Genomic DNA, 144179 nt, shown 5'->3' on the forward strand with positions numbered 1-144179 from the left:
CTTTCAACCCATCATTGAGATTATGACGAAAAAAAATGAGTACTTTTGCACGATCCTGCAGGGATGTGTTGTTTTCTTATGTTATAGTATCTCCTAAATTCATAGAAACAAGGTGGATTTTGGCATCTAATATCCATGACAAGTAGTTTTTCCGGAAAGATCAAGTGCTTCAAATTCAAGTTTGGTGATGTTTGACATGATGAAATCTATATTCCACAAGAATCATAAATCAATAACATTAATTAAACCGAATTTAAACATGTACATAAAACATAGTTCGAAAAAGAACGAAAGTTAGTATCGATATGATGATATCCAATCAATATTAAACACCATCAAACCAAATTAATAATAATAATAATAATAATAATAATAATAATAATAATAATAATAATAATAATAATAATAATAATAATAATAATAATAATAATAATAATAATAATAATAATAATAATAGAATCATGCTTTAAATTTGAAAACTATATGACACGTAAAATGAAAACAATAGTAAATAAATCACTATCAATTTAAATAGAATCACAAAGATCAATTAAATCATCTTAAATTCCATATATCTTTTAAATTGATATTTTTCAAGAACATCAAAAAGATATATATAAGATCTTTAAATCATAGATATTGAAGATTAAATATTCGTCAGTTCAGGTACATCAATATTGATTATTGAATGAGAGTAATGTTACTTCAGGAGCATTAATAAAAGTTGTGAATTTGTGTTCTTCAAGAACATCCACATAACCTTGAACTTATGCTACTTCGAGAGCATCAATATTAAATTTGAATATTTTGCTACTTCAGGAGCATTAATTTAAAACAAGGGGTATTAACATAAAACCAAAATTTCTGCGATTTCGAGGGAATTAATATCAATTTAAATATTGTGTTTCATCGATAGCATTTATACCAAAAAAAATATTTATGAGTTTACCTCAAAAAACACTCGTGTTGATAACGTGTTAAAATTATAAAGAATATGGAAATGAGAGAATGAATATGAATGCTTTACTTATCATTGGATGCCTCTATTTATAGAGTGTATTTACGGATTTGAATAGTAGATAACATGATAAACCTAATCTCAATGATCATCTACAATAAATTATCCACAACAAATGGATAATATTTCAACGAATTAATATAGAAAAATGTCAGTGTATTTTTTTTTTTTTTGAAACAGAAACCAATTGCATTTAAGAAATCAAATCCGGTACAATAGCATTAGAAATAACAGTAGGAGAAGGAACGAATCTTCCTACTAAATCAGACATAGAAACAGTCCCCCTAGCTAAAGCATGGGCAGTCTGGTTCGCTGATCTTCTAACAAAAGCAAAATTACAAGATGAAACATCTCGAGCGAGTTGTTTGCAATCTTCGATGATGAGGTTCACATTTGAGAAATCCGGTTCAGTGCTGTTAAGAGCTTCGATAATTAATAATGCGTAAGATTCCACAATTATAGAAGATAAATGAAGGTTTTTTATCCAACTAAGAGCTTCACGAATGGCTAGTGCCTCTGCCATCGCTGGATCATCGTTACCATGCATTCTTCCTTGAGTTGCTGTGAGAACAATCCCATGAGAGTCACGGATGATACATCCGAACCCAACATGAGGAGGAGATGTATGAACAGCAGCATCTACGTTGCAAAATGTCGTGTATTTTAAAATAAATAGTTTAATGAAATTCTCGAGTCATGAGGTTCGATCACGTGCGCTCGCTCCTTGTCGCCAGAGAATGACTTGAACTTGGACGAAATTTTAATTTTAAAATGAGTAACGGATTCGAAAACTACTACAGACTACAAATCTGCTGAAATACTATAAAGAATATTTCTAGAAACTTTCCGGAAAACTTCATTTTAGGTATCGATATTAATTCCACTTCTTATTTATCCTTCTTATCAAACGAATTTCACTTTATATATATATATATATATATATATATATATATACTAGTAAGTAGCAGTGTAGCACGTGCCACGCACATGAACAACGTATTAATTTATTAAATATAATATAAAATAAATTTAAATTTATTTATATTTATAATAAAAATTAAATTATCAATAATTAAATTTTCAAATAATATATAATTGTTTGATTTTTTTAGATGTATTAAGTTTCTAATAGTTGTTAAATGTTTTATACTTGAGTTTAAATATTATTTCTCTAATGATATTTTTTATTTCTGTTCACAATTTTATACATAGAATAGATTAAATACGTAAATGAGATGAAAATAATTTTTTTCTTGTCAAACATATATTCACTTTTATATATCATTTTTTAAAGATTTTTCTAAGAATTATGAAGATGTCCATTTTTTTTACCAACTAAAAATTAAACATATCACGTGTAAATAGATGATAGAAATGTTAAAAGATCAATTTAGGGTGATTAATGACATAATTAATAGCACAATTACATCCAAATAATTTGACTTACAATATTGCTCTAATTTTTATCATCTAACTTCAAAAAATAATCAATTTTATTTTTCAATTGTTAATCAAATCAATGTAGTATATTAGCAAGTCATAAATGCATAAATTAAACCACATTTTTTTTCTTCTTTTTATGCCCCAATTACCCAACTGATATCTCAAATTTACATTTATATCCCAAACTATTTTTAATCCAATAAAAAAATAACAAAAATATAATCATGAAATTACTAAATTATTTAACTTCTAATTTTTATTATTTCAATTATATTTTAACTCTCTTTCAATAAATTTTTCTATAATGAATTGTTAAAGTATAAAAATACATTTCTCAAAAAATAAATCCTAAAGAATTAACCAAATAAAATTCTAATTCTAGTTATTTAATTCAAAATAAAATCCTATAGCTCTATTAAAATAAGTTTTTATCATTTATTTAATATTCCTTATAAGTAAATGAAATAATTTTTTTTAATTTTTGAAAAAGTCTAAATTTTAAAATTGTTTCTCTTGGCTTCCCGTCACTATTTTAAATCCTAAAGAAATAACCAAATAAAATTCAAATTCCAATTATTTAATACAAAATAAAATCATATAGCACTATTAAAATAAGTTCTTATAATTTATTTAATAGTCTTCATAGGTAAATGAAATAATTTTTTTATTTTTGAAAAAATTTAAAATTTAAAAGTTGTGTTTTTTTGGCTTCGGGTCGCTATTTTTCTTGAAATATTATGGTAGTACTATAAATGAAATTGAAGTTCAAATACATAGGTAACAATTTTTTTAAATTTTATAAACTATTTAAAAGATGAAATTGTTGATATTTGATTTTTAGGCTCTTAAAATTTTTTTAAGGGATAAACCAAATTAAATTAATGTAAACAATGTGCAAATACTTAGTTAATATGCAATTAACGGATCCATTAACTGCAATTCAATTAAAGCCATTAATTCATATATTATTATTATTATTATTATTATTATTATTATTATTGTTATTATTATTATTATTATTATATATTGTTGAATCCGACATTTTGGTGATAACAAACAACAACTCATTGTATAGGAATGTGCTGCCAATCTTTTGTATTTCAGGAATCTACTACAACTCCTACCGCAACCGTCTAAACCCTTCAAGTTATCTACCGGAAGCTTGTCAACCGCCTTTGTCTCTCGACCGGTTGCAGTCACAAGCCTATCGACTGGTTATTCAAACCAGCAGAGGATAAATCTATCTACCGGTAGAGTGTCAACTGCTTATCAAGATATCTCAAGACAAGTACTTGTGACAAGACGTTCATTGCAAAATCTTATCAAAAGCAGAACCGGCGTATCAGAAGATCTGTTGACTCTTGCATCGAGACAACAGGTTGCACTAAAATGGCAAAAACGCAGAATGGCTACAGATAAAGCATTCGACCGTTTATACCAGTTTTGGACCCTGGAAGTTGTCTGCATTTAAAGAAGTGTACGATCTTCATGCAGAATCATCAATGCATTTATGAAGCATTAAATGTGCATTCAATGCAGCTTCAGAACGTTCAAAATAAAGACGTTGATGATTGACCTATATAAAGGGAAGATTGCTAAAGAAGTGAAAAAAAAAGATAAGAAATACGAAAAATCTCAATCAACTCAATCACTTGAATATTATCAGAAGTCCTCATCTGATATACTGAAGCAATACTTGAGCACACTTTCAAGATCATTCACTTGCTGCTCAAATAAACCCTCGCCTACAGCTTACATATCTGATCTTCAAGGATCATCCTAGGGTTTCCAAGCCTCTCGACCGCTCTGCAGTTTGAGAAGCTCAACCGGACTGTACTCATTATTGAAGAGACTTGAAGCTACTCTGAAAGCTTCTACCAGTCTGATAAGAACTGAGAATCTTATCTGTGTAAATCTAGGAGTTTCGGATTAGGCATTGGATAAGTCCTAAGTCTGAAGTGGGTGTATTGCAAGACGTTATAATAACCAAAGTCTTCTAGTGAATTCCTTCCTAAGTGGAAGAAGGGAAGACGTAGAAGGATTAAGCCTTCGAACTTCCATAAATCGTGTCTTAGTCTTTACTGTTATTTATCTTACATATTGCTCATACATTGTGTTATAAACTTTGCATCACTAAAACCTCTGAACTATTTCCGCACTATTTAAGTTGTTCAAACCGTTTTAGAAGTTGAGAAAACAGATTAAGTGAACTAAACTTCACTTGATCATTTTGAAAAGAAAGAAGAAAAGTTTCAGAGTGTATTCACCCCCCCTCTACCCTCTGAACCGATCCCAACATATATATATATATATATATATATATATATATATATATATATAATCAAAATATATATTTACTTTTATACCCTATTTAAAATTTGACTTTTAATTTTATATCTCTACATATATTTTTTTTTACATATTTTTATATGATCTTGCATAAAGTGTAGAATAAAAGTACAAAATTAATGTTATTTCACAATTGTAAAACTATACTCTTTTATTCACACTTTTAGATAAGTAATATAATATATAATAGATAATAGATATGGGTAATAGATATTTATTTTTTAGGCTCTGAAATTCAGATTTGTTTTTAAGGAAAAAACCAAATTAAATGAATGTAAACAATATAGATATTTGTTTTATTGATAATTGGTTTTAATATTAAAATATCATTTCTTCTAAATATGTTTTATATTTATTGTTATTATTATTTAAAAATAACATTGTATATATAATTAATGATTTATACGTCAGCTGTTGCCATGCAGGTGTTCATGGTGGTTGCTCATTATATCAAAACTCTTTAATTCATATTTTAATCAATTCATTCACACAATCAAAAAATGTTGTTATATATAATTGATCTAATATTTCATGTACACGGTCAAAAATATTGTATATGTACTTTTTGTAACCTAGAAATATTATATTAGTACTATAAATGAAATTGAAGTGCAAATACATATGTAACAATTTTTTTTAATTTTATAAACTATTTAAAAGATGAAATTAGTGATATTTGTTTTTTAGGCTCTTAAAATTTAGATTTGTTTTAAGAGATAAATCAAATTAAATAAATGTAAACAATGTGTAAATATTTAGTTGATATGCAACTAACGAATCCATTAATTGCAATTCAATTAAAGCCATTAATTCATATTGATATATTATTATTATTATTATTATTATTATTATTATTATTATTATTATTATTATTATTATTATTATTATATATATATATATATATATATATAGAGTTATTTGCATCAACCACCCCTGTGAAATATTGAAAATTCACACTTCTCCCCTGTGAAATTTTAATAGGCATCTTCAACCCTAACCTTTTAAAAAATTAGCACACTCGCCCCTTCAGATGAGTGATTGTTGCGCACGCACCCTTCATGCGACTGGACAAAGATTTTGATATTTTTTTACACCAAATACCCCTGTGAAATATTAAAAATGCATATTTGACCCCTGCGAAAATAATTTTTAAATATATTCAACCCATAATACACAACTTTTAATAAAATAAAATTATAAATATTTAAAAAACATTTTTTGATTTATTATTTTTTATTTTTTATTTTAAATGTATTATCATTAATTAATTATTTTCTAAAAAATATTATTACTTTATTCTGTTATCATTATTTTATTAAATTCACTTCGTATTTCCAACTTTTCCATTAAACATGCATTCATAAACAAGTATTTAAATAATTTCAAGTATCAAAATATTGAACTATACTGATAAGTTCAAACATATTATTTTTTCGATTTAGGACTAATATTATTGAACAAAAATTTAAATTTTTCGAGAATATGCATTGCACAATTTGTAATAAATAATAAAAAAATAACATGCTAATATAATTCTAAATCGAAAAAGTAACATTCATAAACTTATCATTTGATTCAATATTTTGATATTTTTAGATATTTAAATCTTTATTTATGAATCATGTTTAATGAAGAAGTTGAAAACAAGAAGTGATTTGATAAAATAATGATAACGAGATAAAGTAATAATTTTATTTAAAAATAAATTAATTTAAAATTAAAAATTAAAAATTAAAAATAAAAATAAATTAAATGAAAAATGTTTGGTACTTTTCATTCACTTATCATTTTGATTTAATATTTTGGTACTTTTAGGTATTAAAATCTCGTTTATGAATGCATTTTTAATGGAGAAGTTTGAAACAAGAAAAAAGTTTAATAAAATAATGATAACAAGATAAAATAATAATATTTTTTAGCAAACAATTATATAATCATAATAAATTAAAAATTAAAAATAATTTAATAAAACAAAAAAATTTTGCTAAATATTTTATAATTAGATTTTAATAAATATTATGTATTATGGGTTGAATATAAGAAGTTGCTGAATTATTAGCTGATGATTCTTTGCTTGTTATGCTGTGATTTCAGTGTGTAAACAGGGCATTTCAACTCATTGATCTTGACTCCGAAACCGATACAAGAACACACAAGGTTGGTAGCGTTTTGCTTTGACGTTTGGGTTGAAACTTGAGCAGATTTTGAGATAGGTTTGGTGGTTAACTTGTACAGATTTGGACAAGCTAAAAGACATCCTAAACATCACATTTGAAAGGTAAAAGTGGACTACTATTTGATTGGGATTACAACTCGAGATGGTTTGTATCGAGTTCCCCTAAATCACATACTTGTTTGCTTAATTGCTCTTATGTGCTTTCCTTTGAGTTGTTGAATAAGTCTTGATGTTAATGAATGTGATTGGAATGATATATATTGCATTCATCTTGTAAGACTTGTTCTTTGATTTCGAAATGAACGGAAACGTTCGAATAGACGATTTGAGGGATATGGCCTGGGTGGTTGTTTAGCCTAGCATCTGATTTACATATATAATGGCTTCAAAGTCTACAGAAGTGATATAAGTAGCCCCACCTCGATCGGGAGAGCCGGTGGATTAGTTATGATATCTACTTCTCGGGATCCCAACCGACGAATGAAGAGATGAACCTTGTTTTAAAACATGCATTGAAGTTATGTTCTTTATATCATGATCTTGATGTATGTTTGTATGCATGTTTAGTTGCTTTTACTGGAAAATCTATTTCTCACCGGAGTTATCCGGCTATTGTTTTGTTGTATGTGTCATTGCAATAGGAGGAAGTGGAACCGGGAAAAAGCGAACGTGAAGAACAAAGGATAAGAAGATAGCGTGATGATCCGAGTGTAGATGGTTGTGTGAGCTGTCATGATGTTGTTGAGTGTCTTAAACATGAGCATGTTAGAGCTACTTGTTCTAAGACTTGTTGATGAATAAGTTAGTATCTTGTTGTTGTATTTAGGATTTGATAGATGTGTAAATCCTTGAGACAACATGGTGTATCTTGATCTTTATTATATAACAATGCTTCTTGCATGTTTTTTTGGAGAGCCTTGATTATTATGATTGTAAGGCCTTGTTATGATTTAATTCCATCCATTGTATAGCATGTTAGAATGCATGTTAGATGTTGATATGGATTAGATCATGTATGAATCCTTGTATGAGTTGATCGTGGATGGAAATGCATGAATGAACTCGTTTTTGACAGCAACCTTATCTGATCTTTTGCTTCTGGAATTGTGCTCGCTCGATCGGGCAATTCCTACCGATCGAGCGAGGCTGTTATTTCTTGAACAGAGAGTTTGAGCAGGTGTGCTCGCTCGATCGGTAGAAAATGACCGATCGAGCGAGGCCACCATTTTGTTCACCCGAGAGTTTGAGCAAAGTGCTCGCTCGATCGGTAACTTTTTACCGATCGAGCGAGGTGCTCACTCCTTAAAAAAAAAATTTTTATTCATTTTGTTTAGACATTGATTATTGTCTATTCTATTTGATGATTTGATTATCGAGAGATTAGAACTCGGGTCGTCACAACAGGTGGTATCAGAGAAAGAAAATTCTGGACTTAGATAGACTGTGAGTGGGGTAGATCGAGTCTTCTGCCTTACTTATTTATGGATTCATGCTATGATTTAATTACATGATTGAATTACATGTTGTAAATGCTAGCATGATTTACTTTCAAGTATTTATTACAAGATGTTGTATTTATTTTATTTGAAAGTATGATTACGATGATTAAAGATGCATGCTTACTGGAATATCGAAAATGATTAGAGGCATGTATTCTGATGATTTATGACATGCTACCTGATTATCTGAATTGATTGGAAGCATGTTTTATCTGAAGATTGTGATTATTTATTTAAGATTGAATCAGAACCGAGTCTTGATCAGAGGTAAGATGATCAGAGGAGGACTGAGACTGATTTGAGGATTATGATGTCCTAACCATTTTGATAATCAGATATGTCTCGAAGACCAGGACGACCTCCTCTTAGACCACGGGCTCCTACTCCGATGCCAGAACAGACAGTTCCTATACATCTGCCAGAACAGACAGTGGTAACATCGATTGTGCCTCAAGCTACAGTCCCGAGTAATGAACAGGGAAGCACTTCAAGAGACATGACCGATATGACTGCGACTCCAATGGAAACACTACTGAAAAGATTTCAATCCTACAAGCCGCCAACCCTGAAAGGTACCGAGAATGCAGTTGAATGTGAAGGATGGCTTGATGATATGGAGATGTTATTTGATTCACTTGATTACGGTGATGAGCGGAGAGTCAGACTTATTGGTCATCAGTTGCATGAAGTTGCAAAAACCTGGTGGTTCACAACAAAGAAATCTCTGGAGCGTAGAGGAACTGTTCTGACCTGAAATGTCTTCAAAACTGAGTTTTACCAACGTTTCTTTCCAGTGTCTTATCGTAAAGACAAGGGTGCCGAATTTGCTAATCTGAGGCGGGGAAACTTAAATATTGAAGACTATGTTGCAAAATTCACGACATTGCTACGTTTTGCTCCACATGTTGCAGATAGTGACGAGGCTATGGCTGATCAGTTCATTAATGGACTGAATCCTGATGTTTTTACATTGGTGAACACAAGGCGACCGAATAATTTTGCTGATGCCTTGAACAGTGCCAAAGGAGCGGAAGCTGGCTTGATACAGCAGCGAGGAGCTTCGTATGTTGCTCAGCCTCCGAGACAGTCACAACCTTCAGCTCCAACTCCGCAACAGTCTTCTCGATTTGAAAGTGGTGGCAGCAGCAGTGGTAAGAAAGGATATTTGCAAGCTCGAGGAAAACAGTTTAAGAAGTCTGGGAGCAGTTCTTCGAGTTCCAGTGGCACGAAACCAAAGTCGGGAGTGTTTTGTAACAATTGTGGTGGAGGACATCCAACCGATCAGTGTCGACGGATATCTGGGAGGTGCCATATATGCCATCAGACTGGCCATTTTGCGAGGGTATGTCCTCAGAGAGGTTCTGGACAGGCATGAGGTGCAGATTCATTACGATCAGTGGCTCAACCCGCAAGACAAGCCTCTTCTGTCCATTCCTTTCAACCGTCACCTCCACAGCAACAATCAAGGCCAGGAGGAAGTCAGATAGGCAGTCAGCCTCAAAGACAGCAGGCTCATGTCTTTGCATTGACGGAGGAACAAGCACAGGGAGCACCAGACGATGTGATTGCAGGTAACTGTTCTCTTTATGGTTATCCTGCATATGTATTGATAGATACAGGTGCATCCCATACGTTTATCTCTGCCCAATTTGTTTCATTGCATTCTTTGCCTGTTGAAACATTACCTGTTGTAGTATCTGTTTCTTCTCCTTTGGGGAGGGGTCTTATATCAATTCAAACAGTTAAGAATTGTGTACTACAGTATGATGGTAATGAGATCGAGATAGATTGTTTTGTACTTGGTATGTCTGATTTTGACTGTATTATTGGGATTGATATGCTGAATAAGTACAGAGCTACCGTAGACTGTTTCCAAAAGATAGTGAGATTCAGACCTGAGATGGCTGAAGAATGGAAATTCTATGGTAAGGGTTCACGTGCTAAGATTCCTCTTATTTCTGTATTAGCTATGACCCGACTTTTGCAGAAAGGAGCGGAGGGATTTCTTGTATATGCAGTTGACATTTTGAAAGCTAGCCCGAACCTGGTTGATTTTCCAGTGGTTAGTGAATTTGCGGACGTTTTTTCTGATGAGATTCCAGGATTACCTCCGTATCGTGAGATTGATTTCAACTTCGAACTGATGCCAGGAACTGCACCGATTTCGAAAGCACCTTATCGAATGACACCAATTGAACTGAAAGAGTTGAAAGAACAGTTAGAAGATTTACTGGCCAAGGGATACATTCGACCAAGTGTTTCTCCTTGGGGAGCTCCAGTACTGTTTGTTAGAAAGAAAGACGGTTCAATGAGATTGTGCATCGACTACCGGCAACTGAACAAGGCAACGGTAAAGAACAAATACCCTTTGCCTCGTATTGATGATTTATTTGACCAGTTGCAGGGTTCTTCTGTGTATTCCAAGATCGATCTGAGATCTGGATATCATCAGCTGAGAGTCAGGGATTCTGATATTCCGAAAACTGCGTTCAGAACCAGGTATGGCCACTATGAGTTTATAGTTATGCCGTTTGGTCTGACAAATGCTCCAGCTGTGTTTATGGCTTTGATGAACCGTGTGTTTCAGAAATATCTCGATGACTTCGTGATTATTTTTATTGATGATATTCTGATATATTCGAAGAATTGATTGATCATTCTGAGCATTTGAGAACTGTGTTGAAAACTCTGAGATCTGAGAAACTGTATGCTAAACTGTCGAAATGTGAGTTTTGGCTGAAACAAGTTGTTTTTCTTGGACATATTATATCCGAAAATGGTATAGCTGTTGATCCAAGTAAAGTCGAGGCAGTGATCAGTTGGTCGAGACCAACATCTGTTCCTGGCTGGGTATTATCGTCGATTCATTAAAGATTTTTCCAGTATTGCGAAGCCGATTACTCAGTTGACTCAGAAAAATGCTCCATTCATCTGGTCTGAAGCTTGTGAATCCAGTTTTCTTGAGTTGAAGAAACGACTAACCAGTGCACCAGTCTTGACGATTCCTTCAGGTACTGGTGGTTTTACTATTTATTGTGATGCATCTCATCGAGGTTTAGGTTGTGTTTTAATGCAGCGAGGGCATGTAATTGTTTATGCCTCAAGACAGTTGAAGCCTCACGAGACCAGATATCTGATTCATGATCTTGAATTGGCCGCTATTGTATTTGCTTTGAAGATTTGGCGACATTATCTGTACGGGGAACAGTTTGAGATTTATTCTAATCACAAGAGTCTGAAATATCTTTTTTCACAGTCAGAATTGAATATGAGATAGCGACGATGGCTTGATTTGCTGAAAGATTTTGATTGTGAAATTAAGTACTATCCGGGGAAATCGAATGCAGCAGCTGATGCATTGAGTCGAAAGGTATGTTCCTTATCCTTATCTACGATTGGTGTATCGAATTTGATTGAAAACTGTTGTCTATCTGGATTAGTATTTGATACGAATTATCAGCCTCTGCGACTTTATCAAATTCAAGTTGAACCAGCATTGTTGTTGCGAATTAGAGATGCTCAGAAAAATGATCAGAATGTGCAGAACTCGATTGAGAAAGTCCGATTAGGGCATGTATCTGAATACCGGTTTCGAGATGATCTTCTTTACGTTCACAATCGCCTAGTAGTGCCTGATATTTCTGATGTACGTCAACAACTACTGAAAGAGGCGCATTGTAGTCGTTACAGTATTCATCCTGGTGGTAGGAAGATGTACAATGATCTGAAGACTCATTATTGGTGGAAACAGATGAAGTCAGATATCACCGATTTTGTGTCTCGATGTCTTAATTGCCAACAGGTGAAAGCTGAGAGGAAGAAACCGCCTGGTTTATTACAGAGTTTATCCGTGCCTGAATGGAAATGGGATCATATTTCTATGGATTTCGTGACAAGATTACCTCGATCTTCTAGAGGCTGTGATGCTATCTGGGTGATTATTGACAGATTGACGAAATCAGCGTGTTTCATTCCTTATCGCATGACATATAGACACGACCAGATGACAGAGATTTATGTTCGAGAAGTTGTTAGATTGCACGGAGTGCCGAAATCCATCGTATCAGATCGTGATCCTCGATTTACATCACATTTTTGGCACAGCTTACAGAGTGCTTTGGGTACTCAGTTACACTTGAGTACATCTTATCATCCACAGACTGACGGACAGTCTGAGCGTACTATTCAGACATTGGAGGACATGTTGAGAGCTGTAGTGCTTGATTTTGGCACTAGTTGGCAAGAATCACTATCTCTTTGTGAATTCTCGTACAACAACAGCTATCAATCGAGTATTGGAATGGCTCCTTTTGAAGCTTTATATGGAAGAAAATGTCGATCTCCTCTGTACTGGGATGATATCTCTGAATTACCTGACACTGGACCTGATATGATATGTGATATGAATGAACAGATGAAGCTTATTCAGAGAAGAATGAAGACAGCTCAAGATAGACAAGCGAAATATGCCAATGTTCGACGTCGACCTTTGTCATTTGAACAGGGGGATATGGTGTTTCTGAAGATTTCTCCATTCAGAGGCACTGTCAGATTTGGCAAGCGAGGAAAATTGTCTCCACGATATATCGGTCCTTATGAAATTCTGGAGAAAATAGGCAATCTCGCCTATCGATTAGCTCTTCCTCCATCTTTATCTGGAATACATGATGTTTTTCATGTATCGATGCTTCAAAAATATCTGGCTGATGAATCTCATGTGCTTCAATCTGATGAGGCTGAACTCGACGAGACTTTGAGTTATTTTGAAAAGCCAATTCAGATTCTTGATCGAAAAGAGAAGCAACTACGAACGAAGACTATTCCACTTGTGAAAGTTCAGTGGAGTCGTCATGGTATTGAAGAAGCAACTTGGGAGACTGAATCAGATATGATGCAACGATTTCCAGAGATGTTTCATTGATGTGAGTCTCCTTTAGTTTTCTGTTATCTGATATCTGTTATATGATCTGTGGATACTACTTGAGATTTCGAGGACGAAATCGTGTCTTAGTGGGGGAGAATTGTAACGCCCGGAATTATTTAATTTTGATCCAAGAATATTTAATTTGGGAATATTTGGAGTTTTGATTTAAATTCTAATATTCTTAAATTATTTAGGATTGAAATTGAATAAAATGAGAAGTTGAGGACTGAATTGCAATTATTGAAGTCTTGAGGGGCTAAAGTGCAAAATTCTTATTTTGGGCTGGACACTTGTTATTTTTCCTAACATTCACGTGTATATGATTTTTCCATCAGATTGTTAGAGGTAAGAACCGTGGAGACAGAGCAAAGAATTCCAAACTTCTTCTTTATTTTCAAATTGAGATATCTTTTGATACGGGTATCCGATTTCGATTCCGAAAGATGTTCTGGAATCCTCGCAACGAAACCTTCGAATTGATGTAAGTTTTCTCTTAGTTCATCAGGGTTTGGAAATTCGAAATTGACAGAGATCAGAAGTTTGGATTGAATGGTGTTGATGAGCTTCTATACCTTGTTTTATTGAAGTTGGGTTGAGGAATGATTGTTGTATCATGTTCTTATGATGTCCCAGCTATGATTCGATTTATATACCTGCTGATATGTTGGGTTTGAGTTGATATACAGCTGATATGAATTTTAGATTGGTTATAGATGTGTTCGGAATCGCCGAGCTATACCGATATGCCGTCGAACTCATGATTTGAAGTGATTTGCTATTGTTCTTGGACTAAGAAGTTGCTGAATTATTAGCTGATGATTCATTGCTTGTTATGTTGTGATTTCAGTGTGTAAACAGGGCATTTCAACTCATTGATCTTGACTCCGAAACCGATACAAGAACGCACAAGGTTGGTAGCGTTTTGCTTTGATGTTTGGGTTGAAACTTGAGCAGATTTTGAGATAGGTTTGGTGGTTAACTTGTACAGATTTGGACAAGCTAAAAGACATCCTAAACATCACATTTGAAAGGTAAAAGTGGACTACTATTTGATTGGGATTACAACTCGAGATGGTTTGTATCGAGTTCCCCTAAATCACATACTTGTTTGCTTAATTACTCTTATGTGCTTTCCTTTGAGTTGTTGAATAAGTCTTGATGTTAATGAATGTGATTGGAATGATATATATTGCATTCATCTTGTAAGACTTGTTCTTTGATTTCGAAATGAACGGAAACGTTCGAATAGACGATTTGAGGGATTGTATATGTATGGCCTGGGTGGTTGTTTAGCCTAGCGTCTGATTTACATATATAATTGCTTCAAAGTCTAGAAAAGTGAGATAAGTAGCCCCACCTCGATCGGGAGAGTCGGTGGATTAGTTATGATATCTACTTCTCGGGATCCCAACCGACGAATGAAGAGATGAACCTTGTTTTAAAACATGCATTGAAGTTATGTTCTTTATATCATGATCTTGATGTATGTTTGTATGCATGTTTAGTTGCTTTTACTGGGAAATCTATTTCTCACCGGAGTTATCCGGCTATTGTTTTGTTGTATGTGTCATTGCAATAGGAAGGAGTGGAACCGGGCAAAAGCGAACGTGAAGAACAAAGGATAAGAAGATAGCGTGATGATCCGAGTGTAGATGGTTGTGTGAGCTGTCATGATGTTGTTGAGTGTCTTAAACATGAGCATGTTAGAGCTACTTGTTCTAAGACTTGTTGATGAATAAGTTAGTATCTTGTTGTTGTATTTAGGATTTGATAGATGTGTAAATCCTTGAGACAATATGGTGTATCTTGTTCTTTATTATATAACAATGCTTCTTGCATGTTTTTTTGGAGAGCCTTGATTATTATGATTGTAAGGCCTTGTTATGATTTAATTCTATCCATTGTATAGCATGTTAGAATGCATGTTAGATGTTGATATGGATTAGATTATGTATGAATCCTTGTATGAGTTGATCGTGGATGGAAATGCATGAATGAACTCATTTTTGACAGCAACCTTATCTGATCTTTTTCTTCTGGAATTGTGCTCGCTCGATCGGGCAATTCCTACCGATCGAGCGAGGCTGTTATTTCTTGAACAGAGAGTTTGAGCAGGTGTGCTCGCTCGATCGGTAGAAAATGATCGATCGAGCGAGGCCACCATTTTGTTCACCCGAGAGTTTGAGCAAAGTGCTTGCTCGATCGGTAACTTTTTACCGATCGAGCGAGGTGCTCACTCCTTTAAAAAAAAAAAATTTATTCATTTTGTTTAGACATTGATTATTGTTTATTCTATTTGATGATTTTATTATCGAGAGATTAGAACTCGGGTCGTCACAAATATTGCATGCACACGATCAAAAATATTTTTACTAATTTCAATTTTATCCCAATTGCAACTTGTCAGTTACATATGTTGGCTTTCATTTAATTTTCAATTAATAAATAATCAATTTTATTTTTTAATTGTTAATCAAATCAATGTAGTATATAAGTAAGTCATAAAAAAAATAACCACATTTCTTTTCTTCCTTTTATGCCCCAACTAATATCTCACATTTACATTTATATCTCAAACTATCTTCAATCCAGTAAAAAATAACAAAAATATAATCATGAAATTACTAAATATTTAACTTCTAATTTTTATCATTTCATCCGTGTTTTAACTCTCTTTCAATAAATTCTTTTATACTGAATTGTTAAAGTATAAAAAAATTTTTCTCAAAAAATAAATCTTAAAGAAATAACCAAATAAAATTCTTATTCTAATTATTTAATTCAAAATAAAATCCTGTAGAAGTATTAAAATAATTTTTTATCCTTGTCAAAAAAATAAGTTTTTACCATTTATTTAATAGTCCTCATAAGTAAATGAAATATTTTTTTTTATTTTTGAAAAAGTCTAAACTTTAAAATTGTGTCTCTTGGTATTAAAATAAGAATGATTCACTTAGAAAATTCAAAAATATATTTTTTCAAAAAATAAATCCTAAAAAAATAAACAAATAAAATTCTTATTATAATTATTTAATTCAAAATAAAATCCTATAGCAGTATTAAAATAAGTTTTTATCCTTGTCAAAAAAATAAGTTTTTATCATTTATTTAATAGTTCTCATAAGTAAATGAAATATATATATTTTTTATTTTTGAAGAAGTCTAAACTTTAAAATTGTGTCTCTTGGTATTAAAATAAGAATGATTCATTTAGAAAATTTAAAAATAATTTTTTTTTCTCATGTTTTGTTTATAATAACTTTAAGAATATGATGAACATCAATTAAAATATAATGTTGTATTCAATGATTCAAAAAAATAAATGCACCACTTTAATGAATAAGCAACACATTGATTCTTCACAATTTTAATATCCCAATTTGACCCTAATTTTTACACCATTTTTTCACACAATGTTCATGCAATTAATACACATAATTCATAGTTTTTGGGCAATATAGTAAATACATAATGAAAAAACTTTGTCCAACATTCATACTTTTATAGTAGAGAAATAGAAAATAGATTTGAGCAATATAATAAATACACAATGAAAAAACTTTGCCCACCATTCATATTTTTATAGTAGAAATAGATATACTGAACAATCATTCTCAAAGTCGTCGGAATTAAACACCATTTTTTACGGCTGATGCATGCCAAACAATCATTTTAGTTTTCTTTCTTTTTGTGTGTTTCTTTTTTAAAAAAAAAAAAAATTTGAGCAAGGTCAGTAATTTGGAATTTCAGAAAAATTTCTACTCAACACATGAGGAGACACACTTCCTGGAAAATCTTCGGATGCGGCCTGCGCATGGTAATCGAAGCTCGCCACGTGCGCAATTGATAAATCATTTTTACGAGTGACATTTTCGAAAAAAGAAGTAAGGCTAATAATCGTTGAAGTGAAGCGCTACATAAATGTGCATGAATTTAATAATAATAATAATTAAAAACAATTTAGTTAAGAATAAAATTGATATTTTAGTTAGATCATACACCAATTGAGTAATTTAAATAATTTATCAATAATTTGTATATCAAAATACTATTTACTCATAATACATATAATAATAAAAATTTTATAATAATATGCATTTATTATGGTAATTATGATCCTGACAGCCAAAATAATATTATCAATAATTATAATATTAATATAAAATTCAATAATAATCAGTTATAACAATATTTAAAATATGATTCATAATAGGTTATAAAATTTAGTCATACCCCAAAAGTAGAATAAAATAGCCAAATAATTTCAAGCCCTCTTTACAAAATTGGTCCAACGACATAATCCTCTCTTGGTGACGGAGATGGAAGCTCGGTAAGAATAAAAACTCACAAGCCGAATTAAAATAAAAATAAATTAAAAAATGAAATGCCTTGTGTATTTGCGAGGCAAATCTGTGTTAATGTTAAAGTAAGTTGTTGCTTGTATAATAATTGCAACTGAAACTAATAAAATTTGAAAAACCAAAAAAAAACAATTAAATCGGAGAATCGGAAAAGACCTTTGGATTCGGGAATTTCTACGATGCCAAACATTTCTCCCAGAATATTCGACCCCTTTCTTGCTCACTCATTGCCCAATCCTCCGGCGATCTTTCTTGTGCCGCCTCCGCCTCCGCCATACATGATCTGCTGCCGGAGTATTGATCAACGACGCCGTCCTCTTCATCGCTAATAATAACTTCCTCTTCCACTCGACATTGTTCATGAATATCCTCTCCCAAAAAACGATCGTAATCTCCAATATCCACCGCATCAAGCTCCTGTTGCTCTCTCGATTCGTAGCTACACGACTGCGCATCATCATCGTCATCCTCCGCCGCGCCGGCATCAAATCCTCCGTGAAAACAGTCGATCTCCTCGGAGTCTCCGCACGCCTCGAATAAAATGTAAGCCGATGCATCGAATAAATTAACTTTTCTCATATCCATATTAATGAATTGGAATATATATTTTCCCCCGATCGATCTTCTGGCTTCAATTCATATTATCAATTGAAAAAAGAAACCAGTCGTAAATATATATATATACAAAAAATGAAATGGAAGGAAAAGGGGGCGTGGGGTGCGCTGTCTTGTTTGAATTATGGGCCGACCTTTGTTGATAACTTAAATAAAGCACATGTTCCACGAATTAAGAGTCTCTTCTGGAAGCCCAAAAGTGTGCTTGCTTCAAACATGAGTCCAACGTTTTATTTACGATACACGCCACATTAACAAAACCAAAATTAATTGAAAGACGGCCTGGCCTCACATGTTACGTACGTTGGCTTCGAAATTATTATTATTTTATAAAAATAAACATTTATTAAACTAATGCGATAAGTCCCTATTTACAATGCGAGTAAACCAAACTGGAATTACTCTATCCAATCTTGCGCCATAGTCATCCTATTCAGGGACGGAGCTAAGATTAAAAATTACCTAGAGCTGGTTCCGTCCAACATTAAACTATAAATTATATAATAAATTAAATAAAAAATCGATATATGATCTTTTGTTTAAATATTAAATTGATGGTTTTTTTCTCTTAATTTTATGATTTACCCAGCTGTAAATTCAAAAAAAATTCAACAAATAATAATTATTTTCCAAATGTCACAATTATTCAACTTTCGATTTTTTTAAATAAAAAAACGCAATACAAGCTCAGTAATAATTTTATATCAATATTTTCAAATATCGCAATCAATAGATTATTTTCTCAAAGTTCGCAATAATAAATTTTTAGGCTAAAAATCCAAACTCGAAAATTTATAAATACACTACATTATATTTTAAACAAACAAACACATTGTGTTCCAAAAGGTGTAAATAGAGAATCAGATATATATTTAAATAATCTAAAATTTAAAATCTTTTTCCTTTGAAATAATTATTAATTTATAATAGGTTGGCAGCTTAAAAACTTATGTTTTAAATAAAAATAAATAAAATAAAAGCCTCAGCAAGTAAATTTAAGGAGATTTCGGTCAAATTATGTGAATAAATTGACAGAAAAACTAACAAATAAATGTTTCAAAATAGGGTGTATTGAAATTGAAATTTGAAAATTGAATGGTTTATTAGCATATTAATTAATTTAAAGGATTTTATATTTCTTTTGCAAATAATGGAAAGGCTAGATGAAATTTTCAATTTTTTAACATAGGGCTACAAAACAAAAAATAAAAAAATCAACACTATTTTGTTTTTTTTTTTGTTTTTTTAATTTAGGTGGGGCTGGAGCCCCCCCTAGCCCAAGGGTGGCTCCGCCCCTGATCCTACTCATGTGATAGAATTGATAAGAAGGAAGTAGAACCGTCAATTTGGCTTAGACCCGCTCGATCGGCCTGTCCCGCTACGCAATTTAAGTGAGTTAGGTTTGAAATTTTTTCAACCCAACCTAGGAGGGCCAACCCAGGGGGATGCGGGCCTGGGCTGGCCCATGGGCTCTTTTTTCTTTTTTCTTTTTAGGTGATATGTACATGTATTTTTTTTAATGAAAGTTGTGAATTATATTGTATTAATTATTTTATGATATATGATTTGTTCATGCTTGCTTTTGAATTGAAGATTTGTTTCCATCTTATAAGACTCTGTCTAAAGGAAACAAATCACTCTACTTATTTGAAGCGTGAAAGAGAGAGAGAGCAAGAACGAGAGAGCAAAAAATATACACAGAAACTGAAAGAGAATAATTCTGAAGAACCAATCCATCGAAGATCCGATTGAAGAATTCTCTCTGCTTTCTGGCATTGTTCGATAGTGTCGCACAACTCTGGCAGACAATATCGTGGCCACTGCCTATGGAAGATTTTTCTGGCTTATTCCTTGCGGTTGTGTTTCTGTTTCTACACCCTTTGATTTTTCTATATTTGTTTTATAGTTATTAGGGTGTGGGTTTAATATCTCGATTTGTTTAAGATATTTGATTTTTGTATTACACTCTTTCGTTTTTCTTAAAATCTAGGATTGATTTTAGAGTGGTTCCAGTATTTCTCAACGTGTTGAGAGATCTAACTTTGATAGGTTTACTAGGATTGATTTTTGTAATTGAATATTACTTTGTCCGAATAATCTTTTTTTTTGTCATAAGACAACGCACAAGTGCTTGCTTGTGCTTGTGCACAATCACTCTTATGTTAATTGTTTATTATTTTATAATTATTTCCGCTGCATTATTATTCGTGACAATTCATTACATATTGAACTTATATATTTTCATTCGAACTTGTTAAGTTTCAGGAGGTTTTTTTCTTTGATATTGCCAACATCATAGGACAACATCAACGTGTTTAATTGCATAAGTTTTTGTATAATGTCATGTTGATACCTTTCAAGTGGTATCATATACTTCTCCTAACGGCACTAAGAGTCGATTCAAATTTTTCTTTTTGACAGGTACATTATGGAAGTACGAGACTGTTACAAGAATCTGCTACAAATCTCGCAAGAATTTAATGAATCAGATTATGTGAAGAGTCTATATCTCTTGATTGCGAAAAAATTTGGCAATTACTTGAAGAAAATCAAAGATAAGAAATAAATTGAGCAAAAATCCAGGCCTCTATTTGCGCCTACACCTTTGAAAACTCACCGGTCATCTCCTTCTCAGGGTCATAATAACTTGAACAAGTTGAAGTACAATTTTGATCCCAATAAGATTGAATATGTTCAATGTCGTGAGTGTTCGGGATTTGGGCACTATGCTAACGAATATGCTAATAGAATGAGGAAAGGAGTGCTTGCATTTTTAAGTGATGATGATATTGATTAGGGATGGCAAAAGGGTCGGGTTTAATTGAACCCAACCCGATGGAACGGGTCTAGACCCGAGCAAGCGGGTCCACATGCGGATCCGGGGTGGGTCTCGGGTTTGACCGGACCCGTCTCGCCAAAAATATATATATTAATATATAAATATAAAATATATATGTATATATATTGATATGAATCTTGTTAGGCATGAAAAACAAATACGATTATAATTAAATCACACCATCAATTCAATAACACAAAAAAATTCTAGTTGTTGTCCTGTTTTTTGAAACAAGTAAAATTTGGTTATTCACCTATAGTTTATAAGAAACTAGCAATAAATAATCACGATAAACAATTGTGATTCAAGTGAACCTTTAAAGAACTTGTCTTTGATAATTCACGATGAAAAACAATCGACAAACGCCACAAAGTTGTTAAACTTTGATAAGTTTGATTTAGATCGAACAAAGCAAAAAGCTTCAAGTAAAATTCTAGAGAGAATTTTGGTTGATAATAATCAAAACTGAAAAATATTATATTGAATAATGAATATATCTAGTTGTTTTATATTACAACTTTGAAAGGTAAAAGATAACGTAAAATATGCATAAGATAGTTTCCTAATGGATCTCAAACACTCAAAAATAGGAAAAATATCAAAAAATATCAAAAATCCCCCGAACACACACAAATATGCCGAAGTGTGTGTTTTAAACGTCAGGCGCTGGAGCACCAAAAATTCAGCGTTGGGTGCCAGTGAGGCACTACAGTGCCCCATTTTGGGCATTGGGGCGCTCCTGCTTCGGCGACGAGCGCTGGGGCTCTGTCCTGGCATCAAAATCTTCATCTCTTAACACTTTAATCATGTTGAAATGATCTCCAAATTGACTTTCATGCTCCCCAACTTGGTTGTCATGAATCCCAAATTCTTAGGCCCCATTTGATACCATTATTAATAATTCATGTATAAAATTATTCTGTTCAATCCTTTGTTCTTCTCATCATATTATTTATCCATCTATTAATTATAATTTTACATCAATCAAATCATTAATTATTTATCTTACATCAATCAAATTATTGAATTTAAATTACTATATTACCCCTTATAAATAATATTATTTATATATTTTTTATTTTTAAAAGGATAAAATGGTAATTTATCATTTTTATATAAAATTTAATCAATCAAATCAAATAAACTATAATCTATCAATCAAATCAAATATTATATTCACTATCATTTTTTATTAATTTTTTTTACATTACATTATTTATCTATATATTATTTATCTCATCACTCATACCAAACTGAGTCTTATAGTTTTGATGGCAAGTCGTTAGACACTTCTTGATACAACACGAAGCTTTGAAGTGTTTCTTTAAACATCTTGTTTTGTCCCCTATTTATTGATCCAACAACTCTAGTGGATCTCATTTCTTCATTGCTTGATAACTTATAGAGCTATCCATGATCGCATCATATATTAATAATATATAATTATATTTTTATATTATATAATCAATACTTTATCCGTAATTTGAGTTTATAATATTTTTAGATTGAAATGATTTTAATATAGTTTTTGTTCGAGGAAAGTTGTTTAACTTCACTTCTGTTGTCATTAATTCCTTGTATGACATGCCTGATGTAGAAGAGGGAAATCACCCTGATATCCATGAAGTGATTGTTGTGCTCACTGGTGGTATGCTCAAGCAATGACCTGATCGTTTTTTTGCAGCTCAGCTCATCTCTTTCTACTCCGTGCTTCATAAAACAGCTGTGAAGAACTGGACGCCTTCAACAAATTCTATTGCGGTGACAAGGCCACATGTGTTCGTTCTTTATGCTATATGGACTGGAAGCCCCTTCAATTTTGGGAAGCTTTTTTTTCGGACAGTACTTTAATTTGCTGATGGAGGTTTGAAGTCAACCAAGTTGCCATTCCCATCTCTGATATATGGGATTTTGAAATCTCAGGGGTTCATCCGAGACATAACTGAAGAATTATCTGAACTATCTGATGATCTGAAAGTTGCTGCAGCTTTGCTAAGAGGGAATAGAAAGCTTGACCTTCCTTGGTCTGAAGATACCGCTGCTATTACTGATGTTGATGTTGTTCCTGATGTTATCAACACGGGAGACAACACTGAAGCTACTGAAGAAACTGTGTCTCAAGAATCCACTCTGGATTTCTCTCTCTCAACAATTCAGGCTCTCATGGCTCATGCTGTGAAGAAGATTGCCCAAGCCCAGGAGGACTTGGAATTGCATGGAGCCCTGTTAGCTGATTGTCGTGAGAGACTTGGCATTTCTAGCTAAAAAAATGGGAGAGAATGCACAAAATGAGGCTGGTCCATCTGGGAATTAGGATACTAATGAAGAGGAAGATGAAGATCGAGAGGGATCTGATAGTGATCAATTTTAGATTGATTAGTGTCCCTCCATTTTTTTGCCCTATCTCATCTTCGCTTTTTTTTATGATTAATATATCTATTTTTGTTTTGCTCTAGTTGTGTGCTTTAATTGTTACATTATAATCTTACTAGACTAACTCTTCTACCGTACTTATGATCTACTACAGGAATAATAGAATCTCTAAGTGTTGTTGTCCATGTTATCCGTCGTGTTACAAAACGAGGGACAACACCTTCAAAGAGAGACTTACTATTCAGGGAAAAAAGTGTTTTAAACTCATGGAGAGTTTATGTTTGAAACTGTTTGTGCTAGTTTTGTCCAAAAAGACAAAAAGGAAGATTGAAAAGAATTTTAATTCCTTAAAATATCTTACCTTTGGTTTAAATAGATTATGATTAGATTTTGCCTTCTAGACAAAATTAAAATATAGTGTAAATAGTATATGATTTCGATATTGAATATGATAGATATTTATTTTGATAAAATTATATCTTGATAGGGAATATAAGTGATTTATCTTTTCTATATATAAAGAATCTTCCCCTTAGACGCCATATTTTGTTTTGTCAAAAATGCCCTTATGTGATATATATTATACTTTTGATTTCTTTTGTTTGTTTTTTTAAATTTCGATATTTCAAATTATAGATTAGTCCCTAAATACTTTTTACAACTATGATATATCTCCGGTTTGAATATAAATCAAATTAATTATAAAAATATTATAGAAGCACGCAACGCGTATACCAATACACTAGTGTTTATAAAATATTGTCAAGATATGATTTGATATACATGATAGAGTTTTATCCCTACTTAACATTGTTTTCTTATTCATGTAGGACTCTATCGAAGAAAATCCATCTATTGTTGAACTCAATTCTATAAATAGGATTTCTGCGCACAATCAGATTACGGGAAAAATTCACAGAGCATCATTGTAGAATTCCTATCGAGAATTTGAAGGTTGGTGAAGCCAGATTTTGCAATTATCATTATTGTTTTGCCCGAGTTATCGTTGGTGTTAAAAACATCGGAGATAATACTTAGTGCGTAATGTTGATCGACGATTTTGTTGTTATTCAAATTTAGACTTACGGGAGTTGCATCTGATTTTTTTACTACTTTATTAGTTTAGGATGCAATTTGATTTTTCAACCTGTTAAGAAATTTAGTATTTACTGATTTTCATAAATCACTAGTATTGGTTTGTAAGATTGATATACTCTTTTTTAGTGATTCTTTCGCCATAAAGCACGAGCACAAGTACTAGTTACTTGTGCATAATTAATTCTTGTCTTATTTATTTTATTTATTTATTATTATTATTTTTCGCTGCATGTTGTCTCTGGTGTTGTAACATCGTAGACAACTCGAACTCTACTAGACAAACTGTGCAAGTATACCTTTCAAAATCAATAAAGTTGGCTTTTTGTTTTTGGCACATTATCGTTGAACGAACGTAAAATCTCATTTATAAGGAATTTTTACAGTATAATGATGAACATTGAGAAATATCTAAGAATAGCAACCTACTTTATCCTTATTCTCCACAAAATTATCGGTAAATGATTGTTTTTACATTTAAAACGAGGATGTAAAGGCACAATGACTCTCCAAAGATATACATCTATTGATAAACGTACAACTAAAATGAGCCATATACTTGATAGATCGATGAAAACAAAAACACAAATCGTGAATCTATTTTCAATTAGACGCCAATTACTACTTTTTAGCAGGCATCGATAAAAAATGTTGCTTGCATCAAATATGAAAATATTTTCATGGCTTAAAGAGCCTTTAGCCCGGCAAACTCGCGCAGCTTCTCGCATAGTATGAAGGTTATAGTCGTCTGTGGACCTAATCTTGCGAAAATTGCAAAACCCCTGGCCAATTTCAAGATGTTATCAAATAAAACAGGACATTATGCAAAGTAAGGCTATAAAGATGAAAAAGAATGAGTTTAGGAAAATGCGTAGGATAGAAAAATAAAACAAATAGAGACTGATCCAGCCAGAAGCACAGAAAAAATTGCCGCCTCAAATAAGGATAAACCCAAGAATATGAAAACTGAACATATATGGGGTGGATGGTGGGGTGTGGATTACTGGCTACACATTGAACTTACCCTTTGTAAAGACCCCGAGGACCTTCCGTTAGTAGAACCTGGAATCAAAAACAATGTGGTATCAGACAAGCAGGCTAGCATACCACCATCCTTGGCATTTCAAACATCTTAGTACATGTCAAAATTGTATCTTAAAACAGCACGATTACAAGTTTTCAACAAAAGCGAAAACCAAAACTAGTAAATTCTGTTGCATAGAGGAGGGCGGCTGTGATTAATCAAAGAATTATCAATCCACGAAAGATAGAAATATAAAATGAGGATAAATAAAGAAGCGAAAATAACACAACCTGGTATGCACAGTGGATTCCATTTTTGTAGCTTCCAACTCTTTTAGATTCTCTTTGCAGCATGAGTCTGGTTTTGACCATATCAATGGGTGCGGTCACAATTGTACTCACGGTACCTGCTATCATACTTGCACTTTATATAAAGAAATCTAGAGTCAGAAACAGCTGAGTGTTGTGATGTAAAAGGTTACATTCTACACTCGTACCGCCGGAGAATATATCACTTCATAGACTTGAAGTATCAAACATGAACGTCAAACACTTAGATAATAGCTGATGTAAATGAGAACATTTCAGATTTCTAAGGGTTTTCCTGACAGAACTACTTATCTCTATATCAATTTATGTTATATATCATAGCACAGAAATTTAAGTTGATGACCAAATCCTTAGGAATAAGCTAGTCCTCAAATTTCTTTGCTCCTTGCCTCTCCAAACTTTTCTGAAGTTTTTTCTCACAAAAATACGTCATTTCATTTTGAGGCACCGAACAATTTAAGAAGGCATATGACATCAAAGCCCTTGCATTGTCTCATACAGCCTTATTGGTTCATTTAAGATTAAAGTTATGCATGGAAAAGAACATACATCAACACTTTGAGGTAAAACAAAAGAAGAATAAAAATGCAGTTGTGTAAATTTAAGGGCTGTCTAGTTCCTAAAATATCAAAATTTCATGCTTCCCACCAGAGTATGCAGTGGGACTTTTCAGTGGCAGCACAACTGGAACATCATTTTGCTTCAAATGTGACACATACAGATTTTGTGTGGTTGAAATGATAAACCAGTGTCAGACCAATTAGCATAAACAACCCCAAAGAACAATATAACGGAAACAAGGACTGACGGATTACCAGAGATGAAGGTAAAATCCTTCCTGAAGAGAAGTCCGTCTTGTCAAAGCCTGCATTTGCGAATTGTGAAGGTGAAAGGACCATTTCGCAATATATTCAAAATTAAAATTAAAATTAAAATCAACTAAAATAGGGGATGACTGCAACATAGGCAATCAGAAGTGAGAATAAATGGTGAGGACTTAACCCTCTTGGACTCATCATATGTCACCAGTTGTGATGCAGTCAATGCAGCAGCTCTGGTCATTGCAGGCGCAACACCCTTCCAAAGAGCTGTCACCCCCTCTTCTGAAGCAATTTTCCGTATTTGCTCAATAGGCCCACGAGGGGTTTTTGCATTCATCTGCAGTCGTACCTAAGAAAAAGCAGGAAAGTAAAAATTTCCAGAAAAAAGGTAAATAAACCTTTAAATTTAGTACCTTCAAAACTTCCACTGGATTGGTGAGTGCGGTTGCAACAGCGCCAGCAAATCCACCCGAAAAAATCTTCACCAAGACATTGGTGGACTCAAAAGCCAATTCAGAGACATACTTTGATGGTTCGTATAATCCTAAACGGAGACCTCCATAAAGAACTGACCTCATTAATGCAGGAGTCAATCCCAGGTACAAGGACTTCAGTCCTTCATTCTTGACTACTTGCAAAGAGAGTCTTCCCTACATGCCGCCACAAATCAATACAAGAGTTAGGAATCTCTCCTCCTACATCTAGATTATTATGAAACAAGAATTTGTATAATTTAATTAACAATTAACAAAAACATAAATTCATGATTACACACCATGCCAATCAATGGACCTCGCTGGCCAACAAGTTGCATTTGCAGCCTAACTTTGAGAACATCTGTATTCAAGTATTAGCTAAATTATGCACTTGAAAGCAAAGGATAAAACTCAAGTCTCAAACTAATATGTCTAATTGATGGGCCACGTAAAAAATAACTTGGCCAACTGAAAACATATTTTTAAGGCTCAACCTACAACCTGTGTTTCACTAGATTTAGAAGTTTGATAATATCATGGTATGAGATGGATAATTGAAGGTGAACACTTTTTCCCCCAAAAAACAAATCAATAAATTTGCGAGTTTGTTAATAACTGAATATGAACAACTTAGTTTCTCCTATTGCCGTGTAGCATCCAAATAGTAATTCACAAATCTCGACCACAGATAAAATTGGGGTTGATAGAATTTACAGTGTGTTGTAAATATGCAAATAGTGCTGCAAATTTTATATGCATCATCAAAGGAATGAAAATTAAAGCTGCCAGAATTCAGAATTCTTAATCTGATTAGGATTGGCCAAAAAAACTGATTCGAGTGCCCATGTTTCCTGTCGACCAGGTATCCAGCCACAAAGTAAGCTTAACTATAAAACGCATGGTGTTTGTCATGAAAATACTAAACTATGACAACACAATACTGAAGAAACCTTGAGCATAAATATCAATCAAGCAAGAAATTTGGAGCAAAAGTAGAGGAACGTAAAAACAACCTAAGGGATGAGTAATCCCGGTTGCTGCAGCAACAGACATTCCACTAGTACCGAAGTGATACATAGCGTAGGACGGCGAGACTCCCCCCCATTTTGATCTGCCCGATCCTAGCATTCAAATTACAAATCAGCAACGATAAATTGCATAATCAGAGAACAGAAACAAAAGAACGCGAAAATGCAAACTGCAAACAAAGATCTGACAAATCAGCTGCCAAAAAAAGGAACCAACTTGAACCAAATTATTCTGAAAATGGAAATGGTTTGTTACCGGAAGAGGAGTCGCCAGCCATTGCTATTAGATCGGCGAAGTGAGGCAGGCGTCTGCTGTTTCAAGCTTTTTGGTGGAAGAATTGTTGGATGAGGACCGTTAAAAAGGAGCGGCGGATTTCTCTGAAAACCGCCGGAGGAAAAGAAGCGACGCCATCCATGTAGTACAGGCGCGTGCTTTGCGCCCTTTGTCCGTATAATCGCATTGGCCGGGGGCAATTTTGTACTTCTCGATTATACACAAATATTCTGTTTTTATTATGTCTGGAATGGAAATATTTTAGATACATAAATTATTTACACATATATTCTATAAATTAGCCAATAAGCACACACATTGTGTGTGTAAGTCATAATATATAAATATAATGTATTGTATATTTAATATATTTTTTTAAAATTTTAAAGAATTTTGTTTATCCTTATTTTTGTGTTATGGATTTTTTTTTTCCAAATTTATCAAAAATTTAGTTGTTGTAGAAATTCATTTTCAAAATAAATTGATGAGAAGCGAGATGATAAAAGAAGTTATAAGAGAAAAAGGTGGGAGGAGTGGGTAAGAGATAGAGTTGAAAAGAGAATGTAGAGGCATAAAAGGAACAAATTGAAAAAAAAAATCACCATGACACCAAAAAACAGTTTATATAGGCATATCACACTTAATAAAATAAATAATAAAGATATAGAGTTTTGTTATGCTGCTCATATATCACGCCCAACATGTGGTGACATTCAATCATTGGATGTACAATTCATTACATCCAATGATTGAATGTCACCTCATGTTGGGCACATTATGTGGACAGCATAACAAAACTCTATAAATATAAATATAAATATAAAGTAAAATGGATTTAAATAACAATATTATTTGATGGACTTAAATTCATAGTAATTTACAATAAAAATAATATTTTTGCCATAAAAATTAATATTTTAATAAGGATCAATTAGAAGATCAATCTCACAAAATTTATCTGCGAGACTGTCCAACCAGAGTTTTTGTAAATATTTATATGTTAATTAATATAACGAATGTTTGTGTAATAAATATTTAAAGATACCGTTTGAAGTTAAAGATAAGATAATAATGCATAAATAAATAATCGAATATAATCAAAAAATTAATAGTTAATATAATATTTGATTTGATTTATAAATAATAGTTTGTTACGTTTGATTTGATTGATTGAATTTTAATAAGAATATAAATTCACATTTTGTCTTTTTAATAATTAATAATAATAAAATATGAATATTATTATTTATTGAGAGTAATATTGTAATTTAAATTCAATGATTATATTGATGTAAGAATAATTAATGAAACGGTGTGAAAGTAGGAGACTAAATAATTATACCTCATATAAATTTATCTAGGGTAGTTTTTAGAAAACTCCTAGAAAGCACTTCTTAGCTTCGCTTAACGAAATTTAGAAAAAAAATTCAAAATTTTTTGTTAAAAAAAAGTTGAAAAATGCTTCTTAAAAATTATCTATCACAAAATTTCAAAAGTCTGGGAAATAAAAGTTGAAAATGCTTACTAAAAATTCTTACAACACTAATATAATCCCGTGGAGGAAAAGAAAAGAGAACAAAAATGAAATTTGGAAATAGAGAAACAAAAGGCAAAAGAAAAGAGAGAACTGGGCCCAAGAAAACGACAGTACATGGAAGGAGCCCAATAAAAAAATTAGAGGGAAAAAAAGCCCAATAAAATTATCGGGGGTACCAAGTCAACGCGTTGCGAAAACTAATTGAACAAAAAAGAATGGGGCATTCCGAGAATCGAACTCGGGACCTCTCGCACCCAAAGCGAGAATCATACCACTAGACCAAATGCCCTGTTTGTGTGATGTAAAGTTTTATAAATAAAAAAATATGTTTTTGATCAAGTATGTGTGTATTTGAGAGCACTCTCTTTTCGGGTCAATTGGATCTTTCATTCTTGAGTGGCTCTGGCCTCCGTGGCTGAACTTGTGAAATCTCATTTTTGTAGTAGACGTTGGTACGTTTTCGTTTGTTTTGAAGATCTTATATAAATCTATATCTATAATTATAAAATGGGATGACTCAATTAATATTTACAGTGAAAAAAAAAAAATATTGACAATAAAATAATATTTTTTATGGGTTGGAAATTCGTTTATAAATTAATGTGTGAAATGGTTTTACAGAAGTTTTCTGTTTTTTTATTAACATCTCGAGAATTTTATTTGCTCATTAATCAATGATACCAAAAGAAGTTAAGAATCTTCCGAAATCAATAATAATCACTAAACACCAAAGTCTTCGGGTAATTTTTTAATTTTTGTTTTTGTTTGTTTTCATGTTATTGATAGAGTGTTAGATTGTGTTTAAAATTGCTTATGGGAAGCACTTTTGAGCTTATACGCAACCACAAAAATAATTTTTGTTAAGAAAAAACTCAAAAAAGTGCTTTCTATAAACATTCTCAAATATTTTCTTGATAATCTAAGAAAATTGTAAATCTTTTTAACTTTATACTATATATATATATATGTTGTATTTATTTTATGCAAATAAAAAAATTTGGAAAATTAAAATGCATTAAAAAAATTATATATTTACACTTATTTATTAAGTATATTTTAACACGATAATAAATTATTAAAAATATTTAATGTATTTTAATGACTGTAACATATATTTTTATGTTATGGAGTCAATGTTTTTTTCCATTCATTTTTTTAGTATAAGCATGAAATTTGAATGGAAGATGGCTTGACATCATTTCACAAGTCCCGAGAATTTTATAAATAACTAATATAGTTGTAGTTAAGTTGAATAATTATGGAATAACATATAGAAGTAAAAGAGAGGAGCAAAATTGGAAACAAAAAATAGTGTCCGCACATATGCGGTTTTTCTAGGTATCTCAATTGTTATAATATAATAAAGATATTTGAATAGCATGTTTATTAATATTTTAATATATAATAATATAACAACACTTTATAATAACTAACTTATGATTATAATAAATAAACAAAAACTATAATCTTTTTTATTTATTTTTTAAAATTTAAAAATAATTAAAACATTAATTTATTTTTAGATATAACATAATTATTTATGCATACTATTAAACTCCCTATTACTTATTTATATAATAATATATATTGTTTTTCTTTTTTTAAAAAAAAAAAAAAAGAAAGAAAAAAAAAGCAGAGGATAAGGTAATATGCGCAATAACACTCTCCTTGTTATTGAATTTTATTGAAGTTCCATTCCACAGAAAACTCAGCTGCATTGGCATTGCTGTTATTTTTACATGGCAATCGGAGCCGCTAACTGCTGGTTCTCCGCTTCAATTCCTTGCATCGACTCCCGTCTCTCGCTATCTTCCAGTAACCTTTTGTGCACTTCCCGCAGACCTTACATATATTGCGTTTCCGAGTCTTCTGAATCTCCCGTCCAAGAAGCATCTAAGAAATACAAGAGGAGATTCGTCAATGAGGTACTCCAATTTATTTGCTTTATTGTTTCTTTTGTTTTAGCAATCTTCGTCAATTGAATGAACGGTGTCGATTCTTGAAATTTATTTAGTGTTTGTGTTTTTGAAATCATGGATCACTCATGAAGAGACAGTAGCACGGAATAGTTCACACATATTTACTTTCTTTGAAAAAGATGGATTCTTGCATTAGATTTTTCGAAATAATGCTTCATCAAGAGAACAAATAGCACTAGCCTGTTTTGGTATTGTTCTTTAAAACATTACATGAAAGCCCAGTTGAACAAGCTACCGAAAAATGTGTTATATTTATCTAAGACGCACCATTTCCTCTTTGCTCGATTACTTTCTTGCAAGAGAATTCTTCTTGAATTCAGTGTAGACACCTGAAGCGAATTGATACTAAGCTTATGAAGGTTGAAGGTAGCGTGTGGGAGAGTTTCTACAAAGCATTTTCAGCTTTCCCTTTCAAAATTTTGTTAAGAAAAAGTTGAGTAGTGTTTCCTAGAAGCTCTTCCAAATACTACCGAAGTACTATAATTACTAGTTCATGGTTTTATAGTTTTGATATTACACAAAAGTTTCAACAGAGATCAACTGAAGATAATACATTTTGGAAGTCAGACGGTAGAGGTAGCAGGAATAAAACCAGATTGTCAGCATTTAAATCAATTGGTGTGCAGAAGAAAGGGAACAAGGGAATTCTGGTTGATTCGAAGGAACAGCAGGTACTTATACGCGGTGCCCAATTCCCCAGTCCTTCTTAAATCTCAACTATGCACAACGCAATTATATGGCATTTAATCCTATATTTTCTTAAATAATTTATTTATTTTTCATTGAGAGAATTATGAGGCAATGCATGGAACCTGAAACTCTCCAGTTTGTTGTCAAAAAGGAATAGCAAAATATAGGATTTGGTCAAAGTTGTCCAGTAATTTGCATGCGAATGTAATATAGTGACGGTATTAAAATCTGGTGGTACTAAATTTTGGCAAAAATATATGTTTCCATTATTTGAAGCACTTTTGGTAGGGTGATAATTAAGTTCTTTAAACTTAGTCAGTCATCTATTTTAGGTAGAGGCTGATGATCTTCAAGATGCTGCTTTCCTTAATGCTGTTGTTAAGGTAAGTACATCATCTATTTAAACGTTTTGAATACAACTTTTGGTTCTGGTTCTCTGTTCTTTCCTCACAGAGTTGTTGCTCAGTTTTTCTCTTATTATTTTTCGTATGAGGGGCAATTTTTTTCTTCATTCATCCCACCTGTTCTTGCAGGTTTAATCTTTATATATAGCCACATAGCCTTTATCTAAACATTCATACAATTTACCGGTCACAATATGCCTTTCTAGTGTTACTCTGCATTGTGACTAGTTAAACTGATTTCTTTGTGATGCTTTAGATAAAAGATTGAATTTTTTATAACCTTTCCACATGAAATATTTTATCATCTGTCTCTAATTTTTGCAGCTTGTTAGGACCAATGTTTATAGTATGCTACAGTGCTTGTCTTCCCTACAAGATGCTCTCCTCAACGATCACATTTTACCTTGTAGATAGATGAATCATTAAAACATGTGTTGTATTGCAGTTGCTTATATATGTTCCTTGATCAACATGATTAAGTGATGTCTCTTGCCAATAACTACTTTCGGGATGAATTGTAGTAACATACATTATACTTTTTCTTTGCTTTGTGCTAAAAATATGTTCTTTCTTTGATGAAGTTTGCTTAATGGTGTTAATTTTTATTTTATTATTGCTTAATGGGGTTGACGACTTGTCAATGTTGTCAGAAATATATATACGGTTGTACAACAAAAGAACTGTTCCCATGACCATGCTTAAAAATGAATATCCTTTTTCAGCATTTACTCGTAAGAGTCCCTATGAACAATAAATTTATCAATATTTTGCATGTCGTGATCTTCGTGCTGATTTTTTTGGAAAATCATTTGTTTTACAGGTTTTTTCTTATCCCTTTTTGCCTCTGTATAGGTTTATTGTACTCACACAGCACCAGACTATTCACTTCCATGGCAAAAACAAAGACAGTATACAAGCACCGGAAGGCATGTCTGAGTAACATTTTTTCATGTGTTTTTTTCCCAGAAAATGTGACTTTTACTTCTCCTTCGTTCCCATTAGCACCTTTTTTGTGTCTAAGTTTTTTGGTGCTCAGTTTTCTCGAAACTAATTCAAAATCATTTCTGACGAGCGTAATTAATTTTATTTCATTTTAAAATTCATCATGATAATTTTTTATTCTATTACACAGTGCCTTCATGATCGGGGATGGTATGCTTTTGACAAATGCACACTGTGTTGAACATGATACACAGGTAATATCTGAAGATTCTCCGCTTTAACACTTTTCTCATCAGGATTCACAATACATATGGGCTTGATGCATTAAGTGAAGTGAAATAACTAGCACATGCATCAGAGACCTAAAAGCAAATTCGTCATTCAAACATCCCAAATCCAACGAATTTATGACAAATTTTGTGTCAAAACAATTTCGTCATTCTATTTGATGCTTTCTCTTCATGCTCTCTAGCATTCATTGTATGCATGACCTTCTACACTTGGTCTTGAAGGTTTTTTTGTGCTCTCTGGCCGCAATTCGGATGCTGCGTATTGTTATTCTGCACATCATTTGTTTCATGTCCTCAGGAGCACCAGAAAAGTGTTATAGTTATTTGATGGGTACTTTTGATATGATTGCAGGTCAAAGTAAAGAGAAGGGGGGATGATACGAAATATGGTGCCAAGGTAGCTTCTTTAGAATTCAGTCAACCACGACTGTTGTGAACTTTTTTTTTCATACTTCAACTGATAAAGCCATTAATAAAGTATGATCTCTAATACAAACTGTATGTACACTAGCCTATAATTTGATTTAATTATTGGACTTACTTTCTACTCAAATTGTGTCATTGTAGGTTCTAGCAAGGGGTGTAGAATGTGACATTGCTCTGCTTTCAGTTGAGAGCAAGGAATTTTGGGAAGGATGTGAGCCTCTTTACTTTGGGCGCTTGCCTAATTTGCAGGTTCACTTGATCATATATCTCTATCTAGGACTAGTATTGTAGCACCGTTACCTAGGACACTACCGTTGATTAACTAATGCATGCATGATAAAAAATAGTTTAAACATAAACCATTACTCATCATTATACTAAACAACAAAAAATATCTGAAACTGCAAATGTTATACAACCCCGCGAAATTGAAATAGAAAATAACTTAAATCTTTACAACCATATCGAATAATGTGATCTAAAATCCCAAAATATTAAGTGGGTACCTCCTCATACTAGAAGCCGATCTCGTCTAACCCTTGCTCTGATCGTCTGGCTCCTCTAACCTAAGACATATCCCGTGGCCCGTGGGAAAAGGTGTGTAAGATAAACCCAAGGACGTGAGCGGCCTAATTGTTTAGTACGTAAAAGTACAAGTATACGAATCTATATGAAAACGTGTATGCAAAGTATGCTCGGGTCACTAATGATCAATACTAGAATCGCATTCTCAGTCTAGAGATGCCTTAGTTTGTAGCACATTGCTCCGGAGAACTAGTGGATGACTCCCACACTTAATCAGATCTTGTATCTGAAATGTCCAGGATCATTGTAGCATCTGTGGATGGCTCCTAGTATCTGATCGTCCAAAGGGTTGAGCGGCCCGTACTAAATCAAGGCCATCTCAAAGGATAATAGACTTAACGTGATATGCAATCCAATATATATTTATATCAAAACTGTAAAACAAGTATTATGTGATAAACAATTATGCAACACATAAAAAATTTATACTTAGCTATCTCAGCCAGTATTTATGTACCTTTAACTCCATCCTAGAAATGTCTATGCTCTGATCCAGACATTTTCAACAAAGGAGGTTATTACTAACTAGTCAACGCTAGGGGTGCACATGAGCCGAGTCGAGCTGAGAGTACCATACTACTCGAGCTCGACTCGATCTGAATCTTTTTTACTCGAACTTGATTGTGTGATCCATTTCAAGCTCGAGTATACATCAAATTATTCGAGCTCGAATGTCTGAATTTTAGCATATAGATCTTGAGCTCAAGTTGGGGCTTGGGCTTGGGCTTGGGCTCGAGCTCGGGTTTGAGTATGTATTGACAAAAATATCAGATATTTTTCATAATTCTATATATATATATATATATAGATATATAAATAATTGAAACTTGAACTTGACTCGAAAAATTACTCGAGCTACTCGAACTCGACTCAAGCTCGGTCAAATAAAGATCGAGTCGAGCTTGACCGAGTTGCTCACGAGCTACTCATGAGTAGTTTGACTCACTTACACCCTTAGTTTGTGCATATCTTTAGACTATAAACATGCTCTTATATTATACCATCTTTTCCCCCAAACTATTGCCAAGGCTTTCAGATTATACATTCGTCCGTTCATAGCCTTTGGATATGCTTGCCTTGCCGGCTGATCCTTGAGTTGCTGTCGCTAGAAGTGCTTCTCGCAACTTGATTCAGCTATAGAAACCAACTAAAAATACTAAAATCCAAGCTAAAACCGAGATAGAATATTGTAAATGTTGTGCTGAAATTGAATCTCAAATTTCCATTAATTAAAAACTCTTAAAAAAAACCCTTCTCTTCGGAACATAAAAAATCCATGATCCATCATCTCCCATCAAAATCCTTCCCTTCGATTTTGAGATTTATGTGTTTGTAAAAATTTGAGAATTTATGTGTACCATTAAATTGATCATATATATTTTTTTATCATAAAATGATCATATATATTTGTTATTTAGCCTATTAATTGGTATGTGATAATTAAAATTTTAGTAAAAATTAAAAATGTTTTTTCCACGTTTAATCTCATATCAAACCCTTTAAACTTGTAAAACTTTAAGCTTGGACTCAACACCTTGACATACTTCACGTTGTTTAGAACCTTTCTAATACCTAATGAAATTCCAAAATAACCCGGTCACATTTTTGGCTCTAATGTGTATAATTTTGTTGTTAAATTTGACTGTTTCTGGAAAACAAAAATGATTGTTTTATTTATTAAATTATGATTTATTTATATTTTCATTTTGTTTAATATGACGGAGTGTGCTTAGATTTTCATGTTTCATGATTATAGAAAAATCATCTTAAGCTCATGTCATATTTAATTTTGTAAATATCATAACTACATCAAAACTTTCGAAACAAAATATGTTCAATATATAATAATGCACACACGTTATGTGTGCTCAGCCGCTAGTTTCTATAATTTGTGCTAACCTTCAATAACGACAACATATTCCATTATTCCTTGTGATGGACGAGTGCCATCCATTCATAACTGACGCGTTGTGTCTTTTTTGTGAAGTGTTGAATTGAGAATCTGTGTACATTCTTTGTTCCTCACCATTGCGGGACACATTAAGTTGAGAAACCAAAAGGAATGGAATTGATATATTATACGATGCAGTATATGGCATGCATATTGATGAACTTCCAAGTGCATACGGAATCACATCTGTTTGTTTTGATGTAGCCATAAAGGATAACTTCAGTACCTGTCCTTCACAGCTTCATTACTTTACCTATCAAATTTGCAGGATTCAGTGACTGTTGTAGGATATCCACTAGGAGGAGAAACTATATCAGTGTCTAAGGGTGTAGTATCAAGAATTGAGGTCTGTTCACTCTATAAACATCTCAGAGTATTTATTTTTGACCAGAAATTGTCATTTCATTAAGGACTTTGATTCCTTGGCCTACATCCGAAATGTAACTTTATTTTTGTTTTAGATAGTGCAATTGCTTGCTCTTTCTTTTTTGTAATGAATTATTATTGGGAATTTGATACAAAAATTTCATTTTGCGTATTTTCTGATAGACAAAAAAAGTGTCCATGTCGTTTTTATTGGCAAGATGATAGAAAAAGTGCCCCTTGATGTTGGAAACTTGGTGGAAATTTGTGGTGGAAGTGTCTAACTCTTGCGGGACGAATGACTGAATAATTCTTGCACTGCTCCACATTTTGTGACGATCCACCAGAGGATTTTATGATAAATTTTGACTGGGACATAATTGTTTGTTTCTATCTTTGGTGAACACTTACATCGGTTTTTAACTTTAACAATTTTCTCCTCTAATGACCAAATCGCTGGCTTATTCACAATTTATGTTCTATAAGTTTGCATATCCGTATAACAAATTTTCTGTTTCAATAATAAAAATTAACAGTAGTTATAATGTTAACTATCTGGGGTCTTGTATTTATAATTTAGGGCTTGCAATATTTGTTTATGATTATCATATGTCTTCAGGTTACATCATATGCTCATGGATCTTCTGAGTTACTTGGCATTCAAATTGATGCTGCCATAAATCCTGGTAAGTGTGTATTACTGTATTATAAAACTAGTAATTGTTCTTTTTCAAGGGAACAAATTCGTTGTTGGTCAGATGTGCCATATATTCCAATTCGCTTTTGTAAATACAACTCTGGTTTTGGGTTCTTAGTTATTTGATTATGGTCTTATATTTCTTTGGTTTTTTTGTTGCTAATAATATGAATATTTCTGCATTTTTATCTTGTCACAGCACTGTGCTTTGTCCCTGCTTTTGCTAATCATTAATTCATTATCTAGGCAATAGCGGCGGCCCCGCATTCAATGACCAAGGGGAGTGCATTGGAGTGGCATTTCAGGTTTAATTAGATTTGACTGTTCAAATATATCAACTTTAGAGTTAGATGTTAACTCTCTTTATTTATCAGCTTCGCCGTGGGTATCATCCTTTTTGTGCGATACGTTTTCTAAGTTATCATGTGTAGACTTTATGTCATGACTTTAAAGTGCTCCATGGTCATAGTTTTGTATCAGTGGTTTGCTTATAACATCAAATTCTCAGAGGACCTTACCTTTAGGTATACAGATCAGATGAGGCTGAGAATATTGGCTATGTTATTCCTAGTACAGTTGTATCTCATTTTCTTGAAGACTATGAAAGGAATGGGAAATACACTGGTAAGGCTTCATCCTCGTGAATGTTAATGTGTCACATTTGGTGTTATTGATATTGATGTTTCATGGTTTTTATAACAAGTTCAAATGCCTCAAACTATGATGTATGTGAGAAAGAGTTATTCAAGCTATCAAGCTACCTGTTACGACATTTCAGTTATGATTAGGTTTATCAACATAAAAGTTTAACCTGAAAAGCAGGAAAAGAAACTGGGAATGTCATTGCGGAACTCTTATAAATGTTGAGGTACATTCCAGGATATTTTTATAGGCCAATTTTGCTAGACATCTTTATGAGCGGAAACCACATTATTCATCATCAAAACAGTTTCTTATTTTGCGCATATGTCTGCTAGATACATGTGCTTTTAAGCATTAAGGTGAGTCTCTTACCTCCTATTTGCAAAAGCATAATTGTCAACATCTCAATCCCGATTGTTGGACATCAGGATTGTTAGTTTTGTCGGTTCACGCCCTCCCCAGAAAACAAGTTGAATTTTTTTATGAAAGAAATTAACAATAAAATAACTATATCCTTTCTCCCTGCCTTTTTTCAAGTAGACGAAAAATTCACGTAACCATTTGAGTCATGTACATGCACATTGATTAGGGGTGAACTCAGCCATGTTTTCATGCTTCATCAGATGGGGCCACTCTTTAGAAATTTGAGTTATTTTTGTATGAGGATTAGGCTCGCGGAGTTAAATGAGCTAATTTTCTTCCCGCGGAGTTATGTCCTTTCTAGAGTTATGCCTAAAAGATGTGGCACCGAGAAAACATCAAGGTCATTTAACTCATTTTACATCTATTTGTTTTTATCTGCTACATTCAGTTTTGCCGTTTGTTTATGTACAATACTCTATCTTTTGTAAGCATGTGGCGGAACGAAGTGTGTTAGCTTCTGTTACTTGTGATGGATTGTTTAAAAATTCCTTTGCATAATGTCAGGATTCCCTTCTCTTGGAGTGCTGTTGCAGAAATTGGAGAACCCAGCTTTGAGGGCATGCTTAAATGTTCCCTCCAATGAGGTCTGCCATTTTTCTTATGAACTAGAAGGAACGTAGATTTGTATCCTACCGTTTAAAATTATACCATTTGGGTGTCTATACACAAAATTATACTGAGAGCATTTGACGGGTATTGTGTTATATTTTCCGATGTCGTCGGATGAGCAGACCAAGTAGTATTATTTGAGTGATGATCCTCGACTGTCCATTCAAGAAACTTGTTTTCAAGATTTACATTGATACAGAAAAACTTCAACTATGGTATTCCTAACAACCAGAAAACTGTTCGTTTTCAGGGTGTACTTGTGCGGAAAGTTGAGCCAACCTCCAATGCTAGTGATGTGTTGAAGGAGGTATGTCTACCTTCATAAGTCTTATAGGGATTCCTGTTTCTCCTTTCTATGTTGGTGGGTTTGCTTCAAATTATTATTTACCTTAGTAAGCCCTCACCCAAGTTACTTTGATCTTGTTGTCCATGCTGTGTGTTACTCCACTTTCATTCAACATCTGACACTGATTTTTTCATGTGACTGATGAACTTTTCCACCTTTCGTATTGATGCCTTTCTTGCCTTCCCATGTGCTTCAAATCAATTATTAATGTTCTTGATTAGATTGTGAAGCTCACAGTTCAAGTTTTGGTCTGTCAATTCCTCAATTGCATTTGCTGGTTTCCTGGAAATAAAATGTTGAGAAAATCCTGATAAAAGGAGCCGCTGCATTCTTCGAGACAAAGTTGATTGTATAATTGCCACAAAAAAAGATTGAATTATGTATATCCTAGTTCATGTTAACATACTTGATTTGTGGGAATTTTCATATATATGAACTGACAGGTTTCTGGAAAACTCAAGTCTCACATTAAAAAACTAAATTAAAATTTTCGATGTTTAATGGAAAAGGTTGGTCGGATTGTCATAGTTTTGGTGGGTTTTTAAAATTACTTACATAAACAAATTCAAGAAAAAAATAGGTAAATGGGGTTAAAGAGCTAGTCTTTTTATCCTGTCATAACCTTGTCTACTGTCTACCAGTATCAAACAGTGAACTATAGCTATGTTTCACATCAAATAACATTTGTTTCCTGTTTTTCTTCCAGGGGGATGTCATTGTAAGCTTTGACGATGTTTCTGTAGGATGCGAAGGGACAGTACCGTTCCGGTCAACTGGGCGTATTGCATTTCGTTATCTTATTAGTCAAAAGTAAGGTTACCTTGGCTAGGAACTTGATTTCTTATATCCCATCATGAGGTTGATCTTTGTCCGCTTGCACATCAAGCGATAAAAGAATATCAATTTTACTCCCAAGCCGCATAATCCTTTTCCAACAATATATGTTAGTCTGTAACATGAATAACTTTTCTGTGTTTCTTGTATCATTCTTGTAAGAATTGGTGGACATGGTGGTTCTATAATTTCATAACGGACATTCTCCCCTTAAACTTAGACCTCTCTATGAATACGTCTGACTGAAGCTCAAGTCTAAATTGATTATCTGCAATTACATTTGAGTTTCTATAACATGAATCTTGTCAATCTAATATCAATATATCGTACTCTGTTAGCCGCATAATCCTTTTCCAACAATATATGTTAGTCTGTAACATGAATAACTTGTCTGTGTTTCTTGTATCATTCTTGTAAGAATTGGTGGACATGGTGGTTCTATAATTTCATAACGGACATTCTCCCCTTAAACTTAGACCTCTCTATGAATACGTCTGACTGAAGCTTAAGTCTAAATTGATTATCTGCGATTACATTTGAGTTTCTATAACATGAATCTTGTCGATCTAATATCAATATATCGTACTCTGTTAGGTTTACGGGTGATGTTGCAGAGCTTGGCATTATTAGGGGAGGAAAATCAATGAAAGTTCAAGTAGTTTTAAATTCACGAGTTCATTTGGTAAATTTTTTTTAGGGGTGGCTGGGTTGACTGTTTACCTTTTATATTGATTAATCTCTGATACTAATTTATTCTTTTCTATTATTTTTACCTGAAGGTTCCTTACCACATTGATGGAGGCCAACCTTCATATTTAATTGTTGCTGGTTTGGTGTTTACTCCTCTTTCTGAGCCTCTGATCGGGTACATATTTTAGATTTGTTCATTTCTGAGATTTGCAAGCATATGAAAAACTTATATTGTTGATTTCTGGGTATTTTACAGAGAAGAATGCGAAGATAGCATTGGGGTATAATTTATCTTCTTCTTTCCTTCTATTATTCTTACATCAACGCGGAAAACATTATCATGTATTGCTTGAGTTTTACGGTTGATTAGCTTTTTCATATGTTCAGTTGAAATTGTTAACAAAAGCACGATACTCTATGGCAAGATTTGAAGGAGAACAGATCGTAATCTTATCACAGGTATGAAAATAGCCAGGCTTCCCTCTTTTAAGAATTTTGTTCTTTCGTTCCAAAACCTTTTGAGATCGCTTCTGGACGCGTGTGGACAGTCATTTAATCAGTTTACGCAAAATGGGAACCCTCCATCAATTGTCATCTTTGAACCCCATCGAGGATCAAATTGAAAGTTTTTCAAGAAAATCAAGGATCATTGGCACCTTTTACCAACAAAGAATAATAAATTTTACAGTTCTAATTCCTGTGTGCAGCATTTTGTGGCTCACTGTTTGTTTTATTGTTTTTGGTATAGGTGTTGGCAAATGAAGTTAACATAGGATATGAAGATATGAGCAACGAGCAGGCAAGTAAAAAATACATACTTGAAATGCATATGGATGCTAGAATGGAAGGAAATTTCGTTATGGGTGACGAGAAAAGTTCAGGGAAAAATTTCATATGGGATCTACCCCGTTGTGTGCATGTGCTACATATACCATGATTTCTGGATTTCAACTAAACTTAAGTAGGATCAATGACAGGTTTTGAAGTTAAATGGCATTGGGATCAGAAATATTCACCACTTGGCTCATCTGGTTGATAGTAAGTGCTACTAACCACTTCATCGCCTATATATGAATTTTCTTACAACAGACCTGAACCGCTATTAGACTCCGCCATCACTGTCTACTGAACGTTCGCGTATGTATTTGTTGATCAGCTTGCAAGGATAAATATTTAGTCTTTGAATTTGAAGACAACTTTTTGGTTGTTTTGGAGAGGGAGCAAGCTTTAGGTTCATCAACCAGCATTCTCAAAGGGTATGGAATTCCATCCGGAAGATCAGAGGATCTGTCAGAACCTTATTTGGACTCCATCGAACAAAAAATCGATGCTGTGATCGATCAAAATGAGTATGGTGACATTCCTGTCTCAAATTCGGATATTGGTTTTGATGGTCTTCTTTGGGCTTAAAATTCAGAGCTTTTACTTACATTTTTTTCATAATTATTTGAATCGCTTTTTCACAGTGTTCTTTTTCTTTTCCAGAAAATTTTGCCAGAAATTAGTCTTGTTGTATTAGTGATTTTAGAGAATAAAGGATCTGTAACTGTAATTCTTTGTGATTTATAGAAATAAAATGTAATCGCTTTTCCATGTCATATGCGGCTACAGTGGTTTTTTCGGTATTGTTAATGTGGATTCTTGAAGTTTTCAGGCAAGAAGATCATGACCATTACATTACCAACCACATCACTTTGCTATTTACCAAACACCCAAAAAAAAAAAAAAGGAAACAAGGACTCCAAAATTTAAAAATAAAGATAAAAAATCTTGAGATTAAAAAAATAAATTATCCGAGAACTAATAGCGTGCCTCATTATCTACGTCCATCACACGATAGGGGTTTCAAATACTAAATCGGCACAAAAAATAATACAATGAGTACCGTTTTTAATCGGTTTGTTTAAGTTCGCATTTCTTTTTAAACCGAAGAGATGTTCATTACAGTTGAGTTTCGGTATTAAGATCTTATTCTGAACTTGAGATTTTGACATTAAATCAGCTTATAAGTCATCGACAAGCCCACCTTCATATAATCATATTTGTGAAGGACAGAAATGTTGATTAACAATCACGTACAAGTACAACCAACAAATCCAACTATACAAGAGTACGAATATATAAGCACTGGCTCCAATTTAATGGTTATTCGAGTACTGTACACTAAAATTCACCTCACAGTATCTCAACAGTTATACAAAATTCCCCTTTTAAATATCACATGTAAGGCTGTATATTTAGTTTACAAACACTTTTTCGGGCTGAGTGTGTACGTAGCACAAACTTTGCTCACTGCAATTTGCCTGACTATCTTGATTTGCATATTATTGTGTGAATATAACATTTACTTAGTATGCACAGAAGAGTAACGATTTTGGATGAAGAAAAAAAAAAGAAGAAAAGAATATGGAATTTGAGCGGTATGCAGCTTTGAGCAGTGGCGGACTTACATGGTTCCGAAAGGGTGTAATATTTTTTTTCAGATTTTTATTGTGCAACCTCCTCATCAATAACAAAATAGTCACCTCCATTTTGACTATCATGATAAATTTTGAATAAATAACAGTAAAGACAGATTTGGATATTACGACGAAATACTAAAAAAAAGATCATCTTAATATGATCGTTTTGAAAGATTTTATGAAGTGACAAACTTTCAGAGATTTAAACAATCGCTTTAACTGGGTGAACATGAATTTGTTGTTATGTATATCATGTTTTGATCCATGAAATTCATTTTTTTTATATTTATGATAATAAAAATTACTAAAATTTGTTCAGTTTTATTATCTGATTTATTTTTAATAGAGTTAGCGCATCTTGAGCGCCAACATCATACCTTTTCTGATGTTGCAGAAATTAGCGATATTACTAAAAGGATCGTTTAATAGAAAAAAAAACATTATTTCATTTGATGTACTTTAGAAATTAGCATTGTTATATATCTGTTGATAAGAATCTTGGATGACATGAAAAACAAATACGATTATAAAGAATCGCACCCTCAATTCAATAACAAAAAGAATCTAAATTGTTGTCACAATCTTTTTGACACATGTAATTTTGGATATTCACCTGTAGTTTACTTGAAACTAGCAACAAATAATCACGAGATAAACAATTAATCACAACGGAACCTTCAGAAAACTTGTTTCTGACAATCCACGATGATAATCAATCGACAAATGCCACAAAGTTGTTAAACTTTGATAAGTTTGATTTGATAAACAAAGCAAAGTTTTGACATAATTCTAAAAAGAATTATAATTGATAAAAATCAATAATCAATAATCTTCATTCTTCTATATTTAATAATGAATGTATATGTTGTATTTATAATGCAACTACAAATAATAAAAGATGATGAAAAATATATCTAAAGATATAAAAAAATATCATCTAAAAGTTTTTTAATAGACTTAAAATACTCAAAAATAGTCAATATAATAAAATATTAAAATATTATAAAACACACACAACACCCCGAAGTATGTGTAAAATTCGAGCGAGAAGTCTTGATCTGCCCGAAAAATAAAAGATCATGATGCTCGCTCAAGCGGCAGGTTGTTGCGCTCGGGCGAAAAAATCTCGGCCCGAAACTCGGATTCTTCCTTTTCTTTGCTGCTTTGATTTCTCTTCTATTTTCTTCCAATTTTCTTCACTTTCTTGATAACTTTTCATTCAAAGATTGAAGCGCATCCTTGAACTTTTTGATCACTTCATAGGCTTTTCAGATTCATATTAGACTCTCTTTCTTCAAATAGATTTGTCCTCAAATCTTGCACTTGACCTACAAACAAGAAATTTGGCCACAAGTTTTCTCGCTTCTTCTCTTTTTATTTTTTTGACCAATTTTGAAATCCTTTTTTTTTGGAATATTTTTTTAAAAAAATAATAACTTGTAGCACAAGACACGAGACTTGAGCAACAAGGTTGACAAAAATGACACATAATTTTTTTTAAAAAAAAATAGACTCAGACGAAGAACGAAGGATGAAGAACGAAGAACACGAAGAACGAAACAAAAAGATACGACTTATTTGGATTAAAGGAATCTTAAGCTCTAATATCAAATGATAAGAATATTGGATGACATGAAAAGCAAATACGATTATAAAGAATCGCACTCTCAATTCAATAACAAAAAGAATCTAAATTGTTGTCCCAATCTTTTTGACACAAGTAAGTTTGGATATTCACCTCTAGTTTACTTGAAACTAGCAACAAATAATCACGATATAAATAATTATTCACAACGAAACCTTCAGAAAACTTGTTTTTGACAATCCACGATGATAATCAACCGAAAAATGCCACAAGGTGTATAATACTTATACAACCAAATCAAAAATTCATAGGGTCACAACCCTACCACTAAATTCCTGCTGCCACCAGCACCGGCCTCACTCCTGGTGCGAACCTCCGGGACCGTCTAGCCTCAAACCTGCCCCATCACAAGGTATCCCAAGAACACCAAACACAGGAGCGTGAGCGACAACGCTCAATACTAAAGCAATTATATATAAACAAATATGCAGCATATAAATGTCTTTAAAAATCATAGGTAAAACAGTCTGCTCAGGGCGCCACAGAATATCCAACACCTTGCCAGAGAGCGACTCCGCGGGGGTACTCGTATATTCACTCTACCACTATAGTGTCTACTCCACCGTCGTGGTCGCTCCTAGTGATAGCAAAACCAGGGGCTGAGCCTCCCCAAACCCTGACTCGAATCCAAAACAGGACACAAGGCTCACATGGAAACTGAGAATACCTGACTCGAGTCCATGATGAGTTACAAGCTCCCTATGAAAACTGTCAATGACTCACATCTCACAAGATGTAGTCTAGTATAAAAACATGCATGTGCTAAAACAGTAAATTATGAAAAACATATAGCACATACAATGCAACATATACGCATATATATCATGCCGGCTATGTCGGTCATTACTTACGTACCTCTAACACTGCGAGTCAAACCTAGCACACTGGTCTAGATCTCACGTCTACGAGTCCGCTCTACTGCGACTATAATGCCAATACCCAAGCATCATTAATTAAGCTCTAAAGCCTTAATTAAGATATTCTATACTCCTAAATATTTTTAGAAAACCAAAGTTATACATGCGTTCGTCGTTAGCCCTTTGCTGTCGATTGTCTCAAAACTTAGGCACAGCTCCGCTATGACGCCGGGATCTCTCCGCTACTTCCGGATTCCCAATAGGATGCCTAAAAACCCTTAAAATCGACTAAAGGAGCTAAGAATGGAAGAGAGGAGGGATGTAAGGCCCAGGATTATTTGATGTAATCCGAGATTATTTATGTTTAATTACTAATTGCCCTAAGAATGAGATTAGCAACCCGAGGCTTCACAAGGGAAAATAGTGCATTTGATTATGAGCCTCGCACCCCCTTATATAGAGCACGATTGGAACCTCCGATGCGCAATCAGAGCTTCTGTTTGCTCTTATCTGCCACGTGTCAAACTCTCACTGGCTGGCTGCGGATAAGGGAGATCGGAATTTCCGTTCCTGATCAGAGCTTTCGGTCTCACTTGCGTCATGACTGACGTAATATTATTGGAACTTTCGTTGCAGATCGGAGCTTCCGTTCTGACATGGCTCGAAAGTGTTTTCGTACCGTTTTAATCGCTCGGATTCCATTACTCGATTCCTTGAAGCTTAATCTAGTGGTGGAATAGGGTCGGGACCCGTCCTGTAAACCCCCTACCCAACTCCCGTCCCGAAAATAATTGGAATCTTTTTTTCTCCAGATCCCGTACCCGAAACATTTCGGGACCCGACTATTCGGGATCCCATCGGGTAGGGAGATAAAATCTCGAATTTTTTTGTCATATTCAAAATTCCGTTCAAACAAATAAAAAAATGTGATTATGTTATTAAATATACTATATAAAAACTTATATTCATAAATAAAAATAAATATTCAACTTAAAACATATAATATTAAAATATTTTGGATAATGTTTCAAGGTTTTGTTAAGAAAAAAATGTATCGGATAATTATTAATAAAATGTTCGGATATAATTACTAAATAAATTTAGTTAAATAGATTGTCAAATTAATCTCTCGAGTCTTGTTTTACATATTTGTTCTAATTATATAATTATAAATATGAATTAATTAAATTATTAATTTGTTTTAAAAAAATACACAAAAATAAAATGTCATTTCGGGATTTTACAATTTGATCGTTCCAACAATAAAAATTATGCGAATTAAGTCCACAATTAAGTGTTATATGAGATGAAACCTAAGAATATTTAACTTATTGTATTAACAAAGTTATTAATAAAATATATTATTATATTATTTCGGGACGGGTCGGGAACCCCGTAGGGATAAGGTTTTATTCTCGGTTTCTCTCCCGATATTAATCGGAAAGGAAAAAATCCCGAAAGTTCGGGTCGGGAAAATTTCGGGTTGAGATTTTTTCGAAACAGGAATGGGATGGAATTCGGGTCGGGATTTCGGGAATTTTTACCACCCATAGCTTAATCATGTTTTATTAAATCAAAACATGATCATATGATTAATTAACCATTAATCCTTGTTTTCGGTATATGAGTTACTACATCTAATATTCAATAATCAATGTATATGTTGTATTTATAATACAACTATAAATAATAAAAGATAATACAAAATATATATAAAGATATCAAAAAATATCATCTAAAAGTTTCCTAATAGACTTAAAATACTCAAAAATAGTCAATATAATAAAATATTAAAATATTAAAAAACACACACACAACATGCCGAAGTGTGTGTAAAATTCGCTCTCGCTCGAGCGGTAGAATCTCGCGCTCGAGCGAGAAGTTTTCTGCCCGAAAAATAAAAGTTCATGATGCTCGCTCGAGCGGCAGATTGTTGCGCTCGGGTGAGAAACTCTTTGTCCGAAACTCGAATTCTTCCTTTTCTTTGCCGCTTTGATTTCTCCTCTATTTTCTTCCAATTTTCTTCGCTTTCTTGATAATTTTTTATTCAAAAATTGAAGCGCATCCTTGAACTTCTTGATCACTTCGTAGACTTTTCAGATTCATATCATCTGTTGTACTGCAACTGTAGAGAACATTTTTTGAGTAATAAAAATTATTAAAACATCACTTCGTAATCGGCTGAATGATGATTAAATAATTGTTTGGTACCGTTAACCGTATGTGTTTGATACAGTTGATAATGAAAATATTATTTAGTATTTTCAAAGCATTAAATTTGGGAGAGTATATATTATTGAAAAAAACATATAAAGTTAATATATGATATTTATTGTACATTTTTTAAATCCACTAAATTCACCCCCTCTAATCGAAAATCCTGGATACGCTGCTGGCTTTGAGTATGTAGGGAAACAATAACATGTCGAAGAAAGGCCAATCATTCGAATTAAAGGGCTGAGGACCACTCAGTTTGATGAAAAAGAAAGGTATAGCAGTGATGGTTACGCATCAAATTTATCCAAGAATTTTTTTTAAAATCTGTTAAAATAATGTCCGATCCAAGAATTTCCAAAAATATGTCTGGTCATGCTTCCAAAATCGGTACTACCAATTCAGGAATTCGCTATCCTTGTGCAGTTGTGCTCGATCCCAAGAAGTAGTTATTTTACATAACTAGTATGAGTGTTATTTTATGTATTTAATTATTATATTCAGTAAGTATATGTGTTTGAATAATAATTATTTAAAAGTATTGATATAATGTAATGAATATATTTAAATTTTAAATAATATTACATAAAAAAATATTTTTTGAAATTTTAGATGACACTCAAATGAGGATAACAATCTTTTGTAGTCAAATTGACTCATTTACCATCATACTCGATATCTTAGTTGGATGGGACTACTCTTACTAATAAAAAAATTGTAATTTTTTTTTTAAAATTACGTATTAATTTATTTATCAAAATTTTAAAGAATTACTTGGTGGGATGAGAGGTTGAGGGCTCCTCTTCTGTTCTAATCCTTAGCTCAAACTCGTAAGCTTTAAGGTCTATAAATAAGTCGTGAAGTTCAAGTTTGCTAAGGCACTCTTTGGATTCTCTCATTGCTATCGTCTTGACGTCCCACTCCCTAGATAACGCTCTCATCATTTTCAAAGCAATTTCTCGATTAGAATATGTTTTGCCCAAAGAAATAAGTTCACAAATAATACTACTAAATCTTTCATCAAAGTCAGTCATGGTTTCTCCTGGTTTCATCCTGGAATTATCGAATTTCTGAATGGCAACTGTGAGTTTGTTTTCTTTGGTCTGGTCGTTGCCCTCACAGATTTGAGTGAGCTTCTCTCAGATCTCTTTGGTTGTTGAGCACGTCTTGATTTTGCTAAACATGTTCTTGTGCAGCGTCTTGTAAAGGATATCTTTTGCGACGTTGTCAAGGTTAACTTTATTCTTATCTTCAGAAGCCCATTCAGATCTATGTTTCTCCACCATCTGTAGTTCTCCACTTGAAATGGCTACAACAGTGTTGGCTTTTAGGATCTTCATTGGTCCATCAGTAATGACATACCACATGGCATCATCTTGAGCGGTCAGATGTTCCTGCATGCGAATCTTCCAATCATCATATTTTTCTTTTGAAAACATAGGGATTTTCTTGAAAGAAGTCATGATGAAGAATTAGATATCAGTAGTTGAGAAAAGATCCCGCATACCACTTGTTGGGGATCGGGTGCGTGTGTAGAGGGTGGGTTGAATACACACTCTAAAATATTTTGCTTAAAATGATAAGAGTTGAGTGAATGTTAGTTCACTCAACCGTTTTTCTCAACTTCCTAGGTTGTGTGAGCAACTAGAAATAAGTGCGAAAAGAGCTCACAAACTTATGTGATATCAACTGGTAAAGAAGTGCAATGCATTAAAGTAAATGAGTCAAGAGTTTTATGGAAGTTCGAAGGTAATCTCCTTCTACGTCTCCCGTTCTTCCACGTATAGGAAGAATTTCACTAGAAGATTTTGGTAACTACAACGTCTTGTAATTCACCCACTCCGAGAATAGGAATTAGACATTGCCTATAACGGAACTCCTAGATTCTCAAGGATAAGAATCTAAGTTTTTATCAAAATTCTTTCGATACTGTGATTCTGACTGAGTTCTTCAAACTCAAATTCTTAAATCCATTGAATATGCTTGTGTTCTTCAATCAATGGCTGGATTTGAGTAACCCTGAAAGATCCTTAAATGATAAAATACTTTTTCTGATAAGCGAGGGTTGGTATGAGCAGGATGAATATCTTCAAGTAAAAGTGCTCAAAGAGATTGTTAAGGTTTTTCAGATAGTAAGCTTCGTTATATCTCATTATTTGACCAATCTTCAAATATTTATAGTACCATGACTTCCAACGTCTTTATTGTTCATTAAATACGGCTGTCTTTTAGATGTTGAGAAGTCCAATCTTCTCTTCTGTTAATAAATGTTTGATTGAGACATTTTTCTCATTTTTCGGAGGCAATGACTGCTGAAATTTGAATAATAGTACTTGCAATATCTGTTTCTTACAATTCTGTCCATTCTTCTCATCTCTCTTCATAAATGCTTCAGACGGCTAATAAATGCTCATTACTTTTGCATTAAAGATGTCTTATCAGATAGCCGTTGAGCAGAGCCTGTTGAAGAAATGATCAGTTGATATGCCTTCAAGTAGTTGATACAAATTACGAGCAGTAAATGGAGGCTTTAGAGACCGGTAGAGATGAGGCTTGATCATGTCACCGGTTGATGTAAAAGACTTGTGCTTGTCCGATCGAGACAATAAGCTTGAGCGGTCGATGCTTGGTCTTTAAATGCATGCGGTTGATATCTGTTATACAAAAAAAAGGCGGCAATATCTATTGATATATTATTTTATTATCACCAAAACTTAGGATTCAACAAAATACCAATTCATTTATATTGATAGATAGCAAATATGTCGAAATCAAATTACACTATCTCTACTATTTGATAAAATACATTATCATTTCCAATTTAAAATTTAAATGAACCACTTATCAAATTATTTCCACTCCTTATATATATATATTTATTTATTTATTCCGTATCTTCCTCAATTTTTTTTATTTATGTTGTTTTTATTTATTATGTTGTATATACATCATTTAGGCATCGACTGCTAGTATATTCAAATCATTTGGGCAACCTTATTTGAACTTTAAGAATGCAGCCCAAGAGCCTAACAACATACACCAATTTTAACAGCCATGCATTAACGCTTTCAATTATGATATCTCCAATATGATTTCGGATTTTATGCTTCTTTCTACACATCATTATATTCTAAAACTTTAGGATTTTAACATGAGTGTCCCACAAAATCTTTACAATTCTAAAAAAAAAAAAAAGAATAATTCATTAACACAATGTTAACAATATAAAAGGAAAATTTTTGATAAACCAAAATAATAATTTACAAAGCATATTTGAAATGTTTTATTATTTTAATTTTATATCGGGGCTAAAATTTTCATAGAGATAAAATTTATTGAATTTGGCGATATTATAGAATTTTTTAATGTATATTTACAAAAACCAAAATTAAAGTTTTTCCTACAATAATTTTTGGAAAAAAAATAGTGCAGTTTGTTCGGATTGAAAAATTCATTATAAATGGTTTAAAATTTTAAATTTTAACTAAAAAGATAGTATAATATAGTGTTCTTGTAATTTAAAGACCACAATTATGTTCGTTAATTAATGTTATTAGTTTTGTTTATTATATCATTTTTTCTTTTACGTGTGTTGTAACTGACTTGCAAATATTTTTATTTTCCGTAAAGAGCGAAATTATACAGAGCAAGAATTTATACTGACTATTTAAATACCAAAAAAATTATATTATCTTTTTTCATAATTTATGGTAAAATTATGAACCAAATTTAATTATTTTTTTTAGTGTTTTGTGTAGTTATCTTTCAAAAATTATATATTCTTTTCAATTCGATCAATATTACTTCTATACTATATCTACTCTATTAAATTAAAATAATAAAAATTATTTTAAATTTTGAGTAAAGGGTTAAGTTTTTTCTTCTTTTATGTTTATTTTTATTTTCAATGTCAATATTTGAAAAAATAAAAATATTTTCTTTTATCATTGAAAAGATAATAAGAAAACATTTGTATTGTTGAATTGGCAAGATTATCTGGAAAACGTGTAAGAATGCATGGAAGGGGGAGAAATATTCGATTATTGATGGATGGTAATTTAATGTACGTGCATAAGCCTTATTTTAACGTATATCTTTTAATATTCAACCAATTATTTTTAATTTCAAAAAAATTAAGAAAAGTAATTACAGCTTGTATTTCCTTTTTTAACCAATCATTTAGACGAACTCAACTTTTATTTATAATATAGATTAATTATTAAAATTAATAAATATTTTTTTTTCGAAAGCCGCATGTTGATAAAATTAATAAATATAAATATTTGAAATTATTATTAATATAATATAAAAAATATATTTAAATTTTAAATAAATTATTATATCGGAACTATTTATGTTATTGTTAAAAGTATAAATGATAGAATAATTATTTAAAATTAGTAATATAAATATAAAATGTAATGAATATATTTAAATTTATAATAAATTATCATATCAAAATATTCGTGTCATTTGGGAAGATGTTCAAATGAAGATAATGATTATTTTGTCGTTAAATTGAATTTGATATTTTGGCTAAACTCCAGTGTTAATAATAAAAAAAAAGTATTGCAAATATTGCAGTTCTTATTAAGATGTATAACCATAATATTAATTTACGTTTGTCAAAAAAAAATTTAATTTACGAAAAATCAATATACCAAAAATTTACTACAACAATCTTCTCTAAAAAATTGAAAAACATAATATTATATAAAAATTTTATATTTTATTTGGTCTTTTAAAAATTAATAAGAACTTATAAATATATAATAGTAACACAAAAATCAAAATCATTAAATGAAATAATATAGCTAATTCAAATACTTGAACATATTTATATTTTCAAAGGACATTATAATTTACCAAAGAAACTTAAAAAGACTAAACATGCTTCTTTTTTTTTTAGAAAAAACTAAATCCATTAATTCATAGCCAAAGAATCCATCAATACAATTTCCATAAAATAGGATGGAAATCTACGGTTAAACCACACTATATTAGAATCCGAAATAATAGCTTCACGAGCTAAACAATTAGCAGCTTTGTTTGTTCGTTCTTCTAATGTGCCGAAGTGATAGGAAATCCGGAGGTATCAGCCGAGATCGAATTTTCATGATCATGAAACCATGTGCACTCCGATCCTTTCCCAGATTAGTTACTGCTTGAACCGCCTGGAGTGAATCTGAGAAAATACAAACATTAGTGAAACCTTTACTTTGACAAAAATCAATCTCTTCTATGATTGCCATCAATTCTGCACTCTTTACAGAACTCGGTCAACGAATCAAACAAGCTTTTGCACCCAACACCCTACCCTCCGAGTTCCGAATGACTCTCCCAACACTAATTTGGTTTGAGTGATAGGATAAGTAATCCATAGATAAACACCGTCTGGTTTGAGTGATAGGATAAGTAATCCATAGATAAGCAATATAATGTAAATTAAAAATAAATAAGAAAAAATAGTTAATACATTATTTGATTTGATGGATAAATTATAATTTATTTGATTTAATTGATGTAAAATTATTAATTAATAAATAGATAAATAATATGACGAAAATAAGGCGAAATTGATTAGGATAAGTTATACATAGATTAATAATACATCAAACCAAACAATGCCGACATCCATCCGCAGTTGGTTTGGTAATGGCGGATGCCATAATTGGTCCGAAATCAAAGCTCCCATCATCTATCTGTGGTTTTACCTCCACATTCCTCGCAATACTAAACATATCCAACATAGCCACAACCCAATCAATTGAAATCAATTCATGATCCCCATTGGCAGAGTTTATTATTTTACACACTTCATACCACACCGCCCAAGATTTCATTACAAACAATTCAAATTCCTCCTTAACCAACTCTTTTGACAACACCAGTCCATAATCAATAAAAGAACTTAATCTCAATTTCCCCACTAATTTCCAAACGAAAGTATTTTTCCAAATGTGTTTTACCCAAAAACAAAACAACAAGCAGTGACTAGTAGTTGCCAAATATATTTTACACAAAGGGCACATACCTTTTGTTGGCACATGATGCGCTCTAAGATTTCCAGCTGTAGGTATGACGTCCCTTGATGCTCGCTACATAAATTAATATACGCACCTTTGGCGGAATATGAAGACTCCATATTAACTTCCACCATTTTGACAACGGATATGAGGACTGAAATGGTGGGGGTTTCGAGCTAGTGTACGTATTTGCTATTTATTTTCAAATATTTTTATGTGATATACGAAAATATTGAATACATTAATACGTACCAATACATATTTTCTTCTATAACATATTACTTTTTGATAGTCTTTACTATTTTTGGAAGACAACAACATACACGTGTGTATATATAGTCTTCGAGAATGAGTACATTTGTTATCAGCAGTTTGACTCTAGTTTTTTTTCGTGTGTCAGTGCTAATTAGCCAACAAATATATGTGCAGAAATAAGCCAACTAACAGATATAACAAAATGTAGGATGGCTTGGCTTGGAATGTAAAAGACACAAATATGTTTATGAATGTTCGGAGACTTAACTGCTCCTACGTCACCTCTTCTTCCTCACAGAGAAGGTTACACTAGAAGACTTTGGTTTATACAACGTCTTGTATACAACTCATAATTATATGACTTATTCTTTGCCTAGAGCGAAACTCCTAGAATACAATACAAGTTAAGACAACATGTCTTAACACCAAAGCAACAAGTGACGTATAATTAGTTTGAATGACAGGTGAACAACTCCTCTTCTCCAATCTGAGGTAATCAGTTGGTAGTTGTTTCTTCGCCGCCCTTTGTGATATTTGAATATATGATATATATATATATATATATATATATATATATATATATATATATTGTATGAATGGGCTAAGTGAGCAGATGTTTAATGACACATCCCAGAATCACTAAGTAATCAAAGCTTAAGCATGCAAAATATCTTAATAAGCAGAAATCAAATAAACCAGCGAGAACTTAATCAATTCAACTAAAAACTACAGACATGAATACAATCGGTCCCAAAGATAAGTACTGATAAATGTTATACAATCCAATGATAATGCTAAACTCCACAAAAGGGAAACCTGGTACAGTACAATCCATCTTGTTGCTGCTCAACAACCGCTACCACCCGATCCGTCCAACCTAAGTCATGTCCCGTAGAATGGGGTGTCCAAAACTAAAACCAAGGATGTGTGCTAACAAAGCAAATTAAGAAAGTATGAGTATACACATACTATTAATTCTAAATACAAATGATTGGGTACCGGAGACCCATCACAGTAGAAACTCTTGCTCGACAAATGGCGTCATGGTATGTAACACACTGGGCCGTCGCATCAGGAGGTACTCCCATACCATAAAAAATAAGTGGATTATCCGGACCCAAATCCATGGCATCTATCAACAAAAACCTCGGGGCTGAGCAACCCCTCTGCATGTAATTTCAAGGTATAGACTTAGCGTGATAAATGCATGCAACATAATAGTCGTGACATAATAAATGCACATAAGTCATGCCATATAAATCATGCAAACATAGAACGTGCATACTCAATCAGGGTATCTCAGATAGTACGCTCGTACCTCGAAATAAGCAACCTAGCGATATTGGCTCTCTAGTCCAAACCTATAAGCAGACAATCACCGTATCACTAAACGTCTACTAAAATTCTTAACTGGGCTAATAGTTACTCACTGAAGCTAATCAAATTCTAAAGATATAACTGTGTCCGTAGTCAGTCTTTTGATGGTCTCAAAACCTAGACACAACTCCGATACGATCCCGATAGCACCTTGCTATCTACTGGCCCTCGAATATGTCGCCCAAAAACCCTAAAATCTAACTAGAAAACAAGAGAAAAGCTGAGGTAATGAGTGAAGAAAATGAAGCCCTTGGTCTCTATTTATAGACCATGATCGGAACTTTTGATCCCTAGTTCGGAGCTTCCGAACGCACTTTGGAACTACCGATCGTCCTTTCGAACTCCCTCTACCAATCACGTGTCTCTGATTAGACAACACTCTGCTACCGACACAGTTTGGATATACCAAACTCTGGTTCGGAGCTATCAAACTCTCTCAAGTCCAATCACCCAATCAAAACTCATACACCGTCTGACTGTCACAAGATCGAAGCTTTCGATCTCCAGTTTGGAGCTTCCAAACTACTCGATACTTTCGATCACTGATTCTGGCTTCCGAACCAGTTCGGTGCTTCCAAACTACTCTTCGGAGCTTCCAAATTGTCCCAACACTTGAAACCCTTGGAACAATTTTTTATCATTCTAAATACAATTTCCAACTCCTTAAACCCAAATGAGAATTTTTTAATCATATTTAGGCAGTAGATTATTTTAAATAGGATTCAGGCTACTACATTCTCCCTAACTTAAGAGATTTCGTTCTCGAAATCCAAATTAGGATGATCAGAACAAAACATTATTAGAACAATATTATTACAAAGCTTGCAGTTTCAAAATACAATTGAACTAATCAAAGGAAACAAAATACAATCAAAATATCTTCGGATGCTCGGAAAGCATACGACTCTCTAACTCCCAAGTCTCTTCCTCAGTGTCTCGTTGCAGCCACTAAACCATAACTAGAGGAATGTGTTTATTCCAAAGTACCTTGTCCTTCTTGTTGAGAATTTTGAGCATCCTCTCCAAGTACGATAAGTCGTGCTCAAGCTGGACCTCTATCGAATGCAGAGTGTACGACTCATCTACAATATACTGACAAAGTAACGATATGTGGAACACATTGTCAATGATGGAGAGATACGATGGTAACGCCAAACGATATGACACATCTCCAACCTTATCTAGTATCTTGAATTGAAAACAATGAAACTAGGCGCTAATTTGTCCTTCAGACCGAATCTCATCACCTTTCGAAAAGGCAATACTCACAGGAAAACATGTTCTTCAGCCTCAAAATGCAATGGTCTGAGCTTTGTGTTGGCATAATTGGCATGTCTGTCTTGCACGGTCTTTATGTTATTCTTGATCAACTCAACCTTGTCTACGATCTGTTGGATCAACTCTGGTCCTTCAACCTGTCGCTCTCCTACTTCGTCATAAAATAAGGGTGTCCGACGATGACGACCATAAAGAGCTTCGAATGGTGTCATGACAATACTACGATGATAGTGATTGCTGTAAGCAAACTCCATCATCAGCTGAAGGTGATCGGTTAACTCGTGCCCAAAAACGAAGCGAAAATATAATTTTTTAACAAAAGAGATCCGAGCACTTGTGTAGCATTCAAAAAACAAACAACCATAGGTGTTTAGAATTTTACCTATCAATCTCAAAGATTGATTTATGGCTCCAACCAAGTTGATAATCAACTAGGCTCTTGAAACGGTAGATACTATCTACAAGCTTCCAAGAGCACACCTTGCTCAAAATGGATTCAATGCTTCAAGCCTTCGAATTAGGTCCATGACTAGACGATCTAGTTCCGCTCTAAATATGCACTAGAATATTTAGAGAATTTTGCATTGAGATTTCCTTTTCTTTCTTCCTAAAAAATTGAAAGAAAACTTTGGAGAATTCCTCACAAAGTGTTCGGCCACTATGATGTATTTGGAATGGAATATATGAATGTGTATATATTATAATAATGGAGAAGGATTAAATAGGTACAATTAAGCCATGCATGGAAAAGTGCAAGACTTGCATGGAAAATTGTAAACCATCATCCAATCCTTCAAATTCCATCACACACACACACATATATATATATATACACGTTAATATATATATACATATATAAATATATATATTTAAATGGCATTTGAACTTATTTTAATTAATTATTAAACCTAAACCCATTTAAGTTTAATCAATTAATTAAATTCAACTTGAACTCATTCAAGTACACTAGTAACAATAATTATATAACACTATTTTATTTGAGCTCTACTAGACTCAATAGTGTTTAATTATTTGTACATTAAAATGTCTACTAGTGTTAAATTAATTCAACACTTGAATTAATTAACTAAGTTCAAAATAATAGTTTAGAAAATCACCATTTTCATAAACTAATTATTTTAAGTCAAATTTTAATCTTGGAACACATTCACAAATTAAAAGTTACTTATTCCATTCATTCTCCAATTTAGAAGTCAAAATTCTAATTTATTTTACTTATAAACTCCTTTATAAGTTGTTCAACACATTGAACTTATTTTAATCTCAACGGGAACTAGAAAGCTAGTACTTGTGTGTCCCTCAATGGTTCATTGATACAACTAGCAGTGGGTTCACATCTCCATGTGATTCGGGATCAACAAGTCTCTTATATGAGCATACCCTATATAACTTCATTCTTATTGATCAACTCCTTGATAATAAGAACGTCAGAAAACTCAAGTTTGATAGTACCCAACCAGTCATATGAAACGTCTAGCAACATCGCTTACATGACTCCCTAGGTATCAAATGATAGTGCCTGCAAGAACCAATCAATTATGGTTAGCATACAGTACGGTCCCTTCAACTCATATATCCCGACCGATTCGACAACCATTGGTTTATCGAGAGTTGTCATTGAATCGATAACTATGTCATGCCATAGTTGCATCGAAGGTGTAATTCAAGAAACCCCTTTCTTAATTACCACCTACTCTGATCAGAGATTTCAAGCTACGTATGCATGAGATTACATAGGATATCCATACCCGTAGGTAAGCGGTGAATCCCCGACTACAATGCATTGACTCCTATATGTTTCGTCACAACACCCAACATTGCCACCTGATGACCCCAGATGAGTCGGTAAACAAGTCAAAGTGAAGCACTAGCATATAGAGTCTCCATGTTGTCCCGGGTCATAAGGATTAATGGTGTACAACCATAAACTAGGACTTCTTCACTCGATAAGTGAGAACCACTTGGAAAATCCTTTAGGAAGGGTTGTTCAGTGCACTCTATAAGGAGCACCTATTTGCATGCTTGGACATCTCCATGTCCCCTACCAATGAAACATGGTACTCACATCGCAAATACTAGTCTCAAGCTCGAGCAGTCTTTATCCTTCTTTATGGCGGCTGAATCGACTAGGAACAGTTTAGAATATACAGTATTCCAAATATGAGTTTCATGATAGTCATCACATGACCATCTCATATTCTTTCTACTATTTGTATATTCAAGGGCTTTATCTATGCAGCTAGCATGGGTATAAAGATAAAGATGTGCCAAATTAAATAATGTCAAATATTATTAAAATAAAGATTGTCATACAAGAGTTCTCTCAAGGACCATCGGCCAACACATTGGCTCGACGGGCACCTACTCTAACAATCTCCCACTTGCACTAGAGCCAACTACCCATATTTTTCAAACCCATTGATTCGCGATGCTTTTCGAACAATGGTCCTGGTAGAGGCTTAGTTAGTGGATCAGCAACATTATCTGCGGAGGCGACTCTGTCTAACAAGACATCTACTCGTTCCACAATTTCCCGGATGATGTGGTATTTTCTCAGTACATGTTTGGATTTCTGATGAGACCTTGGTTCTTTTGCCTGAGTAACGGCACCAGTGTTGTCGCAGTACACCGGGACTGGATCAACTCCATTAGGAATAACGCTCAAATCTTGGATGAAATTTCTAATCCAAACAGCTTCTTTTGCAGCATCTGATGCAGCAATATATTCTGCCTCAGTGGTTGAATCCGCAGTGTTGTTTTGCTTGGAACACTTCCAACAAACAGTAGCACCATTGAGCATGAATATAAAATCGGAAGTTGAATTCGAATCATCAACATCGCTTTGGAAGCTAGAATCGGTATAGCCTTCCAATTTTAGTTCTCCACCCCCATAGATCAAGAACATATTTTTAGTCCTTCTCAAATACTTGAGAATGTCTTTTATAGCTTTCTAGTGTGGAAGACCAGGGTTTGATTGATATCTACTTGTAACACTTAGTGCAAAGGCCACGTCAGGACGTGTAGATATCATCGCATACATGATACTACCAATTGCAGATGCATATGTAATGTGTGTCATCGTCTCTATCTCTGCATCATTCTTGGGAGATATGGACTTGGATAGAGACACACCATGACACATTGGTAGATGTCCTCTCTTAGACTCATCCATCGAGAACCTCTTCACGATGGTATCAATGTATGTGGACTGGGTGAGACCAAACAATCTTTTCGATCTATCCCGATAGATTTGTATTCCCAATACAAAAGATGCTTCACCCAAGTCCTTCATCGAGAACTTACTCGATAACCATACTTTAGTTGATTGCAACATTCCTACATCATTCCCAATGAGTAGAATGTCATCAACATAAAGTACCAGGAATGTCATAGCACTCCCACTGACCTTCTTATACACACAGGGTTCCTCAGGATTCTTAGTAAACCCAAACTATTTGATTGTACCATCAAATATGAGGTTCCAGCTCCTAGATGCCTGTTTGAGACCATAGATAGATCTCTGAAGTTTGCATACTTTATGCTCACTTCCGACAGATGTGAACCCTTCAGGTTGAGACATGTAAATTTCTTCCTTAATATCCCCATTAAGAAAAGCTGTCTTCACATCCATCTATCATATTTCATAGTCATACCATGCGGCAATGACAAGCATTATCCTAATAGACTTGAACATTGTGACTGGAGAAAAAGTTTCTTCAAAGTCAACTCCTTGTCTTTGAGTATAACCTTTTGCTACCAATCGAGCCTTGAAGGTGACTACCTTCCCATCCGTCCCAAGTTTCCTCTTGTAAATCCATTTACACCCTATAGAAACAATTCCTTCAGGTGGATCCACAAAATTCCACACCTGGTTCGAATACATGGAATTCATCTCAGATTCCATAGCTTCAAGCCACTTGGATGAATCGGCATCAGATAACGCTTCCTTGAAGGTCCTTGGATCACATCCATGGTCAGGCTCATATTGGCCCTCTTCAAGAAGCAGACCATACCTCATAGGTGGTCTTGCAATCCTCTCGGATCTTCTAGGAACTTTTATCTCCTCTCTTGGCTGTTCGGGTATGGGTTCCACAATCGTGGGTGTTTCTCGAACTTCTTCGAGTTCTATCATCTCCCATTTTCTATCCAATAGAAATTCCTTCTCCAAGAAGGTTGCATTCCTAGAAACAAACACATTTGTTTCTTTGGGATGATAGAAATAATATCCAACCGAATTCCTTGGATATCCCACGAAGTAGCATAAAATAGATTGAACATCCAATTTATCTCCCACTGTCTGCTTCACATAAGCAGGGCACCCCCATATTCTAAGATAAGAATACTTTGGAGGCTTTCCCATTCATATCTCATATGGTGTTATATCAACTGCCTTTGAATGAACATTGTTCAACAACAGTGCCGCTGTTTCAAGCGCATATCCCCAAAAGGATGGCGGAAACTCCGTGAATTCCATCATAGACCGAACCATGTCCATCAAAGTTCGGTTACGACGTTCTGAAACACCATTCAACTGAGGTGTATCAGGAGGAGTCCACTGCGAGAGAATCCCATTCTCCCTAAGATACTCTTGGAATTCAGTACTCAAGTACTCACCACCTCGATCCAATCGAAGTGCCTTGATGCTTCGTCCCAATTGTTTTTCTACTTCATTTATGAATTCTTTGAACTTTTCAAAAGCTTCAGATTTGTATTTCATCAAATACACATACCCATACCTAGAGAAGTCATCGATAAAGGTAATGAAGTAAGAATGTTCGTGCTTAGTGGTGATGCTAAGTGGACCACACACATCTGTATGAATCAAATCCAACAGTCCATTGGCTCGCTCCACATGGCCCTTAAAGGGAATTTTGGTCATCTTTCTTTTTAGACAGGGTTCACAAGTAGTAATAGAATTAATATCAGACATATCAAACATGCCTTATCCCACTAGCTTGTTCATCCTTCTAAAAGATATATGACCTAATCGAGCATGCCACAAGTGTGCTGGATTCAAAGTATCTTGTTTTCTTTTGGATGTTGTTGATATCTCTTGGACATTATACATAGGAATATCTTTCAATTTTAAATTATAGAGATCGTTTTCCAATTTTCCTGTACCAATTAAACATTCATTCTTGTAAATATTGCAAACACCTTTGTCAAATAAACAAGAATATCCATCTTTATCAAGCATAGAAATGAAAACAATGTTTTTCACCAAATCTGTTACAAACAAAACATCTCTCAAAATTAATTTAAAATCATTGTCCAACAATAAGTAAACATTTTCAATAGCTTTGGCAGCAACTCTTGCCCCATTGCCCATCCTTAAGAAGGTCTCACCATCCCTAAGTCTCCTACTTCTTGCTATCACCTGCAAATCATTACAGAGATGTGAGCCACAGCCGGTATCCAATACCCAAGAAGAAGAGTTAAGTGAAATGTTTACTTCAATGTAGAACATACCTTTTCCAGAACCATTCTGGTCAAGATATTCCTTGCAATTACGCTTCCAATGTCCAGGTTTCTTGCAGTGATGACAAACGTCATTAGTCTTGTTAGCCTTAACTGGTGTGGCTACCACAATGGGACTCGGAGCTTGCCTCTTCAAGGGCACATTCTTTTTGGGAGCATGGAAAGAACGCTTATTTCCCTTCCCACGTGGTCTATTCTTTGAACCAGATGAAGATCCCACATAAAGAACCGGCTTCTCTTTCTTGATTGTGGATTCAAACGTAACAAGCATGTTAACCAACTCCTCAAGGGTTGGATCTAACTTGTTCATGTTGAAATTCACCACAAAAAGATAAAATGATCTAGGCAGTGACAAGAGCAACACGTCTGTGGTCAACTCAGTTGGTAGCACAAGATCCATGCTAACGAGTTTCTCCACGAGCCCAATCAACTTCAGGCCATGCTCATAGACTGAAGCCCCATCTCGCATGAGCAAAGTGATTAGCTCCTTGAAAATCGCATGTCAAAGTGGGCGTGTTTGTTCACCAAAGAGTTTTTTGAGATGCAAATGAATGTCAGCAGCATGCTTTGCACTCTCAAAACGTCGCTGAAGCTCATCATTCATAGAAGCCTGCATATAACACTTGGCTTTCAAGTCATGGTCACACCAATCCTTGTACTTTTGTATCTCCTCAGGGCTACAGTCAGTCGGAGCCTTTTCAGGGGGCGACTCATTAAGTGTATATGCAATCCTCTCCGAGTTTAAGACAATTTTCAGATTTTTTAGCCAATCGAGGTAATTTGGACCAGTCAGTAAATGTTTGTCGAGTATTGTAGATAGCGGATTGCGAATTGATGACATTGTCAAAAAATTTGTACTGAAAAATAATAACAGATAAATGTCAATGACTATTTTAAAATATTTAATAAGATATAAATTATGGACTTTAACTTTATAAATTTTTACTCCCACTGCTTTGACATTTTCACTACCCTCTAGTGAAAACGAGAAACTCCTTTCCTCAGTAGGTACATAAGGTCTAATTAGCCAATTATGATCCCGAATAATATCAGCCAATCACAATTCCTAAAAGGTAGTTTCCAATTGCATCTTCATGCAACCCTTACGTAAACTTTTGTCTCACACTTGATTAGGACCCAATAATATGACGTCGTTCATCTTTACGTGTCAAGCCTTACCCATCGATATCGAACCTTAATGGACGGTCGCCATGAGTTCCCCCAATAATATGAGCCGAAGTCATGGGAGTTCCACGTAGTTCACATCACCATGTCAATGGATGTCACAGCTTTCCGGCATCCAAGCCCCCCCAATATTATGAGCCGAGCATTGAATACGGGTAGCGTTCGTCATGCATCCATTGTCGATGGAAGACATGGAAATTATAAACAAATTTATAATTCCCCTTTTCGGGTTTGATATAAATTTTGAATCTAATTCAAAATGAGGGTTTTTAATTTTAAAAAGGTCTCATCATTAATTTTAAAGATCGCCATGTTTGATCGTATGTTTGCCGGATTCATGCAATTTTGTTATTATAAAATAATAACGCACATACTCATTAACAAGGATGATCAATCGCCCCAAAACTATTCGGCCCGTGTGAGCCAAACATGGGCCTAGGTCCAATCCTAGGTAATGCACGGGATGCAAATGCAACAATTACATAAGCTTCCAATATTTACATGTCTTGGATCTTCATAATTCATCATGGCCCACCATCTTCCAATCTTGAATTTCCACTATCAAATATTTTACATTAAAATATTCATGGCAAATAGGGATACATTTCATGGGGTGGGAACGGGCCATAAACCAAGCCCACTTTATAATTTGATAATTATTACAACCATTCAACACAAAATATCCTAGCATACACCTAGCAAATTGGTCTTGGCCTTTTGATCATCCTTCATGCATAATATCACATATCATACATCATCAATTAATTATCTCAATAATCAATTGATAAAATATTATATATCTTGGTCCAATCACTAACCACCACAATTATAAAATAAATTAACAAAATAAACAAACACCTTTGTTTACTTTCAAATTAATTTATTTATAATTGAATTTCTTGTAAATCACAATTTACTATAAATAATCAAAGTCACACTGTGACTATTTATTTTATGAGAAAAATCATATATTATAAAGTTTAATTTTTCATAAAAATCAACTATAATGTACTTAACAATTTAGGGCCTATGACACATGATATTCCAAAATACCTTTTGAAAAACTCAAGTAGTCATAGTCGTCACCGAAACTCCGTCGCTGGATTTCGGCCAAAAAAAAATTTATTAAAAAGTATAGGGCAGCCCATAGGCTACCCGAAACCAAAAAAAAATAATTTTATAAAACAGCCCTAAAAGTTAAAAAAAAATTGATTTTCTCATGCGGTTAGAAATTGACCTCAACATAATATACATCAATTGCTAAACAAAAGAGTAACCTATGCTCTGATACCACTGAAAGTGATCGGTTATCTCGTGCCCGAAAACGCAGCGAAAATATAATTTTTTAACAAAAGAGATCCGAGCACTTGTGTAACATTCAAAAAACAAACAACCATAGGTGTTTAGAATTTTACCTATCAATCTCAAAGATTGATTTATGGCTCCAACCAAGTTGATAATCAACTAGGCTCTTGAAACGGTAGATACTATCTACAAGCTTTCAAGAGCACACCTTGCTCAAAATGGATTCAACACTTCAAGCCTTCGAATTAGGTCCACGACTAGACGATCTAGTTCCGCTCTAAATATGCACTAGAATATTTAGAAAATTTTGCATTGAGATTTCCTTTTCTTTCTTCATAAAAAATTGAAAGAAAACTTTGGAGAATTCCTCACAAAGTATTCGGCCACTATGATGTAATTGGAATGGAATATATGAATGTGTGTATATTATAATAATGGAGAAGGATTAAATAGGTACAATTAAGCCATGCATGGAAAAGTGCAAGACTTGCATGAAAAATTGTAAACCATCATCCAACCCTTCAAATTCCATCACACACACACATATATATATCATATATATATATATATATATATATATATATACACGTTAATATATATATACATATATAAATATATATATTTAAATGGCATTTGAAATTATTTTAATTAATTATTAAACCTAAACCCATTTAAGTTTAATCAATTAATTAAATTCAACTTGAACTCATTCAAGTACACTAGTAACAATAATTATATAACACTATTTTATTTGAGCTCTACTAGACTCAATAGTGTTTAATTATTTGTACATTAAAATGTCACTAGTGTTAAATTAATTCAACACTTGAATTAATTAACTAAGTTCAAAATAATAGTTTAGAAAATCACCATTTTCATAAACTAATTATTTTAAGTCAACTTTTAATCTTGAAACACATTCACAAATTAAAAGTTACTTATTCCATTCATTCTCCAATTTAGAAGTCAAAATTCTAATTTATGTTACTTATAAACTCTTTTATAAGTTGTTCAACACATTGAACTTATTTTAATCTCAACGGGAACTAGAAAGCTAGTACTTGTGTGACCTTCAATGGTTCATTGATACAACTAGCAGTGGGTTCACATCTCCATGTGATTCGGGATCAACAAGTCCCTTATATGAGCATGCCCTATATAACTTCATTCTTATTGATCAACTCCTTAATAATAAGAACGTCAGAAAACTCAAGTTTGATAGTACCCAACCAGTCATGTGAAACGTCTAGCAGCATCGCTTACATGACTCCCTAGGTATCAAATGATAGTGCCTGCAAGAACCAATCAATTATGGTTACGGTCCCTTCAACTCATATATCCCGAACGATTCGACAACCATTGGTTTATCGAGAGTTGTCATTGAATCGATAACTATGTGTCATGTCGTAGTTGCATCGAATGTATAATTCAAGAAACCCCTTTTTTAATTACCACCTACTCTGATCAGAGATTTCAAGCTACGTATGCATGAGATTACATAGGATATCTATACCCATAGGTAAGCGGTGAATCCCCGATTACAATGCATTGACTCCTATATGTTTCGTCACAACACCCAACATTGCCACCTGATGACCCCAGATGAGTCGGTAAACAAGTCAAAGTGAAGCACTAGCATATAGAGTCTCCATGTTGTCCCGGGTCATAAGGACTAATGGTGTACAACCATAAACTAGGACTTCTCCACTCGATAAGTGAGAACCACTTGGAAAATCCTTTAGGGAGGGTTGTTCAGTGCACTCTACAAGGAGCACCTATTTGCATGTTTGGACATCTCCATGTCCCCTACCAATGAAACATGGTACTCACATCGCAAATACTAGTCTCAAGCTCGAGCGGTCTTTATCCTTCTTTATGGCGGCTGAATCGACTAGGAACAGTTTAGAATATACAGTATTCCAAATATGAGTTTCATGATAGTCATCACATGACCATCTCATATTCTTTCTACTATTTGTATATTCAAGGGCTTTATCTATGCAGCTAGCATAGGTATAAATATAAAGATGTGCCAAATTAAATAATGTCAAATATTATTAAAATAAAGATTGTCATACAAGAGTTCTCTCAAGGACCATCGGCCAACACATTGGCTCGATGGGCACCTACTCTAACACAAGTAATCCTACCAGGACAACCCAAAATCCATCACTGAAGTACTCAGCATATTATCTAATCTCTGAATAGTCCTCTCGGTTGACCTTCGGTCTCTGGGTAATATGCAGTACTCAAACTTAGAGTAGTATCCAAAGCTTGCTAAAAATTACCTCAAAACCGTGAGGTGAACCTCGGATATCGATCGCTGACTATGCTCAAAATAACTCCATGCAATCGCACAATCTCCTAGATGAATAACCTCGTCATGCGATCAAAAGTGAACTCGCGGTTATACGGAAGAAAATGAGCAGATTTGGACATCGAGAGACAAAATGGTATACGCTACACTTCATACCTTTCCACCAGAATCTGGTACGTAGATTCTTATACATCTTGGCACTGCCTGAGTGCACGGTAAATCTACAACGATGAGACTGAGACAAAATCTCATCTCGCAAGGTAGAATCGTCAGGTACCACCACTTTACTAGACAAACACAACAATCCTTCTGTTTGAAAATGAAAACCAGATGTGTTTTCTCCCTAATCAAGTCTCGCTAACTTTTGCATTTTCGGATCAGAAAAATGCACTTCTCGGATATGGGCAAACAAAGATTGCTCAGCTAGTACTGAAAACACTCGGATCCTAGAAGAAAAAACTGATAAGTGCTTCCTAAAAGATCTTCTCCTTCACAAAATTTTAAAATTTTGTGAAAAAAAAACTGAGAAGTACTTCCTAGAAGCTCTCCCAAATACTAACTTAGAGTAGTAAGTACAAAATGAAGTTCTCAAAGTTAAAACTCATAAAAAAATTTCCCCGATCAACCATGTCACAATAAAATATTGAATGAATTGAATATACTATTAATTGGAAAAAAAATACGGAAAAATTTGATTAATATTTTGCAATATCCGAAAATCCGTTAATACACTCACAAGAATTTAATTAATTATTATGAAAAATAATGTGTGTAAATGTTTAAATTACGAATTTTTATTAAAAATTTAATTTTTTATGTTTTTAGGTATGAGTTTAATTCCTGTGACGAAGAGAATTGAGACTAGCCTATGATCAAGTTTTAAGAAATTGAAATCAACGATGTTTTGTGCAGATTTTATTTTAAAAGTGATGCATGATATTTAATTTTTCTAAGTTTAGGGACGAATATTTCAAAATGATGTATTTTTTAAGTTTCATCAGCCAACCTTCGGCCCACAGACTTTTCCATTAAAAATGTTAGAGTCCAAACTTTACGTAGTAAAAAAGTTAACGTGAAAATATTTTCTTCTTTATCTCTTTTTCTCGCTAGCAGCGGTCATCCCCCTACCATAGTTTCAAAATTTTTCATTCAAAGTTTTCAAGGATTTTACATCGTTCGATCGTAAGAAGTCATGAATCGCATTCCCAGAGTCTGGATTTTCATACCAAACTAAGAAAAGACAAGTTTTATTCAAAATTTGAAATCACTATCTAAGCGATATTAAATATTTTGATATTGATGTGTCTATATATCCTAATGTATACTATGTTTTCTTGAAAGGAACCATAATGATTTTGAAAGAACGATGTATGATGACATGTATCCAAGAAGCGTAAACCATTCTCGGCGAGTTAGGATTATGGTTTGGGTGTAAGGGTTTTGAATCCTAACTTTTGGTGATAACAAAACAATATATCATTGTTATAGGATTGCCGCCAATTCAATGTAAAACAGGTTCATGTCAACCGATCTCAAGACATTTACCGATCTAAGGATATCTACCGATCTCAGGACATCTACTGATCTTGAAGGATGCCTACCGACTCTTCATCTCTCAGCATCACAACTAGTCCTCAGATATCAACCGTTCTAAAAAAAAAGCCTACTAAATTCACATGGAAAAGGTTGATGTCAACCGAGTACTAGCTTATATCTACCATCTCATAAATGTCTACCAATATTCTAGCCATAAATATTGACTAACGAGCGTTTGACAAAACAACTTAAATGCGAAAGGACAAGCATTTAAGGATCCGTAAGATAATATCACAAGCCGCCTATAGCATTTATAGTGGAGACACATTGAAAGGACAAAATGGAAACTCCAGTACCAATATTCAAATTCTAGCAAACTTTTCTCCGCTTAAAGAGGCAACTCCTCTGATAAAGTATCTGCCCGAAAAGACATCACTCCCAAGGTTGATAAAAGTAACTAGGGCAAATAGCAGATTTCGAATAAAAAGAGACGTTGGAAGACTGATCTATATATATCAGTGTATAATGCGAAGAAGAAAAATATAGAACCAATGCATTATCTAATTTATCAATCTTGAGCACTCGAAAAACATTCAACACTCAATTGCGCACTTAAACCTTCGCAAAGCATATGCATATATGATCTTCAAGAGATCTTTTCAAGGGTTACTTAAATCCAATTTCTATTTAAAGAAGATCAGCTACACTCTAAGGATTTGAGAATCTAGGCTTCAAAAGCTTAGTTACATATATATACTATCATCTGAAAAGTTTGATAAGAACTTGAGATCTTATCAGTGTAAATTTAGGAGTTCTATTTTAGGAAGTGATAAGTCCTAACTTGGAGTGGGTGTGTAACAAGATGTTGTAATAACCAAAGTCTTCTAGTGTATCCTTACCGTGAGGAAGAAGGGGTGACGTAGGATATTGAGTTCCGAACATCCATAAATTTTTTTTTTGCATATTTACAATTAATGTCTTGCATTACTTTTCATATATTATCACCTATACTAGTGAAAACTGTTTCCACACTATCATCTAGTAGCTCTTATTTGTCTAGAAAAATGAGAAAAATCGATTAAGTAGACTAACATATAATTAACTAACATAGTTTTAAAGTACAAATTTTAAGAGTGTGTATTCACCCCCTCCCCTCTATACATACACCTGATCCCCAACAAAGGGTTTAAAAAAAAATTAAAAATATGTTTTGACAATGATTTGAAGTTTTGACGTATTATGGTGTCATATTCATGGGAATGAGTTATTAGAATGATGCTTTGGTACGTATTCAAGTTTATTTCATGGGGATAAAATGTTTTTTTGTGTGTGTATGCATCTTTTTAAGTGTTTCAAAAGAGTCCAAAATCTTATTTTGATGTTGAGTTGATGCTTTGAAGTGCTTTTGGATTGAAATCTCGAGGATGAGTTGTTAGAAGGGTCTTATGATGTGTTTATGAAGTTCATTCCTTTTTAGATATCTATTTGTAAGCATGGGTATACGTTTGAACGAGCATGTGTGCGTGCGTTTTCTAAAAAAAATTTGCGCAGGTTGGGCAACCCACGCAGGGAGGCACGCGGTCCACCCCACCCCCCGGCCCCGTGTAGGTTACCCAAAATTTGCGCAGATTTTTTGCCCTATAGCATGCATATATGGGTCCAAGTGAGGTCTTGTGTGCTTGATGCATTAAGTTAACGTGAAGAACGACTTACGTGGATCGCTAACTACACGTAAGGCATGATGGTCTAAGTATTTCTATCCATGAAAGTTATTTTACATATGAAAGAATGATATTTTACGAAAAGTTAAAGGAAGTGTTTGCTTTCTTTTTAAATTGTATGAATGTTTTTTAAGAATGAAAGTTTTATGACCATGATATGAACGAGAATGCAATGAATGATAATGATATGATGAGCAATATGAAAATGTTATTTTTTTTATATTTATGTGTACTTGTGGTGACAGTTTGGGACTGGTGCCCCTGGATGAGTTTCGGGGAGGGCCTTTCCAAAAATTGACTTCGGCTAGTATGGACTATACCAAATGATATACTTAGGTTGCGAAACTATTTACATGATCATGTAACTCAATGAATGTTCTAATGGTTACCACATTTGCATGTAATTCATCACCCACGAGAAAATGTTGTTATATTTTTATGTTATGATCACGTCCTACACATGTCTTATGATTTTATTAGCATATTCATTATCATATGAATACGCTTGTTGAGTCTTTAAAATCAATATGCTTTGATGGTCTAGATGAAAATGAAGAAATTGATGATTTAAAAGATGATAATGGGGGACTGAGTAGACGAGGAGGCGAAAAGAATTTGCATGACACGTTGCCTGAGAAGATTATGTCAAACATGTCCACGAATTTATGCATTTTATTTATGTCATGCATGTTTTATTCGAATTCATGTTTTTAACTTATTATTGTAAGATCGAATGTTGTATAGTTTCAAGTAGGAAAAATAAGTTTTTTGGTCTATTAACTTATCTATGTTTTGATTTTGGTCCATTAACTTTTTTTATGTGAGTTTTGGTACACTAAACCAAAAAACACTGAAAATGCAAATTTAGTGTACCAAAACTCATATCGAAAAAGTTAATGGATCAAAACCCAAAGTGGATAAAGTTACTAGACCAAAAAACTTATTTTTCCTTTCAAGTATGTCCATGAGTTTTATGCATCTATCTATTACTATTATTATGTAAGAGACCTTTAGTTGGTCTTTTGGTATGTCCACAAAAATATAAAATAAATATATAAAAAAATACACACACACACACACACACCATAAACCGCTTTCCTCCACTATCTCAATTTCTTTTATTTTTTAAATTTAACTATTTCTCTCATTTTCCTCATAATTTTTGTATTTAATATATAGTACAATAATTTTATTCGAAAATTTTAATTGAAATATAATTTTATTATAAAAAAACAGATTGTTTAGCACGCAATGCATTTAACAAGACATTAGTTTTATTTATATCACGAGTGTTTTATTCGAATTCATGTTTTAACTTATTATTGTAAGATCGAATGGTGAATAGTTTCGTATTGTATGAGGAAGTTATGACGTTCTTGTATAAAAATCGGTTGTTAATCGAATGTTAGCATTATTTTGTTCGACGATATTTTCTACAAGTTTTTTGTCATGAGATTTTTGAGTATTTGGAATGAAATTGATTTGTGTGTGGTATATAATCTTGCGAGCACGATGCATGTGTTACTAAAAATTTCAAAATTATTCCGTTTTTTCCGCATCATATTTTCACAAGAATGAATGAGAAATACAAGACTTCACATATTTTCAGATCTGAAAATGTTAGATGAGTTGTTTTCTAATGATCATTTTCAGGGGCGGATCTAGGCTTTCGATTTTGAGGGGGCCACTTATAAAATATAGACAAAATATTAAAAGATAAAAAATAAAAATTACACTACTTTTAACAAATATATTTTTAGCTAAAAGTAATTCGAAGTTTCTTAAAATTTTCAAAGTCTTTAATGATATCATCAATTAAAGATTTTTGACAATGTCTCTTTCAATAAATATCATCAATGCATTCGAGAGAAAATCATAATTTATTTTACTCCGAAGCCTAGTTTCAAGATGAACAACCCTTTTATTATTATTTTTATTAGTTAGAAATTTTTTATTTATATATATAAACTAAGACGAAAGCACATGTATTCTCAATTTCACGATGATATCTATTTTATTTATATTTTTTAAAATTTCTTATTTTATATAATTTTAGAAGAAATTTAGAAGAAGAAAATTAGAAGAAGAAAATTAGAAGAACATGAGGTTTCACTTTTTATTTTTATTAGTTTAAATGAATTGACCTCTTTTTTTATTTTTATTAGTTTGCAAATTATTATTATTATCTATTACTATTTAATAAAGTGAGAGGAGGTTATAGTAATTATTTTGGTATTTTTAAGTAACTTTTCAAAGTTACCTTCCACCTAATAAAATAATTTTTAATTAAAAAATCAAATGTGTTGATTTTCAAATTTTGAAAATAACTTCCACCATGTGTTTAACTGAATGCGGATTTTGTTTTTAAAAATATAAATAATAATAATAATAATAATAATAATAATAATAACAATTATTACATATATTGTCCTTCTATAATTTAATAATACATATATTAACAAACACGTGCATTGTGTGTGCAAGTCACTAGTTATTAAGCCACACAACACTTTATTAAAATTGCGGGGCCAAATATATATATTATTGTTCACGAAATATATACATACATATTAAAAATAATTTCAAAAAAAATTTGGGGGGGCCGTGGCCCACCTTCGCCCTATGGTGGGTCCGCCCCTAATCATTTTATATGTGTTTGATCTTATTACTCATCTATACTCTATTATATACTAACCGTTTTTTTGCGTGTCAAATTACACCAATTTTTTTTTATCATTTTACCCCTAAATTTAACACAGATCTTCTTTAATTTATATCTCAAATGACTAATATATCCTCATTTTTCTCTAACATCATTATCTTATTTTTTTTATCTTATTTTTCAAATTTCATTTCCGTTTTTATTAAATTATCCAAATATATTTTTACAAATTTTCTTTACAAACTCACATGTGTTTTCTCTATTATAATTTTTTACGTTTTTTCCCAAATAATTGAATTGTCGAGCATGTGAAAATCACATGCTACAGTCTCTAGTTTATAATAGAAATATTTGTGCATTGTTTAGTTTTCATATTATTTTTAATATATTAATTTAATTTGAAAAAAAATTTATGAGTCTAAAAAAAATATTTACAGGCATTATGATTTAAGAACCACGTTTTAAGGTTAGACTCGTGTTAAAATCGACCCTGAACAAAAAACTATTATTAAATAAATTGAGAATGTTTGGTGGTGAACCGTGGATCCACGCCGCAATGATCCCTCCGGTACACAAAATTACCAAAATTACCGTTCTACCAAGCATGCCTCAAGGTGGCAATCCGACGGTCCCAATGGTTAAATCTCGATCATCAATTTATTTTTATTTTTATTTTTATTTTTATTTTTATTTATTTTTAGGTCAGATTATATTAGATGAACACAGTCAGTCAAATTGTCAGCTTTAAGACATGCACAAAAGGGACAGCTCTACGGACTCCATGTTTAGTCTTCAGACTGTGCCAGCCCATTAGACCACGTCCCTTTCAGTGCACTTCCATTATTGCCCCTCATCAATACACAATAGAATATCCCTGGTTCTCATATGATCCAAGGACTTTTTTGTCACTGACGATATTATCACAACTAGGGGTGCAAACAAACCGAATCGAGCCGAATATAGTAAAATTTTAAGCTCGAATTCGGCTCGATAAAAGTATATTCGAGTTCGAGTTCAAGTCGAAGCTCGATAATTTCAAATATTTTGTCTCGGGCTCGGTTTAAAACGAAGTTCGAATTCGCGTTCGGCTCGAAACATTTGAACTTATTCGTATACTATTGCTCGGATATTATGGTTCGAAAAGATCGAAATGTTCGAAAAGGTTCGAAATGTATATATATTTATTATATAATTATATTTTATTAATTAAATATTAAGGTTCGAGAACTATTCGCGAACTATCGAACAAAATAATTTTGGCTCGAGTTCGGCTCGAAAAAAAGTTCGAACATGTTCGAATTCGGTTCGAGTTCGATAAGCTCGAATACGAATCAAATATTTATCGTGTGATCTCGTAAAGCTCACGAACCGGTTCGATTCGTTTGCACCCCTAATCACAACTCACAAGTTTGATATATACATATATATATATATATATATATATTTAAAGAGCAACGGACGTTTTAACACATGAATTATTTATAAATTGAGATATTGGTATATGAAGTATGGTAAATAACTTTTAAATTTGAATTTCCAACCATAATCTCAACCATGGTTTGAGTAAAAATTAATTTAGTATATAAATTATTGATTAAATGACAAAACGATATTCATAATTTAATTGGTACATGTCCATCAGATCATTCCAACCAAACTTCAAAATCTTTTGTCTTCTACGGTAAACTCATATTATTATATGTCCATCAGAAAATAGATAATAATGTTTTCCTGCTTTAAGTATTGAGTCATAATATCGTTATCCATACGTCATAATCTCATTTTTCTTAAATGACGATATGGATTATTTTTGAGGTTTTTATTATTTTTAAGGTAAAAATTAAATGTAATTTCAAAAATAATTTAAAATAAAAAAAATTGCATTAATAAGGTAAAACGCCACCTTGAATGGCGGACGCTCGATTATTTTAATTGAGCGTCCTCCACGAAACGTGGCCGATGGCTGCCACAAGGCTGCGTCCGCCACCAACTGTGGCGGACGCTGCCTTGTTGGCAGCAATCCCATCCATATCCGATCATCCATATCCGATCGATATCCAATCGAACGGTATCATTTTTATGCGTATTCAATTCAACGATGGAAATGTGCTCATTTATCTGTTCAATTATCCGTTTAATTGTAGGAATGTCTTTTAAATAGACCTCGCAGAAGCATACTCAATTGCTCAATTTCTGTATCGTTTTCTCGAATCTATAATCTTTAATTTTTTGTTGTTAGGCAAACTCGGTATTCGTCTAATCTTTTCTCCACATCTCTCGTTCATCGACTTCAATTTTTGTTTTTTGTCATCTACAAAATTCAAGAAGTTAAAATAAGTATATTGTTTCATTCATTTTAAATAATTTTACATTCAAAATTATGTTTTATATACGTGTAATGTCTCGTATATTATTTATATATATATATATTGTGTATATATTTATATATTTATATATATATATATCATATATATTTATATAGCATATTTATATATGTATACACCATATTTATATATATTTATTATTATTATTATTATTATATATATATATATATTTATTTATATATCTATATATACGATAGATATATATATATATAAATATATAGATTTTATATTTTTTTGAGCACTACTATTATCTTTGATATGGCGTTATATATATATTTATATATATGTAAATTATTTATGTATATGAATCGTGTATATATATATTTAAAAAAAACCAAAGTTATATATATATATATCATATATCGTGTATACATATATACGTGTATATATATATAAATATATAAATAAATATTATTTGGGATGTGGCGTTATATATATATATTTATTCATATATATTTATATATATATTTATTCATATATATTTATTTATATATTTATATCCTATATGAATATATATATACGTGTATATATATATATATTTATATATACGATATATATTTATCAATATATTTATATTTTTATATTAATATATTTATATAAAATATTTTAAAAAACCAAATTATATAAATATATATTCATATATATTTATTTATATATTTATATATAGAGTTCTTTTATGGTGCCCAACTCATATGCCCAACTCCATGCCCACCATGTACAATATGTGAGTTGACCAACACAATTGATGAGTTGACTTATCACATATTGTACATGGTGGGCATAGAGTTGGGCATATAGAGTTGGGCACCATAAAAGAACTCTTTATATATATATATATTTATATTTATATATATGTATCGTGTATATATAGAGCTCTCCCAGGTTCCATAAACAATTTCCACCGCGCGTTTCAAACTCCGCCACGCCTTCGTGTACGAGATTTGATATCCATATTTATTTTTCACGCTCTCTATTATATATTTGATCTCGTACAAAGGATCACATCGTACAATGGCCAATAGCGTATTTGCAACCATATCGCTATTCAAGTTGTGATGGTCTATGCCGACGTTTGTAGATATACATGTATGAGCCCCACCATATCTGGTTATTTTCCAATAACCTGTTTTTTCTTTGAAAGAAGCTCGAAGACCCCAACGACATCGGACGGTAGAAAAATTATTTTTGCATTATATTTTCCACAAAATACGTGTGCTCTCACCGAATAATCCTTCACAGATGCAATTAGATCTTTCTTATCCTTGAAAACCATGTTTACGCATAGTTCTCCTCTATCCTCATTATAGTATCTTGTTCGCATGTCATGAGGTACGCCAATAGAATCAGGAATCTTTTCTCCAAAATATGTATTGAAAAAAGATGGCATATCAGAAGTGGTAGAAAGGAATGGAACAACTTGCCTCTCTAATGTTTGACGAGGTGGTGGACGAGATGACGTTCCCTCATCAGCATTTGCATAAATATTCACATCTTTCACAACGTCATCGTCATCGTCATCGTCATCATCATCATCGTCTTCCTCAGACTCCCCGTATGACATCTCTGGCTCTGTATCGCTTCTCTGAACATCGTTGTTTTCACTACTAGGATCATCAACACGTGGCGCAAAATTTGGATTTTCTGAATTCCAATTTGTTGCACCATCATTTTGTTCCCAGCCACGTGTCGTTTGTGGCCAATTTGCAGGATCTGGTTCGGATGTGCCAGCGATATATTGTTCCCACGATCCACTTTCAGGATGCAGATACATGTTGTTCATTCCTTCAGTAACATGTAAAATATTTGATTTTTGGTCGACATGACCAACGTGATGGACAATTTGGTTTGCTTCGACGTACAAATACAGTATACGTATATTGGGAGATTGCATCATAAACTCCAGCGCATTATCATCGACAAGATTCACTTCAATTTCATGCCAAGATGAATTTTCCATGAAGGAATATTCGTTGACAATTTGAGAGTAAAATGCATTGGATCAATCATCAATGTTTGATGCACAGCTTCAACCAACTCGAACAGAGTAATAGATCGTAATACTCGCATCAGTCTAGTATAAGGAATACTATACATAACCGATCCATTATCCACAATAACATGACCACCAAAATATAAAAATATATCAATGTTTGCCATTTTCGATATAAATTTTTGCATATATAAATGAAAAACAAACAAAGAAAACGAGAGAAAATTAAAAAGAGAGAAAGAATAAGAGAGGAATAAAGTTTATTGAATGATATATTTCAAATGAGATTTGTACGTATATATATAATAGATTTGTACGCGTGTTTTTCCTCTATCCTCATTATAGTATCTTGTTTATGCATAGTTCTCCTCTATCCTCATTATAGTATCTTGTTCGCATGTCATGAGGTACGCCAATAGAATCAAGAATCTCTTCTCCAAAATATGTATTGAAAAAAGATGGCATATCAGAAGTGGTAGAAAGGAATGGAACAACTTGCCTCTCTAATGTTTGACGAGGTGGTAGACGAGATGACGTTCCCTCATCAGCATTTGCATAAATATTCACATCTTCCACATCGTCATCGTCATCATCATCATCGTATTCCTCAGACTCCCCGTATGACATCTCTGGCTCTGTATCGCTTCTCTGAATATCGTCGTTTTCACTACTAGGATCATCAACACGTGGCGCAAAATTTGGATTTTCTGAATTCCAATTTGTTGCACCATCATTTTGTTCCCAGCCACGTGTCGTTTGTGGCCAATTTGCAGGATCTGGTTCGGATGTGCCAGCAATATATTGTTCCCACGATCCACTTTCAGGATGCAGATACATGTTGTTCATTCCTTCAGTAACATGTAAAATATTTGATTCTTGGTCGACATGACCAACGTGATGGACAATTTGGTTTGCTTCGACGTACAAATACAGTATACGTATATTGGGAGATTGCATCATAAACTCCAGCGCATTATCATCGACAAGATTCACTTCAATTTCATGCCAAGATGAATTTTTCATGAAGGAATATTTCGTTGACAATTTGAGAGTAAAATGCATTGGATCAATCATCAATGTTTGATGCACAGCTTCAACCAACTCGAACAGAGTAATAGATCGTAATACTCGCATCAGTCTAGTATAAGGAATACTATACATAACCGATCCATTATCCACAATAACATGACCACCAAAATATAAAAATATATCAATGTTTGCCATTTTCGATATAAATTTTTGAATATATAAATGAAAAACAAACAAAGAAAACGAGAGAAAATTAAAAATAGATAAAGAATAAGAGAGGAATAAAGTTTATTGAATGATATATTTCAAATGAGATCTGTACGTATATATATAATAGATTTGTACGCGTGTTTTTCGCGTCAAATAGTCAGGTATCGCATTCAATTTTTTTACGCGTTGCCGTGTTCCCATCATTTATTTAAAAAAAGTAGATAGGGTGGGTGTGGGCATGAATGATTTACGAGCAGATGGTGGGTGGAAACATTGGTTGAGAGTTGGGTGGTTAGCGGGGTGGGACAACAAGGCAGCGCCCGCCACCTTATGGCTGCCAACTAGGCAGCGTCCGCCAACTGTGGCGGACGCTGCCTTGTGGCAGCCATCCACCACGTTTCGTGGCGGACGCTCGAGCCATTCAAAGTGGCGTTTTATCTTATTAATGCAAATTTTTTTATTTTACATTATTTTTCAAATTACATTTAATTTTTACCTTAAAAATAATAAAAACCCATCATTTTCGTTATTCCGATATGTTTTATACATTTATTTTTATTTAATTATTTTTTTTGAAGAGATTCAATTTATATATGTTGATGATACCAAAAATTTATCTCGTGTTTGGTCTGGTAGAGCGGATCTTCAAATCTTCAAGGAAGTAGGTCGGGTCAGGTGTCACGTGCTCTGCACAGACAAAAACTTCGTTGGAGGGCGCCGAAGGTATTTTCGGCGTGATTCCTCCGATGCCTAAGTCAGTTCACACATATTCATGCACCCTTATTCTCTTTTTTGCTCTCATTTTCTTTTTTTGAGCACTGATTTAGGCATCGGAGGGGTCATGCCAAAAACACCTTCGACACCCCCTAACGGAGTTTTTGTCTGTGCAAAGCACGTGACACACGTCTCGAACTACTTTGTTGAAGATTTGGAGATCCGCTCTACTAGACCGAACCCAAGGTAAATTTTTGGTATCATCATATGTTATATCAATAAAAAAATATACATAGCTACAACTAAATAATTTGGAACTTTAAATGTAAAATTGCGAATAAATTTTTTTACACATTATGTTAAGCATTAATGTTAAACATCGGATTTTGTTTATTAACTTGAATATGAATGATTAAAATAATGATTTCGATGATATTTAATTGTTGTGTTTGTTGATGGAACTGTAAAAAATTAAAGACAGTTGCCAAATAGCGGGCACAACTTTGTCATGATTGGTAATGATACATGAATCACAACCAAAGTGGTTCCATACAAAATTAATGAGACTTTGTCTTAACATTTCAAGTTGTGCATTCATTCCATAGCATGTATTTCTAACACGGTTTCACAAATTTATTTTTGTGAAATTAATTGATTGATACGATCCATATTTGTAGTTGAAATCAATTAATTTAATATAAAAAATATTTTTTTTTTATGAATATGATCGAACCGACGACTCTACTAAAAAAAATAACCCGTAAGACAATCTCGAAAGAATTTTTGTTTTCTTTTCATATCCTATGCAAAACACTATGACTCTTTCTTTGCCAATATTATTTAATTTATAATAGAGTACGTACTGTTAAATGAGTCCAAATTATTTTAAAAATACAATACACAAAAAATAAAAATTTATGACTTGTATAACTATCCTGCATTGGGGCAATTAATTAATTTTCCTTAAGCTCAATAAAATAACATAAATAATACCCCAGATCGACAAAGTGTAATTTGAATTCAAAATCCTATATTAATTTCTTTTGAAAAACTAAAAAATCTCAGTCTTTCCCACTTGAACATGCATGAGCTAGACATCTAAACAATGATAACTTAATAATTTTTTTAACACCTCCTAATTATTGGCAACATTTTTCCCCCATCAAATAATTAGTCGTACGCACAACATATATATATATATATATATATATATATATATATATATATACACAATAATTTTGGCTAGATGAAGAATTCAGATGGACAAGTAGCTTGAAATTAAGGATACTAACTCCACATGCCATGATATGATATCAATAATTGAAGGAGATGAAGGCCCCTTCGAAATTATGGAAAGGGGGCCATTACTATTCACTCCGCTCGAATAATTCTTGTCTCAAACCAATCTCATTATAATCCACACAATCACTTTTAACTAAGAATTGATGCTTATAACTTATAAGTCTTATTTGAACTTTAATATATCCAAAAAAAATAATTTGCTTTGAAATTTGAAAATTCAAAACAAGCACACGGGATTTAGATTTATATTGAGAAAACAATTATGTTTAGTTAGCCGTAGTAAAGCCATCTCCAACCCATTACGCTATCTTGGTGTCACACTAACTTCAAAATAGTGTAATTTTTGTATCAAATTCAAAACTCATCTCCAACCCATTAACTCTAAATTTTACACTAAAAAGAATATTTTCGGAATATTCTCTATTATTTTATTCACAACAACTAATTTATTCCACAAAATATTTTTAAACACCATAATTAAAATATCAATAATACCTAAAATAATTTCTATATAGATATTAATTAGAAATATTGATGAATTAAAACTTTAAATTAAATCTATTTTAGGAGATATTTTTTTTAAAATTCAAAAATTTAATTTCGTTATTTAAATACTTAAACTTCTTAATTAATTGAATATAAATAATTAACTATTAAAAACATTAAAATCACACGTAAAAATAATCTGAATAAATCAAAATGTAAATTTAGTTGATTATTGAATAAATTAAAATTTTAAAATAAATAATTAAAATTTTATATAATAATATAATTAAATTATTAATAAAAAATCTTAATATTTATTATAATAAAAAAATAGAAAGAAAAAACAAAAAAAAGGGGACGCCAACCCAACGCCAAAAATAATAGCGCGGGTTGGAACTCCAATTTAAGCGCCAATTTGGCGTATTACGCCAAATTGGTGCCTAATTGAAAAAGCTCTAAAAGTAAAAAAAAAATAGAATTACATTATTATCAATAACTATAAATTTTTTTATCATACGAAAAATATTCAATTGTACGATGAGAGGAGAGGGAAAATAAAGAAAATGTATATGGTTAACCATGTTTTAAAAAAAACGACATCTTCAAATATGTCTGAAATATAATAAAAAAAGATATTTTTTAAAAAATAATTGACCATAATTAGATTTAAAAAACCCTTAAGAAATTCGATAAAATATTACATGTGTTCACCACAATTAGTGTGAATTATGTATAAAAAAAGAAGCAATTAGACAAATATTATAGTGACGTTAACAGTTTGGTCAAACACTAAGCTGATTGTATTACGATAGCTCTCATTATGATTGTTGCTCTCATTTAATCATTATTTTTTCTTCATACGTCACCATCAACCCTCCCTCACCTCCCCCACTTTACCACAAATAAATACTTCTTCATAATTTCTAATTTGGCCCCTTCTTAATCATGAAAAAGAAGGTTATGTAATAATAATCGATGATTTGTAGCTAACAACGAAATCATAAGTTTCAAATGAGATATGGAGTTTGAAATTCAATTATAATAATCTCGTCTCCAACTAAAAAATGTTCCAAACTTCATATTACCATTATGATTAGATATAAACACACATTTCCATTATCTTATATCTGTAAATAGAACAAAATGAAAACTAATAATTATGATTATAATTGAGTTTCAAAACACAATATTCCAATTGACAACAATAAAATCCAAAATCATGTACGCCACGTCACCTCGACCAGATCGGACGGTCGGAATTCAGCTAGGACACGTGTCGTGACACTATTGGTCATCGGGACCCTGGTTAAGTCCCAACCTCACTCTGGTTAGTGTTGAAACTTTTTAAAAAACCTTATCATCTCTGAATTTAGCTGCTCTCCACCTCACACCCCCTTCCCTCTCCGCAGAGCTGAATTTACCATTTTGCCCCTCCCATGGCGTACTCGTTCCCGGAGGAGGTTCTCGAGCACGTTTTCTCCTTCCTCGGCTCCGACAAGGATCGGAACGCCGTTTCGTTGGTGTGCAAGTCTTGGTACGAGATAGAGCGGTGGTGCCGCCGCCGCATTTTCGTGGGGAACTGCTACGCCGTCGCGCCGGAGATCGTGATCCGGAGGTTTCCGGAGGTGAGGGCGTTTGAGATGAAGGGGAAGCCTCATTTCGCCGACTTCAACCTCGTGCCGGAGGGTTGGGGTGCGTATATGGACCCGTGGATCTCCGCGATGTCAGTTGCGTACCCTTTCCTCGAGGAGATCAAGCTCAAGCGCATGGTGGTGACGGACGACAGCTTGGAGCTGATCTCGAAGTCGTTTAAGAACTTCAAAGTGCTGGTGCTCTCGTCTTGTGAGGGTTTTACGACTGACGGTCTCGCGTCGATTGCTGCTAATTGCAGGTGATTGCTTGAAAAATGGACTAGTTTTGTGTTCGTTCTCTTGCATATCTGTTCGTTTATTTTTCTGAGAGAGCACTGAGCTATTTCTTTGATTGGCGCGGATTAAGTTGAAATCGAAAAGAAAGTTTCTGTTTTTGAGGGCATGTTGAGGAATTTTAACCCGTTCTGTTGTGATTTTTCATGCTGAATCGCGGAAAGTGAAGTTTTGAGGCTTTATGGAGCGAAAGTTCAAGTGCTCCGATTTGGCTTAACCTTGTTGAGGACTTAAAAGATTGTTTTATCGTCACCTTTAGCTTTGCGTTGTGTGACTTTTCTCTTTAAACTTGGAAAATATAAGATAGATCTGAATCTGATCTCATTTTCTTAGAGATGTCTTTGGAGGCGTAGAGTATTACAAGAAGTCAATTTTCATCTTCCAACCAATTCACCATGTTAACATGTTTGATTTACTGATACGGAGATTCTTGGTCTCTTGCTTTTGGAATATTGTGACTTGTATTGTTCTTTGGTGGACTGCCCGGGCCTTTTTCTTAAAAAAAAAAATTAAATTATTGAGTAGATTCTGTCTTTTCCTGCCCTCTATGAGTACGATAGCATAGTGAAGTTGTTCCTCTGTTTTTGTCATTTCTTTCTTTCTTTTTCCCTCCCTTTTTTCTTTTTTACCTTATTACAATCTGGCGTTCCTAAAGTTGAAACTTTGATGGAGTACGATTGAATAGTTAAGTTTTGCTTCTGTTTTTATCACTTTTTTTTAAAGCTTTTTACCGACTGTCATTCCTTCATCTGAAACTTTAATGTTTCAAGTTCAACTGTTTACTATATGTAACCACTTTTGCCGTGTTTTGTATTTGATTTTGTTAAATAAGAAACCAGTTAAAACCTATTTTCTTTCTTGTTTATGCTGGGAAATTCTTCCTTAAATATTCTTTGGTGTTTTCCTATCTGATTCATCTTTTATTTCTATCTTTATCTATTATTGTATCTATCTTAATTAAGATGGTTGTAGTTTGTACAGATTGCTATTGTTTTTGCTGAAAATAAAATGTAAGGAACATTATTGCTTTGGCTTTCCTTTTCTTTTGGCGTATGCATATTTCTGCGGGGACCTAGAAACTCAACGGGTTTAAATCGTGTTTACATTATCTGGTTCATCCTGGGAAAAATTTAGTTTCTTACTTGATTTAGTTGTTATCCACATGATCACCACACTGTTGAGTGTTGGCAGATCACTACTTTTGAAGCTCGAGTATTATTGCAATGCAGGAATCTTCGAGAGCTTGACCTGAGGGAAAGTGAAGTGGAGGATTTAAATGGGCATTGGCTTAGTCATTTTCCTGACAACTATACCTCACTGGTGTCGCTGAATATGTCTTGCTTGCACTCTGAGGTGAATTTGTCCACCTTGGAAAGACTGGTTGCACGTTGTCCTAACCTGAAGACGCTTCGGCTCAATCGTGCTGTTCCTCTCGAGAAGCTCCCCAATCTACTTCGCCGTGCACCTCAGTTGGTTGACTTGGGTACCGGTGTCTATTCGGCTGAAATCCGGTCTGACACATTCTCTAACTTGGCAGAAGCATTTTCCACTTGTAAGCAGCTTGAAGGCCTGTCAGGTCTTTGGGATGTGGTTCCATCTTATCTTCCAGCCATGTATTCCGTCTGCTTCGGAATCACGTCACTGAACTTAAGTTATGCAACCATTCAAAGTTCCGATCTGGTCAAGCTTGTTGGCCAGTGTCGAAATTTACAGCGTCTATGGGTATGTGATTTTACATGAAGTATGACCTTCCATGCAATTAATAAAGCTTGCAATCACAGAGAGTGAACTGTTAAATGAATTATTGTGCTTGCTTGTTGTTGTATAATTGTTAATCGCAAATGGGCATAAATCTCTGGTTGAAATGAGTTAATCTTGTGTGTGAGCTTTTTAAATATATTGAATCATGTTGCTGATTTTTTAATATATTATTTGTAATACATTTATTGCATTAATGTCATCAAACTAATAATGCTTGAATTCTCACAGGTTCTGGATTACATTGAAGATAGTGGACTTGAAGTTGTTGCAGCGTCTTGCAAGGATCTGCAGGAACTTCGGGTGTTTCCCTCAGATCCTTTTGGTGGAGAACCAAATGTATCTCTGACTGAACGGGGGCTTGTTTGTGTCTCAGAGGGCTGCCCCAAACTTCAATCAGTTCTTTATTTCTGCCGCCAGATGTCAAATGCTGCTTTGATGGCTATTGCAAGGAATCGGCCCAAGATGATACGCTTCCGACTGTGTATCATCGAGCCTCGAGCCCCTGATTACACAACCCTCGCACCACTTGATGCTGGTTTTGGAGCCATCGTGGAGAATTGCAAGGATTTGCGGCGCCTCTCCCTTTCTGGCCTCCTCACTGATCGAGTATTCAACTATATTGGGACACATGCTAAGAAACTGGAGATGCTTTCCATAGCTTTTGCAGGGGATAGTGACTTGGGCCTGCATCATGTATTGTCTGGGTGTGATAGCCTCCGGAAACTGGAGATCAGAGACTGTCCATTCGGGGACAAGGCTCTTTTGGCCAATGCTGCAAAGCTGGAGACAATGCGATCCCTTTGGATGTCTTCTTGCTCAGTTAGTTATGGAGCATGTAAGCTGCTTGGTCAAAAGATGCCTATGCTCAATGTCGAAGTCATCGATGAAAGTGGGCCGCCTGATTCGAGGCCTGATAGCTGGCCCGTTGAGAAACTCTACATCTACCGGACGGTTGCTGGACGAAGACTTGACATGCCCGATTACGTCTGGACAAAGGATGAAGAAAGGGAATTGGAATTTTCTTAAGAAAACAATCCACACCTTAGCTAGCCATCCGTTATTGCTTACGAGAAATTGAGGTAAATGCCCCTATATATGCTCCATTCAATTTTATTCGCAACTTAGTTGTGTGTTGTATTTGTCGGTTTTGACTTCACCTTTGTAATCTGTATGCCATATGCGAAATCTGTGCAATCTTTTTGGCGAGTTGATTTGTATCTATTTATATATCTATATAAATGTTGCTCATCAAATCATCTGAATTCAAGAAATACTCCAAATGTGAAGTGATGGATTTTTAAGGTTTTGTAGGAACCTTTTTGATGGGTTTCTTTGAATAATATTCGACTGTTGCAGTCTCCAGCTCTGTGTTTTTTGTCATTTTTCCCTATGATTATAATCATACGTATGAATAATATTATTTTATAGATAGAGAGAGCATTGACTGCAGAGGCATGTGATAGATTCTGAGGATAGAGGGGTGGGTGGGTGGGTGTTGCCAACTTTATTTAAATAGCTGTAACTATTTATTCATTCATTCTCGCCTTTTTATAATCCACCTGACCACCACTATTTTCTTTGGACTCTTCCACTCACTCTACAGCCTACCCTTTGCACAAAGACAGGGTCTCTTGAGGTTTTATTTATATATTTATTAAATGGCACAATTCTATATATATACACATCGTCTTTCGCAAGAGACCCTGTCTTTGTGCAAAGGGTAGATATGTGTATATATATCGGTTTTATTCATATTTATTATAAGGAAATGATATTTTTTGATATAAAAATAATGTTTCTTTTAAAAGTATTGAAGACATGTCTTAAAAAATTGACATGCTAAATGTTAGAGAGTTGGATCCTTGAGTTTAACGCAAGTGAGTGTAGAATATTATAAACTATGTTTATACCAAATTGATGAAGAGTGAACTTGAGCCTATATTTTCCCCAGATTTTTTTTTTTTTTAAAAAAAAAGCTATAACCATGTGGATAGAAGAATTTCAGATTCATGAATTTCAAATATATTCAAATGTAGTTTTATGGTTTAGAGAACTAATAAAATAATCTTCAAATCTCCTCTTTTCACTTAATATTTGATGAATTTCAAGTTTACTCAATAATTATGTCATTAATTTGAAATCTATTTTACTAGATATAATTAATGTGTAAATATGATCGTAATCAATATATTTGAAAATTTTCCATCAAATCTTACTTAAATCATGAATTTGAAATTCGTGACTTATAGGGAAGTAGGGCTTCTATTTTTTAAAAAATAAAATACATGGATTACATTCGAACATTTTTATTTAAAAAGTGGATTTTGGTATGAGATTTCAAATTCTATATTCATGCGAGTTATGGGATGAGATTATTTTTGTATATGGACTATAAGCACATGAACGAAGATAAAGGATTTAACCATTACATAAATAAATAGTAGAAAATTAATAAAGGAAAAAAAGAGAGAAACTTTCATTCAGCTAAATGTTTGAACACCTTCAACCAATTTAATGCAAGTACATTCATGTGTTTTTTTTAATAATTTGTCCAATAACTATATTTCTTAAAATTCTCAACATGCTATAATATTATCAAATTTCTACATCCAACTCCTTGAATCGTTGATCTTACGAGCTCCACAGTGCAATAAAAATTTTAAATCTAGTGAAGTAAATATTTCTTCATCATAGTCGATGGAAAATACTTCAAAATAGACTCTATGACCAATGTAATATAACAAATAAATACATATCCACATAAACCATACTTTGTTGAATTTATAATAAAATATATACAATAAAAATCAGAATACAGGATTAAGTTTTCACTTTCCATCATGTAAAAGTTTGTAAAAATTAATACCAAATATCCTTTTTTTTAGTGTTGTAATAAATATTAAAGAAAATTATATTTTTGGCCATGTAAATTTGCCCTTTTTTTAGATTTGGTTTTCTGTGTTGTCAAATTTAACTCTTAATTAATAATACATATATTGATTTTTTTTTTTGTTTTTACAATTTTAGTCATTTTTATCGGAAGTATTGATGTGATATTATATATATCAGCAACACGTATGAAAAAATACCAAAATTGCTTATGTAATTAAATATCGGACTAAGACTAAAATTTGATAATATAGAACATCGAAATCGCAAAAACACAAAGTAAAATGAAAATTTCCATGAATAATAAACGGAGTAAAAAATCAGTATTTTCATAACTGAACCGATAATTGAACTAGTATACCATTTAGAAATTGTTTAATCATTTCGATCGGTCGAAACATAATACTGTTATATTATTAAAATAATAAAATAATATATAAAATAATATATTTTGAATTTTAAATATCTTTAAATTGTATATATATACATAAAAAATATAATCAAAATATCAAAAAATATATATATTTAAATAAAAAAATAAATCAAGATAACCTTAAATACTATTAAAAAAATATTTTTAACAAATATATTTAATCAAAAATAAAATTTTAAATATAAAAAATAATTTTTTTTTGTTTTTGTTTTAAAGAGATGTAAGAAATAATAATTTTTTTCAAAAAAGTAAGGTGAACCGATCAGACTGGTTGTTGATTGACTTTGATCGGTTTTGACTAGTTGGATTAGAAAAACTAGTTTTGAGGTTGATCCGACCAAACCCGTGATTGATTTTCAATCGAACTAGTCGGTCTGATCTGGTTTTTTAAAAACATGCATGTTAAAAATAATGTTAATTTGTTTAAATAAATAAATATTAGATATTGGCGAGATCAGAGTACAATGAGGTGCATTATAGTATTGTATTGTATTGTATTGTACTTTGGAGAAGATGAACTCAAAATGTGAAATGATTTTAGTTATAATAAAGCAGTGATCACTGAATCTGACAAGACGAGCTGGTGTAATAATGTAATTGAGATAAGTCAAAATAGCTTTAGACAAAGAAAAGTGTTGTGGTTGTACTCTCTAATTAAAATAGGATTGAGTTGTTGATGTCCAATCACACTTTTGGACTGTGCAAAACTCAACCCAATTACTTCTTTTCTCTGGCATCTAGTACTCATTATTTTCACTCCACTTTTTTTGGTTTTTATTTTTCAAAATGTTGGCGTCTCATTACAAATTTATGAGTATGTAATGTCATGAGGTCAAGAGCTTTGGCCAACTTTTTTTGGTTTTGTTAAATCAGAGCTCACTCGATTTGAGGTTAACTCATTGTTTCATTTTTCGAGTATGAACTTGAGCTTTTTTATTTTAGTTCGAACCTAATCTCAAAATATGAATTTATGATTTAAATTTCAAGATTTCACGTGGGCGATCTCATATTAACTTGTTTACACTCCTACATCTTTTGCCACATTCGTGTGGATAAGGCAAGTGCAAGAGAAAAAAAGAGACTCTCTGAGCGGTATGAAAAGAAAATGATGTTGATCAAATTTTATTTTTATATATAATTTTATTCACTAGAGAGGGTGAAAATGGGGAAATGCATAATAAAATTTTTTCATTGGCAAAAAATAAAATAAAATAGACCATATGACCTAGAAGCCCTAATTTGATATACCCCAGGTTGGGCTATGTATTGGGCCTTCGAAAAAATGGTCCAATAAGAGGAAATCCATTTAGAATCTCATATAAATAGGATTGTGTTTCCTTCTTCGATTCAAGTCATTCAACCAGGTGCCCGAGGCAATTACTTTTCCTACAAATTCTTCTCGATCAAGTTAATTAATATTATATACATCCTATAATGAAAATTTCATATCATATAGATCTAAATTAATTATATCAATAATCATCAAATTATTAAATCTTATAAGTTATAATAACAACATATCTTAAAATATAAAAAAAGATATAGATGCTATTCGCGTGCCTAATCGCTAGTACATTACATATTTTAGAAAAGAAAAGGTTGCAATCAAATTATTGAAAAAATTTGTACATGACCAGAATAAACACACTCATCCCTAGCTAGGCACTAAACGGGGTACGTGGCACCAAATATATATATTGACTATAAATTTTTTTTACGATAATATCATATCTGTTATAAATTTAGTTGAGAAAAAGAAGGAGGAAAATTAAAGAGTAGAAAAATATAATAGAGAAAGATAAGTATATAATATATGGACTAAACACCTCTATTTATAGGGTAGAGGGATTAGTGTAAAGAAAGGAAAATCCCAATCAAATCAATCAACTACAAAATCATCTATATATAACACTCTCCCTTAGATGATTGATGAATAGTCCAATGTTGCCTCGTTAAAACCTTGTCAGTAAAACCCAGTGGGAAAAACCTGAACGAAGGAAAAAGAGTACAACAATTGATACTCCCCTTGATTTCAATAACCGAATATCTTTTAATTGATGCATCTCTATATTTTGCACCAATTTCTTGAATGTTGATGTCGGTAATGCATTTGTGAATAAATCAGCTACATTGTCACTTGAACAGATTTGTTGGACATCAATATCACCTTTCTGTTGAAGTTCGTGCGTGTAGAAAAACTTTGGTGAAATGTGTTTTGTTCGATCGCCTTTGATATACCCTCCCTTTAGTTGTGCAATGCAAGCAACATTATCTTCAAAAATAGTCGTCGGGCTATCTTTCGTTGTTGGTAGACCGCATGATTCTTGAATATGTTGAGTTATAGATCTCAACCATATACATTCTCGACTTGCTTCATGCATTGCAATGATCTCAGAGTGAACTGATGATGCCGCTGTCAAAGTTTGCTTTGTCGACTTCCATGAAATAGCGGTGTCCCCTCGTGTAAACACATAACCCGTTTGGGATTTGGCTTTATGTGGGTCTGAAAGATAGTCTGCATCTGTATATCCTATTAAAGAGAAATTTGATTTTTTCAAATAAAATAATCTCATGTCAGTTGTACCACGAAGGTAACGAAATATATGTTTTTACATCATTCCAATGTCTTCGGGTTGGAGAAGAACTATATCTTGCTAGAAAGTTAACAAAAAAAGCTATAACTGGTCGGGTACAATTTTCAAGATATGATAATGCACCAATTGCACTCAAATATGGTACTTTCGGATCAATGATATTCTCTCCCTCTTCAAGTGGACGAAAAGGATCTTTCTTAGTGTCAAGTGATCTAACGACCATTGGTGATGCTAATGGATGTGCTTTATCCATGTAAAATCGTTTAAATATTTTTTTTTTACGTATGAGGATTGGTGAACAAATATTCCTTCTTGTAAATGTTCAATTTGCAAGCCAAGACAAAATTTTGTCTTTCCCAAATCCTTCATCTCAAATTCACTTTTTAAATAATTGGCAGTTTTGGTGAGCTCTTCGGGAGTTCCTATGAGATTTAGATCATCCACATATACTGTCACGATTGCAAGACCTTCATCCGTCTTTTTCGTAAAAAACGCATGGAAAAATAGCATCGTTTGTGTAACCTTCTTGTAATAAATACTCATTAAGGCGATTGTACCACATGCGCCCGAATTGTTTTAATCCATATAATGACTTTTGTAGTTTTATTGAGAACATGGTCTTAGGGATTGTATCACTTGCTTCTGATGGCTTAAATCCTTCAGAGATTTTCATGTATATGTCGTTATCAAGTGAACCATATAAATATGCAGTAACTACATCCATAAGTTGCATGTCCAATTTTTCTGATACAGCCAAGCTAATTAAAAATCGAAAAGTGGTGGCATCCATTACAAGTGAGTACGTTTCCTCATAGTCAATTTCAGGTCTCTGAGAGAAACCTTGGGCTACAAGCCTGACTTTATATCTTACAATTTCGCCATTTTCATTTTTTTTTCGTACGAACACCCATTTGTATCCTACAGGGATTATTAGGTGTTTGAACTACGGGGCCAAACACTCTACGTTTCTCTAAAGAATCTAATTCAGTTTGTATAGCCGCCTTCCATCTTGACCAATCATTTATTTGTTGGCAATCTTTAATAGATTGTGGTTCAAGATCATCATTGTCTTGCATAATATCAAGGACTACGTTTAGAGTGAATGCACCATCGATGTTTTTACTACTTCGATCCCATATTTTACGAGATATCAAATAATTTGTCGAAATCTCGATATTTTCATGTGATTGTGACTCTTCATGAATCATGTTTTCCACATTTGTTTCATTTATTTCTCTTATTGTATCATGTAAAGTTGCTTCTTCTGGAGCTGTAACTGTTTCTTTATCTTGTACCTTTATTTTTTATTTTTAGGTACCGTATCCTTCAAACCAATTGGTCGACCATGCTTCTGGCATATTTTAGATTCGTTTGCGGGTAAAGTATTACATGGTCCTACAGGGACATCAATCTTCACCGGAGTATTCTCTACTTGTGTATATGATTTTGTCACATTTTTTGTATTAACAAAAACATCGGGTAATTGATTTGAAATTCTTTGAAAATGAATAATTATTTCAATTTCTTGCTCACATTGATTGTTTCGGGGATCATAATGAGATAAAGTTTTCTCATTCCAACAAATTTTTCGTTGTTCCTTAGGATACAACTTTGCTCCCCCTAGAGTTGGAAAATCAGTTTCATCAAAGTGGCAATCTGCAAATCTTGCAGTAAATAAATCACCCGTTAAAGGCTCCAAATATCTAATGATAGATGGTGAATCATATCCCACGAAAATTCCAAGTTTACGTTGTGGACCCATTTTGGTCCGTTGTGTAGGTGAGGTAGGGACTTGTACCGCACAACCAAATACTCGAAAATGAGAAACTTCAGGTTTTTGACCATATGCATGTTGCAAAGGTGAGTATTGGTGGTAATTAGTTGGTCTCACACGAATCAATGATGCAGCGTTTATTATAGCATGATCCCAAGCTGCAGATGGTAGTTTTGTTTTCATGAGTAGCGGTATAGCAATCAATTGCAATCGTTTAATAAATGATTCTACAAGACCATTCTGTGTATGAACACGGGCAACTGAATGCTCAACTAAAATCCCGATCGACATACAAAATTCATCAAATGCTTGTGATTTGAATTCAGCAGCATTATCAAGACGAATTGTCTTGATTGAGTGATTAGGGAACTGAGCTCTTAATTTAATTATTTGCCCATGTAATCTAACATGTGACCACCTAGTCGAGACATCAATCAATATCATGAAGTATCGAAATGTTCCACATGTTGGGTGTATAGGCCCACAAATATCCCCATGAATTCTTTTTAATAAGGTTGGAATTTCAATATCAATCTTTGTTGGGGAAGGTCTTATAATTAATTTTTCTTGTGAACAAGCCACACATGAAAAAAATCATTATGTAAGAGAATCTTCTGGTTCTTTAAGGGATGTCCACGAGAATTATTTATTATTCTTCGCATCATTGAACTCCCAGGGTGACCAAGTCGGTCGTGCCATAATACAAAACCTTTCTTGTCAACAAACTTCTTGTTTGTGACTGTATTTGCTTCAATTGGTTTTATTATTGTGTAATACATTCCAGAGGAAAGTGCACGTAATCTTTTTTTTATCTGCTTCTGGCCAGATATAATGGATGTAATGCAAAGATATTCAACATTGTTTGCATTCAATGTTTCAATATGATATCCATTTCGGCGTATATCTTTAAAGCTAAGCAAATTTCTACTTGATTTGCTTGCATAGAGTGCATTTTCAATATACATGCTTGTTTCATTTGGTAAAATGACTTTTGCCTTCCCATGATCTTCAATAATTTTTGATGCACCCGAGATTGTTATAACATTATTTTCAACTAATGTTAATTCCAAAAAATACCTTTTGCTTTGAAGGATGGTGTGTGTTGTACCACTATCAGCTAGACATTCATCGTGATATTCCTTCATTAATCTAAAAATAAATGTATAATTTAGATAAGTTATAGCTCAAAGAAATTACATCTAAGACATATATAATTAACGCAACAAAATAATATAGCTTATATCATTATTTTCATGAAGGATATGAACATCTAAAAGATTAAATAATGAGCTACCAAAATAAATAAGTTAAATTTATCTAAAGCATAGATCACGATTTGTGCAAAGAAAATATAAATAAACATGGTATCTTGTAGACTATGGAAATGTATATAAACTTGTCATGTTGCCATAGTTACTAATCAATCAAATATTTGTGTTTAACTAAAAAAATATATTAGCAACTAGTTAAATAAACAAAATTAAGAATAATAAACAAACATGTCAAAATTCTGCAGGAATATTGATATATATATTAGATCTTGAATCAATATTGTTTGTTAATATTGATATATATTAGATCTTATATCATTATCGTTGACAAATCTAATATCAAAATTCTTCTAAAATTTTGAAAAATCTTGAAATATTTGATTCTTCATAAATATTGACAAACTCTATATATTGGATCAATATTCCATCAAGAAATATTGATAGATCTACAAAAATATGGATAGATCTTACATCTTGAATCAATATTCTTCAAAAATATAAACAATATTTGATTTAAACATTAAATCATAGGTTTGCCTAGTTTTTTAAAATCAAATCAATATTCTTTTGGAATATTGATAAATATTAATATATCATGACATCAAGTCAATATTCTTCAGGAATATTGTCAGATCTTAAATAATATATCAATATTGACAATTTTTTTATATCTCGTATCAATATTCTTCGAAAATATTGATAAATTAAATGATGATATTGTATCCGTAGATCTATCAAATGTCAATATAAAAATATGATGTGTTGTATTAAGAACATCAACATAAAATTAAATGTTGTGCTTCTTCAGGAGCATCAATGATTAACTAGAAGTATGAACATATATAAAAATAAAATCTATGCGATTTCGAAAAGCATCAATATAAGATCGAAATATTGTGCTTCTTCGAGAGCATTCATGCAAAGATGATAATAATTTTTTTTCTACCTTGAAGAGCACTCATGCTGATAACATGTTATAAATTTAGTGGAAAAAAAGGAGGAGAATGAAAGAGTAGAGAAATATAATAGAGAAAGATAATTACACAATATATGAACTAAACACCTTTATTTATAGGGTAGAAGGATTAGTGTAAAAAAAGAAAAATTCCAATCAGATCAATCAACTACAAATCATCTATATATATAACAATATCCAACAAAATTCTTTTTATAAATGAGCCAACGCAACTACAAGGAAAATTAGTTTAGTTTTCAGGCAATTGGAAGGTGACAGAAAATTTATTCTTGATTTTTGTCGTTATGAAAGTTTTGGAACGGGGTTTTTAGTTATCCTCCAAAATCAAATGATTTATCACGAAGCTGCAATTATTGTATAGTCAATATGTTTAAAATTACGGGGAGTGTGATTTACATCCACTTTTTGTCAAAAATACTTCATATTTAATTTTTGTACTCAAAATTGACAATGATATCCTTTAATTAATTGTATTTATTTTTGATAAATTTTTTATTGCTTAAATTTGTAATTGTTATTGACATCATAGAACGATACCCAAATAAAAAATAATAAAAAATAACTTATACTTCGTTTCTTAATTTATGTTTTATTTCTCATTACCATAGTTTTTTAAATCTTTTTATTACATGTATTCTTAATTTTATTATCATAACTTATAATTTTTTTATATTAATCATAATATCTTATTGAAAGAGACATCTATTAAAAAATTTGTTCTTTTTTTTTTTAAACACAAAATTCATATCATTCAAAATAGAGAAGATACACGAGAAGTTTCTGATGACAGATTAAAAATCTGTCTAAAACAATCAAACATAAAACCAGCCGATTTAGCTAAGTTATGAGCTGTCTGGTTTGGTGATCTACGAAAAAAATTAACGAACAAGATTGTAGTTCCGACACAAGAAATCTACAATCTTCCAGTAAAAAAATTGTTCTTTTAAAACAAAATATTATCTATCAAATTTATAATTAATATATATTGTGTATTAACTTTATTTAAGAACAAAATAAACATAAATTATTTTTGTGTATGTTTATCTACATAATATAAACTGATTCAAATAATATATTTATATCGTAAAAATATAATGTTAATAATCACCGGAATATATATATATTAACAAAAATTTTAATTTTATATCTAAACTATTAAGATATTTAGTTTATCCCAAACTTAACAAAATGTTGGTAAATCAAAATGTTTACATCCCAATAATTTATGCTTTTGAAAAAATAATTTTCCACATTTTGAACATATATATATACTAAAATTTTAGATAAATATAAGTAATATTAATTTTATTGTTATTTGTATTTTCATGTATACTAAAATTTCTTTGAACGTTTCCTTGAAATATTAAATTTTTTATTTTTGTGAATACAAATTTAAATTGTTAACATACATATAGGAAGGATAATATTGTTTAATAATTAATTAATTAGACAAGGTGATGCGTTATTAACACTTTTTGGAATGTAAATAACGCTCTCATTAAATTATTCTGTGAATAATAAGTTTATATTGTGTACATAAGTGGAATAAAGGAAACAATATATTATACGTACAAATTAACTAGCCTAAATTAATACTCGTCTCATGAGTAAATTTTGTGAGACATATCTTTAACTTGACTCGATTTATAAAATTGTATTATTTTTACGTCAAAAATATCATTTTCATTATATATGTAGATTGAGTTGAGTCATCTCATATTCATAGAATTGTGACAACATCTAGAGGTGTCAAAACGGGCCAGCGGAACGGATCGACCCACAACTCATCGCAACCCACCATTAGACGGGGCGGGACGGGACGGCCCACCTTTTAGGCGAGTTGAAAAAACACCAACTCAACCCATCTATTTTAGACAATGTTTTCATAACCGGACCGGTGATCGAACCGGTCTACTTTAAAAAAACGGTTCAACCGGTCGAACCGTTTTAATCGGACGATCGGACCGAAAAATGTTTATATAATATAATATAATTAATAATATATTTTAAAATTTAAAACTTAAAGATGTATATAAATAGACAAAAAAATATATTTATCCTAGGTGGCGAGGCGGGCCAATCCAGCGGGCCTACGTGTAATTTGATAGGTTTTGACGGGTCAACCAGCAACCCACCATGCATTAAATGGGACGAGGTAGGCCGGCCCACCTTTAGTCGCGTTGAGAAATTGGCAATTCAACCACCTATTTTGTATGACGAGACGAACCAACCTAACAGATCTAATCCATTGTGATACCTCTAAATTAACATCTCACCGGAATTACTTTGACACTTATTTTCAACTCAAACCCCACCTGAAAATTACTAAGTGAAATATATCACAAAGTAGTTAAAAAAAACAAGGAAAAAAAAGGGAAGTTTCACTTCAAGCTAGAACAGGAGAAACTCGAGGCTGACCTTAGGGTTGTTTAATGGTCAGTAGTGTCTTATCTCAGCATCGAATTTTCCAAATTAAGGGAGAATGTTAGTTATAGTTTTTGTTTTTTCACCTCAGCATGGCAAATTACTTCTCTGATAATAAGTCATCAATAATGACCTAAATTATAAACATTTGCTTTTCTACAAATTCGTGCGAAAAGGGATAGATTAGATAAAAACTCGTAGATTAATTTATTAATCATTGATTTTTTGGTGGTTAAACATACTTTTCATCTTTTCTTTTAATGGAGATTATTTAGATTCACATTATTTTAGCTCAATTATGAAAGTTCCTCTTCTTTATAATTCTGATCTCATACGTGGCAAAGCTGTGCATAAAATTTTAAATTAGATAATTTTATCTATAATTTTTTTGAACATACATAACAAGAAGACAAAATTTTGCACGGGATAATATTTTTTTTCCTAATTAATTTATTTTTGATTCATTAACTTTTCAAATTTTGATTTTGATATACTAACTTTTAAATTTCAAATATTTTGGTAGAATAGATTATTCGACATCTTGACAAGTCAGCATTTTCCAAAGTCACATAATGATTTTTCAATGTTACTACAATATTTTCCGGTACCACATCAATAATTAAATCAAGTAGTGGAAAACTATTGTACAAAAATAAAAATTTGAAAACTAGTACGTACCAAAAAAGAAATGAACAAGTTAGGGGGAAAAAAAATATTTTCCCAATTTTGGCCATATGTAAAAATATTTCTTTATTTTTTTCTCAAGCGAATCTAAAATCCTGGTTAGACTTGGGCCGTTGCGGTCACGTATTAATTGAGGTTCAACTTCACACCCTGTTTTAAATAGTCTGTTTTGTAATAACCCTAAACGAATATTAACCAAAAATTAAGGATCTCTAATTAATTTAATTTGAACAGACCTTATTAATTATCACTGTTTGGTTTATTTCTAAAATTAAAAGCTCTCCACACGTGCAAACAACTGAGAATAAAATTAAACGACTTATTATCATTACAAATATAATATAATAGGTATTAATTAATGTTAACAATATGTAAACCTTAAAATTATGTTAATTTGTTGTTGGTTCTTTAGAACGGATAACAAGAACTCCGGGGATTTCATCACCATGCTGATCAATGATGATGATCTCGAGATCGTGGTCGTTCGTTTCGACGTCCATCGAGTTCTCAAGTTCTTTATTAAGTTCTTTGATGGTGTTCAAATCATGTATCTTGGCTTGTTGAGGTTGAATCTGCTGCTTCCGATTCTTGTACACCACGTATAATATCATCTGCATTATTCCGAACGAAAACCCTAGAACGTTTGGTGCCTGTCACATATATATTATATAAGTAATATATATATTATTGTAAAAATGTAACTTTAATTTTACTAATTTAGCTAATTAATAATTATATATTCGAAAGTACTTACAGCAATATAGTAATCTTTGATCAAGAGACCATAGAAGAACCACATGACGGCACAAAGTGTGAGGAAGAAAGAAAGTGAAAATGGCATGAATTCCACGCTTTTGGTTCTTATCACTTGCCTCTGCATGAAAATTAAATTTAGGGTTATGTGTAGAAAGAACTATATAAGTTCTCGAAAAAAAAAATTATGCATGGATATATTTAGTCGAAAATCGACGTACCATGATGCTAAGAGGAGCAGCGAAAACGCTGACGGAGAAGGCAGCACAGATCCAACCCACGATCTGGACCCGAGTTACCCCGCCTGAAAGAAGACTTGTGCCTCCGATGATTAATCCGAGTGAAATCAAGTTAATCAAGAAGAGTATTTTCCAGGTGAACACCTTAACAAATGAAGTCTCATGTTAGACGGATATATATATATATATCATATATCATTAATTAATTTAGCTATAGTGAATTTCAAGAAAATAAAAGATATATATATATGATAAGAATTAATTATATGTACATATGCATACAGGTACGTAGTAGTAGTGCTTACTTTGGATTCTTTGGTTGCATAAATCATGTAGATTGTTAGATAGGAGATTTCGAAAAGGCATCCGGTGGTGTTGATGGTAATGAGAATGAGTGCATTTTGTTTGAGGTAAGCGTAGTATAGATACAAAGTTGCACTGAATAAGGCCACCGAATAAGGGAAAGATTGGAATCCCTCTGTGGATTTCTTTTTCCAAATTCTGTAAAATGTTGGGCTGCAAAAACAAATCCAAATCACATAAAATTGCAAAAAAAGAGGAACAATAAAATGGAAAGAGAACGAATTAATTAATTAAAATCCTTACGCCGGAGACAAGTAAACCAAGAACGACACAATGTTGCCTTGAATTAATGTGAAGATCAAAATCACGAAGTCAGTATACATATAATTCTCAAAATTATTGTATATAAAAAAATGTTACATTAGAAAGAGAGAATGCATAAACAATCATACCAAGAATGCCAAAAGCAAAGGCCAAGTTGTGAGCCGATGAAATGGCCATTCTTGACTCAGTGAAGTTCTTGGTTTCCAAGCCTGACTTATGGATTTGGGTGAATTTTGTTGAGGATTATATAGCAAATGGAAGAGTGGGAGATTAATTAATGTGTTTCCTTAATTAATGAATTCCATGTATTTTTATGTATTTGGACTCAAAATTAAATGAGAAAGAACCAATGAATTTGTTTTGATCAATGTTTAATTAGGAAGCTTGCACTTGAATAATTAAGAGAACTAACATAGTGTGGGGACATACAACTAGGTTAATTAATGGGTTATAGTTAAATGAAATTAATGCATTTCAATTTTAATCGTTAACTTTTATATATTAAATTAAACGAGATCGATCATATTCATGATTATAATTAGATACATGTACATATATATACTAATATTTGTGACAATATTTCAAGTACTTATTTTATTATACAATGAGACAAAATTGTGCTCACGTTTTGGAGCGTGGAAGCATTCGATCAGTTAGGTTTGTTTATTTCTTTGAACCGACTCCACATTTTACACGCACGCCTTTCTTTTGCTTTTAATATATGTCATTTCATTTCTTCATGCAATCAATTAAAAATCCCATTTGCAAATCTAATTTCTAACGGACCGTTTCAATTTGCTTCCACTTTTTGTTTCCTTATTTCCACGTACATTGTCTAAAAATACACAATATTATTCTATATATATATTATAACCTTAAAGGCACATACAACTTTTATGGAAATCTAGCTACAAGTCGTTAGTGATAATAAAAAGGAAGGGTCCTATATTGTGCATTATAGAGTAATTGGACTGTTTGGATCTCACATGGAGTCCACTTGATCATTTAACGGTGGTGTTGTGCACGTAAAAAAAAAAAGAAGGTACGTATATGGAAACAATATTTGTTTTGTAAAATGATCGATTCTTTGTAGATAAAGTATGGAGTTTGAGAATTGTGAAGCAGATTAATTTTCTAAAAGAAGATTCAATGTTTTTATCAAAAAGGTTGTTGGCGGATTTAACTTTTTTATAAATTTTTTTTTTGAATGATTACATCAATTATGTCAATGGAAATAAAGCAGCTAGCTCAGATATTTTTAGAAAGAAACGTGGAAATTTGGGAAAACAAATTAATGATCCATGCCATCTACGGCTGTATTATTAATAATCAATTTGATTATTACGAACTCAGTGATCTATTATTAGTAGATCTCCTAGCTAGGAACCTATTTCGAAGCAGCAAAATCAGTTAAATCAATTATTTATTGCAATGATTAATATTGATCAGGACGAAATTAAAATTATTTAACATATGAATTAAGAAGCAGTCCACAAAAACGGATCATTCTTATAACAGATCACGAGCTTATCTCCCAATTATGATCGTTACCAATATCGCAAATTCACAATGTTGGTAATAAATTATAATGAATCACAAGATCAAAATTTATATTTCAACAAAATTTGAAGAAATTTTCTATATTCATATGACCCTAGCTAGTCCACGAAGTAACGAGTTTTACGCTTAAAGTCCTAATTAAACATTTAAGATAGGTAGAGACATATCTGGTAAGTTCGATGCTACCTTCAAGACAAAATATCAGATCTGGTACACTTTTTTTCTCGACATGTTGGTGGTGATGATATAGTTCAATCTAGGGTAATATCTTAACCGTATATCTAATATATGATCAAATGATTTGCCACGTCAGTTCTATAACATTAATTGCACGTTACGTGCATATTAAAATATAAACTATTAGATTCATGATTTGGATATCACTCTTAGGCTAGGATCTCACCTCCAAGTGCATGATGATTATTTCATTACATGTAAGCATCATGAATGTTTCTATATTAAAGATAATAATTAATGAACGCGCAAATTAAATGCACAAGTATCTGAATAACATGTGGTTTCATCAATTCGTCTAAACAATTTAATTAATTGAATTTTGAATGCGTCAGTTTTGTGGACGAGAAGGAATGAATAACAACCAATTATGGGAATTTTGGTAATTGTACGTGCAAATTGCCTTGAGGTGCATGTGTGAGCGGGTAGAGTTCAACCTACCTTAAGGGTTTTATCCAAACCATAAATCAAATGCCCCATGATTTGCCACATCAACAATATCCCATTAATTATGCCCATGTGTAAAAATATTGACCATCAGATGCATGATTTGAGTAATACCCATAGTGTAGGATCTCATGCGTAGGGGATCGGAGATTAGTAAATTAAATATACGTGAAGTACATGATTTGACCAATATGGTTTATTTTAATCTGAGTAGTATGATTTGCAGACTATTATGTTAATTAAAAATTATTCAATACGCACCAAAAAATAACAACTGCGATTTCTATCATCATAAAAAATATATATGTGAAACTGTATAACTAAATGATCGATTCGATAAAATATTATTAATTCACACTAATTTTTGGAGTACATTCGTACGTACGTATATATTGAAAGTAAAGTTTGCCACTCATTATTAAATGATTACTAAAATATGAATGGAAGTAATTACCATTTTCATGAATGTGAAGATGATAGATTCAAAATAATTTGAAGTTGACAGGCAGATCTATCAAGGTCTGATTTTTACCTTTACGCAATCGCTGAAAAAAACTGGCAAATAATTAATTTGATATATATTGTGTTGATATATACATACACACACGCACACACATCATGATCGCAAAACCCCAGAAAGTGTATCAAAAACAAAAAGCTCTACCTTAAATTAATAATTCATGAAATGTTATGACAAAAACCCATTTAAATAAATTATATTCCAAATATTTTTTTTTCATTTTTAATTAATAATAAGTTCTGATATGTATGCATGTATTTGCCCATGGGTCTACCCCAAATATAAAACTTGCATTTCCTTTTTCATATGTCTATAATTTAGTGTTCATATTTGGTATTATTTTCTTTATTCTTTTACTTACCGACCTACTCTAATTCATTAAATACATTAGGCCATTTCAACAATTTTTTATTCCACCCGTCCTAAATCTATTACCTATATAATCAATTATTTATTTTTATTACCTATATAAATATACAAGTTTGAATTGTGAATTTTCTTCAATATCTCATTATTTCATTAAAATTATTTGGTTTTAATTGTCAATTTATAATTTTGTCCACATTATTTCATTTAATAATTAATATTTTTGTTATTTTCAAGGTTTTTTTATGGCCTTGCATTTATTTTATACATTAGTCAATTTATTTATTCAAGGTAGATTAATTTTTAATATTTAATTCATATAATTTTTTGTGTCCATTTATTTATCCAAGGTAAATTAATTTTTAATATTTAATTCATGTCCTAAATCTATATTTTGACATTTTTGATAATGAATTTACAAGTTTGTCCTCATTATTTCATTTAATAATTAAATATTTTGTCATTTCCAAAGGTTTTTAAGGTTTTTCATGTCATTTTATAGATTAGTCAATTTATTTATTGAAGGTAAATTAATTGTTAATATTTAATTCATGTCCTAAATCTATATTGTGACACTAATAGAAACAAAAAGTAATTATTGAAAGTTACCTTAATTTTTGCTCTATAGATTTAAAAAATATTAATTTTTTGGACTTATTTCAACTTTATCGTCATAGTTACGTTTGCTAATATTTAATTTATTTCCTAAATCTATATTGTGAAATTCATGGAAACAAAAAGTAGTTATTGAAAGTTACCTTAATTTTTTCTCTATAAATTTAAAAAAATATTAATTTTTTGGACTTATTTCAACTTTATCGTCAAAATTACGTTTTTAATTTACTATACTTTTTTAACGTAATATTTTGATTACTAGAATTTTAAGAAAAATAAAAAATTAAATCAAACCATTAAATTTCACTATTGTGTTCAAAACAAGTGAAATCTTGTCATAAGTCGAGGTTTTATTTCATTTATATAGAAAATGTACTCACATCCTTTATTCAATCATTCATTTATTTTTTTTGAGATTTGATCATCTAACTAAAATTTCTGATATTTATGTTTTTAGGAAGAGATATTGTAAAACAAATGTTGACAACTAATTGTGTAATATTTTTGAAATTTTAGGGACTACAAATGTAATCAACAACATCAATATTTTTTTTTCCAAGGTAAAAAAAAAAAATACTCATTTCATCTTACTAATTTAGGCTTGTGTACGTGTATTTTCACATATATATTAAGTAAGTATTTGGAAAATTAAATTTCTCATTTTGCCCTTATTTAGTGAAATTTTAATAAAATAAAATAATTAATTATACATTTTATGAATTTAATAGGGATAAATTGGTAAAAGAGTAGTACAAATGATATTTAATATGAAAACTATACTATATAATTGAGAAAGATATAAAAAATAAATGTAGTTTAAATAAGCGAGATATAGAGAGTATGATTATAAATAAGTTTCATGTTGATGTTTGTACTATAGTATAATAGTTGACTAATATAATCAATTAATTTAATACTTATGAAATCGTAAAAATTTACGTGACAAAAAGTAGAAAAACACTACACTCAAATCGATTTTTATTTCAGACAAATTATTCTTATATCTAAGTTACTTAAATCCTTAAAATTTGAGTATAAAAAATTTTAACTTGTTAAAGTATGATGGTTCATCCTCTAAAATAAAAAATGTTTCTTCACATTTTTTTATCTGCTCATATTTTTTTTCAAATAATGTATTTACATACTATTCTTAGAAATTATAAATTAATTATTACGCTACATATATAAATATTTTTTATGACATGTAAAACAACATGTACTTTATATGTATATCAAATTTAAAACAACTTGATTGGATTACTATTGAAGAAAGCAGAAAACATATTAAAGTTTTTATCTAGAGATTGTTGTATAAAATAATGGTTGAAAAACTAGAGATAATGAGATTAGACGACATAAAATTATTCTCTTCATATATTTGATTAGAAGTTCGAGAAATATTAATATAATATATCTAGACTAGAATCTATGTTCTTAGCGATAACAATAGAAAAATTAAAAATAATTTATTTCTATACTTATAATCTCGAATAGGAAGAAAAAAAATATAATTTAAATAATGTCACCAGTTCCATTAAAATTAATACTCTAAGAGTTTTTTGAACAAAATATTACAATATTTCAACAAATAAAAGTATAAAGAAAAGTTTGGATTGACTGTTGCACATTATATGAATTTGATTTATGAAAAAAGATATTTATCACATATTAATATATGTTAGATTTTTTTAAAACAAGAGTTTGATGAACTTATGAAAAAATATGTATATATATATATATGATTAATTAAATAATTATTTGTATAATTGAATTAAATACTCTTAGTATATATATATTTGTATATACTATAACACACAGATTTTATATTATAAAAATATTATTTTTATTTCTATATTTTTTGTTAGGATATTGATTATTTTTTATACTAAATTATTATCTAATGTATATTTAAATTTGATTATCGAAATCAAACAAATAAATTTATTCAATAAACTGAAAAAATATACGTAAGAAAAATTTGAAAATATTATTATGTATGACCAAGATGATTGAGAATTAAAGCAAGTCAAGCTACAACAATTGTTTATGATTATCATGGTTTACCAGAGAGAAAATAATACATGATTTATATTTACTTTACTAATATAAAATCAACATTCATTTCCAAATAAAATTTTTAAATAAATGAAAATAGTGTTTTTTGTTCACTAACTTATTTACTTTTAGGATCCGGTCCACTAAGTTTTCAAAGTTTATTTTTGGTACGCTAAATTTTAATTCTCAGCAATTATTGGTCTAATTGGTAACGTGACACTGGAAAATACTTATTTGTAATAAAAAAAACTACTGACATGACGTAAAAATGCTGAGATCAAAAATTGTTGAATTATCAAATATTACGTCAACAATTAGACTAAAAATAGTAAAAAAAATTAAATTTTAGTGCACCAAAACCAAATTTGACAACTCAATGGACTAAAACTCAAATTTGAACAAGTTAATGAATCAAAAAATCATTTTTCTGAAATAAATTACTATTTTTTTACTTAAAATCAATATAAGTAAAATTATCATTTAAACATTATTCATGACGCTAGAGATTTTGTACGTATTGTTTAAAATATTAATTGAGTCGTATTGTTACCATCAACTATAAATTTTGTTAAAGCGAAAAGCGTTCGATCATACAATTAATATCGGACTCATTGTCATGGTTTCGATTCACATTAATTAAAAGCACAATAATGGATAAGATGATTGTTTGGGAGAAATAATTGTCCTTCTCCCGGATTGAACAATTGAAACATATGTTTATTTGTATTGTTGTACGATTTAAAAGATTTGAGTTGCAAAATTACCATCAACTATAGCTTTAAATAACATACATCACTTGATCCTACAGTTTGTAACAAATACATACATATATATATATATATTACGCTTTTCAATAAATATACACCACATGTTATTTCTTTAAATTTGTCAGTTAAAAAAATAAATTAAACTCAATATATAAACATATAATATCACTACAAAAAAAAAAAACGTTGATCATGAACCGAAAAATATCACAAAAAAAAAAGTTAAAGCGTAATATTCTTGTTTCACATGCTAATTGGATATTGAATCATAGTGATTAAAGTTTAAACTTTTCAGTAAAAATTATCACACGTGATTTTAATAATAAACATAAATATTTGAAATTTTATAACTTCAGTCTTAATCAAATAAAATTGTAATTACGTGCAACATACGTATATTTTTCTAGTATATATATATATATATATATATATATATAAAAGTTTGTTTCATTCTCCATAAATTAAAAAATTCATTGAAAAAGATAAGTTTACAAACTCACTTATATTTTATCCTTAATTCATTCATAAAATGGACGCACATTTTTCAATACTTAATTAACACGGATGGGAAAAATCTCGGTTCAGTCCTAAATATTTGGACACATTTTCGGTTCAGTCCTAAATGTTTGAACGTTCTCGATTTGGTCCCAAATGTTTTCCAAAAATTTTCGGTTCACTTCTAAATGTTTTTATATTCTCGGTTTGGTCCCAAATGTTTTAAAAAGTTTTCAGTTCAGTCCTAAATGTTTTACGTTCCAGATTTCGTCCTAAATATTTTCTAAAAGTTCTCAATTTGGTTCTTCCATCTACAAACAAAGCGTGATAAAAAGAACTTACAAACAAAAGACAAAGTTAATAATAATAATAATAATAATAATAATAATAATAATAATAATAATAATAATAATAATAATAATAATAATAATAATAATAATAATAAATGAACAAGAATTTCTTTCAAATGAAAATATAATATAAATTATGCAAAATAAAATTATAGAATAAAAAAATAATTGAACCGTGCAATCTTATAGTTAAAAACATTATCAATCACAAACAAATAAACAAATATTTTAGCAAATAATTAGAATTACTTATTTCACAAAATATTCGAAATTTTTAACAAATTTTTCAAGAGAAGAATACTTATGGTTAACAATTGAGAAAATATAATGAATTATTTGACCACCGTTCAAGTAGTGATATGAAATTAAGTTTATTTAATAGTAAATTTTTCTCAAATACTAATTTTTTAAATTATAAAAAGAGTTTTAAAAAGATATATATCTTTTTCCAACCTCCAAATTTTTTCTTAAAAGTGCAAGCATCATGAATGAGAATAAAACAAAATTAATAGAAATGTGAAATAACATCATTAAATTTTAATTCCTCAAGTTTCATTTATTTTATTTAAGTTTTTATTTTGTAGCATCATGAATTTAATATTTTCATTTTGAACATTGTGTAAAATTGATTTAAATTTGGATAAAAACTCTAATAAATTTGTGTTTTATTTACAATTTGTTTAATGTTAAATATATAATAAATAATATAAAACTCAATCATAAATGATATAACACTACGCGGTGTTAGTTTTAACACACGAGTAGATAGAAGGATCAAACCGGAAACTTTTGAGAAATATTTGGCACGAAATCGGCAATGTAAAAATATTTAGGACTGAACCGAAAACTTTTGGGAAACATTTAGGACCAAACCGGAAACGTATAAACATTTAGGACTGAACCGAGAACTTTTGGAAAACATTTAGGACCAAATCGGGAACGTCCAAACATTTAGGATTGAATCGAGAATGTGTCCAAACATTTATAACTGAACCGAGATTTTGCCTAACACGGATATATTAGTAAAAAAAAAATTAAAAATTCTATTGAATGTAGAAATTATACTATATGTTGGGATCGGTTCAGAGGGTAGAGGGGGGGGGGGGGGTAAATACACTCTGAAACTTATCTTCTTTCTTTTAAAAATGATCAAGTGAAGTTTAGTTCACTTAATCTGTTTTCTCAACTTCTAAAACGGTTTGAACAACTTAAATAGTGCGGAAATAGTTCAGAGGTTTTAGTGATGCAAAGGCAAGTTATAACACGATGTATGAGCAATATATAAGATGAATATGCAGTAAAGACTAAGGGACGATTTATGGAAGTTCGAAGGCTTAATCCTTCTACGTCTCCCCTTCTTCCACTTAGGAAGAAATTCACTAGAAGACTTTGGTTATTACAACGTCTTGCAATACACCCACTTCAGACTTAGGACTTATCCAATGCCTAATCCGAAACTCCTAGATTTACACAGATAAGATTCTCAGTTCTTATCAGACTGGTGGAAGCTTTCAGAGTAGCTTTAAGTCTCTTCAATAATGAATACAGTCCGGTTGAGCTTCTCAAACTGCAGAGCGGTCGAGAGGCTTGGAAACCCTAGGATGATCCTTGAAGATCAGATATGTAAACTGCAGGCGAGGGTTTATTTGAGCAGCAAGTGAATGATCTTGTAAGTGTGCTCAAGTATTGCTTCAGTATATCAGATGAGGACTTCTGATAGTATTCAAGTGATTGAGTTGATTGAGATTTTTCGTGTTGCTTGTCTCCCTCACTTTACTTCTTGAGCAATCTTCCCTTTATATAGGTCAATCATCAACGTCTTTATTTTTGAACGTTCTGATGCTGCATTGAATGCACATTTAATGCTTCATAAATGCATTGATGATTCTGCATGAAGATCGTACACTTCTTTAAATGCAGACAACTTCCAGGGTCCAAAACTGGTATAAACGGTCGAATGCTTTATCTGTAGCCATTCTGCGTTTTTGCCATTTTAGTGCAACCTGTTGTCTCGATGCAAGAGTCAACAGATCTTCTGATACGCCGGTTCTGCTTTTGATAAAAGATTTTGCAATGAACGTCTTGTCACAAGTACTTGTCTTGAGATATCTTAATAAGCAGTTGGCATTCTACCGGTAGATAGATTTATCCTCTGCTGGTTTGAATAATCAGTCGATAGGCTTGTGACTGCAACCGGTCGAGAGACAAAGGCGGTTGACAAGCTTCCGGTAGATAACTTGAAGGGTTTAGACGGTTGCGGTAGGAGTTGTAGTAGATTCCTGAAATACAAAAGATTGGCAGCACATTCCTATACAATGAGTTGTTGTTTGTTATCACCAAAATTTCGGATTCAACAATTTCCCCCTTTTTGGTGATGACAAAACTTAAGTGCTCCAAAAACAATATGAAAGCATTAAAATGAACTTCATTGAGAGAATGAATTTCATCAATTACAGTAAGCATTCTTATTACACCTACTGAAGAAAAACAAAATGAGATACAGCTGCGATAAGTAAAGAAGAGACAAGTTGTTCATCTTTTGAACCAACTGGCTCCTCCTGACCTATCGCCTTCTCTTCTTCTTCTGTCGGCTTCTTCCTTTCTTCTGGATTCTTCTTCACGTCTTCTTGCCTCTGCTGCTCTTCGTTGCTCTTCTTCCCCCTTTTTGGCATCACCTTGGTTGAGTCGAAGGATGATCTCAGTGAGTTGAGTGCCAAGGCAGGCTTGCATAGTATCAATTTTTGCATCTAGTTGAGCAAGTAGAGTAGCTTGCATAGTGTCCATCCGATCATTCAACTGCCTATGAAGGCGGTTTTCGGATCTGACAACTTGTTCGGAGACGGTAGAGAGCGTTTTGATTTGAGTGCGATGATGGGCAGTGATCTCTTTGGACAGATAAGCAAGGTCTCGAGACACGGTCTCAAAATGCCGAATCATCGTCTGGCGTGAATTGTCAACCCATGAGGATGTGTTTGTGATGTCTTGTGAAAAGGATCGAACTGTTTGCATGAGCTCATGAAGCCTATTTATCAAAGTGTGATCCAGAGCTGCTGCCATGGCTTCAATTAATGAGTCATCAGTCTGAAGCATTTGACTCTGTGTGTCATTCCTTGGTGAAACCGGGCCAGACTCAAGATGATGTGGTGCTGGTGATCTGGCTGGTGAGCTAGCTGATGGACCTTCCAATAGTGGTACAGTTGGAGATGTAGGGGTCTCGACTGCAGCCAAGATGGTTGGTGGAGTAGCAGGATCAGCACTTGGTTCATCCATTAGGAGATCTTCCACAAACTTTTCAGTAGATGGAGACGGTTGAAGTGCTGGGTCAGCATCAGTCACTGGCTGTTCTGGAGGTGCAAGTGATACAATAGTGCTTGGTATCTCTGTTGGGGGTACTACTGCTTCACTGCTGCAAGGAGCCTCTGTCACAGAGGTGACATGAATTTCTTGTTCAATCACTTCGAAAGAATCTTGTAGACAACTGGGAGAGGTGTGAGCGGTCGCCGCTGGAGATGAGTGAGCAGTCACAGCTGCTTCCGGTTGAATTACTGCTTGGACTGCGGTTGAGGCGGGGTCGACCGATGAAGATGCTCCCAAAATCGATCCTAGAGTGGATGACTGAAACAGGTCAGTAGTGATGAGACCGGTCAGAATCCCATCTGAAAGAGTAAGAGCAGAGACGTCTTCTTCACCCTGATCTTGGGTAAGAAAAGTCTTCATCATCACCTGTGCTTCCAGTCCATAAGCCTGTAAACAAGCTGCTGAAGCTGTCGTCTTTACGTTGTTAAGAGCTTGGAAGTGCTGAAGTAGTTGAGTGATTTGACGTAGACTATTCTGTAGTCCAGTCAAAATCACAAAGTCATCGGCGGCGGTAGGACTCTTGGATTTGAAGTTATTGACACGCTCATTAATCAACAGAGATAACAGGCTTCCTCGAAGCTTCAAGTCGATGAGCTGTCTTCTTCCCAGAGCCTCCACGATGTCTTCAGTGTCAGCAAAAAGAAGCATCTTCTGCTCAATAACGTTCAGAGCTTTCCACTTAGGAAATATTTGAGCAAGCGTCAGGTGAGTACGGGAATGATGCCATCTGTCAAAGCGCTGTAGGTGACGCTTGACAGTGCGGAGAACGTGAGAGATGATCAAGTTGAGCTCTACAGTAGCTGCTGGTTGAGCCTTAGGTGAGTAGATCATCACACCTTTCCCTTTTGTCCTTGGGATCAGCGAGAGTGACCTTTGGAGTTGATGAGGCACCTTCCCTGATTATCACACCCTTGGTAGGACGTGGAGCAGTAGTAGCAGTAGTGGTAGTAGTCTCGACCGTTGGCAGAATTGGTGTTGGAACGGTAGGAGCAAGTCCAGAAAGGGACTTTAACTTCTTGTGCTGCCTCTTCTTCTCGCCTGCAGGCGTGGATGGCACAGCTGCTTTGGAGACAGAAGGAGATGACTTGCTGAAGGCTTGAATCAGTGGAACGTTCTCACGTGATTCTTCTTCAGAGTCAGACTCTATGATAAGTTGACGCTTAGCAAATTTCTTGGTATGGGCTGGTTTGGCCGCTACCGGGACTGTTGAAAGCGGTTGAGTAACAGCAACAACACTTGCGGTTGAAGGCAGAGTGTCGACCGCAACCTCTTTCTTGTTCAGAAACTTGAAAATTGTAGACTTGTTGAGCCATTTGGTGGGATGCAGAGGCTCAGTCTTGGAGAAGTCTACTCCAAGGACGCTCAAGATGTGGCAAATTTGCAGAGCAAATCCCTCGGATTTCCCTTTTCCCCTGATCATTTCACATAAAGTAGTGAACAATATGTCTGACCAGTTGATGTTGATTTTGGAGGCGATACAAGCCATGTATTGGAATTTCTCCATCGTCACCTTGTCGTATTATCCAGCCTTGGCAAGAAGATTCTTGGCTACGATGTTGGTCAATAGCCTGAATGGAGCTTTAAGAGATGTCTTCTGAGCCGGCAGTTTGATCGGAGCATCAGTGGTTGAGAATTCCTTCAACCAGTATGAGCAGTTACCATCGGGAAGATCCGCGCATTTTGTCAAACCCCTGGAGGGCAGATCAAATGTGCTGGCGAAGAACTTTTGATTGAAGGAGTAGGACCCTGTCCGGATCAAGCATTTGACAGTCCCATGCTCGATTTGAGCGGTTGCAAAGAACTCCTTCAAGACAGGCAGATCGCAGATGGCGCTGCTTCCCAAAAACTTCTTCAGTCCAGAGGCTTCAAGCATGGTGAAGACCTCAGTGATTCCTGCATTGTTTGCCTCAATAACGGAATCAAAGTTGATTGCAAGGCAAGTCTTCTGGATCGACATGATAGCTGTAGATAAGAACTCGAGCAGAGAGTAAGCAAAAGCTTGATAGTAATACGATAGAACTTTTAATGCAATATGAAAGCTTTAGCAACGGTGAAAGGTTGATATACGAGTGTAAAGAAGTATATATAGGAACCTATGGGCCATAGGGTGACGTCATGAAAAGTATTTTTGAAATTCAAAAAGTTTTGAAGAGTATAATCACCGCGCCCAATTAATGTCATTTGGTTCAAAGCACAAAGCTGCTAGTACAGAGCCTGTCAGAGACTAGCTAAAGGCGGATGATATGCCAACATTTATGGCAATGTAACAGCTAAGCTATTAACGTCATACTAGCAATCATTCCCCCTAAAAACATGCATACTAACTTAGATCTACTAAGCCAAGAATATTTCGAAAATATGAAAACTTAGCGTCCGGTAAAGGCTTGGTGAATATGTCTGCTGCTTGCTGATCGGTAGAGATGTATTCCAGCCTGATTTCCTTTTTTAAGACATGATCTCGGATAAAGTGATGCCTGACATCAATGTGCTTTGTCCTAGAGTGCATCACTGGATTGTGAGTGATGGCTATGACACTTGTATTGTCACAGTAGATTGGAGCTTCACTCGACCGGATTCCATAATCATTAAGCTGCTGTTGAATCCAGAGTATTTGAGCACAACAACTGCCAGCAACAAGGTATTCTGCTTCGGCGGTCGAGGTAGCAATTGATGTCTGCTTCTTACTTGACCACGAAATTAGTCTATCTCCAAGGAATTGACATGTGCCACTTGTACTTTTGCGATCTATTCTACAACCTGCATAATCTGCATCTGAATAGCCAATAAGATTAAGATTTGAATCTTTGGGATACCAAAGACCCACATTAGTAGTTCCTTTAATATATTTAATTATTCGTTTGGCGGCAATGAAATGAGATTGCTTAGGTGCTGCTTGAAATCTAGCACATAAACAAACTGAATACATGATATCCGGTCGACTGGCAGTCAAATAAAGCAATGAGCCAATAAGGCCTCGATACATTGTTACCTCGACCGGGATTCCCCCTTCATCTTTATCAAGCTTGATTGATGTACTCATGGGGGTAGATACAGTTGAGCACTGTTCCATTCCAAACTTCTTTACCAATTCCTTGACATACTTGGATTGATTGATAAATATTCCAGTTTCAAGTTGCTTCACTTGCAATCCAAGAAAGAAATTTAGCTCGCCCATCATGCTCATTTCAAATTTCTCTTGCATCATCTTAGAGAACTTTGAGCACAACTTGGGGTTAGTTGACCCAAATATAATGTCATCAACATAAATTTGTACTAGTAACACATGATCACCTTTTACAAATTTAAACAAGGTCTTATCGACCGTTCCAATTTGGAAATCATGTTCCAGTAAAAATTTTAGTAATGTATCATACCATGCACGCGGTGCTTGTTTTAATCCATAAAGGGCTTTGTCAAGTTTATAGATATATTGAGGATGAGTAGGATTGACAAAACCTGGTGGTTGTTCAACGTACACCTCTTCTTGAAGTAGACCATTGAGGAATGCAGACTTGACATCCATTTGATAAACTTTAAAGTCCTTGAAAGCTGCATAGGCAAGAAAGATGCGGATTGCTTCTAGTCTTGCAACTGGCGCGAAGGATTCCTCAAAGTCTATGCCTTCTTCTTGTCTGAATCCTTGTGCAACAAGTCGAGCTTTGTTACGCACAACAGTGCCATGTTCATCGAGCTTGTTACGAAACACCCATCTAGTTCCAATCACATTTTGATTTTTTGGTCGAGGAACTAGATGCCAAATATTGTTGCGGGTGAATTGATTCAACTCTTCTTGCATAGCTTCAATCCAGCTGGCATCTGATAGAGCTTCATCTATCTTCTTGGGCTCTACCTGAGATATGAAAGCTGCATGCAAGAATTCATTAATCATTTGACCACGTGTTTTTCGAGGAGCAGAAGGGTCACCTATGACCAACCCAGGTGGATGATCTTTGTTCCACCTAAAATAATTCCCTAAAGGGTTGTCATCAATTGGTTGACGAACGTCCTCGTTTACTTGATCATCATTGGCAGGAGGATCGTTATCAACCGGTGGATCCTCTTCTGGCCTTGTTTGATCACACACGGTAGAGGGAACTGGATCATCCTTCTTTGGAGGATATGGATCACTGTCACTCTCTTCCTGTAGATTTGTGTTTTCCAGTCTATGACTCAGATCATTTATGCTCCCTTGAGTTTGTTCTGTACAAAGAGTAGATTCATCAAAAACAACATGAATGGTTTCCTCGACCGTTAGTGATCTTTGATTGAACACTCGATAAGCTCTGCTAACGGCTGAGTAACCAATAAAAGTTCCTTCGTCTGCTTTGGCATCGAAGGCTGTCAAATGATTTTTGCCATTGTTGTGGATAAAGCATTTGCACCCAAAAATTTTAAAGTATGAAATATCAGGTTTTGTGCCATTCCAGATCTCATATGGAGTTTTGTTAAATCGTTTATTAATCATAGATCTGTTTTGAGTATAGCAAGCTGTGTTAACTGCTTCTACCCAAAGCCTTTGAGAAACATTTGAATCAACAATCATAGTTCTGGCTGCTTCTTTTAAAGTACGGTTCCTTCTTTCATCCACCCCATTTTGCTGTGGGGATCTAGCAGCTGACAACTCATGCTTGATTCCCTGATCATCTAGATAAGTCATAAGAGCGGTGTTTAAAAATTCAGTCCCTCTATCACTCCTGATTCTATCTATCACCGTAGATTGTTCATTTTGCAAGCGTTTAAAAAGCTTAATCAGGTGAGGTGCAGTTTGATCTTTTGAAGAGAGAAAGATGACCCAAGTAAATCGAGAAAAGTCATCTATAACAACAAGAGCATATCTCATTCCCCCTATGCTTCTTACTGGTATAGGACCAAATAGGTCCATGTGAAGTAAATCTAAGCATTTGGAAGAAGACATACACCCTTTATTTTTAAAGGTTGCTCTCACCTGCTTTCCTAGTTGACAAGCAGGACAAACTTTGTCTTTTATAAAATCTCCTTCAGGCAGACCAGAAACCAAATCATGCTTCCTCAAGTTAGAAATGGACTTAAAATTTAGATGATTTAACCGCTTATGCCACAACCAATGTTTATCATGATGAGCAGTAAGACAAGTAGGTGAAGAAATATGTGAGCAAGACCAGTTTATCTTGTAGGTGTTTAGGTCTCTTACACCGGTCATAAGAGTCTCACCTTTGTCATTTTTGATGATGCAAGTGTGTTTGTGAAACTCGACCGAATGATCATTGTCACATAGTTGACTAATACTTATCAAATTATAGCACAGTTTGTCAACAAGCAACACATCTTTAATAATGATGTTACCATGGATAATCTTACCCTTACCCACGGTTTTACCTTTGGAGTTGTCTCCAAAGCTGATCTTTGGTCCTTTGCACAGCACAACTTCTGTTAGAAGTTCTGGATTCCCTGTCATGTGCCGTGAGCAACCACTATCTAAGTACCAGGTAGTGTCCTTGATAGAAGTGGTCTTCTCGCCCGTTTGGACTTTTAGTACCTGCAAAAAGTGAAGAACTTTTGGTACCCATATCTAGTAGGGTCCAGGTCGGATTAGCCCTTTCGGGACCACACCTGGAACACCTTTACAGGTTTGCCCATGTGTGTGTTCAGAAATCTATGCGGTCGATAAGCAGTAAATGTGTATGCTTGTGAGGTTGCTGTGTGCTGCTTGCCTTTTTGATCTTTATCAGTTAGCCTGTACCTCTTTTGAACTGACCTGCAATTAAAGTACTGGTAAGGCTTCTCCTTTGACCATCTTCTCTTAGAGTAGTTAGACTCATTCCATGGCCTTTTGACATTAGATTGGTTTCCCTTTCTTCTTTCATTAGGTTTTGGTTTGACCCAAGTTCCTCTTTGATTAGAGATCTAGGGATCCACATATCCCAGCCCTCTATGCTTATAGCTTCGTTCGTTAGATACTTTCTGATTTTTGTCAAAGCTGCACTCATCATGTTCATATATCGTGCTGGACCTGACAAATCTTATTTTGTTAAGATTGCCTTTGTCCAGGCTTGACTGAATACAAGATTCCATAGACTGTTCATTTGTTTCAAACCCTAGACCGGTTTTGTCATGTGCCGGTCTTTGGATTTCTTGAATCTTGTCAATGGTTACAGAAGATTTATTCCAAGCCTTAATTGTTTCAAGTAGTTTTTTGTTCTCAGTCAAAGTTGCTTGGAAAACTCTTTTCAAGGTGTCATTCTCAGTAGCCAGCAGACTTAGCTTGACCTTAAGACCATCAAGCTCTTTTCGCTGCATGCAGCTTGATTCGCTTGACTTATCTTTTAGGTCAGCTCTTTCTGCCTTTACCTCTTCGAATTCCTTGGATAATGCTTTGTATTCATTAGCCATTTCGTGTAAAGCAGTAACTAGATCACTATGAGTAAATTCAGGTGAACCAAAGTCAAATACCTCCTCAGCTTCTTCTTCGATGTCAGCCATAAGGCATTCCACCTTTTCATCATCGCTGTCATCTGAAGAGCTTCCGGTATTGGGGTTGTCAGAGTCAGACTCAGCCCACTTGCTTTTGCTTTCGTATGCTACTAGCACCATTTGGTCTCTTCCTTTTCTAAATGTCCTCTTGTCCTCCTTGCCCCTTCTTCTTTCGAAGACTTGCTTCTGATCATTGCTCTTAGGCTTGGTGCAATCTGCAATGAAGTGGCCTGACTTGCCACAGTTAAAACAAGTAGGACCATCGTCTGTATGGTCCGATTTATGATAATTTTTAAATTTAGAATTGTTTTTACGCATAAATCTACCAAATTTCTTGACAAAGAGTGTCATGGCTTCGTTGCTGATATGCTCAGCTGATCTCTTTGGAGCTTCCTCGACCGGTGGACGCATCACCGTTGAGGTTAAGGCCTTGGTTGGTTGAGAGGTAGATGGTTCATCTTCTGTCCTCATGTTGAGCTCGAACTCGTAGGCTTTGAGATCTGCAAAGAGATCATGCAGTTCAACCTTGCTTAGGTCTTTTGACTCCCTCATGGCCACTGTCTTGATCTCCCATTCTTTGGGCAAAGCTCTCATAACCTTCACAGCAATTTCACGGTTAGTATAAGTTTTTCCTAAAGCAATAAGATCACAAATGATACTACTGAACCGTTCATCAAATTCAGCCATGGTTTCCCCTGGCTTCATTTTGGCATTGTCATATTTTTGAATGGCCATGGTGAGCTTGTTTTCCTTGGTCTGGTCATTTCCTTCACACAGCTGAGTGAGCTTCTCCCAAATCTCCTTTGCTGTGGAGCATGACTTGATTTTGCTGAACATGTTCTTGTCCAGTGTTTTGTATAGGATGTCCCGGGCCACATTGTCAAGATTGGCCTTCTTTTTGTCCTCAGTAGTCCACTCAGCTCTTGGTTTCTCAATCATTTGTCCTGCACCATCGCTTAGATCTGGGTTGACCTTCATGATTTTGATAGGACCGTCTGTTATGACATATAGCATGTCATCGTCCTGTGCTGCAAGATGTGCCTGCATGCGAATTTTCCAGTCATCATAATCTTCTTTAGAAAACATAGGAATTTTGTTGAAAGAAGTCATGATTTTAAAACTTTAGATCAGCAGTTGAGAAAGGAACCCGCTTTGATACCACTTGTTGGGATCGGTTCAGAGGGTAGAGGGGGGGTGAATACACTCTGAAACTTATCTTTTTTCTTTTCAAAATGATCAAGTGAAGTTTAGTTCACTTAATCTGTTTTCTCAACTTCTAAAACGGTTTGAACAACTTAAATAGTGCGAAAATAGTTCAGAGGTTTTAGTGATGCAAAGACAAGTTATAACACGATGTATGAGCAATATATAAGATGAATATGCAGTAAAGACTAAGGGACGATTTATGGAAGTTCGAAGGCTTAATCCTTCTACGTCTCCCCTTCTTCCATTTAGGAAGGAATTCACTAGAAGACTTTGGTTATTACAACGTCTTGCAATACACCCACTTCAGACTTAGGACTTATCCAATGCCTAATCCGAAACTCCTAGATTTACACAGATAAGATTCTCAGTTCTTATCAGACTGGTGGAAGCTTTCAGAGTAGCTTTAAGTCTCTTCAATAATGAATACAGTCCGGTTGAGCTTCTCAAACTGCAGAGCGGTCGAGAGGCTTGGAAACCCTAGGATGATCCTTGAAGATCAGATATGTAAACTGCAGGCGAGGGTTTATTTGAGCAGCAAGTGAATGATCTTGTAAGTGTGCTCAAGTATTGCTTCAGTATATCAGATGAGGACTTCTGATAGTATTCAAGTGATTGAGTTGATTGAGATTTTTCGTGTTGCTTGTCTCCCTCACTTTACTTCTTGAGCAATATTCCCTTTATATAGGTCAATCATCAACGTCTTTATTTTTGAACATTCTGATGCTGCATTGAATGCACATTTAATGCTTTATAAATGCATTGATGATTCTGCATGAAGATCGTACACTTCTTTAAATGCAGACAACTTCCAGGGTCCAAAACTGGTATAAACGGTCGAATACTTTATCTGTAGCCATTCTGCGTTTTTGCCATTTTAGTGCAACCTGTTGTCTCGATGCAAGAGTCAACAGATCTTCTGATACGCCGGTTCTGCTTTTGATAAAAGATTTTGCAATGAACGTCTTGTCACAAGTACTTGTCTTGAGATATCTTAATAAGCAGTTGACATTCTACCGGTAGATAGATTTATCCTCTGCTGGTTTGAATAAGCAGTCGATAGGCTTGTGACTGCAACCGGTCGAGAGACAAAGGCGGTTGACAAGCTTCCGGTAGATAACTTGAAGGGTTTAGACGGTTGCGGTAGGAGTTGTAGTAGATTCCTGAAATACAAAAGATTGGCAGCACATTTCTATACAATGAGTTGTTGTTTGTTATCACCAAAATGTCGGATTCAACACTATATATTAGGAAAACACAAAAAGAAAAGAAAAGAAGAAGAAGCCTATATAATTGGCATCGATGAATTACATTTTAGTAAAACATTCATTAGATACTTAAAAAAAACATTCATTATATATATATATAAAAGATACTTAAATATAAAATTTATTTGTGAAATTTACTTTCCAAATAATTTCTTAATTTGTGTGAAAACATAAATAGACATGTATGTATTTTGTCGTGAGTAAATATTTAATTTTATTTTAGACTCTGTAAACTAAATTAAAATTTATTGTATTTTTAGTTTAAACTTTATTACAAATTTATCTAAGAGTTTATATTTAATTCAAATTTACAATAACTTAAATTATTATTTGAAAATATATATGTTACTTGATCAGATTATTAAAAGAATTTTTCAGTCAACCAAAATAGATTTTTTTTCTTCTTTTCAAATCGAGTTATTGTACGGGAAGGAGAATTTATCATTGATATAGGATCATTTTATTATACTTAACTGGAAATTTAGATATTTTAGGTCTTTAAATAAATTAATGAACTTTGATACACAACCAGATGCATATATATCGATTCATGAGGTATGTGGAAAGTCTAAATTTTGGAATTTATAGATTTAAATGTATTTTCATTGTTAATTTAATAAATCCAATCCATCTCCTCACTTATTTATTTACACTAAAATATAATATCACAAGTATTGTTTCAAATCTTCAAAATATTTGAGTCTTTTAATTTGAAATCCATTGTAATTAATATTATTATAGTGTAAATAAGTAAAATTTAAATCTATGTTACTCTATTTAAATTACAATGACAATAAATTCAAAATCATAGATTTCCAATCTCATAAAACAAAAAATCAGAAGGGAAAAAAAACTATTTAATATGTAACAAATTAATTAACTTTGAAATCTGGGGATAGTCAGAAACCTAAACTTAGAGTTTTTATTTTTCATAAATAATAATTATAATAATTACATTTCTTATAATCTCTTCTGGAGTTTTCTTCACAATATTTATTTATTTTATGAGTAATTTGTAGTTGTTACCTTTGGTTGCAACTTGCACACTGAGTAAATTATCGAGCTAAACCAATAACTTGCAAACAACCAAGTAAATCATACTGAAAAAACCTTGTGTGACAAAGCTTGTCTTAAAAATTGTTGGTAGATGAAATTAAATTTTTGATCATTGGTCAATGAGATAAACATTTATTTACACCACTAATTCTAACGTCCTTTTAGGTTATATTGTTTATTATTTTTGCGTTTACGATGTTTACCATAATGTTGACCACAAGTATAATGAAATTCCAACTTCGTGGGCAGGGTAGATGGGTAAGGCCCAATGAGCCCACTTGCAATCTCTCGGCCCAGTCGCTGTCGTTTCATCGTAGGTAGTAGTGAACAAAAAATCGGTCAAACTGAGAAAACTGGTAGAACCGAAAAAAATAAAAAATTCGGTTCGATTTATTCGGTTTGATCGGTTAATTTTTTAAAAAGTATCGGTTAAGTCGGTTTAATCGGTTCGGTTCGATTATTTTTGAAAAAAAATTCGATTAAACCGATTAAACCAAATTTTTTTAAATAATTAAAAAATTAATATCGAGCTTTAGATTTTAACTATAATTGCTTATTTATTGTTGGGCTATAACTATATATACCCAATTTTGTTAGAAGTCTAACTCACTAACCGGTAAGTTCTCGCGACCCTACCCATGGGTATTACCCTATGGGATAGGTGGAACTTTCTCATTGGTCCAATCATGTGGGCCCCACATCAATCATGTGGGGTCCACATCATTTGGACCAATCACATGTTTCCACCTATCTCATGGGGTAGGACCGAATTTTCCCTCACTAACCCAACCAAAAAAAAACATCTCATAGTTTTACAATTTTTGCCTTAAATAGTTAAATCCTAACACTATAATTTATCTTCATCTTCACATTGAAATTTCATCTCAAATTCAATTAAATGTTTGTGCGCATGTAATATTTTATTTTTATAAAAAAAAAAATTTGGTAAAAGCATGTGCCCCTAAAAATACTTGTAAAAATAGATCGGTCGGTTCGATTTTTGAAATTTTCGGTTCGGCCGATTTGGTTTTAACCGATTACACACCCTTAATTCGTAGATTCCATTATTTCCATCGGACCCTCTTGGGCCTGTTAGAAAGATTGGGCCTAAGAATTGAACCACGGACCTTACCAGAAGCATTTTTGGACAAAGAAGACGCTGCAAGAAGCAATAACTGTGATGAATATATGTACAAAAAAGAAGCAATAACTGAAAATAATGTCAGATTGGTTGTGTTTTTATAAAGGATTAATATTTATTTTGGTACATGAAGTTTTTATAAAGGAGTAATATTTATTTTGGTACACGAACTATTGATAAAATGTCAAAATGATACATGAACTATGTTAATTAAATAGCTTAATTGATACACAATCAAATTAAAAATTCAAATCTACCCTTAACTTAAATTGTTATTAAGTCTATTTTTTATTATTAAATTTTATTATTTAGATAATTTTATTTCTAGATAATTTTATTGATTAATTTTAAAAATATCATATTTATTTAAAATTATATCATGATAAATAATTTTCAACATAAATTATACAAAAACAAATATTATAATATATTAATGAAAATATAATAAATAAATATATATCACCGGATCACGTTGATTTTGTTTTTAGCCTGTTGAAGCAAATATAAAAACCATTTTAGTTTTTAAAAATCTGGTATTGTTCTGCTGAAAATTCAAAAAAATGTTCAACATTAAAGTTTATGATCAAGAAAAAAAATCTCATAGAAAAAATCTCACATAATGTCTGTTAGAACCTAATGAGGGAGGATTTAGGTTCTATTGATAACTTTAGAAATTTAAATCGATTATGCAAATACGGAAGCGGAAGACTTAAAGCAATCAAAAATAAATGCGGTAAATAAATGCGTAAAATAAATAAAGCGATAAATGAGATAGGATATGTTTATGGAAGTTCGACGATAAATCATCTACGTCTCCCCTTCTTGGTTAAGATCGATTAACCAAGGATCCACTAGCACTTCAACGTCTTGGCCTTGATGGCTCCAAGGATAGCCGTACAACTCAACACGATCACCGCATCGATACAACTCGAACACTTGGCCTTAAGGGCTCCAAGGATAGCCTCAACACAACACACTTGGCTTCACACTCAAGTGTTTACAACAATAGCACAACACACTTGGCTTCACACTCGAGTGTTTACAACAATAGCACAACCAACTCACAAACTATTGTAATGAGTAAGACGTTCTTGCGACTGGTCAGTTTGGTAGCTCAGTTTGATATCAGTTTAGCACATGTCTTTATGTGATCAGTTTACCCTTTTTTTTTTTGAAGACTCGTTTTAACGCTTTCTTTAATAAAGCATTCTTATTCTCTTGAAGACTAAATTCTGGCCCTTCGATGTGTCTTCATTTTGTGTCAAAGGTCAACTCAGTTTAGCTCATATCAGTTGTGTGTTTCCTGCTTAGTTGACTTCCATCGGATTAGTTTGACAAACACCGAAACCTAGATATTTCAGTTTCCAACAATTTCCCCCTTTTTGGTGCTTTGTCAAATATTAGGCAATTGCTCAACATTCTTTCGTAAATCCAGATGTTGTTTCTTGAGAAGTTCTAATTCTACTGTTCCATATTTTTCTTTTATTTCTTTGTTATTTAGATGATGCAGATGCTGAGCCAGGACAATAATAATGTTGGAGTAGTTTTTTTTTTTTTTTATCTTCAGTTAAGATTGATAAACTGATTTTGGAAGATCAGTTTAGTTGTGCTGCACATCATCAGTTTCAGTTCAGTTCCTTCCACAATATTCCTTCAATTTGGATGTATCTGATTGTCTTATGCTGTCACCTTTCTAATCTTTGCAAGTTCCAATACTTCCTTCTGTACTATGTACTCTTTTTCCCTGTTTATACCTTCTGATGTCACTTGCTTTTTGGCTCTTTTATGTGAAATATCAGTTGTAGTCCTTTAATAATCTTTTACGATTCGTTCTACTGCAACACTTTTTTGATGCTTGCATACTTTATATTTCTTGATAATCCTGCTGTTACCATTTTTCTTGAAGTAGTATGATAGTTCTATTTTAATGAACTGTTGCTGGATCAGTTGATCTCATGTAGTAGCCCGAAACCAAATCAGGCAATTAAGGGAAATAATCACAATTAGGAACCTTGAGTTCGGACACTCCGAAGGGAAGATCGGAGGCTCCGAACGGGATCGGACGCTCCAAAGCCAGGATCGAAGGCTCCGAACGTGTTCGAACGCTCCATCGACAGGTTCGGAATGCTCGATCGGAGTCTAGTATTACATCATTGCTTACGTCAGCAAGGTGACGTCATTGCTGACGCATTGATGGGACTTCGGACGCTCCGAAGTTGAGTTCGGACGGTCCGAACGTGTTCGGAGGCTCCGAAGCCAGTTCGGACGGCCCGAACTCCGTCTATAAATAGGGGTGCCGAGTCTCACATTTGAGCGCACCAATCACCTCTCTTCTCTCGATTCCTTGGTCTTCCAGCTTAGATCTAGGGCTTTCTAGGCGTCCCGTTGGGAATCTGAAAGTGGTATAGCGATTCAGGCGTCGTAGCGGAGCTGTGGCCTAGTTTTGAGGCAAGCGACAACAACGGACTGACGACGGACGCATGTATAGCTTTTGCTTCCTAAAAATATTTAGGAGTATGTAATAGCCTAGTTTAGGCTTTTAGAGCACTATAATGATATTAGCATCATTTGGCAGTGTAGTGCGGATTGTAGGCGTGGACCTAGGGCTGGTAGAGCTTTCCTAGTATTTGAGGTACAGAAGTACTGTTCGAGATATCCTGACTGAGTATGCATGTATTATGTGACTGCATGATTTATATGACATGATTATATGCTGCATACATTTGCATCTTAAGCTATCTCTTTTGAGATGTCTGTTAGTAGGGTTTTACCCTATCCTGTTAGTGGATGGACTTCTATCGATTTGGGTCCGGAGTATCCACTGTTTTTGGTATGTGAGCCACCTTCTGAAGTGACGGCACAACGTGCTACATACCAGGGCCCGATCTGTCTTCGTTATCTGATTCTTTACCTCTAGTCAGTAGGCGATACACTTGCATTCATGTATACTCATACTCTCGTGCTGAGAATTTTATGCTCACGTCTCGTACTTTGTGTATCTGGACACCCTATTCCATGGGGAAGATTTGCGATTGGATAAGGCGGATGGATCCAAGAGGGGCTAGGCAGTGGATGGCCAGCTGGAGCTTCGCCTAGGGTTTTACTTTATTGTATTGGGTTGATACAGTATTCGATTTGCTTGTATAACTATTTGGGTATTTGCAGATTCCTTTCCTTGAGATTGTATAATATTTATGGCTTCCGTAGTTTAATTCTGTTTTACTGATTAATTAAGTTAATTGCATGTCTAAGTTTCTGATTAGTAGGTGATCTCGGTAAGGGTCACTACATTTATGGTATCAGAGCATGCATAGTATTCTTGGGATTTAGATTCTGCATAAGGTAAACATGAGGTAATTTTGTAGATGGCGGATCGCGATGATCAGAGTAGCCATGGTAGTGGAGGTGGACGTTGGGGCGATGGTGATCGGGAGCATCGTCGGGAACGCCATCATCGTCGTCATAATGAGAACCATTTCAGTGTGCGTCGGTTCTTACAAATGGGTCCTAAGCCCTTAGTTGGAGGCGAGACTCCGGAGAATGCGGAGAACTGGTTAGATCGCATGGAGACTTGTTTTCAGACATTTCACTGTACTGAGGAGAAGAATATGAAGACTCTTGGTTATCTTCAGGATGGGCGAGCCCGTAAGTGGTGGAGATTCACTTATGCACCGTTCATTGCGGTGAGAGGAGTTACTACTTGGGCCGAGTTTCGCACAGCTTTTCAAAAGCTGTACTTCCCTCCTGCACTCCGTCAGGCGAAGGCGGGTGAGCTATTGAGTTTGCGTCAGGGATCTATGACGATTGACGAGTATCAGCAGAAGTTCTTCGATCTGCTATCCTATTTCCCCGAGATTGCTGACAGTTCTGAGATGAAGTACAATTTGTTCCTTGAGGGCCTTTACCCGGAGATTCATGATCGTGTGGCGGTTGGTGATGATATGACCTATGAGGGTTTGGTGAGCCGTTGTCACTAGGCGGAGGATAGCATTCGGCGCAACAGGTCTTTCTCTCAGTCTAGGACTGCGAGTTCTTTGGGTCACCGTGCTCAGTCTTTTAAGAAGTCCGGATCTACTTCTTCTTCCTCTGATTCAGGTGGTGTTGTTCGTTTTGGGAAGAAGGAGAAATGTGACCATTGTGGGAAGAACCATCCGTCAGACAAATGTCGTAGAGCTTCATGCGCAGATCGGACCGTCCGATCCCTAGCCTATAAATAGGGGCGGAAATGGCTCATTTTGGATGTTCAAATTCCTCTCCTCTCCCGTAATCGCTCTATTTTAAGGGTTTCGGGACTCTTTTATAAAGAGTTTGAGTAGGTAGTAGTATTTTTATAGATAACAGACAGTTTTCGTAGTAGTGGCCAAACAACGGAGCTTTGGCGAGGTGTGCAGAGGTCGTAGTGAGGCGGTGCCTAAGCTCCTACGTCATCCCTTCTTCCACCACGGAAGGATTCACTCTAGAATACTTTGACAGTTACAAGCAATTTGTAAAAGTCCGATCCAAGACTAGGACTTACACACACAGCCTATCCCAGAATCCCTAGAATCAAGAACACAGCCCTAGATTTTCACAAAACACTCAACTGATCTATTACAGAGTTTATAACTCGATAGATCTTAACACAGAAATGATCCTAATCTTGATCAGAATAATCCTTTATGTGTATGCTCGATCAGTTGGCTGCAATCGTTCTTGAATGTTCTTGCTCTTTGTGTTTTTCTCCACTCAATATTCTCCAATGGTTCACACAGTTATTCACCTCACACTGTATGTTTCTTCTCTTGATCTTGTATATGTATAAGTGCTTTCTCCAACGGCTCTATTTGAATTCAAATCATTTACCGTTGGCTTGTATTTTATCCAATATTCTCTGACAATAGTACGCTGACTTCCCATCGGTAACTTTGCGTTGTCAGCCTTGTACGGAAAACTCTATCCACTTCTATTTGTGGTGGTAAACTGATGTAATGAGTAAGATGTTCTTGCGATTGATTAGTTTGGTAGATCAGTTTGATATCAGCTTAGCACATTTCTTCATGTGATCAGTTTATCCTTTTTTCTTTGAAGACTCGTTTTAACGCTTTCTTTAATAAAGCGTTCTTATTCTCTTGAATACTAAATTCTGGTCCTTCGATGTGTCTTCAGTTTGGGTCAAAGGTCAACTCAGTTTAGCTAATATCATTTTTGCGTTTCCTGACTTAGTTGACTTCCATCGGATTAGTTTGACAAGCACCGAAACCTGAATATTTCAGTTTCCAACATAATTTCTATATAATTTTTTTTAGATAAAAAGGATAACAATTTGATATAGATAGAAAAAAATACCAATTTATTACATATTTATTAATATTTTCAAAATATATTATATTTGAATAAATAATTTATTAATGATTAAAATATAAATACATCATATAAATATTAAGATACTTATTTCTTGTAATTTTAAAATAAATAAAACTTTATTTTTACACTTTTAATCAATAATACAAATTATTTTGAAAAATAAGATGTGATTTTAGTTGAATTTACTAAAATTAATTGGACTTAAACAATATAAAGGATAATTAAATTTTTAATTGGATCATGTATCAATTAAGCTATTCATTTTTTCCTCATTATTTTATTATTGTTGTTGCTAAAATATTATTGGAAGAATTTTTTTTTTGTCCGGTATGTTTGTCACTTTGCGATTTCGGTCGTTTATATTTTTAGATTTCAGTTTTAGTCCGCTATCTTTATTTTTTTGGCAGTTTTAGTTCTTTTTCTGATGTGGCGCTGATGTGACACCGATGCAGTGCTGACGTGGAGCTGATGTGTACAGTGCTACGTAAGTATTTTCGAAGAAAAAAGACTGAAATTGCCAAAAATCAAAACATGCAGGACTCAAACTGAAATATGAAAGCATAAAATATCAAAATCGTAAAATGACAAACATACAGAACGAAAATTGCAATTTTCCCAAATATTATCTATATCTCAAGTCCGACTCTCTTCATTTTATTTTTCTTTGTTTGTTTTCTCTTTTTTGCTAACTAGAAAACTTCTTATTGCAATCGATTATTGACTATATCGAACAAAAAAAATTCTATCTATTATAACTATAATTTAAAAATTTTAGAATGCATTTATTATGTATGTTTCACTCTTCTAATTTAGTATTCATTTTATTAACGAAGCTAGTCAAATTCACACAGAAGTAACCAATTCATAAATTGTTTCTTAAAAATAATGGGATACTTTGCATTTCGCTATCTTATCAAATATAGACAAAAAGTGGAAGGAATTTTTTTTTAAAACTATCATTTGTAGGGATGTAAATGAGCCGAACCGAGTCGAACCTAACAGTATCAGGCTCGGGCTCGACTCGTTTGTCAAAAATAAGAGCTCGATCTCGGCTCGATCTTGATCCGAGCTTTTATCATAAGGCTCGGGCTCGACTCGTTTAGCATATATAAAAGCTCGGGCTTGGCTCGTTTATCATATTAAACGAGTCTGAATCGAGTTCGGCTCATTTTCAGACTCGTTAGAGAGCTCGTTTTCAGGCTCGTTAGTGAGCTCATTTTTGGGCTCGTTTAGCAAGGTCGTTAGCAGGCTCGTTATGTGAGCTCGTTAAGCGGGCTTGTTATCGAGCTCGCTTACAGGCTCGTTTTCTGGCTCGTCAGACATATAACAGAGCTCGAGTTTGATTTTTTTCGATTATAATTTTTCGATCAAATTGACTATAACTTGATTTATAAGCATAACATGATCTAAAACTTCAACCTCCAACACATCCCAATTCAAAAAATCCACCAATTTAATTTATCAACGTTTTTGATCTTTATGAATTTACAACATCATTACTAACTGCTCAAGTCATGATATATTTTGAAATCTCCGAATTTATTATAGATCAAATTCTAGATGCAAATTTCAACCACAATCCTTCGATTGCTTTCAATTTGTACAAGTTCAATGTGCACTATCCTATGCTATATAGTCCACAATTGTATTCATCATTCCAAAAATTTTACCACACGATCAAATAATTAATAAACTCAAAATTCAAGCTTCGTTATTCTTTATATCTTTCAAATGAAATTTGAAACTCTCAACTAAAAATCCTAAACCCAAGTTTCAAGCACTTACCCTTGAAGAAAATCAACAATGTCAATGCTTATTTCACAAGTATATAAAACTTTATTGTGTGGCTTAATTATTATAATATATTTTTTTTTTAGATTTAAAAAAATATATATTTATTTTAAAATATTTTTAAAAAACAACCACACTATTATTTTTTATAATGAGATATAAGCATTACTTGTAATGCGATCTGCCAGAATATAAAATATTTTATTTAATAATATTATATAACTTTATTACAAATGTTGTGCATATATACATATATTGAGTTAACAAGTTTTAACTAAACAAATTTAATTTAGATAATTTCACACTTCTTTTAACTAAAATTTTTTAATATCATTCATATATCACATATAGTTCTAATTCTCGTAAGACATTTTAAATAAAATTGTTATTTCAGTTCTTTAAAAATGTATTAATTGAATTGTCATTCATTATTAATATTGAACATATAAATATTTAATTTATTGTGTTTTTAAAGGAATTTTAATACAATAATTTTAAAGTTAAAATAAAAAATACAAATTATGGTTACATCCTATATGTTATAAATTTATCATTATTTCAACAAAGTATTATGTTCTAATCATGTCATTTGCATTAATATTAATATTTTTTATTTTTTCACTCAAACTCAAACTAGCTAAAGCCATAAAAATTAAATGAATATATTCGTGAGCTTCCGAAACAAGCCAAGCTCAAGCTGGAGCTCGCGAGCCTCCTAAATGAGCCGAGCTCGAGCCCATACTAGCGAGCCTCCTAAACAAACCGAGCCCGATCGAGCTCGGGCTCCCGAGTCTATTAACAAACATGTTCGCGAGCTCACGAGCCGAACATCCTTAAGCTCAAGCTCGGCTCGTGAAAGTTGTCGAGCTCAAAATCAAGCTCGGGCTCGATAAGCTTACTGAACGAGTTTGAACGAGCTTTCTACCGAGCCGAACTTCGAATAGCTCGTGAACCGTTTCGTTCGTTTACATCCCTAATCATTTGTTATGCATAAATGCAGAAAAAATATAAACATAATCAAAGTTCCTAAACAAAAAATTTATTCCTTTCTAGAATTTTCAATATCAAATTTTAATAATTAAAAGAAAAGTATAATCCTAAAATTTGATTACCTAAATCACTAATTAATATGAGATCATACTAAATAAAATGTTGACAAAGATTAATTCCATTAATATATGTAAACACCAATATATAGTTAAAAAATAGTGAATTTTGTTGTAAAAAGTAAAAATTTATGGTAAAAAGGTAAAATCCCAAAAACTCAAAATATATCAAACTTCACACTTTATAAAATTCCTTCTCTCAACTGTGTTTTTCATTACAAATGTTGAGACCTATTTATAGATCCTCATTTGAGATTAGTCCAAAAATAAATACATGATCACTTACAACATCACACATTAATATTCAACATTCAACTCTAATAATTTTCAACATTCAACTCTAATAATATATTTTCAACAAATTCTTTTTTTGTTTGAAATTATTGGTCTTATATTCTAAAAAAAATAAAATTATTGCTCTTATATAATAAAATCCATATTGCTTTAGGCATGTATTGTTGTAATATTATATATACACATATAATTTTGGACCCCCTTAAATATGGACCCTAGTCGACCGACTCATAAGACTCACCTCATGTACAGGCCTGCCGTGAGTATGTATAGATTAAGTATACAAAAAATGGTGAATTGCTGTAGGTAATTCTTCTAAACGAGATCCTTGATATAGTGTTGCCATTGAAAATATATATGTATCGGATAATTTTCATGTAAATAATATATAGTCCTCATGTATGAAAAAATAAAAAATAAAAAAAAATAAAGCAAAAGTTCCCTTTGAATCTATAGCTACTGTACAAGTTTAGGGTCTTGTACAAAAAAAAAATGAAAATACATGTATTGGATATTTCTATGCTCCGCCCAAGCGAGAGGTGAGATCCACGAACAAATCATCGTTGCAAGGTATGGTAAGGCCACCCATTGGATGTTGAAATCCGTATTCTTTTTCACATTGATACAGCAATTCTTGAAATGAGGGGTGGTTCAAATATGACACGGGGATCACAAATCGTTGCTTATGTTCACTCTCCCCTACATAAACAGCGCAGTGTCCCTTTGGAACATCGACCAAATTTGATCTTCTTTCACTCGACAACGATCGTCTGAGCATTTTACATATGGCCATTTTTGTATTCAAATGCCGCTAATTAACTGAAGCAAAGTATGAGTATCTGAGAAGTATTTGCTGGTATGAAGCTTAGAAGTGTGGGATATATATGTAGAAGAATGCATATGCCATTTAATGTTCAAAATCTTGATAGTGGTCCAGGCATAGCTGGTGAAAATGAATTAATTAGAGGAACAAAAGCACATGAATTTGTCTTAATATATTCCAATCATAAAAAATTAGTAGGAAGCTGCAACTGTCATTTCAGAACCATCTTTCTACACCACCTTCAGCCACAAATTAAACTCTTACAGGGCCCTACTGAAATAATTCATGTTACATATATTAAGCCAAACCTCTCAAAGATTTATTGGGGTTCTTTGGATCTGCATGTTAATTTGTTGTGTCACCCCACCATAATTTAATCTTCTTGTCTGCTAATCTTTTGGATCAGGTCATGTGGATGTGTTTACAAAACAGCAACTTACTCCAAATTGTGAACTCTAGTGAAAGCCCACGTATTAAATGCTAAAATATATATTCAAACAAGCTTTAGACATTTGATGCTGACCATGTGATATTGTTCATGCATGCCAAACTTAACGAAGTAGTCATATCCGGCATCCTTCGCTGTGAAGAGGCGGCTGCCATACATATTTGTGGATGTATGTCTTTCAAAATAACAAGAGAAAACAGAAAACCATTATTTAATTCTTGCGGATTTAGTCTCAAATTTGGACTTCTACTGTTTGTAAGGCCTTTTGCTTCTTCAAACACTTGAAGCACATACTTTGTCTGTATATTTACTTCCAGAATCAACCTCTAGATTCGAACAGAAGCAAACCTTTCTCAGTGCCTAACCACAATCATGGTTAGTAAAGATTAATTTTTGTTAGACGACAGCAGGCCATGAACTGAGAACAACCCTCGTGTAATAGATAAATTTGTAGAAATCACAACAACAACTATACAAGATTACAAGCTACTTAATCTTGCATTAGAAATCATTGATAATTTCCATATTTGATATTTTTTCCATGATGAGATTGAAGGGGTAATAGCAATTTTCTATGTTGTAATTATGCTTGAAGCCAAATAATGTTGGAGTTAATAATACATGCTTTCAGACACAAGTATCCATGAATCACGCAGTCTCCTTTTACATCTATATTAATTTGAAATCTTGCTGAATCTTTTGTCGATGAGCGAGACCATTGACTTATATGTTTAGTTGAAAATTCTAAACAAGATAAGGCTTTTGGAGTGAAAAAATTGCAGAATGTAATGAAAAAATTTCTTCCATTTATAATTTCAAAGTGTAATAACCTTTGTCTTCTCCCAGTAACAATACACTGATTATGAGAAGAGAGAGAGAAAGAGAGAGAGAAAATTTCCAAAGTAGCTAACTAGTAAACAAATTTCTACTCCTTTAAAAGACTAAAATCTATACATGATTATACTCTTCCCAAACAAGAGATGAGTTCCATAAACACATGTTCACTGCAGGGAATGGTGAGTCCACCCATTGGATGACAGAAGCCAAATTCTTCTTCGGCTCGATTTAACAAATCTTGAAATGAAGGGTCGTTCAAGTATGATATTGGAATCACAAATCGCTGCTTATTTTCGGTCTCCCCAACATAAACAGCCAAATGTCCTTTGGGTACTCCTGCAGAGTTGGATCTTCTTTCAGCCGATAAAACGCGTCCAAGGATTTTTCGAATGGCCATTGTTATAATGAAACTAGTAGAGCAAGTTGCTTGAAGCTGAGAATGATTATTAGTTTTATGATGAGTCCTTGATGTGTTTGATCTCAGTTGTATATATAGCTATATATATTCCAAGAAAGTAGTTCGAATCGATTGGTGGAGAGTGGACTAGATTAGTTGTGGCTGGAGAAACTTGTGAAAACACAAGCACATGAAGACTAACATGATTTTGTCCTCCACTGATCACCACAAGTCATGTTGGAGCCATTGTTCCCTACCAATTTCAGCAACAAACACTCTAAATCAGCTCGATTTCGTTCGGGTGCCTTAAATCTGTCTAATTCCAGTCACCTAGCATTTAACCAAAAAATCTGGATTTGTTGATAATCCCTCAGGCAGGGCCATGTGAGACGACAAAGTGTGAGATTCTTGATTTGATGACTGAACTGTCAACCATCTAATATAATATAAAAGTCTTTGTTTTCATATCACACTTTGAAATGGATAACGTTTGCTAAGCCGTATAATGTACTTCAAAGTATGGACATAAATGATATTAAAAATAAACTTCTAATCTTACAAAAAAATGCAAAATATTCATTCGGGAGACCGATTCTACTCCATCTTTGTCTGTCTGGTATACCTGCTCTTGGTTGTGGAGGTGTTTCCTTCCATAGGTTGTATAAGCATATCGGTTGGAGTTCCCACATGATATTCTCCATCAGTCTACAAAATGTAAACATGTTCCAGTTTTTAATTTAATTGAAAACACAACATTGTTATGGAAGTTGCTCGCGAGATTTGCGAAGCATCTTGCAGCTAGCGGGGACAACCTCGAAAACGGCTCCCAGTTTCAAGACAAAGCCAGCCCCAGATCCCTTTAAATGAAATGTAACGACCGCCTATTAAGAGTTTTTCTCAAAAATCATGTTTCGACAATTCAATGAACTGGATAAAAAAATACGGAAGAAGATAGAGCATTACCTCCAACCATTGAATGATTTGTAATAAGTATTATGCTTTCTCTGGGTTTGAATAGTTCCAAGCACTCTGACTTTTTGCAGATTGTGTATTTGTATTTTTATAGGTTGTGTATTTAGGGACTTGAAACCTTGCTATTATTCTCAAATTACTTGAGAGATGGGCAATTATAATTTATAACTTATTTCCTAAACTAAAGTCTCCATTTCCCATTTCTTTTACCTTTTTTAATTGAACCATAATCTTATCTCCTTTTGCCAAAGACATGATAAATTTGCTGGTCCTATCGCGTGTCCTGTACATTAATGTAATTGCATCCATTACTTTAATCAAGGTTAATGATGAGATACTTACGAAAAAAGATGGTGGCATGAGTTACTGTAGTTCACTTATTCACTGAAAGACTTGCAATCTTTTACCCTATTATTATAAGCAGGAAGTCCTAATAATCAAATTGTTTCTCAATTTATTTTAATTGTATTCCTGAAATTCTGAAAAAAAATACTTACATTTGAACCAATCTAGAGAATGACTGAGAACACAATCATACAAATGGCAAAGAGAGAGTGGGAATGAGGGTCCCCTGGCTAAAATTCGAGGCCTCCCCACCCTAATCCCAAGAATCCCCGAAATTTTTTTCGTTTTTGCCATCAAATGTAGCATGCTATTCTGCAAATCATATCTAAATAGTAGGTTTACAAATTTTACATGCTATACATCGACAGATAGGAGTCGCATACTGCAATTGTATGGCTTGGATCCTTCATGTTTCCTGATCAATTTAACTCCTACCAGACAGATGCATGTTGCACCGCAAACCTTACCGATCCAAACTACAAAAAAATGACAATGGATCAAGAGAATCACTTGGAAATTAATTCGAGAGAGAGTTGGTAATTTATTTCAAGCCATTCGAAAAACGTGACAATTTCTGTTGAGCTATCATTGATCATTCTCCCCACTTGTTATTACACGAGTGTTGTATGAACGACAGTGGGAGCACTTGTGTCCAAATATGTGAAAGTTTGTCTTGCTGGTGTTGTTACAATCATTGCATAGTACTGAAACCTGCAGAGTGAAATTAATTTCATTAGCCTGAGAAATAACTAATCGCTATTTACAACCACGAAGCATCAACGATTTGTTTGTACTTACTTCATAGCGGTATTCTGCAGGCATTGCAGTAGCCTCAATCTATAAAAAGAAAAAAGAAAAGACAAGAGGTGATTCTGGCATTGGAAGAAAATATTGCCATCATTTGCACATTCATAATCAAAGTCTTGATGACCTGAAGTGGCAAGCATAAGTATCTTTCAAATGCTTAGTGAGTTAAAGCAATCTCACTTGATGAGGTTATTGTTCATATCGGTAGAATTACTAAGAACGCTTCATTTATCTTGTGTTGGTTTAATCACGATGGAAGAAAGATTGAATAGTAGGATGGCAAAGTGGTGATAGTAAATATCATACAAAAATGATTTTCCAGTTACGAAATACTTTTGACACATCTTGAGGATAAAATGTCGGAAAGGACAACGAGAAAAATTATACTTGTGAAAATCATTGATCCATATTAGGAAGCCCATTGGCTCACTAAAACAAGCCAAAAGAGGTAAAGCTGAATTGCTGAGAATACTGACACTATTCTGAACAGAACTTACCAAAACGAAACTTACAAATTCTATACTATAACATGTTGCACAACAAAAATCTTCATGGAGTTCAAAAATTTCTACTTCCATGACCTCCAACTCATTTCTTACATTGGTGTCATGTGAAGACATGATGAAGCCTTCAAAAAACATTGAAACCAATTTAAAAAGAAATGGAAACAAAAACAAATAAAAATGGAATGAGAGCATACCTCCTGATCCAACATTTCCCAAGTTTCGGACATATTAAACACTGATTTCGAGCATATTGGACAGCGGTACCTGTAAAGTAAAGCAAACTCACAACATGCAATTTCAGAGAAACAAGAAAAGAAAATGGCAAAAAAAGAGAACCATTATCGCAAAAAAGACATGAAAAATAAAAAAGGCATACTTACTGGTTTTGGCTGACCATTTCCTCATAACATTCCTTATGCATTGTGTGCCCACATTTTAGAATAAATGTCACGCTGGTAGAATCAAAAAGAAACTGCAAGAATGCAGAAAAGTGTTTGGTCTAAACCCAAGGACATTAGACAACACATATTCCAAGTATATAATGTAAAAAATACAATACCTCATAGCAGATGGGACAATGGCTCTTCATAGAGTCTTGGACACACCGGTGATTGTTGTGTAGACCCACTGAATAGCACGAACCTGCACTTGAAAATAATGTAATAACTGGAACCAAACAAGAATTCAGGATCTAAGACAATTTAAAATGAACAGCCATTGAATGTGTCGATATTATCACAGCAGAGAGATCAGAGTTTCCAACCTTAGGTGAGAAATTATCCATATTTCTATTGGTGAGCACATGGATGTGATTTATTTATTTATTTTTTGAGATAATTGGGGTGGATTTGAGATGTTGACTAAGAACTTATAAAATGTTGGGGCCATTATCTCTTCTCCTCACTCAGGATCATGACTAAACACAAAAAATCATTTAAATAAAAAATGCCAGGTAAAATACATCACCACATTCATAAATACAAAAATGCATCGAATGAAGTGTAGGATGAGTCGAAATAGAAAAACACGCAATAAAAAATAACATACTGAAAAAAATTGTTAATAAGAAGAAACAGAACCCAACTTATGTCGTACTGATCGTTGCAAATTTTACTTTCAAGGATTTTACATTGAAGCTTTGCAATTCAATTCTATTAACAGACAACTAAGAACACATAACTTGAACAAAAGATTAATATTTCGCAAATTCGCAATAGTCCAAAATTAATCATCTTACCACAATTTGGGCAGTGAAAGAAATTTTCCCGTCCACCAACTCTGGGAGAGATGATTGGAGCAAAACAAGTGTTAAAAGATATATAATACGACAGTATCACTAAGTTCGGTAACAATTAACTATTGTGTTTATGTAGCTCTTTACCTACAAATCCCACAGTCATCACAATGAAACTGTTTTTTAGTTATCTGTAACACATACAAGCTACCAGCATTATTATAGGAACATAGATTGAAAACAACTATATCACCGCTCTTAATTTAAATGCAGTCTTCACTTTTTCCGCTCAAGAAATATTTGTAACTGAGTGGGTGAGATCTGTTCAATAAATAATAACTAATAATGTAAAAATCCAATACATCATCATCGTAGAATTTACAAATATCGCAGAAGTATTCGCCAAATTTGATCCCACAATTTGAGCAGATGTTGCAAGCCTGCCAACAGAAAACAAAACAACACATCAAAGAAACCAAAAAAAAAAAAGCTTGAAGCGACTCAAAACAAACAAAATTACAAAAATAAAAGTAAGAGAAACAAACATCGATTATACCTGTTGTTCTGTACCACACACCGCACAAATAACCTAGAAGAATACGAAGAATCACAAGATAACAATTTGTTTGTAAATAACCTGACTCCAAAAGCAAATAATAAAATTAATATCATCAACCAAAGGATAAGAGGCTAGTGAATCGCACTTTCTTAACATCACTGCGAACAAGCTCGTGTCTATCTTTTGGATTGCTGAAAGCACTCTGAAAATACAAGAACATAAAAAAAAATAAAAGAAATGAGCCCTCCCGAAACAAACATAGCTGACGTAAACACGACACAAAACTGACAGTGGCTTCGTTGTGACAGTGGCGGCAAGTGAAAATCTTATCGCAGCAAGGGGTTCTTAATTTGCATCTTCTTCGGTAATGCTCGCACCTAATCAACCACATTTGACGGTAAAAAGGATTATTTCCTCAAATTTATACAGAATAAGAAAATCAAGCATATAATAACATTAATCATAGAGTAGGAAGCAACCCATGAAGCAATTTTCCGAAGTCTTGACGTGAAACATTATCATCATCCCCATTTTGAGGTTTCTCACTGGCAGCATGGGATGTGTTTGCTTCCATAACTTAGTATGCGAAAAATAGTGATATAAAACTTTGCCCAAATGAAATCTTAAATTCAAATATTTGATTCGATGTTGAAGCTTTTAGGGTTCCGCCGCGAAAGCTGATTTTGTTCCTAGGCAGGATTCGATTCAGTTCTTTCCCACACGAACGAATTCGCGGAGATAAATCGCGCTTTGAACAGAATAGCTTTTGTGATAAGCGCTAGTTTTGGAAGGATGCGATTTTATATTAACAATAATTTATTATCATTTTTATGAAATAAAATTGTAATCGTGCATATATATATATATATATATATATATATATATATATATATATAGAGTTTTGCTATGCTGTCCACCTCCCGTGCCCACCTATGAGGTGGCACTCATCTATTGGATGAACCATTTGTATATGATTCATCTCATCCATTGGATGATTGTCACCTCATAAGTGGACATGGAGGTGGACACGGGAGGTGGGCAACATAGCAAAACTATATATATATATATATATATATATATATATATATTTTATACTCGGGTGTTCACGGTTCTGATAACTCCCGATTCGAATCCGAATCGAAAATTCGGTTTTCGGATTTTCGGATTTTCGATTTTCGGTTCCGTTTTTTCATGCGGTTAACCGAACCGAACCGAACCGAACCGAACCGAAAAACCGTTTTTTTTTTTTTTTTTTTTTTGTATTTGAATTTCATTACTAATCAATTTATAAGTACATCAATGTGAGCTCAAAAAATTAATTTTGTGGAAAAACTGAAAAAACAAAAGTCATAATTGATAATTCGTTCTTTTTTTTAAAAAAAAAAAACATAATTGATTTAATTATTTATCTAATTACCACAATTCAAGTCATGTATATTTGTGAATTCAATTTGAAAAATATATTAATTTAATCATTTAATGATTTTAAAAAATATTGATTTTTTTCTTAAAAAACGAATATTGTTTTTTCAAATAGAAATAATTAAAAATTAATGAAGTTATTTTATTATATTATATATACACGTATTTGCTTTATATATTACATTATTTTTATAAATTAATTTAAATGTTAATCACATATATGTATGTGACTCAAATTATAATCGATTGTTCACTTTTCGAGAAATTAATTCATCAAGTCATCAACAGAATTTTCAAAAAAAAAAAAACAGTTAACTGAAAAACCAAAATTATTTTGGTTTAAAACCGAACCGAACCGCTCCATTCGATTCGATTTTCGGTTTGGGGTGTCGGAGAATCAAAAAACCGGTTTAACTGAAAAAGCGGTTCGGTTCGGACGGTTTTAACCGAATGAACACCCCTAAATAACAACATGATATAAAATGAAAGACAGCTTTCTTTAGAGACGATATAAATATTATTATTGGAATCGTTAATTTGAGTTTAATTCGTCGGGTTGACCAAACCTGATATTGAAAAAAATACAGATTGAGTAACAATTTTATAAACCTGTTGAAGGCGGATCAAGATGGTAGCCTATTCGAATATTGGGTTCGGACCAGTTGATCTGCTTATATTTATTAAAAAACTAAAATTTTATTAATTATTATTATAAAAATCGATTGTCTCCATCCATCCTAAATTTTTATTAATTATTAAATAATATTTTTTTAATAATGAAAAAAAAATTCATAAAGAAAATATTACTCATAAAACTTACTCTTTTGAATAATAGTTTAGATTTTTGTTGGGTAAATTTTATAGTTTAATTTGTTATGATAATCATATTAAGTTATATTAAGGATAAATTATAAATTCATACCCAAACCTATTTTTATCTTACATTTAAATACCTAACCCATTAAAACTTATTTTCTACTCCCTGGAGAGAGAGAAAATTTTGTTTAAAAATACCAATTCTACCCTTATCTATTAAAAATCCTAATAAATCACTAAAAAAAAAGTGAGATAATGGATACTAAAAACAAAACAAATCCAAATAGTATTTATATAAAAATTCAAATTAAAATCAAAGAACATAAACTATATCATATACATGCTTATGTTGATACAGGAGCAAGTATATGTCTAGCAAGTAAACACATACTCCCAACTCATTATTGAAAGAAATACGAAAAAGGATTAAAAGTTCGAATAGGAGATGGATCAATAATCATGCTTAATACAATAGCAGAAAAATTAAAAATAGAAATAGAAGAAACAAAATTTTTAATACACATTATATATCAAATAGAATCAGGAATGGACATTATAATAGGAAATAACTTTTTAAGAGAATATCTTCCCTTTACACAATTTGAAAATTACATAAATTTATGAAAGAGTGGGTGCCCGGTTAGCCAACTTGTGGCTAAGGGCTTTTATGATTCTATGTATAAACAATCTTTGTTTAATATAATTTACATTCATTAATGGCATTTTCTTTGTCTTTCTTCATATTGTTATATTGTGATATACTATTGTTGTTTTGATAAAGACCTTAAATATACTATAGTGTAAGTAAGATGAGATAGTGAATAAAGAGAGATCACTATTATGAAACACATCTTATAGTCACTGTATTCTAAACAGTTCCTAGTCAATTGAGTCGTCCGCTAATAAGGATAAGGATCGCTCGAGATTTAGACTAGCATTTGTGATGTCAAGTACCACGTTTCATTGGTAATGGACATGGAGATGTTCAAATCATGCAAATGGATATTCATATGATGAATGATCGAACTATCCTATTCGGACTTTCCAAGTGGTTATCACTTATCGAGTGGATAAAGTCCGTGGTTTTGGTTGTACACCATTAGTCCTTACTACTTGAAACATCATTGAGACTCTATATGCTAGTACTGTACTTTGACTCGTTTACCGACTCTATTGGGGTCATCAGGTGTCGGGATTGGGTACAGTTATGACACATATAGGAGTCGATGCTTTGTTGTCAAGGATTCACCACATACTTGCGAGTGTGGATATCCTATGCGATATGAGGAGATATTAGTGTGACGAATCTCTGGCCAGTGTACATGATGTGTTTTAGGTTACTCGGTTTTCCTAGTAACACATGCGATGTCACTATTTGATCTCCAAGATGTAATGCATAGTTATCGAATCTCGAACGACTCTCGATGCACCAATGGTTGTTGATTCGATCGAGATATATGGATGAATGGACCGTACTGTACGCTAACCAAAATCTACTGGTTCTTGCAGGCACTATCAGTGAGACCTAGGAAATCATGGGGCGATGTTGCTAGACGCTCTTACCATGATTCGTTGGGCAAGTCGGAAATTATTGTTCCGAGTCACAAGGAGTTGTGAGCCCACGGCTAGCTGTATCCCTGAACCATTGAGGGTTACACAAGTAATGGATTACTAAACCCCGTTGAGATAGTTAAATTTAAAGAGTTAAATTTAATGAAAGAGAAGTTGGACTTCTTAACTAAAAGGGAGTGGAATTTCCTAAAATGACATAGGGATGAGCATTTTTGGAAATCACTGAATTCGGATTCAGAAAAATTATCTTGACTTTAAAAGGTGCAGAAATGGTTTTTGTACACATTGATGAAATCGGTTTATCAATCGGAGTCATGATGAATTTTATATTAATTTCTATAATAACGGGCTTGGCTTGTTGGGCTTAAGTTATGGATTATGGGCCCTAAAGAGTTAGAGTCCTAACATAATTATAACTTAATCTAGTCTAGAAATTATATATATATACATATGTAGGGTTCGAAATTCTCACTAATTCCTCCTTGCAATTTTCGAACACTACATAAAATATTTCTAAGGGATTTTTCGAAAATTCCCTTCTCCCTTTTGAGAAAATTCGGTCTGTGATTTTTTCGAAAAATCACTTTCTGAATTAGCAGATCAAATCTGTTTATTCTCATCGATAAACATCTGATTGATTTCTAGTGCAATCAATCAGAGGGTTTCTGTTTTCTATTCGTGGACCTTATTTCGGATATTGATCGTGAAGCCATCGGTTCCCGGGATATACAAGAAGAGCAGATTAAATTCTGTTGGTGTCCATAATCAAGCCGTTGCTTGAAGAGGTAAAAATTTAATTGTGATTTTATTTTTACTTGCATAATTTAATCGTAAAGTTTTGATACCCATGATATGGAATCGTTCCATATAGAAAAATAAAAATTTTAAACTTCCACTGCACCGGATATCAATTCTTAATTGATCTGAACACGTTTTTCCAACAGTGGTATCAGAGCCAGGTTGCTCTCAGATCAAACGATTAAATTAATCGATTGTCGCTGCCCGGGGCAGCGACCCCAGCGGGCAGCGACGGGCTGCCCTGCCCAGGCCCCCATTTTGGGGCGCGGGCTGCCCGGGATTGTCCCGGGTAGCCCGGGAAAAATTAAAATTGATTTTTTAATTAAAATTTTAATATTTTGGAATTTTAGTTTTTGGTCCGATCGAAAATTGTTTTTGATTGGTCCACGAGGCATCGGATCAAATTGTTTGAGTCCGAAATTTTTAAAATTGATTTTTGGATAAATTTGAATTTTTGGAAAATTTATAAATTTTATCCGTTAAATTAGATTTTATAAAATCAATTATTTTGGTACAATTGATGATAAGATATGATCTTATGAAAGGATAAGATAAAATTTTATTTTATCTTTTTAAATATGATGTCATTGCATGTTATCCAATTATTTAATTATTAAATTAATTATTGGATATAAGGATGATCGATTGCCATGACCAAGTTTGTAGGTGTATGTTAGGTTATTTACATTTGGTTTTATTGTTGTTGGGTTTTATTAATGGGCTTGGTTTATAGCCCAATTTGAATTGTCATTTGTAATAAAAAGTGGGCTTGGTTTATGGCCCGTTTCCATCCCTTAAATATGTATCCCCTACTTGTCATCGAAATTTATTGTAAATTTGAAGAGACTTAGTGGGAGATAAAGATTTGAAGACAATGGTGGGCCCATCAGACGATAAAGACCGAAAAAATGTAAATGGAAGCTCAATGTAATAGGATTGCATTGCATACTTGCATATCACCTAGGATTGGACTTAGACTCATGATTGGCAGCCACGGGTCGATTAGATAATGAGATCGATCATCCTTAAATAATATATGATATTATTGATGTATGCATGTTTAGACTAAATTGTATGAATCCCGCAAGCATACATAAATTGCATGATGAGACAAATTTTCAAAAAATTAAAATCCCTCATTTTAAATATGATTTAAAATTGATATCAAGATTTATAAAAGGAAATTTAAATATTGTTTAAATGTTCCTACCTTCCATCAACGATAAATGTATGAGATGCTACCCGCGGATACGGTCCGGCTCATATTATTGGGGGGGCCCGTTCGTCGGAAAGCTGTACATTGGATCGACACATGTTGTAAGTTGGGTGGAACTCCCATGGGATTGGCTCATATTATTGGTGGATCCAC

General features: G+C 33.2%; 6 protein-coding genes and 1 non-coding gene across 11 annotated transcripts; 2 read left to right on the plus strand and 5 right to left on the minus strand.

Moving 5' to 3' along the window:
* Window positions 1-25100: 25100 nt before the first annotated feature.
* On the minus strand, window positions 25101-28826 carry LOC140881177 (uncharacterized). Of its 3 annotated transcripts, none has more exons than XM_073286272.1 (9): window positions 28627-28819; window positions 28356-28463; window positions 27642-27703; window positions 27280-27516; window positions 27048-27215; window positions 26861-26910; window positions 26007-26139; window positions 25717-25754; window positions 25101-25474 (listed from the first exon to the last, which is right to left on the minus strand). In XM_073286272.1, exons 1-9 carry the CDS (start codon window positions 28646-28648, stop codon window positions 25378-25380), a joined length of 915 nt encoding a protein of 304 aa, XP_073142373.1. In that variant the 5' UTR covers window positions 28649-28819; the 3' UTR covers window positions 25101-25377. The 3 variants fall into 3 exon arrangements, 1 of the variants encoding a protein (XP_073142373.1); XR_012149847.1 differs by having other exon boundaries at window positions 25375-25474; window positions 26007-26125; window positions 28627-28826; XR_012149848.1 differs by having other exon boundaries at window positions 25375-25474; window positions 26007-26122; window positions 28627-28825.
* Window positions 28827-30398: 1572 nt separating this feature from the next.
* TRNAP-UGG (transfer RNA proline (anticodon UGG)) lies at window positions 30399-30470 on the minus strand. The gene has a single exon. It is a non-coding gene; the product is annotated as a tRNA-Pro (tRNA).
* A 1393-nt stretch (window positions 30471-31863) lies between these two features.
* LOC140880117 (protease Do-like 2, chloroplastic) lies at window positions 31864-43638 on the plus strand. 2 transcript variants are annotated; one of them, XM_073284240.1, is made up of 21 exons: window positions 31864-32106; window positions 32685-32831; window positions 33183-33233; window positions 34107-34180; window positions 34387-34450; window positions 34839-34883; window positions 35054-35161; window positions 37717-37794; window positions 38431-38497; window positions 38755-38813; window positions 39033-39132; window positions 40078-40157; window positions 40433-40489; window positions 41235-41338; window positions 41957-42044; window positions 42142-42227; window positions 42309-42333; window positions 42440-42511; window positions 42801-42851; window positions 43030-43090; window positions 43209-43638. In XM_073284240.1, exons 1-21 carry the CDS (start codon window positions 31921-31923, stop codon window positions 43460-43462), a joined length of 1857 nt encoding a protein of 618 aa, XP_073140341.1. In that variant the 5' UTR covers window positions 31864-31920; the 3' UTR covers window positions 43463-43638. The 2 variants fall into 2 exon arrangements, with proteins under 2 accessions (XP_073140341.1, XP_073140342.1); XM_073284241.1 differs by having other exon boundaries at window positions 32694-32831.
* A 40237-nt stretch (window positions 43639-83875) lies between these two features.
* On the plus strand, window positions 83876-87527 carry LOC140880429 (protein TRANSPORT INHIBITOR RESPONSE 1-like). The gene is made up of 3 exons (XM_073284860.1): window positions 83876-84397; window positions 85661-86153; window positions 86421-87527. Exons 1-3 carry the CDS (start codon window positions 83943-83945, stop codon window positions 87216-87218), a joined length of 1746 nt encoding a protein of 581 aa, XP_073140961.1. The 5' UTR covers window positions 83876-83942; the 3' UTR covers window positions 87219-87527.
* Window positions 87528-99626: 12099 nt separating this feature from the next.
* LOC140878651 (bidirectional sugar transporter NEC1-like) lies at window positions 99627-101049 on the minus strand. Its single transcript, XM_073282265.1, has 6 exons — window positions 100985-101049; window positions 100836-100872; window positions 100535-100745; window positions 100212-100373; window positions 99992-100111; window positions 99627-99887 (listed from the first exon to the last, which is right to left on the minus strand). Exons 1-6 carry the CDS (start codon window positions 101031-101033, stop codon window positions 99627-99629), a joined length of 840 nt encoding a protein of 279 aa, XP_073138366.1. The 5' UTR covers window positions 101034-101049.
* Window positions 101050-133471: 32422 nt separating this feature from the next.
* Window positions 133472-133779, minus strand: LOC140877744 (auxin-induced protein 15A-like). The gene has a single exon (XM_073281318.1). The coding sequence runs from the start codon at window positions 133777-133779 to the stop codon at window positions 133504-133506; it is 276 nt and encodes a 91-aa protein (XP_073137419.1). The 3' UTR covers window positions 133472-133503.
* Window positions 133780-135182: 1403 nt separating this feature from the next.
* Window positions 135183-138957, minus strand: LOC140877743 (E3 ubiquitin-protein ligase MIEL1-like). 2 transcript variants are annotated; one of them, XM_073281317.1, is made up of 12 exons: window positions 138682-138957; window positions 138492-138579; window positions 138348-138404; window positions 138200-138232; window positions 138006-138083; window positions 137791-137834; window positions 137647-137687; window positions 136969-137051; window positions 136790-136881; window positions 136604-136673; window positions 135895-135933; window positions 135183-135807 (listed from the first exon to the last, which is right to left on the minus strand). In XM_073281317.1, exons 1-12 carry the CDS (start codon window positions 138774-138776, stop codon window positions 135682-135684), a joined length of 846 nt encoding a protein of 281 aa, XP_073137418.1. In that variant the 5' UTR covers window positions 138777-138957; the 3' UTR covers window positions 135183-135681. The 2 variants fall into 2 exon arrangements, with proteins under 2 accessions (XP_073137418.1, XP_073137417.1); XM_073281316.1 differs by having other exon boundaries at window positions 136969-137075.
* Between the last annotated feature and the right edge of the window lie 5222 nt (window positions 138958-144179).

The sequence above is a fragment of the Henckelia pumila genome, chromosome 2 (assembly GCF_033568475.1).
Source record: "Henckelia pumila isolate YLH828 chromosome 2, ASM3356847v2, whole genome shotgun sequence".
Lineage (NCBI taxonomy): Eukaryota > Viridiplantae > Streptophyta > Magnoliopsida > Lamiales > Gesneriaceae > Henckelia > Henckelia pumila.

Bases quoted from the DNA above. Each gene is read 5' to 3' on its own strand.
- LOC140877743 (XM_073281316.1), bottom strand. From the start codon at position 138,776: ATGGAAGCAAACACATCCCATGCTGCCAGTGAGAAACCTCAAAATGGG. The intron at 138,405-138,491 runs GTCAGTTTTGTG...TTGTATTTTCAG, and splicing joins ACTGTCACAACGAAGCCACT to AGTGCTTTCAGCAATCCAAA. The intron at 135,808-135,894 runs GTAAGTACAAAC...TTCACTCTGCAG, and splicing joins CTGCAGAATACCGCTATGAA to GTTTCAGTACTATGCAATGA.
- LOC140878651 (XM_073282265.1), bottom strand. From the start codon at position 101,033: ATGGCCATTTCATCGGCTCACAACTTGGCCTTTGCTTTTGGCATTCTT. The intron at 100,746-100,835 runs GTAAGGATTTTA...TTGTTTTTGCAG, and splicing joins TTGGTTTACTTGTCTCCGGC to CCCAACATTTTACAGAATTT. The intron at 99,888-99,991 runs GTAAGTACTTTC...TATATGTGACAG, and splicing joins TCAAAGATTACTATATTGCT to GCACCAAACGTTCTAGGGTT.
- LOC140881177 (XM_073286272.1), bottom strand. From the start codon at position 28,648: ATGGCTGGCGACTCCTCTTCCG. The intron at 28,464-28,626 runs GTAACAAACCAT...TTTGAATGCTAG, and splicing joins GGCTGGCGACTCCTCTTCCG to GATCGGGCAGATCAAAATGG. The intron at 27,517-27,641 runs GTGTGTAATCAT...GGCGGCATGTAG, and splicing joins GAGGTCCATTGATTGGCATG to GGAAGACTCTCTTTGCAAGT.
- LOC140880117 (XM_073284240.1), top strand. From the start codon at position 31,921: ATGGCAATCGGAGCCGCTAACTGCTGGTTCTCCGCTTCAATTCCTTGC. The intron at 42,334-42,439 runs GTATAATTTATC...TCATATGTTCAG, and splicing joins AATGCGAAGATAGCATTGGG to TTGAAATTGTTAACAAAAGC. The intron at 42,512-42,800 runs GTATGAAAATAG...TTTTTGGTATAG, and splicing joins AGATCGTAATCTTATCACAG to GTGTTGGCAAATGAAGTTAA.
- LOC140880429 (XM_073284860.1), top strand. From the start codon at position 83,943: ATGGCGTACTCGTTCCCGGAGGAGGTTCTCGAGCACGTTTTCTCCTTC. The intron at 84,398-85,660 runs GTGATTGCTTGA...ATTGCAATGCAG, and splicing joins TCGATTGCTGCTAATTGCAG to GAATCTTCGAGAGCTTGACC. The intron at 86,154-86,420 runs GTATGTGATTTT...GAATTCTCACAG, and splicing joins GAAATTTACAGCGTCTATGG to GTTCTGGATTACATTGAAGA.
- LOC140877744 (XM_073281318.1), bottom strand. From the start codon at position 133,779: ATGGCCATTCGAAAAATCCTTGGACGCGTTTTATCGGCTGAAAGAAGA.